The sequence below is a fragment of the Pyrgilauda ruficollis genome, unplaced genomic scaffold (genome assembly GCF_017590135.1).
Source record: "Pyrgilauda ruficollis isolate IOZ18807 unplaced genomic scaffold, ASM1759013v1 scaffold15, whole genome shotgun sequence".
Lineage (NCBI taxonomy): Eukaryota > Metazoa > Chordata > Aves > Passeriformes > Passeridae > Pyrgilauda > Pyrgilauda ruficollis.
The window spans coordinates 3974405-4096300 of record NW_024513654.1 but is presented as its reverse complement, the minus strand read 5'-3'; the positions used below and the strand labels follow the sequence as shown (position 1 = coordinate 4096300).

Sequence of the window (121896 nt, the reverse complement as noted above, 5' to 3'; positions counted from 1 at the left end):
ATTGTTTGTTCAGCATTTAAACCCCAAAGTTCAGCTAATGCATTTTTTAAATATATTCTCATTTCTTCCTCAGGTTGCAAGGTGGATGCCAGAATGACTATATTGAGATCTATGATGGGCCACCCAAATCTTCTCCTCTACTTGGAAGAATTTGTTCTAGCTCTCATCTCACATACACCTCATCTTCAAACTTCATGTCTGTGAGGTTTTACAGCGACTCCAGATATTCCAGTGGAAGTTTTAGGGCTCAGTATCAGTCCTTTCCAGCAGACCAGAACACCAGTAAATTTCCATTCTATTCGTAATTATGCTCTCTTGGTAAAATTTTCTTTGCTCAGAAGCTTTTATACGCTGGGGTTTTTTTTACTAAATAAGCATTTGTTAATATCGTTGAAGGAATCCCATGTAGATGATATTCCTATTTGGATTTTGTGACTGATTATTGACTGCTCACTTTCAGAAAAGAACTACTTTTTCTCCTTTAAAAATATTAAATTTATTTGCCTTTAGATATTTTCTATGTTATTTTCTAAACTCATATTCTTTGTACCACATCATAATTCATATATATTTTTGTACCTTTCTGGACAAACTTTCACAGAGTCATAGAAAAGTTGGTTAGACGGGACTTTTGGAGGTTTTCTAGGCCAACTATTCGAAACAGAGCTACTGCCAACACCAGGTCAGATCATTAAGAACGGGTCTGGCTGTGTGTCTAGAAATATTCAAAGGATGAAATATTGAAAGCTAATACTTTGGATGACCTGTTCCAGTATTGTCCTATTGCTTACCCGTATCTACATCTCAAGTGTAAAAAAAAGTGCTTTGGCTTATGAATTCTCTTCTCTAAATGGTAGCAGTGATTGCATTTGTTGGACTTGCAATACGAAAGCATTATCAAGTACCCAAAATCACTAATAATTCATATTTTTTTCCCCTAGCCCTTCTGTGCTCGCCAACCTACATGTACGCAGTGGTAGACAGACACTATCTCCAGTCCCAGGGATACTCAGTGGAGAGCATCAGCCTGGCAGACCCTCAGTGTAGACCACAAATTACTTCAACTGAGGTTATATTCAACATTTCATACAGCAGCTGTGGTACACATAGACAGGTTGGTGTCAAGACATCGGGGAGAGCTCTGGGCATGGGAATTGCATAGACATTTGGAAAATTGTCATAGATTGCAAAGGGTGCTGTAGGCCAAGTCATGCAAAACACAGAAAAGGACCATGTGTTTATGGTGACTGAATTTGGTTACATATTTTTACTTATCCTTCTCAGGGTACTTATATCCTTCCCTGTACCTATTTCAGAATGATGTACTAGAGAACAAAAATAGAGAGGACAATTAAGTGAGCAATCCCATCCTGGTTGGTTGGGATTTTTCAGTGTGACAGGTCCCTCCTGACTGCCAGGACCCGGCACATACAGAAGTTTGCAATCCTCACAGTATTTGCAGTGAACATGGTAATTAATGTGGTAATTTAACACTCATTTAATGTGTCAAACAGGGCAACAACGAAACAATCACCTACTCCAACGTGATAAAAGTGCCTGCTCCTGGCAAAGTCATCAAGAGGCAAAAGGACCTTCACCTGCACATCAGCTGCAAAATGCTGCAGAACACCTGGGTTCAGGTCATGTACATTGCTGATGATGTCATAGATGTCAACAAAACCCAGTATGGCAGATACGACGTGAGCCTGATGTTCTACAACTCCTCATCATTCCAATGGGCAGTCCATGACTTCCCATACTACGTTGACATGAATCAGAATTTGTTCCTCCAAGCTTCTCTTCACAGCTCTGACCAAAATCTGACCGTGTTTGTGGACACCTGTGTGGCATCGCCTAATTCTAGTGATTTTAGAACACTAGTCTATGAACTGACCAAAAGTGGGTAAGAACTTTGTACAAAATTACTTTAAAAGCATTCCTATGTGTTGTTCTAAAAGCACTTAATTTGTGAAATGAGGTGATTTAGGACCAGCGTACATTGGTTGTAATTCTCAGGGCAAATGTTCTTCTAAGAACAACTTTTTGGCAAAGCCTGAGTAAAATTCAGAACGACAACCAAATGTCATTCAGAAGTTGCACTCAAGCACTGAGATTTCATCCAAGGAGGCAGTGAGGAAATTGAGGTCTGACTTTGTTTCTGAAATAGATGTATGAAAAGGAGGGATGTCCACAACTCTACATTTCTGTACATCATGAGTTTCGCAGCATCATAACTGGAGTACAAAACTGTCTACTCAAAAAGAAGAGAAATTCGTCAGCCTTCTCTCCTATTCTAGAAACCCAAACCACTTAGCCTAATTTTATACCAAAGCACTAAAGAGAAGTGTATTAAAATTAGTTTTATGCTTCCAGAGAAGCATAAAAGGAAAACTTTCTCTTTCTACAACAACCTTCAAGGGCCTCTTTTCAAACAGTTAATCCTGTTTGAAAATGCATAACAGGCTCTCACCTGAAACACAGAAACCAGCAGAACCACTAGCCATTTTTTAACTATTCATGTTTACACAGAACTTGTTAAGATATGAAATTTCTGTGCTGTGCACATTTAGTGATTTCTCTTCTTTCTAAAAGCACTTTTTTTTTTTTTAAAGCCTTTGATTTCTCTTTCACTTTCTGGTTTTATATTTGACCTTATTGCAAAGGGAGGGTGTAATAGTGCTCCCGCTCATGAGAAGCTGTGAGTTAATGGCTAATCTGTTGATTTCCTGTCCTTCCAGGTGTGCTAGTGATCCTAGCTACGCTCTCTTCCCCTCGCCGCGCGGCGATGTCGCTCGGTTTGGGTTTAACGCCTTCTCCTTCGCCAACCGATTCCCGTCAGTGTTCCTGCGCTGCGAGCTGCTGGTGTGCAGGCACCACGACTACTCCTCCCGCTGCTACCAAGGCTGTGTTAGCAGGTTCAAGAGGAATGCAGATTCTTCCCACGAGCAAGTGAATGTTGTTGTTGGACCCGTGCAGCTTCGGGAAGCTCACGCTGAGAGCAGGAACATTGGTAAGTTTAAATATCTTTAATAACGTAAGGCTCTGTGTGTTGCTGTCTGTTTGCATTTCAGTTCAGACAGGAAATCCAGCTCTGAAATGTGCTTTTGCTGGTTTATTTACAATTTGGATATAATTCTTAGGGGGGGATTATTATTTTTTATTTATATAAAATAGCTGTATTCGATTTACAAGCTCTTTCCTATCATAGTTTAGATCCATTCTTTGTTCTGCACATATGAAGTGACAATTGATTAAGTTCTATGGGAAGAAGGATGAGATGTAACTAATCTGATTTATATTAATTTTCCTATTATTTCCTATTATTTCCATGCCTAATTTGCATGTCTGTTATTTATTTACAATCAATCTCTAGGTCCTTTTGGAAATGCTGTTTCTCAGTGTCCTGTAGCTGCTGTTTCCACTACCAGAAAGCAACATCTTAAGGTCATTGAGTGTGATCATTACAGACTCACAGTTTCTCTTTAATTTCTTGCCACAATCTTCACTTGTTTTGCATGACCACAGAGTAATTTGTGAAATAATGTGCAATTTTCCGATCAGATCCAGATTAGAGCTTTTTAACTCAAATTCTCTTTGCCTAATTATCTTTGCAATTAACTAGCTCAGGGAAAAAAAAACAAAACAGTAAGTTTCTCTCTGACTCTTTTATGCACAGGTCTGGCCTCTGACATCCAAAAGGCAAAAGGGGGGACACTGAGCTCAGAGCCTGCTGGCAGCTCCCACGTTCCTCTGGCTGTGACCACCGTGGTGCTGGTAGCTGCTGTTCTCACAACGGGAGGATTTCTCTGGAAGAGGAGACTGCAGGAGGCCATCCCATACCAGAAACTGTGAGAGGCATCTCCAGGCATGGAGGTGGAAGGACACTTTCACCAGCCACCTGCTTCGTTATTTGGGTTTGCAATCAGTGTGAAGGGCAGCTCTTACTTGGCTATTCCACCATCCAGACCACGTTTGAAGAATCAAGGTCACACCTGATGTTACCATGAACTGAATTTATAAAGCAACCTGATTTTAAAACTTAGGGTGTAAAGAAAGATTGATTCTTTCATCCCAGCATCCAAATAATCATCTTCAGTGCTGGATGTTTCAGAGCTTTTCTGTTGAACTCCTCATTGAGTGTCTGTCTGAGAAGACTGAAATAGGTGACTTGAGAAACAAGAACTGATTTATTTGTCCCTTGCTGATATACAGATGAAACACCTGTGTAGCACCATAGACACACTGGGAAGTAGTACAAGAAAAATGTTTCTTTGCAGTAAAAAAATCTCAATAATGAGCCATAAGCAATTATGCTCAGAGGCTGCACATGAAGAGTTATTGCTGTACAGCATTCCTGACTTTGGGAGATTGGTTCTTCCCAAATCCATATTTCCCTGAGTAAACGTAGGCCATTTATATGATTTTGTATGGAGGATGAATATAATCCTGTTACATAAATGTGTAATTAAAAACAACAGGAAAGAAAATGGGGTTTTGAGCAATAGTTTTTTTTGTGTGCTTGCAAACATCCTGCTTGTATGTGTGAACTCATGGCTAACACAATGCCAGGTTGGAGAACGTGGCTTCTGACAAAGTCACTTTGCCAAGCAATGATCCCTGTTCTTGCTCTCACACATTTCTACACCTGGAATGGGTGGGAAGGAGAGAATGTAGGTAAGTTCCCATAAGGAAGTGTGACTTCTCTCCTATCCCCATGCGAAAACAAAATAAAAAACAATAAAAAAGGAAGAATTTCATTGGAAGAAGCTACTTAATGCAGGTGGAAAGGTCACTGGTATGATTGAGAAATGCCCTTCTTGAGACGTTCCTGTTTTCCAGCCAGCTGTGAAAGAGGCAAGTTCATTTGGAACTGAGCAGTGTCAGATGTTCAAGGTGAGCCAAAGTGGTGACGTGTGAGGAAGGTGAGCTGTACTCTTGGGTGACATCCTGTTCTGACAAGGAGGATGAGGGCAGTTCTGACGGGAACCAGCCCCACAGCCTGCACCATTTGTTCCTTCGAGCTGCCTTCTCCTCCTGGTCCCAGGCAGGGCTGTCATCACCTCTCCATGATGTAAAGAAAGGATCACACAGGTAGGGGCTGGCACTGCACACACAAAGTGAGAGGGTTTTTCCACACTGGAGGAACCAGGATTTAGGGCTCTCCTACCCGCTGTGCCTGCAGCCACCTTTGGAAGGCAGAGCACCTCAGAAGGCTGATCTGCCTTCACCTGTTCTCTTGTCCAGGCTCAGAGGAATCCAGCCATCTGCTCAGCACAGCAAGGACTCCCCTGGAGCTGGGCTTTCCTAACTCTGTAGAACAGGACCTTCCCCTCTCCCTTCCCAGACCTGCTGTATTCTCCTTCTTCCTGCTGCTGTGGTGTTGCTACCACACTATCTTGGAAGATACAGCTTGATGGCACTTTTTTCCACTTCTATTCTCTCAGCATTATTTTCAGCAGACAAGCACTATCTTGCAAGATACAGCTTGATGGCACTTTTTTCCACTTCTCCTATTCTCTCAGCATTATTCTCAGCAGACAAGAAGAAAGACCCCAGGCCTAGATCCTGGTGTCTCCAATCCTCAGCACCCCTGTGCTGTTCAGAGCTGAGTTTTCCCGTAGCCTGTCTGGGCTTCCAGATGGAGAAAAACCAAGGCTGGATAAAAATACAAGATAGAATTGCCAAGTTCCATATTAAATATATGGTTTCCATATTAAATATATGGTTTCCATATTAAATATTGCTGCAGAAAGTGTTGCCAAACTGTTTAGGTGGTAGATGCCTCAGACTCCTCATTTCTTTCTATCTCCCTTGATCCACAAGCATTATAGAAATGCAGAATTAAAGAAAACTGGGTCTGATGTGGAGGAAAGGGTCACATGCCTTGTGAGTGATCTCTCTACCACAAACCCTCCTGCCTGGATTCAGACTATCATTCCTTGTGGAGAAGGCTGTGGATATCCTTATTCCAGTGTAGATACTTTCCTATAATCATGGGTGAAAGCTGATTAATCTTGTTTGTCCTTTCACTGGTTCCATTTTTTAAAAACCTTTAAAAACCCTGTATTTTTGCAAAGTGCCCTCACAATTGTCAGCAGAAGAAAGGGTATTTTCAAGGCTTAGTGTCGCTTCATTCAGAGTGATGTGCTGGGAAATACCTCAGCCTGACAGAAGAAGACCTTGAGAACAAAAATATGTTACTGCAAGAGATTTATCTAGGCAGTGGGAAGGGTGAAATACTGTATGGTATTTGCACTAAGCTTAATTAAAACAAAATATTTATCTATTTCCATTGTGCAGAGATTGTCTGATAATAAAGATCTCTAGAAATAAATAGATTTTTGAAATGTGTAATTTATTTTTGAAGAAGGTAATGAAGAACTAATCAGTCAATCAAACAATCATTCTTCATCTTTTACCTGGGCAGTTTAAGACTTTTTTTTGCACTTGAACCAGCTGGGAATCCCTTTTGTGTTCCCCTTCCTCCTCACCCTTTTTCAGTTATTACAAGGGTTTGGAGAAGAACTGTGATCCATCACTCACTCTTGCTTCACTGATTGCAGTGTTTGATTGGCCAGTCAAATAAACTGGATTTTTCATTCTTGTCAGGGTGTCAAAACCAGAATATGAATAGTGAATACCAGGTGTTGTGTACATATCCTCATTCATGTGCAAATATGGTTGTTTGGATAAAGAAGAAACATATTTACCATTCTGAATGTTCACTTTCAAGGCTTCCAAAGTTGTCTTTGGCCTCTTGTATTTTTCACTTCCTTCTTCCATTCCAATGATATTGGCCTTTGTGGAAAGATGTTTTAGATCATTCTCTTTTCCCCCCAGGGTTTGGTCTTCCTGCTTGATGGCTGTCCCTGGAGGCAATAAATTCATATGTGGCAACAGTTTTAACTGGTGATGATTCCATGCAAGACATGATGGCTGTGGAGGTAGGGATGAGGTGGAGAACAGTGTTCTGACTCTTCAGTGTTCAGATGATCATCAGAGTTTCTTGTTAAATTGTTAGAAACACAGAAACAGAGGAAAGTAACCACTCTGGCAAGAGAGTGATGAATGAGAATTGAGCATTATTTCATATTGTGGAAAAACCTTGGATACATTCTTCAAAGAATGATACAGCTGTTATTGTCACTATGTAAAATTAAACAAGGAATATATTAAGATGTTTTCTTAATCTGAAGAAATCAGGACTATTTTTCCCAATTTTTGGTTCAAAGGATCAAATGAAATTTTAGAACAAAATTAGTTTCAATCTATGTAATTTCCTTCACTATGCATGAAATCCACTGATTTTTTTCCCACAGTGTTTGCACAAAAAGTTATCAGTTGACCCTGATTCTCTGACATTTCCTTGCAATCTGTCTGTCAGTGAATTTCGACTGGAATTTTGGCTTGTACTTAAATGTGCCCCAAAATAATTGGTTTGTACTGGGGCTGGAGCTGTTGACTTCAGCTGCAAGGTTCTTCAGAGACCCCCAGTTATACTTAAACAGGGCCACCAGGTCTGATCTTATTTTATTTAAAGCCTGCTGAAGCTTTAGGACATTTATGGCTCCCCAAGAAGACCTGCCACATTAGCTGGCAAGGGTCTCTTGCTATTTTGCTGGAAGAAACCCATTTAAGTTTCAAGATTCCACCACCAACCCAATACCTGACCAGGAACCTCCTCATGAAAGAAAAATGCTGAGATGCATCAGCCAGGATTGAAAGGTATCTTTGGACAGGAGCTCTCTTTTTTTTGGTACAATGAGATGATTGTGAAACCTATGGTAGCATAAATAGTTCCTTCCAGGCAATGGAAAATGTTACTCTTGAGATATTGTCTTTTTGCAAAACCCAGGAAGTTACAAAATATTAAATAACAAATCAAACATATGTTTGTTTCAGATTAGAGGGCTGTGGTTGTTTTATTGTTCTGCTGAAGAAAAAGAGACCTGGAGAGCCACTCCCCTTCAGAAATAGACTATATATTGTGAGGTCCTCTTTACCAAGAACACCTGGTGAGATGGGTACCACCATGATTTTGACATGGCTTCTCTTGTTGGGTCCAGCACTTCTGGAGGCCAAAACAGGTAAAAGACTTGGACTTGTTGAGAGCACATAAAAAAAATTATAAAGACTGTTTGGACTCCTCTCTGTTGATTCCAAGAGCAGAAATTAAATTCAGACTGGTATTGGTTTGGGCAAAACACTGGAAATTAAGGGATAGAACAGAGTTTTGTTCTACTAAAATTATGAACTAATCATTAGAGTGGATGATAAAAATGAATTGAACGATTTTGTGGAGTTCATTTTGCTGCCACAGGGTCCTACTCAACTTAGTGCCTTGTATCATTGCAAGAGTTGTGTCTGTGAGTATGTCATGAATGAGGTATTCTTCCAGTTCTAGAAATCTGATCTAAAAATCATGGAAATATTATTTATTTACTTATTTTATTCTTATTTTCTTTACTTATTTTCCATGCGTATTTGATTCCAGAGTATATGAGTGCACACATATGCTATATATTTAATAGTGCTTGTATTATTTGGTTCTTCTGGTATAATGTACAATTTAACAAAATATAACATGAAGTTAGGTTTTCACACTCTAGCACTGTGGTTAAATGATGGACATCTAAAAATTATGAGAGATTAAATACTTTTAGTTCAACTTTTTTTATGATCACAGAATTTTGCCTTCCATGATTACTTTCTGTCTCCTGAGTGGTTTGGGTGACTTTGAATTAATAGTTCTGTGTATATCTTAGAATAATTGCTGATGACTTTTCTAATGAATTATTTAAGCTTCGTGATGATAATTTATATTGCCACCATTCACCTCATCAATTCTCTCCATCTGTCTCCTGCTTTTCTGGTGATAACTCATCTCACTCTGGCTGCTCTGGTTCTTCTCTGCCTCTGTGTGCCAGAGCAGAGTATTTGCTGTATTTGTATAATCACAGGCTTTTGTCTTTTTGATACCTTTGAAGTGTGAGGAAGGATTCATCCTATCCAATTTCATCCCCAGTTGATGGTTATGCTCTCACAGTGGTGGCAGACCTTGAATGAAAGCAAATAAAACTGGCTTAGGTTGGCTTTCATTTCCTAATCCCACTCTGACTTTTTGCCAGGTTTGCTGTTTCATTTCTCAAAAACCCTCTGAGTAGGGTTCAAAAATGTGTGTTCAAGTGGATATTGAAGGAACAAGTCAGATATAAGTCAAGGGGCACTTTTATAGCTTTGCCCTTTGAAAATCATACAAGTCAAGGCAAATTTAGTTTGGTCACCATCTTGACTGTACTTCTGGATCAATAGCAAAGAATTAGGAGCAGTGAAGAAATCCTGGAGGTGTTAACTTTAGAAATTTGTTTTGCTTTGGATGACTTAGTGTTTAATAATAAGGTAAATATATACTTGGCAACAATGTAAAATATAACAAGTGCAGCTGCACTTTTGATTTCCAGAGTGTAAATACTGCAAATCCAAAGTTACAACATTTATTTGCTTGCTTACACTTGACAGTAAAGCCTTTAATAAACTTATTCATCAAAAATGGATCTCTAAAATCAGGATTTTCATGCTGGTCACACCACAATGTCTAAACAAGACATAAAAAACTGAAAAGTAGATGGGCTTTACCTGAATGAATGCAGTAATCAGCTGTATACAGGATAGGTTATTTCTTTATTTCAAAATGTAATAACATTTTACTGGTACATAAGAAACAAAGCCACTGAACTCCTATTAAAATCTTTATAATTCTGTTGAGACCACCATCTATTCTGAAGAACATTTGGTGGAATTCTTCCACTAAAGTTACTCTTATAAGCTATTGGATTTGGTGACGTGTGGACTCTCGGTCCTCAAATTTATCCCAAAAATTTCTTTTCTTGCTTAAACCACTTGTACTTAGCCTGCTGCCTAACTTTGCTGCAGGGATCTTGCATAAAACACAGGTGGCTGATTTTGAGAACTGGAAGAGAGGAATAAAAAAGGAACAAATCACCTCTGTCCTCACAGGCACTTAATAATGGGCTGGGCAACACCTTCTAGGGACAATAGGGGAAGAAGGCAGAATAGATGCTCCTTCCAGTCCCTTCCAGCCTATTTCCCTGACCGTTTTGTGCCCATGCCCTCTCTCCCAAAGCTCCCTACATCCATCTGGTGAACGGAAGGCACCGATGTGAGGGTCGTGTTGAGATCTACTACCGAGGACAGTCGGGGACGGTTTGTGACGACTTCTGGGACCTCGCGGATGCCCAGGTTGTGTGCAGGCAGCTGGGGTGTGGCAGGGCCATTGCAGCTCTAGGAAGTGCCTACTTTGGGCAAGGCTCAGGGGACATCGTGCTGGACAACGTGAGGTGCAGTGGAAATGAGGTGTCCTTGCTGCGCTGCAATCACACCGGGTGGAGGATTCACAACTGTGCCCACTATGAAGATGCTTCTGTTGTCTGTTCAGGTACTCCCACATTTTTTCCTCCCCCTAGTCTTGTTCTTTCACTCCACTGACCCTGCAAAACTCGTGTTTTTCTCATTATGTAAAAACTGTGCTTGCTCATCCATGCAAAACAATTAAAAACCCCAAGGATCAGATATGCATTGCTGATATGCAGGACAATTATTCCATCTAATCACCTGGCAGTGGCAATAAGGAAACAGTTCAAAATTAGAGGCAAAGCTGTATCTGATAGGCAAAGTTTATCAGGGAGGAAGGGGGTTAGGTGAATTCTTAATGGATTTATTATGGGCAATAATAATTTCACAATCACAGCTCAGATTGTCATAGCTCACAACTCACTTTGGATTGTTTCCATATTTTTCAAGTCTTCCTTCATTCAGGTCCATTAATGCCTTTTTCCTTTGCAAATATCCATTCATTTGGACTACTCTTTCACTTTGCTGTGTTCCTTTTACTTTCATACTATTTTTAGGAGAATGTGAGTTGTTTGTATCTTATTTTCTCACGTATTAACAACTGATCATCATGAACTGAGACATGGCTGATGACATCAGACTGTTCAGGTGTTTTGTATCTATATTGCAGTTTTCCATGTTTCCTTAGGGAGTAACAGCCTGGAGAGCTGAATCCATGCTGGAAAAAAGTGCTAACTACACCACTGTTTTTCACTTAGAAGAAAAGAATAAAAATTGCTACCAGACCTGTATTAATCTATGTGTGGTGTGTTCAGAGCCTTTTAAAATGCCATTTATTTCTTGCCTGCATTCATAGCTCCAGTGCCTTCTACGAGCTGGTTGTATCCAACAGATGATTCAGCCTGGCCCACTCCTGCCCTTGCACCAAGCATCATCCCAAGACCACTGCCCAAACTGCTCCTGGGGATGTCCTGATCCTCTGCAGAAGGGCATTCACAATGGGGACAGGTCCAAGCCCTGCTGCTGCCAGCAGCCCCACAGCTCCCCCCTCCCTAGGAGCCTGTGGAGTAGTGGAGTCCTGGGGCTGGGAGTAGATGTCACCCCTGAACCTTACCCTGCTTACCATTTGGAAATACCACTTCCAAGATAAATTTTAAATTGGCTGTTACCCACCTCTAGTCTCTCCATTGACCCTAGATGAGAAGGACTATCCCATCAGAGTAATTGCTCTTGATTTCACTTCATCCTTGAGGATTTGTGCTTGTAGCTACCACACAGACATATCCATTGCACAGTGCTCATGTGTGGGGTGGTTTTCTTCTTTTTTTTTTCACAGAAGAGTCTGATTCAAAACAAGCAGAGCCAACATCAACATATACAACATATTCAGCGCTGGAGACAACATCCACAGAAGGGACAACACCCATAGAACCAATGACGTCTCCAGGAGAGACATCAATGTCAGCATCAACAGTCTTCACAGAGGAGACAATGTCCCCTGGGGAGATGGCCACCACAGTGCCAATGACAACCCTAGAGGTCACACCCAACTCATGGCAAACGACCTTCCCAGAAGGGTTGTCTGCTGTACCAGAGACCTCTGCCCTACCGCTGTTGCACTCACTGACTGACATGATCACCACAGTGAGACTGGACACCACAGTGGAGGAGAGCACAACAGGTAATCCTGCCCACTGTCACTCACTGTTCTCTTTAGTGCCCCTGGTCTTCCTTCCCAGACCTGACTGCACTGCAGGGAGACTCCCAAAATGACAGGAGAGGGTTCCATGCTCCCTTCCCCCATTATTTGTCCAGCTCTGCTTTTCACGCCCATTCCCATGTCCACTGACATTGCACAAATGACCTCTTTAGCAGGAATGCCCAGCCCAACATCTCCGACCAGCGCAGCACTACCCACCAGCACACCAGAGATGTCCACCTCAGCAGAGATGACCACCACAGTGGGATCCAGTGCCACACCAGAGATGTCCACCTCAGCAGTGATGTCCAGCTCAGCAGTGATGTCCACCTCAGCAGAGATGACCACCTTACCGGAGACGACCACATTCACAAGGATGATAACCTCACCATTGTTGAGCACCTCAGAGACAGCTATGAAAGAAGACGAGAGCACACCAGGTAACCCTGTCATCTCTTACTCATTGGTCTCCTTAATGCTCCTGATCTCTTTCCTGAGTGACTCTAACCCCTGGCACATGTCCCACTGGTGGATTTTGGTGCCCTCCCTTGGAAGTAGACATGCTGACCTCTCTTGGAAGATGTGGGGCAAAGCAGCAACCTTGGTGCTTTCTGTTGCTTGGTGAGCTGAACATGTGCCAAGAAAAAGCCCTGTTTGCACAAAGAGAGCACAGCAGACTCTCCTGGCCTGCAGGAATAGGGTTTCAGAGAGGTGGCAAAGAGCAGGACAGAGGGGGAACAGAGCTGGGAGGCTGGGGAAAGATTCAGGGCACTTTGGGCTGGTGTCTCTATTGGAAATGACTAGACAGAGCTTCACCCTCTCTACCACCATTAATCATACATCCTTGCCTATCATACCAAATGCTGTGGCTGCTGTAAGAATTACCTCCCTTAGCAGGGATGCCCATGATAGAGCAGAAGATAGAGGAAACAGCCCTCATAGCAGAGACGACCACCTCAGCAGACACAACCACCTCAGCAGAGACGACAACCACCTCAGTAGAGACAACCACCTTAGCAGAGATGACCACAACCTCAGCAGAGCCACCCACCTCAGCAGACACAACCACCTCAGCAGAGACAACAACCTCAGCAGAGACAACCACCTCAGCAGATACAACCACCTCAGAAGAGACAACCACCTCAGCAGAGACAACCACCTCAGAAGAGACGACGACTTTAGCATGGATTGCAAGAGGGGAAGGGAGTCCACCAGGTAACCCTGTCCACTCTCACTCACTGTTCAGTGTGTGAAACAGCAAAGTCAGGATGGTGATTTGAGATGAGTCAAAGAGCTCTGCAGGATGTTGTAGGAATCACAGGACAGGGGCACCTAGAAAATGCACTACACTCATCTGCATGACTTGTGCTGATCTGTTTGGAACCTTTGTCATTGACACCAAATTCTTCCTTGCATCCACAGCTCCAGCGCCCACCACATCCAGGCCATACTCCACAGGTAATTCCAGCCCCCCAGCTGCATGCCTGGCCTTGCAGCAGCCCTGTTGCAGTGGCCCATGTGGGCAGAGCAGAGTGCTGGGCTGGCATGAGCTTGTCCTTGTGCTTTTTTCCGTGTGCCAGGGCCCAGCGTGCGGCTGTCGGGCGGCAGGAACGGCTGCGAGGGCCGCGTGGAGCTGTACGACGGCAGCTCGTGGGGCACGGTGTGTGACGACCAGTGGGACCTGCGGGATGCCCAGGTGCTGTGCCGCCAGCTGGGCTGTGGCCAGCCCGTGGATGCCCCGCAAAATGCTCACTTTGGCCCGGGCTCCGGCCGCATCTTCCTGGACGACGTGCAGTGCCGCGGGGACGAGCCCTCCCTCCAGATGTGCCGGCACAACGGCTGGGGCGTGCACAACTGCGGGCACGTGGAGGATGCCAGTGTCATCTGTGCAGGTGCGTGCCCAGCAGAGACCATCAGCTCTCCAGCAGCTCACACCAGATGGGTTCTGGTGTCCTTCATGGGAAGCAACCATGCAAAGTGTCATGGAAGAGAGGACAACCTGGGGTTTTCTGCTGTCTGGTGCTGAAATGTGTGTCATGCAAAATCCCCATTTTTGCACAGAGAGGTCAGAACAGGCTCTCCAGCCTCACAGGTGTAGGTGCTCCATGTGGTGGCAAAGAGTAGGTTGGTGGGATCATGGCATGGGCTGTACCTGGGACATGTCAGGCTGGTGTCTGGATAGCTCAATGGCAGGAGTTCCATGCCCTTTCATCCCTTTATTCCTTGAGCCTAGCATTTCCAAGCACATGTCCACGTCCATGCCATGTCCACATTCATGCCATGTCCATGTCCATGTCCATGTCCATCCTCTGCCACAAGTTTGCTGCCTTTAGGACTCTTTCATACACTTCCTCTTTTTCCTTGCAGCTGCCAATCCAACCCCTCCTGCTCAATGGCCGTACACAACAGGTAATTCCTTCCCATCCAGCATATCTCCAATTTTATAGTGAGCCCCACCCTGGCACAAGAGGAGAAGAGAAGGAGCCTGCTGCGCTGAGCCTGCTCACTGCAATGCTGCTGGTCCCTTCTGCCTTAGCAAAGAGTCTTGTCATTTGAGGGCTTCTGCCAGGGAGGATCTGAGCCTCAGCAGAATGGCAGCTGCAGTGGTGCTGAGTCCAAGCCCTGGTCTGCCAGACACTCCATGGCTCCTGGGGCAAAAAGCAGATTGAGAGATGGTAGAGTGGGATAGATGGAGCAGGACTGGGAGCACACCAGACTGGTGCTTGGATGGGGGAATGGCTGGACAGAACTCCATGCTCTCTTCCCCTTTCTATCCTACAGCCTGGATTTTCATGTCACATCGACATCCACATCCATGTCCATGTTCACATCCATGTCAATCCATTTTTACAATCCAGCTGTATTTGCTGCCCATTTATTCACTCCCTGTTCTTTGTTGCAGCTACCCAGCCAACCCCTCCTCCTCAATGGCCGCTCACAACAGGTAAGTCCACCTCACCCACTTAGGTCCAGTTTTAAAGCCAGCCCCAACTTGACATGATAATAGAAGAGGGGTGTCCAACAGGTTTGATCCTGGTTGGTGCAAGGCTGCTATTCCATTAATCCCCTGCAATCTCCAGGCTGCATGAGAGTCCCCCTCCATGAATGGGCCACATGCAAGGCTAGCAAAGAGCATTTCTGCACATCACACAGGGTCTTGAGCTCCTCTGTCCCCAGGCAGATTTTGCAGCCCCAAGCAGCTGCCTGGACAGGGCACATGCGCCATCTCCATACTCAGAGTCTTTCCTCAGCCACTGTCCTCTCCTACTCTTCATAGTCTGCACCACCACAGACTATGGCCACTGTGACCAAATCGCCAAAACAGTAGGGGAGGTGGGGAGGACTGTGGATTTTGACTTGGAGAGACCCCAATCCCTGCCCTGTTCTGTGTGCCAGGGCCCAGCGTGCGGCTGTCGGGCGGCAGGAACGGCTGCGAGGGCCGCGTGGAGCTGTACGACGGCAGCTCGTGGGGCACGGTGTGTGACGACCAGTGGGACCTGCGGGATGCCCAGGTGGTGTGCCACCAGCTGGGCTGTGGCCAGCCCGTGGCTGCGCTGGACACTGCACACTTTGGCCCGGGCTCCGGCCGCATCTTCCTGGACGACGTGCAGTGCCGCGGGGACGAGCCCTCCCTCCAGATGTGCCGGCACAACGGCTGGGGCGTGCACAACTGCAGGCACGTGGAGGATGCCAGTGTCATCTGTGCAGGTGCGTGCCCAGCAGAGACCATCAGCTCTCCAGCAGCTCACACCAGATGGGTTCTGGTGTCCTTCATGGGAAGCAACCATGCAAAGTGTCATGGAAGAGAGGACAACCTGGGGTTTTCTGCTGTCTGGTGCTGAAATGTGTGTCATGCAAAATCCCCATTTTTGCACAGAGAGGTCAGAACAGGCTCTCCAGCCTCACAGGTGTAGGTGCTCCATGTGGTGGCAAAGAGTAGGTTGGTGGGATCATGGCATGGGCTGTACCCGGGACGTGTCAGGCTGGTGTCTGGATAGGTCAATGGCAGGAGTTCCATGCCCTTTCATCCCTTTATTCCTTGAGCCTAGCATTTCCAAGTCCATGTCCACGTCCATGCCATGTCCACATTCATGCCATGTCCATGTCCATGTCCATGTCCATCCTCTGCCACAAGTTTGCTGCCTTTAGGACTCTTTCATACACTTCCTCTTTTTCCTTGCAGCTGCCAATCCAACCCCTCCTGCTCAATGGCCGTACACAACAGGTAATTCCTTCCCATCCAGCATATCTCCAATTTTATAGTGAGCCCCACCCTGGCACAAGAGGAGAAGAGAAGGAGCCTGCTGCGCTGAGCCTGCTCACTGCAATGCTGCTGGTCCCTTCTGCCTTAGCAAAGAGTCTTGTCATTTGAGGGCTTCTGCCAGGGAGGATCTGAGCCTCAGCAGAATGGCAGCTGCAGTGGTGCTGAGTCCAAGCCCTGGTCTGCCAGACGCTCCATGGCTCCTGGCTGTGGGGAAGCAAGTACCAAGAGGATGGGAGCAATCCCTTCTCTCAAGCCCATGTGCTTGCCAGCCTAGCCCAAAAGATAAATATCTGTCCTGATGCCAGGTCATGGCTGTTACTGTTCAGCCATCAAGCAGAGGTGGCCAGTTCCTTGTGGATACCCTGCCAGGGCCCATACGCCTGCAAGATGTATGAGTGGTATGGGGGGAGGTCGCATGATCATAGTGTGTAAAAATGGCTTTTTGGCAAATGCCCCCAGCAGCTCCCAGGACCCCCCAGCTTTTCTCATGGGATTTCCCAGCAGATCCTTGCTCATTAAGCATCAGCCTTCCATGCGCCTGGGGTCTTTGCTCCCTCACTCACCTTTCTTGGTCTCTTTAGGTTTGCACCACCTCAAATTGAAGTCAGTCTGGCCAAATCTCCAAAACATTAGGGGAGGTGTGGGCTGTGGATGCTGGGGTGTCAGAAACCTGACGTCGTGCCTTGTTCTGTGTGCCAGGGCCCAGCGTGCGGCTGTCGGGCGGCCGGAACAGCTGCGAGGGCCGCGTGGAGCTGTACGACGGCAGCTCGTGGGGCACGGTGTGTGATGACCAGTGGGACCTGCGGGATGCCCAGGTGCTGTGCCGCCAGCTGGGCTGTGGCCAGCCCGTGGATGCCCCACAAAATGCTCACTTTGGCCCGGGCTCCGGCCGCATCTTCCTGGACGACGTGCAGTGCCGCGGGGATGAGCCCTCCCTCCAGATGTGCCGGCACAACGGCTGGGGCGTGCACAACTGCGGGCACGTGGAGGATGCCAGTGTCATCTGTGCAGGTGCATGGCCTTTTGCATGTCACTCCAAGTGTGTTCTGGGTTTTCTGGGAACAGCCAAGCTGAGCTCCCTCGGTAGGGCCAGGGCAGATGCTGTCACCAGGGGTCTTCTGCCACCAGGGGCTGAATCCTGTGCAATGCATTTTTACACAGAGAGGGCACACTGGGTTTTCCACACTTCCTGCTTTAGAGGCTATATGAGGGGGTAAAGAGCCGGAGGGTGGAATTGTTCTTTGGTGAGGATTGGCTGGACTGATGACAGGTCTGGCTCATATACGGATGGGGAAAAAGGCAGGACCCAAGCTCTCTTCACTCTTTAGTACTACAGCCTGAACTTTCATGTCCATGTTCATGACCATGTTCACATTCAAGTCCATACACTGCCACAAGCCTTATTACGTTTTTGTTCACTCCCTCTTCTTCTTTGCAGCTGCCAATCCAACCACTCCTACTCAATGGCCACTCACAACAGGTAGGTCCTGCTCAGCCATCTTATACCCAGTTTCAAAGTGAGGCCCAGCCAGGCACAAGATAAGAAAAGGGGAGTCCAACAGTGCTGATTCTGCTCAGTGCAAGGCTGCTGATCCCCTTGGCCCATGACAACTCCAGGGTGCTTAAAGGGTCCCCATCGGTGTTGGTTTGCTCCCAAAGGTTGCAAAGAGTTTTGCTGGAAATGACTCAGCGAATCCATGACTTCTGCAACCAGGCAGCTCCAACAGGACACCAATAGGTCCCTGGACAGGGCTAGACTGCTGTCTGTATGCCTAGAGCCTATCCTCGGTTACAAATCCATTTGGGTCTACACTAATCCAGTACATGATCACTGTAGCAAAACCTGCCAAGCAGTAGGGAAGTTTGGGGGAACGGGTGCAGAGCTGGAGGAAACCTGATGTTGTTGCCTTGTTCCGTGTGCCAGGGCCCAGCGTGCGGCTGTCGGGCGGCAGGAACGGCTGCGAGGGCCGCGTGGAGCTGTACGACGGCAGCTCGTGGGGCACGGTGTGTGACGACCAGTGGGACCTGCGGGATGCCCAGGTGCTGTGCCGCCAGCTGGGCTGTGGCCAGCCCCTGGATGCCCCACACAACGCTCGCTTTGGCCCGGGCTCCGGCCGCATCTTCCTGGACGACGTGCAGTGCCGCGGGGACGAGCCCTCCCTCCAGATGTGCCGGCACAATGGATGGGGCATGCACAACTGCGGGCACGTGGAGGATGCCAGTGTCATCTGTGCAGGTGAGTGCCCAGCAGAGAACTCTGGCTCTTTTACATATCATTCTAACAGGGTTTTGGGTCAGGCCAGGGCAGAGGTGAGGACTGGGTGTTTTGCTGCCTGGGACTCAAGACCATGCCATCCAAAGTCCCCATTCTTGCACAGACAGGGAACAGCCGGATCTCCACAATTCCTACTGGTGGCATCCATGATGGGACAAAGCTGTGGATTGAGGGATTGTTCTTTAGCAAGGATGGGGCAGGACTGGGGAGAGGGCCAGCTGGGGACAAGGAAGGAAAGACCTCCACCCTCTCTCCTGCATTACGCCTCCAGCTCTGCTGTTCATGGCCATTGCCATTGAACTCATCACCTCCCCAATTTACAGAGACATCCACCCCTCTGGAAATGACCACCACAGCACCAACTCCTGCCACAGCCGAGGAGTCCAGCCCAGCACTGCTGACCACCACAACCACAACAGCTACCACAGCAATGAGCAGCACACCAGGTAACCCTGTCCTCTCTCACTCACTGCTCTCCCCTCTGCTACTCATCGTCCTTGCCAGAATTGATTGCCCTGCTGGGAGTCTCCCAGCCCTGGGCCTCTCCAGTTAGACCACCCAAAACTAAAGTGAGGATGCAAACAGAGCATGGGTGAGAGCTGGCAAATGGGACAGCTGTGCTTTCAGTCCAGGAACTTTGTAGCTGTTCATGGTTTAATGAAACTCTGCAGAGGGATTACCTCCCACTGCAACCAGGAGAAAAAAATTCATTCTGCCTTAATTGCCTCATGGCCTGCATGGGTAGTACCAGAACTATTTCCTAGACATGCTCTGGCACTGGGGAGGGGGGTGGAGGAAACAAAGCTGCTGCCTTAAGTATTTTGACATTCAGGAGAGGTCTCCGTGTGCATGAGGGTCCTCCACTGAAGGCAGGCATGCTGACTTCTCTTGGCAGAGCTGGTGCTGAGTGACGAGGTGGCAAAAAGCAGATTGAGAGATTGTAGAATCGGGTAGAGGGAGCAGGACTGGAAACATGTCAGCCGTGTGTCTGGATGGGGGAAAGGCTGGACAGAATTCCACGTTCTCTTCCCCTTTCCATCCTATAGCCTGAATTTTCTTGTCCATGTCCACATCCACATCCACGTCCAGGTCCACGTCCATGTCCATATCCATGTTCACATCCATGTCAATCCATTGCTGCAATCCAGCTGTATTTGCTACCCATTTGTTCACTACCTGTTCTCTGTTGCAGCCACCCAGACAACCCCTCCTCCTCAATGGCCGCTCACAACAGGTAAGTCCACCTCTCACAGCTTTGGCCCACTTTTAAATGCAGCCTCAGCCTGGCATGATAATAGAAGAGGGGACTCTAACAGGGCTCATCTTGGCCGGTCCAAGGCTGCTGTTCCCCTATTCCCCTGCAATCTCCAGGCTGCATGAGAGTCCCGATCAATAAATGGGCCACATGCAATGCTGGCAAGGGGCTTTTCTGCACATCACACAGGGTCTTGAGCACCTCTGTCCCCAGGCAGATATTGCAGCCCCAAGCAGCTGCCTAGACAGGGCACATGTGCCATCTCCATTGTCAGAGTCTTTCCTCAGCCCAGACTGGTGCCTGGATGGGGGAATGGCTGGACAGAACTCCATGCTCTCTTCCCCTTTCCATCCTACAGCCTGGGTTTTCATGTCCATGTCCATGTCCATGTCAATCCATTGTTACAATCCAGCTGTATTTGCCGCCCATTTATTCACTCCCTGTTCTTTGTTGCAGCTACCCAGCCAACCCCTCCTCCTCAATGGCCGCTCACAACAGGTAAGTCCACCTCACCCAGACTAGGCTCACTTTTAAAGCCAGCCCCAGTATGGCACGAAGAGAAGAGGGGTGTCCAGCAGGGCTGTTCCTGGTCAGTGCAATGCTGCTGTCTATTGGTTTTTACAATATCACTGAATGGGATGTGCCTTGGCTTTTCTGGCTCCTGCTGCTGAACCAAATAGCAGCAACTGTGGTGTTTTCACCCCAGGGACACTCAGGCGTGGTATGAGCCCCAGCTGAGCATGGTGGGACAAGCCCATGCATACCTGAGCTCTGATGGTTCTGGGCTGGAGCTTACTGGTAGAAAAGGGTCACTCCGCAGGCCTCCCTGTGCTGGAGAAACCTTTTAAGGCGATGGTGAAGGAAGGAGTCAGTCCTCATCGAGGGTTTAATCCAGAGTTTTTATTCTGAGCCACATGGCCCCTGAATGTAGCAACAGCTCCACAAGGACTCCCAGCTACATGGTGTGCTCATCCTTTTACCCAGGGGAGAGGAGGAGGGAACACAGGGACCATCAATCCAGGTACAGGGGAAGGAGGCCTCAGGGGAAAGGGACACCTGGATGGGCCAATGGCCTCCAGTGATGGAGAGCATCCTTTGAATCTGCCCAATCACTTGATGCTCCTCTGGAATTTCTGGGTTGATAGACAGTATTCAGCAGGGGTCGGGGTGGGGGAAAGGAGAGGTGACTGACACCTGGGGAAGGACTGGGGTAACTGAGGCAAGCCATGACATCACACCGCAACACTGGTCCCTCTTCCCCTGTCATCTCCAGGCTGCGTGAATGTCCCCCTCAGTGAATGGGACAAATGCAAGGGTAGCAAAAGGCTGTTCTGCACATGAGCCAGGCTCTTGAGCATGTCTGTCCCCAGGGATTGCAATCAGGACACCAGCAGCAAGGCCAGAGGAGGTCACATCTGCCATCTGTATTCCAGTGATGTTTGCTCAGTCACTGCCCTTCCCTGATCTCCCTAGATCTGCAACACCTGAGATCAAAGTCACAGAGGCAAAATCTGCAAAACAGTAGGGGAGGTAGTTGGGATTGTGCATGCTGGGTTGGAGGGACCCAAACCCTGCCTTGTTCCGTGTGCCAGGGCCCAGCGTGCGGCTGTCGGGCGGCAGGAACGGCTGCGAGGGCCGCGTGGAGCTGTACGACGGCAGCTCGTGGGGCACGGTGTGTGACGACCAGTGGGACCTGCGGGATGCCCAGGTGCTGTGCCGCCAGCTGGGCTGTGGCCAGCCCCTGGATGCCCCACACAACGCTCGCTTTGGCCCGGGCTCCGGCCGCATCTTCCTGGACGACGTGCAGTGCCGCGGGGACGAGCCCTCCCTCCAGATGTGCCGGCACAATGGATGGGGCATGCACAACTGCGGGCACGTGGAGGATGCCAGTGTCATCTGTGCAGGTGAGTGCCCAGCAGAGAACTCTGGCTCTTTTACATGTCATTCTAACAGGGTTTTGGGTCAGGCCAGGGCAGAGGTGAGGACTGGGTGTTCTGCTGCCTGGGACTCAAGCCCAGGTCATCCAAAATCCCCATTCTTGCACAGACAGGGAACAGCCGGATCTCCACAATTCCTAGTGCTGGCATCCACTGATGGGACAAAGCTGTGGATTGAGGGATTGTTCATTATGGAGAATGGGGCAGGGGCAGGACTGGGGAGAGGGCCGGCTGGTGCCAGGATGGGGGCAAGGAAGGAAAGAGCTCCACCCTCTCTCCTGGCATTACGCCTCCAGCTCTGCGGTTCATGGCCATTGCCATTGAACTCATCACCTCCCCAATTTACAGAGACATCCACCCCTCTGGAAATGACCACCACAGCACCAACTCCTGCCACAGCCGAGGAGTCCAGCCCAGCACTGCTGACCACCACAACCACAACAGCTACCACAGCAATGAGCAGCACACCAGGTAACCCTGTCCTCTCTCACTCACTGCTCTCCCCTCTGCTCCTGATATCCCTCACCAGAGCTCATTGTCCTGCAGGGATTCTCCCAGCCCTGGGCCCTCCAGTTAGACCACCCAAAACTAAAGTGAGGATGCAAAGAGAGCATGGAGAAGAGCTGGCAAATGGGGCAGCTGTGCTTTGAGTCTGGGAATTCTGAAGCTTTGAGTCTGGGAATTCTCCTGGTTTAATGGAGCTCTTTGCAGAGGGATTGCCTCTCACTGCAACCAGGAGCATCATGCCCAGGGATCAATCTGCCTTCACCCCTTCAAATCCTGCATGGGTCGTACCAGAGCTGTTTCCTAGACATACTCTGGGGCTTGGCACCTGATCAGAAGAAATGAGAATATGATCATTTGTAGTGGAGGCAACTTGGTCTCCTGTGGAGCTCATGGCCCTCTGTTCCTCACCTGCTGTTTCTACCTCCCTGACTGCCTGTGATCCCCATTTTATCACTCTGTGCCTCAAGGTGAGGCCATGTCCAGGCCCCAGTTCCTTTATCATAAACTGCATTTCTCACATGTCTCTCTTCTTCCTTCATGCCCACAGCTCCAGTGGCCACCTCAACACCTCCACCAGGTAATGCTCTGCTGTGGCTCTTCTCACCTTGCTAATTTGTGGTCTGTCTGTCTCCCTGTTGCACATTTCTGTAAATTTGTCTTTTGTCTCTATGACAATATTGCTGTAAGTGTGAGTGATCTTTTTCAAGCAGAATACAAAATGGATTTTCATCTTTAAATGTCGCATCTTGTAGCATTTCTATTCAAAGGTTGTGCCCACCTTCCTACAAAGTTGCTTTTAGGATTAGCTGTGACAAAAATTATGTCATTCATGCTGGCAGGAACACTAAAGCTTTTTTTGCAGCCATATTTGTACTTACAACTTTTCACAGCAGCTTGAAATGCTTATTTCAGTCTGAGACCAGAAAATTGCAGTTTTCTAGAAAAATTCCAACGTATTTACCCTCCAAAGACCTTAGGGGAATAAAGAGAAGCAGCAGAGTAACTGATGAGAGGCTGTCTGTTGAGGAAGGTGTTTCCATTTCAACTGTCATGACACCTCCCAGAATTGACCTCAACCCTAAAAGGGGCAGAAATCATCCAGGTGTTACCAGCTCAGCCTGAAGAGGGTAGTCTGACACCATGGATGGAAATCCACCCCTGAGGGAATTCCAAATACAACATGAAAGCAAACCTAAAGCAAAAACAAATATTAGTTTTGATTCAGGTCCTATAGTTTACCACCTGCAGTCAGCAGGGGACCTGCTTTTCATAGCTGTGGATGAGGCACATACAGCTCAAGTACACTTTTGCAGAGATTACTGTAAGTAAATTCTTTCCCATTTCTTTCTGCAGCACCTTATTTTTGTGGTGGCTCAGTCTCAGATTCCTCTGGGGTGCTGGAGAGTCCCAACTATCCTGGAAATTATCCAAACGATGCTGACTGCGTGTGGGAAATACAAGTGGAAAACAATTTCCGTGTAACGCTCACATTTAGAGATATTGTGTAAGTAAAACATTGATTCCCTGGCAAATATTAGTCAAAACTTACTTGAGGAGTTTGAGATCTTATCTGAAACAACCAACCTTCCCAATTTTAAAGACACTTCCAGTAACATCCACAGTTGGAAGACTAGGTCAAAATCTGGATTGATGTTGCATTTTTTACTCACAATTTTCTGCTAAAGCTGCATAGAAGCCAAATTAAATTTGTGCTGAGAGAACTTTAAAAACTGAAAGACTTTATCACATGTTAGGCAGTGAAAACAGAGTTTCTGAAATGGATTTGACAAAGTGCTGATGTTTTTCTACCAGGATGCAAAGCGGGACATGCCAGCAGGACTACATTGAAGTCTATGATGGACCTCTCCACTCTTCCCCTCTTCTTGGGAGATTCTGTTCTGGTTCCTTTCCCACATACGTGTCCTCTTCAAACATGATGAGTGTTCGCTTCCACAGTGATTCCAGATACTCCTTCAGAGGGTTTCAGGCTCACTACTCCTCCATTCCAGCAGGTCACAACACCAGTAAGTTCCTGGCCAGTGTTTCTCAACAGACAAGCCTATTTATTGCTTTTCTTTGCAGAATAAATATCTGTGTAAATGTAAAGATTATTGTGGAAATTGAATGCGTGAAATAGAGTGGGTTAGGGTGGGAACTGCCTGACTTCTAAATTCAGAAAAAAAACTGCCTCTAATCATTACCAAATTCCTAAAGTCACACATATATTGTACCTTCCTGTTCTACCAGCCATTCAGTGCTTGCCAGACTACATGCACGTAGTGATCAGCAGAGACTACCTCCAGTCCCAGGGCTACTCAGCACAGAGGGTCACGCTGAACAACAACCGCTGCAGACCGACAGTCACCTCACAGGAGGTTGTATTCAACATCCCCTACAGCGGCTGTGGGACAGTACAAGAGGTACACTCCCTGGTTTGGGCACTCAATTGCATATCTAAGCTTGGCAAGACTTAGATGGAACGTGACAAAAGCGCAGTTCCTGATTTTTAAATTGCATCCTTAAACAGGAGAACAACGACACAATCAACTACTCCAACACCATCAGGGTCGCATCTTCCGGGTACGTAATCAAGAGGAGAAAGAACATCAACTTGCATGTCAGCTGCAAAATGCTGAGGAAGAGCTGGCAGCAGGTGGTGTACGCTGCTGAGGACACGGTGGATGTGGACGAGTACCAGTTTGGAAGATACAACATGAACATCACCTTCTACGATTCCCCAGCGTTCCGGCGCCAAGTGCGCGGCTCTCCCTACTACATCGACCTCAACCAAAACCTCTACCTCCAAGCCTGTCTTCACAGCTCGGACCCAAACCTGAAGGTGGTTGTGGACACGTGTGTGGCATCACCTGACCCTCGCGATTTTAACACGCTGGCCTATTACTTAGTCAGGAATGGGTAAGAGTTTTCTTCAAAGCTGAAAGCACACCTGTTGTCCAAATTTATTTTCCAATTGGAATGGGGTTAGAACTTGCCATCAACAGACGGTGAAAAGTAGTCTTTGATTTTTTTATTTCTGCAGTATGAGTTTAGAAATAAGAAATTATATTTAGACCTTACTTTCATTTCACTTACTCCATCTTTGTCCTGTGAACAAAATTTGAAGTAGTGGGAGAAAAGTAGATGGCCCAGTGAAAACTGGCAGTAGGAATTGTCATCCTGGGAGTTAAATATTTTAGTAAAACCAGGTCAAGCATTAGACTAATTTTTTATGCCTTGTATAACACTGACATTAATAACAGTCTGTTATTCCCTCTTCGTCACTTAAAGTGTCCTTCTTTTGGAAAAAGAAGAAAAGTTGCCAACCCTCCAGCTGCTTCATAGTACTTTAAGAAGTTCTATATTTTTAAAGTCCATACTATGCTATGAAGGTTACATTTTTATCCCATTGCTTTCCTAGTACCTGACTATGATATAATTCAGTTTTAATCCAAATTTTTCAGGAATTCATCATAATGAATCGAATCATTTGAATTTTAATTTTGCACATCCGTGAAGACTAATTCCCTTCTTTTGCTCCTTTCTAGGTGTCCTAGAGATTCTTCCTATGCCACGTACTACTCCCCTTCCAGCCACTTTGCTCGGTTCAAGTTTAACGCCTTCGAGTTCATGAGCCGGCACCCGTCGGTGTTCCTGAAGTGCCAGATGCTGGTCTGCAGGCTCGGGGACTACTCCTCCCACTGCTACCGGGGCTGCAGCTCCAGGGCCAAGAGAGACACCAGCTCTGCTGAGGAAAAAGTGGATGTGGTGGTTGGGCCCCTTCAGCTCCGAGGAGGGGATGCTCCGAGTGGGAACACCGGGAAAGACGAATAAATTTCTCTCACGTTTGCTCTAGGGTGACCAACGGGATTCAAGAAAAGCCACAGCTCTGTCGCCTCTCACTGAAATCTGCTTTTGCCAACTTTGCTATAAAAAGGAAGAGATCCACAGCTTGCAAGCTTCTGCTTTCACTAGTGTTTTTAAAAAGTGTAACTTCCCTGGCTGTCCCAAAGGAGAGTTCCCTGTAACCCTTTTTAGTGCTATGACTCCTTGAATTGTGCTAATTAGCTCCAGTCTGATTGTGGATTTGAAGGCACTTGGGGATATGGTTTATTGGTGGACTTATCTGTGCTAGTTTAATGATAGGATTCGATAACCTCAAAGGTCTTTTCTGACCTAAATGATCCCCTGATTCCATGACAGCCAGCTGGGAGCAAACTCCCAGCTCTCTTAAGAAATATTTAATTCTCTCAATTGTTTTCTGCTTATGAAGTTTACTCAGTTGAGTTGTCATCCCTGCTAATATGAAGCCTGTCCAAATAGTTGAAAGCAATGAATCTGTGAGTTTGCTTATTTCTGACTTTGATCTGGGAGCCATCCTTTAACACTGGAGCTCTTTGTGCCTTGACCTTCAATAAGCTGAGATCAAACCCCAAAACCTTTCACTCATAGGGCTGGGCTCTTCCAGCAGCCAGAATTGTGGCTATACCATATTCTAATTACTCTGAGTATTGGTTTTAGTGCTATATTTCTCATTGAAACAATGATGGGTCTGTGCTTATTTATAAAATGCAGAGATTTCCAAGCTAAAATTAATCTGTTCTGTGAGCAGTGTAGTTTTTAATCAAAGGAAGGAATATTTACAAAGCAATAAATCTCTTCTGTTTCTCAAATTAATGTCTCTGTGCTTAAAATACAAATGTTTTACTGTGTTGAAGAGTGTGGTCTGTTTGATTAAAAATTCCAAGTGATGGTCTGAGCCCCTGCTTCTGAAACACTACACAGGGGACTTCTAGATATTTTAATATAAAAATTATTTTAACATGTTATAAAATAAAATTATAACTGTTATATGTTATATTAAATATGTAATTATAGTAAATGTATGATTATAAATATTATAATTATAAATATTTCCATATCTTCCCCCTGCTGCTGACAATTCCCTCACACTGGTGGTTGGTGCTGTCACCCTCCTGGCAGTTGTTGTTTCTGTTCTTGATGGTTTTCCTGCAAGGCTGGCACTGAAGGAGCTGCTTTCACATGGGAAAATGCCAGAGCAAAGGTCAGCATCACTCACTGCATGAATGCAGGGCAAACCTTACACATTATGAGCCACCAAAATGCTTCACTGATGACAGTCTCACATGTGCCATTTGTGGGAAGCTGTGACTTCTTTATCTACAATAAAGCTGCAATCCTGCAATCTACAATAAATTCTTCTACAATGCCTAAATCAGCTTTGTAATCCTAACACCTCTTACAGGATTAAGAAACAATTTCAACTTTCATGCCACAAGCTGTTTAGCACAATTACTTTATCATTTTTCTCCTCTTTAATTCTCCTCTCACATCATTCTAAAACCATTTATCTAATGCCTCATAATTTTGTGAGCTGGAGTGAAAATGTGAGTGAGGCATCAAGAAATATTTCAAGGTTTATTGAAAGGAAGGAAGATTTCATTTGGTGAGAATGGATCATCTCTGGAAAGGAAATGTAAAAATTTATCTTACTACAGCAACTGGATTTGTGGTTATACAATACTCTAATTATTTTGAGCATTGATTAATATATTTTCCATTAAGTTTTAACTTCTCTAGATTGAAAAAATCCAAATTCAAAATATGCTGGGCTGTTAAAGGTGTTTTGTTTGCAGTCTTTAAGGCTGAAACTTAAAGGCTTGTTATATCAATTCTAAAGGTTTGTTATATCAATTTTTAGCCTTCCCATTAACATACATTCTAAACCAGGCTAAAACACAAATGTCATCCAAGAGATTGAGTCTCAGCCAGGAGACTTTTCAGCTCTCACCCAAATGTCAGCCAAGAGGCAAAAGATATTTCATGTCTGCTTTCCAGAAGGAAGAGTTTTGTTCAATTTTTATTACTTTTGGTTGCTGATCACAAAACTATTTAATTTTTTTTTCCCTCCGTGGTTGGATGCTTTGCAGTTGTGAGGAGTTTGGCTTCTCAGGACTTACCCAGCCTCTAAGAATGTCTTCTGCACATTTATAAATCAGACTGAAATATGCTGGAAATGCAAACAGCCAAATGCCACATAAACATTTATCACTGATGCATGAAAACATGAAAAGCAAGACCTGGGATTTCTTGCCTTTCATGTCCTAGTTAAAAAAATACAAAGAATTAAAGCCAAAATGTAAGCTAAAATTGTTTATTCTGCCTTTTGTTTTGGTTTTTTGTTTGGTTTGTAGGGGATCAGTTATGCCAATCTCCCAGTGAAGGCTGGAGCCTGCAAACACAAGGGTGTCAAGAACCAGGAGCACGTGAAGGACACTTCTTTTAAAGCTCTTTTGAATGAGCTTTCTGGGGAATGCTTATTTTTGTCACCTCCTCTGCCCTCAGACAAGACACACCAACCATCACTTGGCAGCTTTTTCCTTTGAGCAACTGTCTGACTTTGGTATTGGGTTATTTTATTTCCTCCTGGTGTGTCTGTCACGACTCAACCATGTGCCTGTTCACTCAGCACTCAACTCATCATCTCAGCACCAATAAGAAAGATTTTGCTTGCAGCACCATGAGAAAATCCCTTAGAAGTGTCAACCCAATGACTGAATCACACCCTGCACTGCTTCTGGCTTTTCTTCCTAGCAGCTGGTACAGTGCCCTGTTTGGATTTAGGATGAGGATAATGTTGAGAACACACTGATGGTTCTGAGCAATTCTCACACTCAGTCAAGGATTTGTCAGCTCCTCGTGCTGCCCTGCCAGTGAGGAGGCTGGGGGGCTCAAGACATTTTATTTTATTATTTTATTTTATTTTATTTTATTTTATTTTATTTTATTTTATTTTTTCCCCTATTCTCTCCCCCATCCCACTGGGAGAAGGGAATGAGCAAAGAGCTGAAAGTGCTCAGAACTCTGACAAAACTGCACATCCCTGAGAAACTCTCCTTAAGGTTTCTTTAATGGGAAGAGAAGGGATCAAAAGCAATTTGATTTAAAATACATGTGTATTTTTTATTAAATAATTACATGAGATCTGTGGGTTCCTGACTTCATGCTGTTCCCAGTGCTACCAAGCCACCTACTTGGCCAGAACTGGGGTTGAAGCAAAGCTCAGAAACAAAGTCCTTGTTTGCTTGTTTGCATGCTGGATTTCCTGTCCTGTTTATCCTTCTATTCTAATTTTGGAGAATGAAGCAGATCATTCATCTCATTCCTCCTTCCCAGGAACCTGCCACAAAAATATTTATAACTGGGTATAAATAAACATGGTTTTGTTTCTGCATCTCATAGCCAGCAAGCAGATTCAATTTTTCAGTCATTGATAACAAATCCTCATGTAGATTGAGATTTCAAAAAGCTAATTAAGGTCTGCAGGGTATGGGTAAGAAACAGCATTTTTCTGGTTTTCTTTCATTTCTCCCCATGCTTCCCCATGGAATTCCAGAGAATCCATTGACATCAGGCTGAATTCAGCAGCTGAGCACAACCTTCTGCTCCCAGTTCTGCCTCAGGAATCCTGTAATGCCCAAGCCCCACTGATTGCACCAAATTCCAATTGTATAACTAAAGGAATATACTCTAGAGATCATTTCACTCCACTGATAATTTTATTTTCTTAGTTAACTCCATCAGACTTACCAAGTCACAACCAAGTTTTTCAAACAGGATTGCACTAGAATCTCCCTGTGGTATTTTTAATTTTTTTGACTGTTTTTATCTAGATGGCAAAACCTAAGGAGACACTAAAATTCACACAGCAGCTTGTGAATATTAGGAGATCTTCTCTCTCAGACTCAGGACACAAGAAGTCCATTTTAATGAAACCTCTCCTGACTGAGGAAACTCGTCAGTGACCTGGCTGTGTGGAGTGAGAGTTGTTTCCATTTCCTAGAATAAAACTTGGAGCACCTCTTTTGCCCTGAATCACCTGGTACTCATCCAACCAAATTTTCCCTCTTTTTTTTTTTCCTGAAATAAGTGGATTAGTCAGAGGGTGTAATGTAGACATTAATTGCACTGCTGCTGTTCTAAAGAGCCTGCCAAGTCTCAATGATTGTCACTTTTTTTTCCCTGTATTTTTCTCATCTCTTCAGAGGTGGATTCTCTATTTCCTCCCAGTGACTGACTGGTGATGCTGAGATATTTTGGAAGAATTTGGCATTGATTACCCCTTCTATTGCTAAGCCTGGATTCAAGCAGGGCTTTGTTGCACGAGATATGAAAATCAAGTTGTGTTCATGTGAGGGCTCTGTGCCTCCGTGCAAAGGTGTGTCTTTTCCAACCTCAGCGATTCCATGACTCTGTTTGGCAAAGCCAAACCTTCTATCCCAAATTCTGGATGTTGATATCCCCAATTCAGGCTCAGAAATCCAAAAGTGTATCCCCAGCTGCAGAACCTGCTGCTTCAGTTTCCCTTGGAGGTCCCGGGCAGCGTTGGTGTGAGAGCAGCACTCTGAGCAAGCAGAGCAAACACTTGATCTGAGCTTGCCAGCCTGAGACAAGCCCTCTTTGTTCCAGAAGTTGACTGGATTTCGCTGAGGAATGCATTGTTGGGGAAGACAAGAGGGCTGCTCCCTGCCAGCACCGCGAGGATTCATCCGGCCTCACAGGAGGTGCTGCCCAAAGGCAGCAGTGTCACAGCTGGGGTGACAGAAATCAAGCTGGAAATTAACTGTTTGAAACACAGGCTAGAATTTGGACAGTCTTGATGGGTCCCTTTGCATTTTGGGGAAAAAAAAAAAAAAAAAAAAAAAACCAGAAAAAAACTAGCATTTTGTTTACTGCTGATAAGGCAGTCCACTGCCCAGGTAATGTTTTCTCCCTGGCTCCTCTTGGGCCAGTGGCTGCCATGGGTTGTCCAAGGGGAGGGGTTAACCACTGCTCCCACAAAAGAGAAGGGCTTCCAACAATTATTAAGGCACTCAAAAAATGAAGCTATTAGAAAGGAACTCCTGCAAAAAAATTTACTGAAACATTTTAGAAGTTAAAAGTATCTCCACTCTATGAAATTACATTGGCTATTGCTGCTCTCTCAGTTTCTTGCCTTCCACAACATTTCCTCTGTAGTATCAAGCCCTATCAAACCAAATCCTTTGGTTTTACTTTGGTTTGCCTTGGATTTTAATTTTAGTGACCACATTGTTTGATTTATACAACCTTTTTACTATCAACACTTTAAAAATTCATGTTTTTCCCTATTGTCATAAAAAAAAGCGTTTCAAGACTGGTCTGACTTCTGTTGTAGACCTGTGTAATAGTCCTGGAACACGGTGTATTAATCTGCTTCTTATTGTTTCAACAATATCTTCAGCACCACGTGCAATACCCCATTTCCTTGCTAGGTGTAGTTGTAACTGCAGTGACTCAAACTCCACCTAGAAGTGACTGATTTTTTTCATTCACAGCTGGCACAGGCTCTGAAGGAAGAGGCAAACTTCTTATATTTGTGTAATTGCATATAATATCATGCTCTGATGTTTCAGAACCGAATTTGTACAGAGCAGAACACTGGAGGTATTCAATGCTCTTACAGGCACGACCCAGAAGAGCCTGCTTCAAGCAGCATAAACCAACTTGCATAAATCTCTGATTCTGTCCTTCCATGAAACATCCAGGTGCAGGGAAATTCTCTTTTGTTTTTTTAAATAAATCTCTGTGAGGGTGGTGAGTGGGTGGAACCGGTGCTAAGGGCAGGCTGAAATATTTTGCAAAAGAGCCTGGGGGAACATTAGTGGTGATTTCTGGGATTAAAGTGATGCAGCAGCTGTCTGCAGCCAGCAGGTTTGTGGACGTGCTGCATCACCTTCAGGAGATGTGATTTTTGCTCACAGCCCAAGAAAAATTGTCATGGATGATGTGCAGTGCAGGGGGAATGAGAAATACCTGTGGGAGCGTTCTCACAAGGGGTGGTGTGGAGAGAGGGGTGACAGCCACTGTGATGCCAGTGCCATTTGCTTGTGTACAATACCTTTGCTTGCTCAAGAGGAGCCACAGTGAATTTTCAATTTTGTCAAATTCAAAAGTGCTCCTCTGAACTATAAAACACATTTCTCCACAGCATTATGCCTGCATAATCCCCACATTGTCACCAAATCTCTGTCCTATGCAGCGTTTCCCTCTTTTTTTCTTGATTTTTTAACTCATATTTGACATGGCCTCTGAACTATAAAACACATTTCTCCACAGCATTATGCCTCTCTTAATACCCACATTGCCACCAAATCTCTGTCCTATGCAGTGTTTCCCTCTTTTTTTCTTGATTTTTTAACTCATATTTGTCATGGCAAACTTCCATCCAACTAAGATTCGAAATCTTTTAGGGCATTTTAAGCAGCGTCACCCAGAGTCCATCCTGTTACATAACTACCACACTTTTTTAGTCACCTGTAACCTCCTTTAACCAACTCTATTTGCTCTCTACCAAGGCTTGGGAGGAGCAACAAAATCAGTCCCGAGGCACATTCTGCCCTCACAGAACCAACAAACTTTCACACAGGAGACTTTTCCTGAACTTCAAGTCCTAATCCCACATATCTCACCTTGACAAAGCTTTTATTGAGCACCTGAGGATCATTTATTTGAGCAAGATAACCAGGATAAACCAAATGCAAAGGTTCAGAGTCACAACTCCTTTGCAGCTTAGGGGCAGAAAGCAAGAAAAAGGAGCCAGAGCTGTGTCACATCCCTCTGAAGGTGATGCCATGACCTTCTGGCCCTTCTTGGTCCTTACCCAAATTTAACCTTGACAACTTTTATAAATGTCTGCCTGATGGTAAAAAAAGTTCAGAGTCTCATTCTCCACTGACTTTTCAAGTTGTTGGCAAGGACAGTCAGCTCTTAATTAATTATCCAGTTGTTGGACGCTTTGTGAAACGTAACAGGTTAAAAAAAAAAAAGGTGAAGAATAGAATAGATAGAATATCTTGATTTGGGAACAATCCATGATGTTTGAATCCAGCACCCTGCTCCTCAAAAGGGCTACCTACAATTAAAGCACCTGACTTGCAATGATGCCCAGGCACTTCTTGACCCCTGGAAGGTTTTGTGCTGTAACCAGAGGAGCTGTTCCAGTGTCCAATCACCCTCTGAGGGAAGAATCTCTTTGAAAAATACAGTTAATTTTACAGAAACTGTAATTGCTAAAATGTATATTTTGTCTATTTCCTCCTCTGACAGTTTCTAGGAGAACTGAAATACCTGGCATTTTCAATTTCATATTTATTCAACCATTTCTATCTTGAAAAAAAAATCCCTACCATAAAAAACTTGCTCTTTAAATTATTACTGATTTGCACCTTATTTAGTTTCTTCAGTAGTTTATGCATGAGGACAAATTTAAAATACAGTGTATTTTGACCACAGTGAAAGCTGTAATTCTGATTTACATGAGTTTTCATGAGGCTGACCATAGATTTTTAATATTTAAGCAGATTTAATATATGAAATGTAAATATAGATCTGATTTGCCACAGGACTGAAAGGATGTGACCTTTTGAGTGTGAAGAACCTCTTCACTGGATCAGGTTGTTAAAGGTTTCAAGTCTTAAAAGAGGAAAGGTGCTGCATAAAACAGCATTTTCAATGTTATCTGTTATCTGGATATACCTCACACAAGAAAAAAAAACCTAAGAGAATTTTTTGTACTTCCTAACAAAACTCAAAGGCCCTTGAGTGCTATTAAAATGCAAGGAAAAAAGAAAATGTAGTTATAAGGAAGTCATGGTGACACTGTGCTGCTTTGGCTTGATTAACCTCATGTCTTGGTCACCCTTGTCTCAAGGAGTTGAGCCTTGATTTTGCTCTATTAATTTAAATACTTCATTGTAAATATATCAATAAATACCCACCATCATTTGTCTAGCACAGGTAATTTATTTAATTATGGCTAATTTCATAACCACTACTCAGCTGGGAATAAATCACTTTAACTTTGGCAGCCTACAGAGTCTTTCTTCCTCTCTGCATGGGCAGTGAGCTACACTGCACACTTCATGTGCCTCACTGCACTGATTTAATGATTAAACTTTAAAAATTGAAATTAATTTAAAAGGAAACAGTAGTGACAGCTCAGTCCCTGGCACCCCAAGGCCACTCCCGTGTTTGTGATGACAAATGTTCCCAGGGTGCTGGAGAAGGTCACCAGCACCGATGTGACCCTGCCCCGGGCACTGCTGAGGTCAAAGGGATTTGCTGGAAGCTGAGGCAAGCTCTCCATTAAAACCATTGTCCACAGGGCAGTGGAAAGCAGGAAAAGCTGCAGGAATGCAGCAGGTGCCAAGACAAGCAGGGTGTGTTGGCAGAGAGCCTTCGTGGGTAACAGGATGGAATGACCTCTCCTGCCATGTGTGGGGCCAAGGTCGCTGGCACCCCTCGACTTCAGCACAGCCTTCACCCCTGACAAAGATTTTCCCTCACTGAGGCTTCCAGAGGCTCATGTGACATCCTTATCCCAAGGGAATTCTCCTCTGGGGCTGGGCAGCTGGACCCAGCACTCAATACTCAGTTTTGTCCAAACACAGTGGCTTCATATCTAAAGTTTTCACTTTACTATAAAATTCACCATAAATACAGGCAATCACTTTGCAGGTTATGTTATTGAGGATGTGATTTACTTCAGCTGGGATTCGCCTTTTCTATAATCATTCCTGAAAAACACTTCTCACTTCAGAACTAATTGGACTTTGGTGGAAAGGCTGTCAGAGAGAAAACATGGCCTGTTCCAGCACTCGTGTGGCCAGCAGGACCAGGGCAGTGGCTATCCCCTGTGCCAGCACTGCTAAGGCACCTCAGACCTTGGGATCACCTTTGGGATAACAAAGACATTGAGGGGCTGGAATGTGTCCAGGGAAGGGAACAGAACTGGGGAAGGGGCTGGTACAGAATTGAATTTGGCACTGGGAACACTTCACTGTGGTAAGACACTGGACATGGCCTGCCCCAGATTGTTGGGAATACAGCGGGTTCAGCAAAAGCCAGGATTTACCACGTAAGAAAACTTTTCAGGAGTGCAGAATGATGCTGAAAGAAATGACAAATACATTGCTGTAGCATGGGAAAAAGCTGTGAGTTCACACACATCAGTGATTTTTCTTTTTCCCCCGGGAATGAGAAATACAAATAAATACACATAGAGGAGAAGGGCATTCAGCCCTATTCTATTACTTCAAAAGCACTTTGGTGGAATTCCTTACAAATATGCGTACTTTTAAAGGGATTTGCTCAGGTGGAGTGTCTTCATGGGTGCCACAGCAGCTCTGTGGTGTCGGAGCATCTTTTCCAGCCCCGTGCTCGCTTCCCAAGGATGGGGCCCCGCTGCCCTCCAGTGGCAGCAGCCACCAGAAAAGCTCCTCATTTTTCCTCTGCTTTTAGCCCCTTTAGGCCCAGATACTGAGAGAAATTATAACTGTAAATAAAGTTATTTCCAGGGAGGGGAAGATCTGCCAGCACAGCAAAACTTCTCTCTGTGAAGGAAGATTTACGGTGAACCTCTCCAGCCCAAAGCTGTTTCACTACACACCCTGTTTGTTTCCTTGGAGCAGGTTTTGATAGATTACTTTAAGATGTTCTGGGGAACAGCTTTGTCCTTCCAAGACCACAGAGGTCAGCCCTACTGTCATCACTGCTGGTTCTTGGCACGCAGGATTTACCCTCTGCATGACCTCCTTGGGTCCTTACCTGTTTCGTAAAGGAGACTCAGGAATGCTGAAAAAGCAAATCTTGATGATTCTTAATAACTAAAGATTTTTTGCATTCAGCCACGTTCCTTCCATGTCACCTGCTATCCCTATATCAGGGCTCCAAACAGAGCTGTACTGTACCATGAAAATGAGAAAAGCATTCATGAAAAGAAAAAAAATATGTTCATTTTTAATTCAGGTAAGACAATTCAGCTTTGTTTTTCTACTCTCTGTAGCTGATTCCTTTCTCCCTGACAGGACAAAATGAGGCAGAGCTGGAGGCATCCTTTAGGACATCAGAGGCCATGGTGGTGACACCATCACCTCATGCCAGGGAGGACTGGAAGCTCCTTTCTTGCTCTGGGGGCTGCAAGTCAGACAGAGAACTGCAGACCTGAAACAGGCTGGAGGGACCTTCTCCCATGCTAAAGAGAAGTCAGAAAAATAGAAAAAACTGCTTCTTACATGAGTAATTTTGGCAAAAAAAAAGAAGAAAATTTGTTTGGGGCTTGCCTGACACTTTTAGGATGCTAATCTTTTGGCACAATCCTCACACCAATTAATCTCGTTAATATGGTTGTAAATTGGAAAATCTCTTAATGGGTGGCATGAGAATCCTTACCAAACAGCCTAATCTCCAAAAGTAAATCAATCACTGCTTCCTGGAACAGCCACACCATCAACACAGAGCCACAAAGGTGCCCGGGGAGTGTTTGGGAAGATCTTGGTGGCCAGTCCGGAACAGCTCCCTGAGCTGGATGTCCCAATCCGGATGTCTGGATGTACCCTGTGAAAGGAAAATCCTCACTAAATCACTTCCTTGGCATCGATCTGGAAGCTCAGGGAGAGGGATCAGGTTGCACAGCACCTGCCTTTGATGCAGACCAGAACCCACTGGGTATAAGTTGTGTAGCTGTGCTGGGCTAGGGCAGACCACCCCCAACAACCATGGACCTGCACGTGCGTCTCACCTGGCTGCTTCTGCTGAGCACCACGCTCCTGACTGAACCAGGTACGGCCTTGAAAATCTTTTTGATTTTACAGAAATGTTACTGAATGATTTCTGAAATGTTGCAGAATTGTTTACTAATGCAGGCTGGCTTGCTGGGAAGTGGTGGCAAAGATTCTCCTCGAATATTGCTGATGAGTTTTGTACCGTAGAATTGACGGTTTGTCTTCCACTTCAAAGATTCAGTCCAAATCCATAGGTTGTGTTTCAAAATACATGTATTTCAAAATGTATGCATTTCAAAATGTATGAATTTCAAAATACATAATACAATATATATAATATATGTAATATTATATTAATATACTGTATTTCAAAATATAACCTATGAAGGTTACAGACTGAGGAAGGCTGAAGAATATTCCTTTGTTTCTTTTCCGTGAGGAAAATAGCTTGTGGAAGTTGTTTTCTAAATGTTCTTCATCTAATATTCTAGTTTTAATTAAAATTATTCTATGCTGTCTTTTTTAAAATGTAGAGAAAGAGGGGGAAAGAAACACAGAGCAGTCTGCCAGACCCAGGTGGAAATATGCTCTGCATGGCATGTTCCTTCAAACTTATAATCTTGCTAGCTTGAATGAGATAATTTGACCTTTATTTATCACCATAGGCACCATGAAAAAAAGTCTTGCCAATCCCTTACAAAAAGTGGTAATTTCACAGAGAGATTAAGGACTGGCTGTACTGAATTATTTAAAAAAAAATTATTTACAAAACAAGAGTATGATGTGTTACTTCAGGGCTAATAAGTTTCCTTCTCTGCCACAGCAAGTGGAGCTTGGTGGAACCAGGCAGACACAGACCTAAAATCAATATGGACCAAATTTGCCGAGTGGATTAAAGAAAAATTGGAGCAAAATGGTAAGAGATGTGCTCCTGAGTGTGAACACACCTGGCAGATGTGCAGAGTTCCCAGAGCCAGCTCTGGGGAGCTCTGGGGAGCCTCAGCAGCACAGCCAGCCATACCCCACCAGGGTAGATCATGGGGATGCAGATTTAGACATCAGAAGTTTAGCTATAAATTAACAAATTGAGATTTACCTGTCAACTTTTGCTTTAGTTCCACCACAACCACAGCTGAGACTGGAATCTGGAGGGCACCGATGCGCCGGGAGGGTTGAAGTTTATCATGATGGAAAATGGGGCACAGTCTGTGATGATTATTTCAATATGAACAGTGCCAACGTTGTGTGCAGACAACTTCACTGTGGCCAAGCTGTCTCTGTCCTGGGACTGTCTTACTTTGGCCTCAGTGGAAAAGTTATCCAGTTGGATGATGTGCAGTGTAGAGGAACTGAATCCCACCTTTGGGACTGCCGGCATGCCGGCTGGGGCAAGCACAACTGTGGACCCAGTGAGGATGTTGGTGTCATCTGCTCAGGTAAAGATAAAAATAATAATGAATAATAAGAAAAAACCCTCCTTGGACTATGCTGTTCAACATAAATGCAAGAAATATCAGGGTAGAGCTTGGAAATCAGGCCAGGGCTGAAAAGTGGAGGTGGGGTGCTTCTTCTGTTTGAGTCTGAGTGATTGAGGAGCAAAAGGATGCTTTGCACAAAATAACAAGATTGGACAGCAAGCCCTGGGTATGAAAACAGTGAAAAGCAGGTAGTTCAGGACCACTTTAGTCAACACCTTACAGACAACCCCCAAGACAACAAAGGCAAAGAGTAAGGAGAAAATAGTGGCCATCTAGTCGTGAACCAGGCATGTATGAGTGGAAAAAAAATAATTCTTGCCATAAATATGTAATATAAATAACTGCCCAATAAAGTAAATTCTTGCTTTTTTTTTTGCTGTTCACAGATGCAACGCAATCCACGGTTGCACCGACAGGTAAGGCTGAGCTTTTGGGACAGGACTCCCAAAATTAGCTCTGTAAAGTCTCCCCAGTGCTCAGAGTCTAATTTTTAAACTCAAAAAATCATGTTACAGCTCCTTGGCAGTTTTCTACAAAGGCATGCTCTGAATTACAAGTTATTGCTCCAAACTACTATTTATTCGCCCACTGCAACATTATTTCTTTATATTTTCATTATTTCTTTGCATTGCTAATACAAACTGTATTTGCCACTTACCTACTAATAATTAATGAAAACATGAGGCAAGCCTTACACTCCAGGTCTAAGTTTCTGATTCCAAATTTTTGCTGAAATAATCATAACACCCTGGAAACCTTAAAGTACAGATTCTAGTAATGTTTCTTGGGATTTCTAGGAGTTAATTATGCCCTTCATAATCCACAGTCACAGGAGAGCAGGTGTTTTCTACCACATAGAATCACAGAATCATGATTATATGTTTTATTATATGTAACACAGAAATGAAAAGCTGGTTCCCAAAAGCATTTATTCTTAAGGTTTTAACAAAGCAGCAACTGTGACAACTTCACAGAACCCCTGACTTCTGCTGGCAAAGGCAAGGTTAAGAAAACAATTTTCTAATTGTCATGGGTGGAAATTTTGAGCAACAGGTGGGATTTGTTTAAAGCAGGCAGGAGGAGCACAAGTGTCCCAAATTCACTTACAATAACTACTGGAAGATGCTGTTCTGAGCCACATGACCAAAAGTTAAAGTGCAGGGATCTTTCTTTCCCATGAAACCCAAATCCCTGCAATGTCTCTGGAGGTTCCTCCCCTGCTCCCAGCTCAGCCCCAGCACAGACTGAGACTCCTGCTGCTCCAGAGACCACGCTAACCCTCAGGGAAGGTGAGGCACCCTTGGGGGCTGGAAGACACTCCCAAAGCACTAGACAAATCTCATGTTTTATTCTCCCTCACAAGGGCACCTTTGCACCTTTCCAAATGATTATTGCACCTCCAGGAGTGAAGCAATGCAGTCAGGAACAACACAAACACCTTTGTTAACAAATATTAAATGAGGTGAAAGTAATTTTGTTGCCATCAAAAATAAAAGGCTGGGCAATGACTCATTGTCCCACAAAGCCCAAATTTATTTACCTTCATCAAGACTTTCATTCACGTGTTCACTCCTAATTGCTGCCAATCTCTCTCTGTTTTGTATTTCCCCAACTAGCCCTAGATGTGTTTTCTGCACCCACCACTGTCACAGAGGAAATGACCACATTAGTTCCTGAGACCCCAGCCACAGCTGATGAAGGTAAGGACAGCCATTTCACATGTGCTTTTTAAAGCAAACACTCTGTTAATTTGGGGTTTTCAGCTAAATTGTGACCATGGAAATCTGTAAATATTCATAGCAGACAATATAGTTGTCCTTAGTTCCTCTTTTGTGAAGGAGCAATCCTCTTACAACACCTTCACTTGAAAAATATCAGTCTGTCAGGCAGGGATACATGCACTTACTGATTAATACCTCTGAGCTGTAGTTTTAAAGAACACCCTTACAAATTTGCAAAGAAAAACTGTTCAGATCATTGTAATTCTGTGTGTATAAAATTAATCAAATTCTGGAAACATTAAGGACCACAGACTGGCATTTGCACTAATTTCCCTCAGCTGGGGAGTGAGCTTCTCCAGTTATTTAGCAGACTGGTAATCGTGGAATGGTTTGGGTTGGAAGAGACCCTAAAGATCACCAGGATCCAACCCTCTCCCATGGGCAGCCACTAGATCAGTATTTTTATTAAATCTGAGACCTAAATCAAGTCACAAGCTCTTGAAATCACTCTTAAGCTTTTAATTGCTGCTTGCAGCCATTTAATTACTCATCCTTTCAACCTCCCTCCCTTTCCACCACCACCACAGAGGAGATCAGGACATCAGAAATCCCAATTACACCACAGACAGTAAAGGGCTCTTTCCCTCTTGTTTCCACATTTCTTCCTCTTCCTCACAGCCTCTGCAAACACTTCAGAACCAAACTTGTTGCCTGCTGCACTTGAAGAAGATGTGACAACCACAGCTGCAGAAATCCTTTCCACACTGGCTGAGGGTAAGATACAGACACAATGCCATAAAACCTAATAGTAGTGCTTGAATTTGTTCAAAACAGATTACACTGATAAGATTAAAGTAAATTAATGAAATTCAAGATCATTCAACTGCTAGCTCATTGTCTCAGTGAAGAAGCAAGGTTGGGGAGAGAGGCTGAACCAGGCAGTATTTAAAGGATGGGGAAAAATAAACCAAACCACATCCCTTAAATTACAAGGTGTCCCAGAAAAAATAGGCTCTGTCACTGTTATATCTAAGTCCTGATTTCCTATAAACAGGAAATGCTGTAGGTCTTAGAGGACAAGTATATCGTTAAAATGCAGACAATATTTAATTTCACCTTTTCATTCTATATTAAGTAATACAGCATGACTCTAGCTTATATGTTATGGATCTTGGTGGAAAAAATAAACATTTAAATGCACACAATGTTTAATTAAATCTTTTCTCTCTCACAGCAACAGTCTCTCCTACTGCTGAGCCTGCAGAAGTAACCACAAGTAAGTAAAATAGCATTGCTGTGGTGTACATGCTATCAGTCTTGTGGAAAAAAATATATATTTAACATGCACATAAACTTTAATTTCACCTTTTCTTTCTCACAGCAACAGTCTCTCCTACTGCTGAGCCTGCAGATGTAACCACACGTAAGTAAAATAGCATTACTGTGGTGTAGCTGCCATCAAGCCTCTCCCAGTACTGCACCAGCAGACATTACCACCAGTAAGTAAAACAGCATTACTGTGGCATACGTTCTATCAGTCCTCAGGACAAAAATTATATATTTAATGAGCACACAATATTTAATTTCACCTTTTCTTTCTCACAGCAACAGTCTCTCCTACTGCTGAGCCTGCACATGCAACCATAAGTAAGTAAAACAGCATTACTGTGGTGTTCATGCTATCAGTCTTTAGAGGAAAAAAAAACATTTAAAATGCATATAAAATTTAATTTACCATTTCTTTCCTACAGCAACAGTCTCTCCCAGTACTGCACCAGCAGACATTACCACCAGTAAGTGATACAGCTTTACTCTGGATTGCATGCTACAAGTTTCAGAGCAAAAAACATACAATTAATATTTAATTTCACCTTTTCTTTCTCACAGCAACAGTCTCCCCTACTACTGAGAGTGCAGATGCAACCACAAGTAAGTAAAATATCATTACTGTGGTGTACATGCTATCAGTCTTTAAGGGAAAAAAACATTTAAAATGCATATAAAATTTAATTTCACCTTTTCTTTCTCACAGCAACAGTCTCTCCTGCTGCTGAGCCTGCAGACATTACCACATGTAAGTAAATAGCATTACTGTGGTGTATGCTATCAGTCTTGAGGGGAAAAATATACATTTAACATGCATATAAAATTTAATTTCACCTTTTCTTTTTCACAGCAACAGTCTCTCCTAGTACTGCATCAGCAGACATTACCACAAGTAAGTAAAATAGCATTACTGTGGCATACATTCTGTCAGTCCTGAGGACAAAAATTATATATTTACTGTGCCCACAATATTTAAGTTCACTTTTCCTTTCCTACAGCAACAGTCTCTCCCAGTACCGCACCAGCACACATTACCACTAGGAAGTAAAATAGCATTACTGTGGTGTAACTTCTATCAGTCCTGAGGACAAAAATTATATATTTAATGTACACACCATATGTAATTTCGCCTTTTCTTTCCTACAGCAACAGTCTCTCCCAGTACCGCACCAGCACACATTACCACTAGGAAGTAAAATAGCATTACTGTGGTGTAACTTCTATCAGTCCTGAGGACAAAAATTATATATTTAATGTACACACCATATGTAATTTCGCCTTTTCTTTCCTACAGCAACAGTCTCTCCCAGTACCGCACCAGCACACATTACCACTAGGAAGTAAAATAGCATTACTGTGGTGTAACTTCTATCAGTCCTGAGGACAAAAATTATATATTTAATGTACACACCATATGTAATTTCGCCTTTTCTTTCCTACAGCAACAGTCTCTCCCAGTACCGCACCAGCACACATTACCACTAGGAAGTAAAATAGCATTACTGTGGTGTAACTTCTATCAGTCCTGAGGACAAAAATTATATATTTAATGTACACACCATATGTAATTTCGCCTTTTCTTTCCTACAGCAACAGTCTCTCCCAGTACCGCACCAGCACACATTACCACTAGGAAGTAAAATAGCATTACTGTGGTGTAACTTCTATCAGTCCTGAGGACAAAAATTATATATTTAATGTACACACCATATGTAATTTCGCCTTTTCTTTCCTACAGCAACAGTCTCTCCCAGTACCGCACCAGCACACATTACCACTAGGAAGTAAAATAGCATTACTGTGGTGTAACTTCTATCAGTCCTGAGGACAAAAATTATATATTTAATGTACACACCATATGTAATTTCGCCTTTTCTTTCCTACAGCAACAGTCTCTCCCAGTACCGCACCAGCACACATTACCACTAGGAAGTAAAATAGCATTACTGTGGTGTAACTTCTATCAGTCCTGAGGACAAAAATTATATATTTAATGTACACACCATATGTAATTTCGCCTTTTCTTTCCTACAGCAACAGTCTCTCCCAGTACCGCACCAGCACACATTACCACTAGGAAGTAAAATAGCATTACTGTGGTGTAACTTCTATCAGTCCTGAGGACAAAAATTATATATTTAATGTACACACCATATGTAATTTCGCCTTTTCTTTCCTACAGCAACAGTCTCTCCCAGTACCGCACCAGCACACATTACCACTAGGAAGTAAAATAGCATTACTGTGGTGTAACTTCTATCAGTCCTGAGGACAAAAATTATATATTTAATGTACACACCATATGTAATTTCGCCTTTTCTTTCCTACAGCAACAGTCTCTCCCAGTACCGCACCAGCACACATTACCACTAGGAAGTAAAATAGCATTACTGTGGTGTAACTTCTATCAGTCCTGAGGACAAAAATTATATATTTAATGTACACACCATATGTAATTTCGCCTTTTCTTTCCTACAGCAACAGTCTCTCCCAGTACCGCACCAGCACACATTACCACTAGGAAGTAAAATAGCATTACTGTGGTGTAACTTCTATCAGTCCTGAGGACAAAAATTATATATTTAATGTGCACACAATATTTAATTTCACCTTTTCTTTCTCACAGCAACAGTCTCTCCTACTGCTGAGCCTGCAGAAGTAACCACAAATAAGTAAAATAGCATTACTGTGGTGTAAATTCTATCAGTCCTGAGGACAAAAATTATATATTTAATGTACACACCATATGTAATTTCACCTTTTCTTTCCTACAGCAACAGTCTCTCCTAGTACTGCACCAGCAGACATTACCACCAGTAAGTGACACAGCTTTACTCTGGTTTGCATGCTACAATACCACCAGTAAGTGACACAGCTTTCCTCTGGATTGCATGCTACAAGTTTCAGAGCAAAAAAAACCATTTAATATTTAATTTCACCTTTTCTTTCTCACAGCAACAGTCTCTCCTACTGCTGAGCCTGCAGAAGTAACCACAAGTAAGTAAAATAGCATTACTGAGGTGTACATGCTATCAGTCTTTAGGGGAAAAAAAACCATTCAGAATGCATATAAAATTTAATTTCTCCTTTTCTTCTTTTACAGCAACCGTTGCTCCTACTTCTGGACCTGCAGATGCAACCACAAGTAAGTAAAATAGCATTACTGTGGTGTACATGCTATCAGTCTTTAGGGGAAAAACCATTTAAAATGCATATAAAATTTCATTTCACCTTTTTTTTTCTCACAGCAACAGTCTCTCCTAGTACTGCACCAGCAGACATTACCCCTGGTAAGTAACAAAGAGTAACTATGACCTACATGCTATGGGTGTCAGGGGAAAAAATACATTTAACATGCAGACAATATTAAAATTCATCTTTTCTTTCTCACAGCAGCAGCATCCACTGCTGCACCAGCAGACACTGCCACCTGTAAGGAATGCAGGGCTGCTCTGCTTTCCTTGTTTAGCTGTCTGCCATGCTCTCATCAAGTATTGTCTGCTTCCCTGCCTCCATAATAATACAATCTCATAAATTATAATTGGAGATAATCACAATTGCCTTTCCTTTGGCTTCCAGACAAAATAAAGGAGCAAAAGGGAAAGGAGGAACAGAGAAACTCTGGCCCTGATGAAAGCACTGGGATGGGGCAGACACCCTACATCAATATAAACCCTGATTTGCTCTTGGTCATCCCATTCCCAGAAAATCAACCTTCCTGCACCTGCCAGAGCTGCATCCCAATCCCTGCACCCTCTGGGATGTATTTGCCATGGGACTGGGCAGCTTCAGCCCCCACCACGGCACCCCCAGCCCTCACCAGCACATGGCACTGGGCAGGCACTGAATGTTAGGAACTTCATCCCAGCCCCAAAGTGGTGTCTAGCAAAGAGCCCCAGCTCCCAGAGCTGTGCCATGGTCAGAGGCAGCACAGGGATGTGTTTTCCTCCCACCCTGGAACATTGTCCAGCCCTCAAGCGAGACCTTGAGTCTCCTGAGGGGTGTCTAGCAAAGAGCCCCAGCTCCCAGAGCTGTGCCATGGTCAGAGGCAGCACAGGGATGTGTTTTCCTCCCACCCTGGAATAATTGTCCAGCCCTCAAGCGAGACCTTGCGTCTCCTGAGATTTGGGTATCTCTCACCTGCCCAGCTCTGGGAAAGCAGTTTTTAACCTGCAGTTTTGTTTTCTCTCTGGTCAGCCCCTGCAGAAGACACAACACCTGGAGCAGCAGGTGTGTATGACTTCGGTATATTGGTCAGAATTTCAGGATCAAGCATCAGCTTGAGTAAAATCCTGTTCCACACACCCTTGACAGCCCTGGCTTTGCCCACACCATAATGGACCAGGCACTCAAGTGTGGTTTTGTTTTCTCTTTGACAGTCACAACTGAGCCCACAACAGCTGAAACCCCAGGTATTTATTTCTGGTCATTTCTGCAGCTGTGGTGAGCACTGTACTGCATTTCATGTGAGTCATCCCTGTATTAGAGCATAGACAATGTTTGACTTCATCTTTTCTCTTCTCACAGTGCCAAGTTCACCTGCTGCATCAGTCCCTCCACCTCCTGAAACAACAGCCATTACCACAGGTAAATGAAGCAGATTTACCCTGGTTTATGCCCTTAACTCCCTACCAAAGCTGGGATCTGATGATGTGCTGGCAAGGCTCCCTGTCTCCATGCATCATCTCATGGAATTAATATTGAAATTTAGGGATAATTTTTTTGGCTTCCCACAAATCGAGGGACCTGCATTTTTAGTATTGATGTGGGAGGAATACCTGCTCTGCTGCAAGCTCTAGGGAACTGGAATTCACTGGGGCAGACACACCACATCAATATAAATTCAGATTTCCTCTAGATCACCTCACCCTACAAAGCCAGCTCCCTTGAACTTCCAAACTGCATCCCCACTGGAAGCTGAGTCAGTGGGAACCCTTTTGACATATTCATATTCATTTGCTTTGAACCTCAGTTTTCCACAGTGGGCTTTACCTTTTGAAAAAAATTGAATTGCAAATTCTGCTCACTAGTTGATAACATTCTGCCTCAGCTGCTCACAGAGCAGACCCAGGGTTTCTTTCAGAGTCTGGCCATAGCAGCTGCTTGCATAAAATGCACTTGGCTGCTTTGGTAAAACACACAAGAAACAGAACTTCAGCTGCAAAGCAGGCATTTGAGCATGGGGTTATCACCTCACACAGAGGGATAAACAGAATTAAATCTTGTTCCCATTAATGCCGGTAATATGTCACTTGTAGTACTCGAGCCCCCACATTTTCCTTAGTAGGAAACCTTTGTCCATGACAATTTTATTCCTCAGAACTGTTGCTAATAATATTTCCTAGTCCTAATGTGCTCTGCTCATTACAATGTTAATTAACTGGTGGCATAAAAGCACATATCTTCCTCGATCAGCTCACTTTTTAACCTTTTCTATTTTCATTAAAAGCCAATCCAAAGACAAACGCAGCAACTACAGGCTCAGGTAAGATATCTGATTCTTTCTTCTTTTCAATGACTTCTCTTCCTAAGGGCAGGATTCCCTGGGTAAGAGATGTGAGCTGGGAAGGGCTGGCAGTGCAGTGGCAGAGGGGATCTGAGTGCAGGGGGAGTGGGAGAGGCTGGATGCAGGCAGAGAGATTGGGAGTGCCACAGCTCAGCCAGGGACCACACACTGCTTATACAGAGCTGGCAGCAGAGCCATCCTCAGTGCTGAGTGCCAAGGGGATGAGCTGGCCCAGGTCTGCATCACTTATGGTCAAAAATCATTTGAAATGTCCTCCCACAGCCTGCCAGCTGCTGCCCAGCCAGTGCCTGTGCTCTGGAGGGCTCACAGGCAGAGACACCTCCTGATCCTGGCAAATTCCCCCTCTTCCAGGAGAGAACAACACCACCTCGGGGTTAGTTGTTAGTTGTAGGAGGGAGAAATGAGAATAGAACATCATCAAAGAGAGAGAAATTAATTTCCTCCCCACTCAGCTGCTGTTCCAGGCCCACATTTAAATTTGCAAAGCAGGCCAGTATTTAATACCTGCTGCATTCTGCTCTGTGCTTACCTCTGGTTTCTCAACTTCCAATTCCTTCCCCTGCAGCAGAGTTCATTCCCCTGCCTAACTACGTGAAGCTGCTGCTGCTGAAATACCTAAACAAGCTGTGCCAGCCAAGGAGACCTGGGATGCCAGAAGTAACATTGGAAGGGTAAATATTTATTCATGCATGTGAGATGCCCCAGCCAAGCTGGGATACCCCAAACATGATTTCACCATTTTCTTACACCCTTCAAATGCTCAGGTACAACTTGATTTGGCTACTCAGTGATACACATACTACCAATTACTAACCACACTAAAGTTTTGTAAACACCATTATTTCTTGGAAACAGACAGACATTCTTGGTGCATGTCTGTTGATCCAGATGTCCCTGGAGCCATTCTTGCTGGAGTCACTGATTTATGGCACCAGGTGATGCTGGCAGGGTTTCAAAGACACACCAGAGGGGCTGGGATGCCGGTGTTGTCTTGGCTGCCCAGGGGAATCCTTCATGGACAGCTCTAAGCTTCCAAAAATCAAAATCCTTCTTTCCAGGGCTGGGCTGTCCTTTAGTTTGTTTTAATTAAGCACGAACCATAGCAGAGTGTGCAGTAAAACTCTACCTCATCACTGTACAGCTTATAATGTGATTTAACATATATTGACAAAATTCCACGAGGTGCTTTACACGTGTGACATTTGTATGGGTTGTGATGCACATTACACCAACAGACATCCAAATTCCACGCAGTGGCATGGAATGAACAGGGGTTCAGTGCTGTGAGTTGTGATTTAACATCACAGCTGGACATTTTTGGAAGAAAGTTTCTTGCAACCGAGGACACAAACGGGCTTGGTCAGCATGCCACAATCGTAACATGACAATTAATATGTGGGGTTGGTTTTTTTTTCCTTTCTCAGGTGTGTGTACGACCCAACCTGTGGGACTCACCTTTCATCAGGCCAGAGGCTCACCCAGCTCCGTTACAGAGCTCCTGTAAACAGCAGAGTTTGCCTATGGTGCAAAGTATCAGGGTGCACCATACGCCCTCCTACTCCTCCTCACAGACCCTTCCCAGGGAACAGGCCCCCTTTTCCTCATCCCAGACCCTTCCCAGGGAACGGGTTCCCTCATCCCAGACCCTTCCCAGGGAACAGGCTCCCTTACCCCAGACCCTTCCCAGGGAACAGGCTCCCTTATCCCAGGCCCTTCCCAGGGAACAGGCTCCCTTACCCCAGACCATTCCCAGGGAACAGGCTCCCTTACCCCAGGCCCTTCCCAGTGTACAGAAGAGTCAGGAGAAGCACAAATGACGGCGTCCTTGTCATCATCGATCCCCAGTAATGAAGCTTCTGACCATGACATTGTGTTGAGCACCTCTAGACCTGTTCACTGTGTTCCAAGATCTGCTGCTTATTTCTAAAAATATACCAGTGGGTGTAAATCTAAAGGTATTTAATCTTAAATGAACTTGGGTTGCTTGATTTCAGATCTTTCTGCTCTATACAGCAGATCTGTAAAAGCCTAAACTCAGTAAATACTCTCAGTGACAAAAAAATAATTGGATCAACTGCCTCTTTTTTTTCTCAAGATTTTGTTTTCTTCTCAATGTTCTTTTAGTTCTGATCATGCTTAGCCCATACAAAACTCCACCACACTCCTAACCCTGTGCTCTGCTTCTCACAGATAATGATTTAAAGGGCATTGGGTTCTGAAGGACACAGCACTGACTGGCAGGGATCCACATGCCAGCTCACACATTCACTGCAGATTCACATCCAGGCACAAAAGGGATGTTAGCATTCAAAAATTCCTTGCAAGTACGTGTGTGGGTTTGAGAAATAAAAGGCTACACAGAGTAAATGCAAATTTAGCGTTTCCAGAAGCCAAAGGGAATTCAAATGCTGTGCAACATCTTTAAACATCTATTTAGTGCCTCCACCCTCAAAAGCAGTGTAAGTACATTTCAGGATGAAGATACAGTTGCATTCAAAATCCTTTAAGTGAGTTAAAAATCAGAGAGAGTTGTTTTAAAGAAGGCATAGGTCTGGGATTAGAAATACAGTATCATTACAAATGCATTATATATCAATTTGCTCATAAAAGAAAATGGTTTTGTCCAAAAAAAAACCCCATTACAATGGAAGAAAAGCACCTGGCTGTGTTTCAAGAAGGTCTTGCCTTTATTTTCTATAAAGTTGGAGAAGCCCTGTTTGCACAGCTGTGGGGTTTGTGCTGCCCTCAGCAGCTCCTGAGGGAGCCCTGGCTGTCCACCCAGGTACCAGCCTGACCCAAGGCCAGGTAAGAGCACACCTGGGCCACTGGCACGGGCTCAGCTCAGGAGCTTTAATTCCTGGGAACTCACTGCTGCACTGAGAAATACTCTGCAGCTCAGAGCTTTGGTCCTTATGAGACAAAACAGGGTGAATGTGTTGGGACAGGTACTTTGTTAAAGTTGTGCTGAAAGGAATTCAGGCTTTCAGGGCTGTGCTTGTTTCCTTGCCTCAGGAAGGAAAGGCTGATTCCTTTTTTCCTCTAGCTCCTACTGTGGGGCTGAGAAAGCCCTGTCTGCCAAGTGGTTGCAGTGCAATCTCCTTCTTTTAATCTGTGACAACCTGGCCTTGCTCATCCCTGGGCGTTTCAGCAATACATTCATGACAACTCTTTTACAGCAGCTGCACTTTGCAATCTTCAGCAAGGACAGGGAATGATCTGCCCAGTGTAACCTAGAGGGAGAGAGGTCAAAATGAAGGTGGGAGAAACCAAACTCCTGCTGAGCAGTGCTGAGAGAAAACCGCACATGTGTCTCCCAAGGGAGTCTGTCAATCCCTTCCACGACATTCCTGCTCATGCCAACACCCCTGAACAGCCTCTCAATGAAGTCTACTGGAAAATGTGCTTTGAACCAGCTTTGAGAGCTGACAAAAACACTTCAAACTTACTCCACACGGTGCCTGCTTAAAAAATAGACCCACCTGTTACTTTCTCATTTATATCTGTTAAAAAGAAACAGGGACTGGCAGATTAAACCCTCCCTCTTGGTACCACAGGATGGTTGTGAAATAGCAGGAGGTATAAAAGTCAGCAAAGCCAAAGCCTGCCCTCCCCACCTGCCCTCAAAATGCAGCTGCTCAGGCAGTTCCTCCTCCTGCCTCTCTTCACTGCTCTGGCTCTCTCTGAAAGCAAAGAATTCACAGGTATGGAAATCTGTTTATCTGTGAGATTTTATTGATTTCTGCACAACAGGTCTTATATAGGCAATGGAAGGGCAAAATGTTAAACACCTCTGAAAGTGAATCTTATTTTAATGTGCTGATGGCATGATAGTGACACCTAAACGTGACTGCAAGCATTAAAAATGGTAAATAATAAAAAATATTCTATACATTCCACCCTATGGCAGTTATTTTAATTTAAGAACTTGATTTTGAAGCAGTTTTACTCTGGAATGTAAATGTGCTTTTATAAATTAATACTATATTGGAATAACAGAAATCAGGGGACTAATTGGGAAATGTTTGCTTTTGACAGAGATTTGTCCATGTTTCCTTTGTTCAATCAGAAGCAATAAAGAGCTGTTTGTTGCTCAGTCTGGGATCCCCATTCTGTGCTCAGATCAGCAATGTGGCTGATTAAAGGAGGGTAGCTATTGCAGGATAATGAAATATTGCAGCAGAGCTGCTCCAGGGGTGTCTGACCCCAGACCCCAGAGGGTGCAGGAGGGTAGGACTGACCTGTAATCCTCTTACAGACAGGAGGTTTCATTTCTGATGGTAAAAGTCTCTCCTAAACCTTTCTGTTCCCTCTGGAGTCCATCAGAAAGCCTGACCTTATTTTCTGGGGCTGCATGCACACTACAGAAAATTCTTCTGACTGCTTTAGGCCATTTTTTTTATATTAATATTAAAGTAGAAAGATCTTATGTTCAGAGTGGATTCTAAACTTTCTCCAAAGTTTCCTATCCAATGGCCATTACTTCAACCACTTCCTAACCTATTAAGTAGTGTCAGTGATGTCAGACATAGTTGAGTTGTGGGTTTTTTTTAATAAGAGTACTTACAAGTCCCAAGGCTTGAATTGCTTGTGGTGACAAACCTTGCTGAAGAGAGAGGCTGAGGTGTCCTGCAGTGCTTGGCATTTCCAGTTGTGCTCCTGGCTTGATCCTTTTCTGTGCTACTAGGTAAACCAGGATAAACCATGGCATTTTAATATTCTTTTACCATCTGATTCATCAGATATCATAAGATGAAGTAAAATAAAATAAATTTATTTAAATAAGCACATTTTTTCATATCTGTTTGATGATGGACTCTTCCAGTCTTTGCATAATGGAGGATTAAATATTTACTGCAAGAGAAAACTTGAGAGATATCCTTGCAAGCTGTTTTTGTGGTTGTTGCTGTTCAACAGGGGTGCCTCGCTGTGGGGCTTCACTTCATGAGCCCAACAAAGCATTAAGGATTGAACTAAATGCAAATGCAAGCTGCACCTGGCAAATCCAGAGGAATGCAAATCAAACAATTAGGCTCATTTTCTCCTATTTTAAGTAAGTATTTCCTACAGATGCTTTTGTACTGTTTCATTTCACTAGAATATAGCACAGAAATGGATTGCCTCTAAATATTTCTCTCTGTTGAATCTGTGTTGTGCCCTCCAGAGAATCCTAGAATGGTTTGAGTTGGATGTGAGTTAAAGCCCATCCAGTGCCACCCCTGCCATGGCAGGGACACCTTCCACTGTCCCAGGCTGCTCCAAGCCCCAGTGTCCAACCTGGCCTTGGGCACTGCCAGGGATCCAGGGGCAGCCACAGCTGCTCTGGGAATCTGTGCCAGGGTCCCACCATCCTCACAGAGAAGAATTCCTTCCCAAATCCCATCCAGCCCTGCCCTCTGGCAGTGGGAGCCATCCCCTGTGTCCTGTCCCTCCATCCCTTGTCCCCAGTCCCTCTCCAGCTCTCCTGGAGCCCCTCCAGGCCCTGGCAGGGCTCTGAGCTCTCCCTGGAGCTGCTCCTCTCCAGGTGAGCACCCCCAGCTCTCCAGCCTGTCCCAGAGCAGAGGGGCTCCAGCCCTGGGAGCATCTCCATGGCCTCCTCTGGACTCACTCCAGCACATCCTTCTTGTGTTGGAAGCAGCATTCCAGGTGGGGTCCCATGGGAGCAGAGGAGAAGAATCTCCTCCCTCAATCTCCCATTCATTTTCAGTGTTGCACTTTCGGGTCATGTTGCGTTTCTCATTCACCAACACCCCCAAATCCATCTCCTCAGGGCTGTTCCCAGCCCATTCTCCACCCAGCCTGGATTTGTGGGACTGCCCCAACCCCTGTGCAAGTTTACCCACGAGCCTGTGTGTCTGCCAAGGAGCTCAGGTGGTTCTCACTGTGCTTTTCCCAATAGATTTGCTCCTTCTTCAAGCTGTGAAACAGAAAGCATTAAAGTGTTTGATGGTCCCTCCGCTGCTTCAGCTCTCCTTGGACAAGTGTGTGATGGCACAGATGCAGTCCCAGTGCTTGAATCATCCTCAGACAGTTTAACTTTTCTCATAACAACCAACTCCGTGGCTTTCACACGAAACTTCTTTGTCTACTACTACTTCTTTTCACCAGGATCAAGTAAGCCATTAAATAACATTTCAACTGCAGCAATGAAACATCATAAAAGAAGCTTTAATCAGTCTCACTCAGGTCTTCAGGCCTCAGAGAATGGAGTAGGGCAAAAGTCAGGGAAAGAGGAACAAGCAATGTGTTTGCAGAGATCCTAAGCAGTTAAATTTAACTTAGAAAAGTGATGGCAAAGGTGACATTATGGGACTTTACTTCCAGACTTCTATGAAATGTAGTCAGCTTGCAGATATTACAGCATTTACCCAGGAGATTTTGACCATCTAGTCAGAACTCCTGCCAAGTACAGATCACAGAAGCCAGTAAGGATTTTAATTCAATAAGCTCCTTACTCTTTTTCTTTTGAAAGATAAGAATAGCTTGGACAAAATAAATCTTAGCTTGTGACGAGCCCCTTTGCTTCTGCTAACCTGGTGGCATGGTATTAAGCTCTTAAAAACTTAATTTTACAGATTAGTTACCAAATCCTTGTTCATGCTGCTCCAATTTAATTTTGCTGCTGAAAAATTCTGCCCTGTTTCTAGTCTACATTTGTCTGAGGTTCCACTGGTTTGATTTTTTTTTTTTTTGCCTTTGTCTAGGAAGTAAAATCTCTCTCATACTTGCAGATTTTGCACTTCCATACAAATCCTGTATGGTTGGTGTAGCATCTTCATTAGCAGTTTTTCAAGAGGGCACCAAATTTATCCAAAATGTGGATAAATGTGGCTCTCACTAAGCTGCTCCCAGTGCCAAAGTTAACTCATCTACAGCCAGCTCAGGGGTCATCACACTGAGCCTCACAGAAACAGTGACCATTGGCTCCATTCTGTAATTCCACCTGACTTCGAATTCCCTATGGAATTTCCATCTTTAGTACCTTTAATCATTTCCAAAGGACTGGAGTCCTAAAGAATCAATCTTGATAGTTACATAAGGTTTGGGGTTTTTATATGACTTATTCTCTTACCAATATATCTCCTCTCCTTTTCAGAAACCGAAAACTGTGGGGGACAATTAACTGGTCCCAATGGGACATTCAGCAGCCCCAACTACCCAGCACCTTACCCTCAATTCAGATACTGTGTCTGGCACATACAAGCACCAAAAAACTCAAAGATAAGCTTGGAGTTTCAAGATTTTTTGTGAGTAAATTCCCTATTTATATTCATTTATATATATATATATAAAAGAGATTTTTTTTGTATATATATCCCTATTTTTATATATATATATTTATAAATGTTCTGTTTCTCTTTACACATTCTGTTTAAAGGCATTACTTTGTTAAACACAGGAAGAAGTGCTTTTTAACTTTTAGAACATCTGTACACCTTTAAAATAAAGGGATTTGTTGACTGTTATGATAAAATGATTGCAAAGTGTTTCACATCCCTGTACATTACCCTAAAGCAGCTGCAGTGCCAGTCAGGGAAATGCAGAAAACATCTCAGGTGACCACCCACGAGGTGCAGGTCCATTTCTTGAGATATTCAGACTGCAGAATGCCCTGCAAGAATTCAGTATGAAATGTACAGGATTCCACAGGAAATCTTTACCTTGACCACTGCCCTCTGAGATGATTATCTCTGCACAGGGTGGAATATGCTCTGAGCTTTCCTGGCCAGGGTCCATCTCTAATGCTGATCTGAGAGAATTCACCCTCCACTGGTGAAAAATTGCAAGAATCTTGCTCTGTGATACACACAAGGGGTTTCAGAATCTTTAAAAATTATTTTGAGAAACATAATAATTTTTACATGTTTTATTTGGTTTTAACTATGTCTATTTGTGGTGTTCTGTTCCCCATTCTATCACCTCAGTTGTGTGGAACTCTCAGACACTTTATCTGCACTGAATCCTCTATCCACTACAACCAAAGCCACACTCAGATTTCCCTGTAATGATTTTTCCTCTGTCTGCAGCCTGGAATTGGACAGAAACTGCCAGCTTGACTTCACAGCAGTCTATGATGGCCCCACCACTGACTCTGGGCTCTTGGGGAAAGTGTGTGGGCGTGCCCAGCCCACCTTTGAGTCTGCTTCCAACATGATGACAGTTGTGCTGTCCACAGATGACACCAACTCCTACAGAGGATTTTCAGCTCAGTATTCCACTGCTCCCCTGCCAGGCCCCATGGAGCCCAACAGTGAGTGCCCCTGCTGCATGGAGAGGATGCTGATTGTTTTTATGATGTGATTCTTCTCTTACAAACATCCAAAAGAACTGATGGTTGATACTGAGGAGTTAAGCCTTTTTATTGGTAGTCTTTTAACCCCCTTTACACACAAAAATCCCACATTCTCTCACCTATAGAGCGTAAGTTACTTCCTGACCCATCTGTAAAGGAAAAACAGTTCTTTCACTTTTGGGTGGTTTTTTTTCTGGCTGGCACCACTTAAAATCTGAGGTTTTCCTTCTTTTGTACAAAACATTGTTACCACGCTAAGATGCAAAGATAAACTCCTATTGTCTGGTTAGTTTAAATGGTTTTGTTGCCTAAGGCACTCAGGAATTTTCCTGGTCTGCACAGGTCAGTCAGAGTTTAGATGTGTTGTAATTTCCCTTCCCCCTGAGCTGGGCCTTATTTTCCTTATTGGTTCTGTATCCTTGCATGCCCATCTTCCCATTAATTGAAGGTGCAAAGCAGTTTCTAAATTCTAACTGATTAATTGAGGTGCAAAGGAGTTTCTAAAGCCTCAGTGCCTGAGATAAATCAATTTCTTTACCCACCATTCTGCACCAGCACTTTGATTCCTTTTCCCCTTTAAAAATGCAGAGACCCTTCTGTGTTACTGGGTTTTAAATTAAACTTTCAGCATGAGTTTTATGGGGTTTTGCTCTAATTCTGAAGTTAAGCATGAAACTTTTGTGCAACTTCTGCATGACCTTAAGTGGACATGAGCTTTTTCACTGACAAATCCAGAATCATCAGACAAGTTCAAGGATTTAGACAAAGTGAAAAATGACCGCTGCTGTTTGTCCTGATGTTCTTGGTTTTGTTTGATTCTTTTTCAATGGCAGCAAGCCTTACATGCTCCTCAGACAGCATGAGAATTGTTCTGAGCAAGTCTTACCTGGCCTCCCTTGGCTTTAGGGAAGCTCACCTGCAGCTGAACGATCCATCTTGCAGACCAGTTGTAACAGATTCAGTGATCTTCTCCTTCCCATTGGCCAGCTGTGGAACAATTAAAAAGGTAAAGTGGATAAAAATTTGAATAAGCTAACAAGAGCTTAGGAAAGATAAGAGCTGGTAAAAGCAGTGTATGAATAGCATGTGAGTACATTGATTGTATTTTCACTTCACTCATCCCATACCATGTCTTGAAATACAAAGAACATTTTTCCTCTTTAAGAATCTGATGATAATGAACTTTTCAACAGAAATATGGGAGAATCCACACAAATTATCCCCCAAAAGATTGCCAAGAGCTAGTTCATAGCACTGTTTTGATAAGGGTACTGGAGCATAGCTTTGGTACTTCCCATGCTCCATGCACTATTCCTTAACCTTGTTGCTGCCTGGATTGCTTCAGTGTTTAGGAAAAAACAGGAGAATAGTTGATAAGATTTTTTGGCTGCAGCCTGTTTCACAGTTCCAAGCCTCTGATAAGCACACCTGGGCAGGTTTGTCAGTTCAGCTACAATTCTTTTCAACTGCTCTGTTGGTGCAGCCCCAGCTGAGCCCTTGGCACGTTCCTTTCCCAGGATGAAGGGCACAGCATCACTTACACCAACACCATCTCCCTGGCTCCAGCTGGCAGCGCCATCACCCGCCACAGGAACACCGAGATCACTGCTCAGTGCACAATGAGCAACAACGAAACCTTGGAGCTCATCTACACCACGACAAACAATGCCATCCAAAACCTGGCTGCTTGGGGGAGGTACAACGTCAGCATGGCCTTCTACGAGTCAGATTTGTTCTCCAAGCCCATCCAGTACTCCCCATACTACGTAGACTTGAACCAAACTCTCTTTGCTGAAGTGACTCTTCATTCCACTGACCCAAACCTCCAGGTGTTCATTGATACCTGCACTGCATCTCCACAGCCTGGTTTTGGATCACTGACATACGACTTAATCAGGAGTGGGTAAGGCTGATTTCATTAGTCTCCTAATGTGTGAGGAAATGGGATCTAAATGTCAACTGCACTTCATTTATTGTTGTCTTTTCCACTTACCTTCTTTAGTAGGTTGTGATTGGAAGTTGCAGATGAATTTAAAGATGTTCCACAAACAGAGCTAGGAAAAACATGTACCACGTGATGCTGGACAAAGGCAAAAAAGCACATCATTGTATGCCCACGTGTAGGAACAGTGCCCTGGTTAAATGCTGTAGTTACAGCTCACAGGACTTAGCCAGAATGATTATTCCAAGTGGACTCTTTTAACAGATCTGCACATCCTTTTGCAGCTGCAATAAAGATGACACTGTGGTAACCTACCCAGCATTTGAAAACCATGGAAGATTCAAATTTAGGGCCTTCAGGTTCCTGAGGAGCTTCCCATCAGTTTATCTCCAGTGTGACGTTGTGATCTGTGACAGCAACACCACCAACTCCCGCTGTGCCAGAGGCTGCATCTCCAGGCAGAAAAGAGCCATCTCTCCCTACACGTGGAAAACTAACACTGTGGTGGGTCCCATCCGCCTGAAAAGAGATCTCAGGGCTGCTGAGCACTCAGGTAAGAGGGGAAAAATAAAAACATAATTATATGTATGTGTGTGCTTCACTCAGTTTTGTTGTTGGTGCTCCAGGTAATAAACGCAGCTGACTGACTCTAGGCCAGGTTAAATCCTCCCACTGCACGCACAGAACAGGAGTAAAAAGGACACTCCTGAGAGCAGAAACCAAAAAATAATAAACGCAGCTGACTGACTCTAGGCCAGGTTAAATCCTCCCACTGCATGCACAGGAGTAAAAAGGACAGTCCTGAGAGCAGAAACCAAAACCACCATGCCTTTAAAGAGCTGCAGAGGTGTTTGTAAGACAGCTAAGCTTTGGTGCCATTTGCAGTCTGATCTGCAGTAGTCAGGTACTGAGAGTAAAGAGAAACTACAAAATATGGAAAAGCTATTTTTAAAAGCTTGTATTGCTACTTTCACTGTGCTCATTGTTCTCACTTTTATGGAGCCCAAAGCTCCACCTGACAAAAGCACATTGGGCCACTTGCTTTCAGGTATCAGATCTAGGAAATACTTAGAATTAATCTTGCTCTTAATAGTTATTTGAATATTTTTCCTTTTTTTTTTTTAAGTATTAACCTTTCTAAACTCCAGCAACATTTTAGATAATGTTGCCATTTCTTTCAATTGTGATAGATTTTGCATCCGTATGTGTGGAAGTGAACACATCTGTAACTCAACAGCAAATATTCAAGTACAAATATTATAAAGCAGAATAAGTTTTACAGAGAAGCAGATAGGAAACCACTGAAACCACAAATTGCTTTTTTTTTTTTTGCCTAACTTTGCTTCAGCAAATGTCTCATCTCTCTCATGGTGACAGCACTGCTTGGCAGAAACTTGGCTGCAACAGCACCAAAGAATTGAACGTCATGATGTTGTTCTGTAGGATCGTTTTATTACCAATTTTTACAACTTTTCAGTACTACATATTCAGGATTTGCACTCTGTCAGTCATGTCAAATGAAAACATGTGAAAAAGGCTTATTCAATTCCCAGTTAAATCATACACTATTCTAAACTTTAAGCACTTTTTCTCTCTACACAGAATTCCTCACTGAAGTAGAAGCTGAAAAAACACCAAACCTGCAACAATACAACTTCTACACTCTGGCATTTGTGGTTTTAATTTCAAACATTCTCATTGTGGTAGCTGTGATACTGAAGCATCACAAGCACCAGGTAGGATACGGCAATCAAGATGTCCAGAGGTCATTTTAACTACTTCTGGACAATTCTATTTAGTGTCAACTGCTGTTCATATTTGTCACCCAGAGAGGGAAGAGGGAAAAGATAAAAAATCATTAACAGCATTGGAACTCAACAATACTCAGAAATTCATTTCAACTTCTTTGGTTATCAAATAAAAAAATCCAAACCCAAGACCGTCTCAATTTAATACTTTATCTCAAGTCACTGAGTTGAAAAAGTGTGTTTACCTCAGGATAGGCTACACCTTTACAGGTATGAAGTACAAGATAATTAAGATCCTTTCATCTAAAAAAAAAATACATTTTTTCCCCTTTTTTAAACTGCACCTGGCAGGAGTTATGATCAGGGACAAGTGCAAGATGCCTTTTCAGATCAGATTATCCTCTCTTCCAAACCAGCTTCTGTGTGTTTGCTACCACCAGGATCTGACAGTCTTCAAAATACATCAGTTTTCCTGGAAAAGGAAGTATCAGGCAGAGTAAATAATGATAATGGCTTGGACATGCTTATGCATGCTTTTGAGCCAACACTTGCTTCCCCCATCAACAGCTTTTGCCAGGAATGTTTGTGCACCCAACTGAGGGGTTTACCATGAACTCCCTACACCCTCCAATTTACACCCCAGAATCCAAGGGCAGCAAACAGAATGAAGTTTGAAACTCAACCTGCCACAGAAGAGGGATTTGGAGTCACATTCCTACCTCCCCAAATGACAGCAAAACTGATCCCAACGGGTTAAAGGAAATGTGATGCAGTAAGGAAAACTCCTCTGGTCGTCTGGAGCTACCCCAGCACACCCTGTCTGGGAGCAACATCCACTTGAGAGGAACCATGGATGAAGTACTTGCACTTCTTAGGATAACGAAACCTGGATAAAGTCTGCTGAGTTCGCGTTCATTGCACTTGCTCCTGCACACTCAGCTAGTTTAGGAGGGAGAGAAGCAGCACAGTCTTGTTTTAGGTATCTCTTAAGGAGCCTAGACTCCTAATTTAGGTGCCTGTACAGCCAACAAGGCTTCCAAAGAACCCAGGCTGGGTTCACATTCCCTCAGCTTTCTTTGCAAAGACAGCTCCATAAACTGCCCAAATTAGGCAATGACAATCCAACCTTCCTTTTAGAGATGGAACAAGAAATGTCTTCAACAGGAATGCCAATAAAGCAAAAGAACAAACTGCATTCTGTTCTACTGATAACACATTTCATATCAAAAATTAACACAACCCAAAAAAGTGAGCTGATTACATGTAAGTAAAAAGATAAGCAGTAACTCAGTTTATTGAGAGTACTCCATTGTTCAAACTGGAACTGGGGGACTGTTCATACAGCTTCTAGCAATGCTCTTTAAATAAATAAGCCACAAAGGGCATACAAAACTCTTATATTTAGGAAAAAACACATTCTTAAGATCTTTCATAAAACTAACAAGTGTGTACAACAGTGGATAGAATTACAGTAACAAAATGCCAGTTAACAACACTGAGGTTCTTCATAGTTTGAACTGCATAAATACTAGGCTTTGTAAAGTGTAATTACTCCAGGTGTTCACACTGAAACCCTACACCTGAATCCCTCTATCTCTCTCCATTAGAAAACCCCTCGTTAGAATCATAGTGTGCTTGGGAAATTTTGTTTGGTTTTGAGTTCTGAACCAAGTCCATCAAGAGAAACATTTTATTGTCTATGTGTGTCTGAAGGGCCTGGATTTGGCAGTCAATATAGTCCATTAGTTTCTTCTCCATCAGATCCAGGTTTTTTGAAATGATCTTTTCCAAATAGGAGCAAATAGGCTGTTGTTCCACTCTGTAAGAAGAGCAAAGATAAGAATAAGTATAACCTATTTCTTAATGACAAGGGGCAATATAGAGATCTGGGCACCTGAACATCTTTTAAATGTAAAGTTTCATTTACCAGGCAATGAACTTTGGAAGGCATTAGGTTTCTAGCACAAGCAAAATACCCTGCCTGCCACACTTTAAATCTTTAAATTTTTTCTTTCATAAACATGCTACTGTATGTAGTCATTTTCTTTCAACCTTGTTTTTTCAAAGGCTCAAATATGCATTAGAGAGCTTAATTATACAAAACAAAATCCACACAAATCAACAATATACACAGAGTTTGTATTCTGTCAGCATGGCAGACTGTCCTTGTCAGCAAAAGTGCTTCAAGAGTTATCCAAACTATGCAACTCCCTGGGTTTGCATCTACACTCTTTTAAAAATACTGGAGCTGAGATATTCAGTCTCCATTAAGTGTTGATTCCCACATCTCACGAGTTCCACTATTGTCCCTGAGGTACCAAACTGGGTAACTGTGACACCTGCACTGTAAATGCCAGCAAGTGAGGAGGAACAGGAAAATCAGTGGTGATGCAGACCAAGTACAGCAGAAAGATTGTGCCACATTGTGTGAAAAAGGGAAGATGTGAGAATTTAGGGGTAAAAGTAATCAAAATGGAAATATAGTAAATGAGAAAGGCAAGCTAAATGTGTATGAAGAAACATGCTTTTTAAATTAGATTAAATGGAGGTAGAATACAAAACAGTTTAGTAACAACAAATGATGTGACTTCTTCTGAAAAACTCCTACATTCAAAACAATTGTGAAATTGAAAAATTGTAATACTCATCACCACACAGCCTTCAAAACCACATATTCTAAAATTCACTACTGCTGCTAATGAGAAGAAAATGCTTACATTACACATTCTGTTTTAACTTGTCAGTAAACAGTCAATATTACTTTGAGAGATTGATCAAACTTAACTCACCCAGCACTCTGAACACTCTCCTCTTTAGCCACTGCACTCTTCCCAGGGTGCCTCTCTCCATCCTTGAGCCGAAGGTGATTCACCTGAGTGCACAAGTTTTGAAGAAAAGGAAGAAGCACCTGTGGGTTGGCCACGTTTGGAGTTTCACCTGCTTGCTGCTGCACTTGCAGAGATCCCATGACTTTCAAATCATTCCTGAGGTCAACTGCATTTTGCTGGGTAGGAAGTCTTTCAGAATCCAACGTATTCCCTCTTTCAGGTACCTCCGAGTTCAGATCACGAGTTATTTTTACATCTTTATACACTGCTTCACTTGTTAAATGATTTTTAACAGGCAAAGATTCACTGGCTGATGGACTCAGTGATGACTGCAGAGCTGCTCTGTGCATTCCATCCATTGCACGGTCACCTCCAAAGTCAGAATTTCTCCCCAGGATCCAACTGAGCTTGTCTCCAAATGGGAAACTGTTCTGGTGGGGAGAAAATCCCATTTGAGTATTGGAGATTTCAAATATACTAGAAATTACACAGCAATAACAATAGATACTTTATAACCCAGCATTCTACTAGTAAAGATTTTAAAAGTAGTTTTGAACTACATTCTTTGTAAGTATGAAGTATTAATCATCTTGTCAGTGTCTAAAAGAAAAGAGCTTTACTGACTTCATTTTTACCATGCTGTATCCCCAAAACTGAATTATTAACCTCAGATGGATTCAGGATTCTGTTGATACACCCACTTTGCAGGACTAGGATCTATAGTAAATGTTCTGTGAGAGCATGTTCCTTTTAGTTGAAAGCCACATGGTTATAATGACCATTAAAGAGAGAAACCAGCCCATCTATCTACACCCCAAACATTCCAGGGAAGATGCCCACCATCCTTGGCATGGTCAGCAGTGGCAATGGAAACAGGAAAAAGGAGAGCAGGGTGGCAGTGAAGCTTAAAATTACAACAATGCAAATAATAATAATCATCATCCTGGAGAACACAATCTTTACTCATTGCACTCATTTGAGTGGCAACAGATCAATCAGGATGGAAATGGCAGAAAGCGCAGATTAAAAAGCCCAAAAATCTTTTTCGAGCATTCCCAACTGGCAAAGTGCCAGTTTGTGCTTGTGGAAAAGTGACTTACTTTCTGCTGACACCGGACCATGTCCATGAGCTGCTGAGCACCTGGAGACAACTTAGATCCCATGGATTCCATTATAGTTTGCACTCTGTCTAGGTCTATGCTTGAGCCTAGTGAAGGAAAATCAGTTGCTAGTTTTGCAGACACTGCTTTCACTTCTAGAATTATTTTACTGATGAGTACTCTGTGTTTCTCACCAAAGGAGAGCAGCTATTGCAAGAAGGAAAGAAAATACTTTGGTTAGAGAAAAAAACTATTTCATGTTTTCTTTGTACATAGGGGACAATGCATTGCTCTTTGAGTCTTGGGAAAAATTATGATGAACTCGTTTCCAGGGAAATTAAGCCAATTTCTCCTTGCTATTATTCCCCATAAAATTCTGACTGGAACACAGGTGCCTGAGTACCCCAAAGATAAATGAAGTTTTTCTAAGCATTTAAGAGTAGTGGCCACACAATTTTCACAAGCTTATTTAACCCCAGAGCTGACACTTCTAATTCTAGATCTGCAGTTTATCTGGTTTATGGTTTTTTTCTCTAGACTAAGTTATCTGTATCACATAGTCTTCACAAAAACTGAGATACCAATTTAAAAGAAGCACTCTGCCATCAAGACAAAGTACCAGCCAGCAGATTTTTAAGTGATTATGTGAGGAGATGAAGTGTGTAAAACCAATAATTTTACTAAGAGCAATGCAATTTAGTCGATTAAGTGATTAAGAAGATAGAATAAAACAATGCTCTTCAACTCCCTACCTTAATTCTACAGGAGGCTGCAGGGCATTCAAACTTAAGGTACTTGTGGTATAAAGTAACCTCTTCAGTTTCACTAGAAAAATAAAATAAACAAGCTGTGACATCAATTTACAAGGTACTTTTCTTTTGTAGAAATACACTATATTGGTAAATATTTAGATAAGAAACAAGACTGACTGGAACACATTTCTAATGCAGATTTATGGTTTCTAACAGCACTTTTAGTTTCTAGTTTTCAGCCGTTTTTTACTTTCTAACAGCAGCTTTAATACTTATATGCAACTTGTCATGAATCTTGTGAAATATTTATGTAAAAATTACTCGTATGTGTGCTTGCACTGTTCACTAGAGAAGCTTCTGAGGTTCAGTACATTATTCACACATCCTCCCCGAGGCCCTGAGTCGACTCGTTTCTAGTTAGCTAATTAAGCAGCAGATGTGCCATGTAATGACTTAAAACAGAAACACTGCTTTATTTCCCCCGGCAAAGCATGGAAGGAAGTACTGAAGGGGAAAGCAAAACCTTCTTTTTAAACTCTTCTCTCTTGTTCTTTGAAGTGTGAGAGGACTAATTATCAAAGAGACTTTCACAGAACCCAAGAATGGGCTGGGCTGGAAGGAAACTTTAAAGTAACCCAGTGCCACCTCTGCCATGGGCAGGAACACCTTCCACTGCCCCAGGCTGCTCCCAGCCCTGTCCAGCCTGGCCTTGGCACTGCCAGGGATCCAGGGGCAGCCACAGCTGCTCTGGGCATCCTGTGCCAGGGTCTCACCACCCTCACAAGGAACCGTTTCTTCCTAATACCCCACCTAAGCCTGCCCTCCGGCAGTGTGAAGCCATTCCCCCATCCTGTCTCTCCAATCCCGTGTCCAAAGTCCCTCTCCAGCTCTCTCGCAGCCTTTCCTGCCCTCCGGCAGTGTGAAGCCATTCCCCCATCCTGTCTCTCCAATCCCGTGTCCAAAGTCCCTCTCCAGCTCCCTCGCAGCCTTCCTAGGCAGTGCAAACGGCTCTAAGTTCTCCCCAGGCACCTTCTCTTCTCCAGGCTGAACAGCCTCAGTTCCCTCAGCCCTGTTACAGACATCAGCTCTCGAACAGCAGCAGCAGCTCACAGAGACACGCACAGAGCTGCCCGCAGCGTGTGCTGTTCCCCCCACTCACCCCGGCGCCGCGCGGCTGCCGCGGCTCTGTCCCCGGCCGGTGCCGCAGTACTCCTCGCCCACGTACACCTCCATGTTCCGGGCCTGGCTCACGATGCCCACGGACACCATCTCGGCGCCGGGCCGGCACTGCAGCCGCAGCTCGCAGGGCTCCTCGCCGACCTCCCGCCGCTCCGCCACCACGGCCTCGCTGCTGCGGGGGGGAAGCGACACGCGTTGTCCCGCCAGCCCCGCTCCCGCCCGGCCCAGCCCAGCCCGGAGCCCCCTCTCGCCGCCCGCCGCCCTCACCCGGGCTCGCTGTCCCCCGCACCCCGCCGCAGGCACAGCGCCCGGGCCAGGCCGCCCGGCGGCGCGCAGGGCCAGGAGCACCGCGCCGACACACAGCGCGGCCTTCTGCCTCCCTCCTCCGCCTCCTCCTCCTCCGCACAGCCGCTCGACATCGCGGAGCCGCGGGCAGGGCCCGGCCGGGACAGCCGGGCGGGGCGGCGGCACCGACCGACCCTCAGCGGCCGCCGCGGCCGGGACGCGCCTGCGCAGCGCGGGGGCTCCGCGCGTGCGCGCGGGGCAGCGGCGGGAACCGCCCGAGGGAGCGCCGGGGGCGGGAGCGGGGAAAGGGGAACCGGGAAGGGGGAACAGCTCCCTCATCCCGGGGGAAGGGCACCGTCAGCCCGGAGAGCAGCCTCTTCATTCCGGGGAGCGGCCCACTCAGCCCGCGGGGATGGCCCCCTCAGCCCGGGGGAACGGCACCCTCAGCCCGCGGGGATGGCCCCCTCAGTTCGGAGAGCGGCCCCCTCAGTTTGGGGAGCGGCCCCCTCAGCCCGGGGATGGCCCCCTCAGTTCGGAGAGCGGCCCCCTCAGTTTGGGGAGCGGCACCCTCAGCCCGGGGATGGCCCAGGGGGCGCAGAGAGCCGGAGTTAATTCGCATGGAAAACCCCTCTGAGGTTTAAATCCAATATTTGGCCCAACATCACCGTGCCAACCATACCTTGGCTACGTCCAGGTTTTCCTTAAACACCTGACTCCCGCTCCTCCCTCGGCAGCCCATTCCAATGTCAAATCACTCTTTCTGAGAAGAAATTCCTCATAACGTCCACCCTAAACCTGCTGTGGCGCAGCTTAAGGCAATGTCCTCTTGTCCTGTCACTGGTTCTTGGGAGAAGAGACTGTCCCTGAAGTTGTGCCGAGAGAGGTCTGGGGTGGATATTAGGAAAAGGTTCTTCCCCCACAGTGTGACCCAGCACTGAACGGGCTCCCCTGTTGGACTCAATACCTCAAGGGTCTTTTCCAACTGAAATGATCCTCGGATTCTGTGAAACTTGCTAATATGTCAGAATTTGGAGCAGCAGGATTCTCCCGAGTGTCCTGACAGTGCACCACACAGGAGAGAGGCTATAAATAAAAGAGGCCATCAATAAAAGATGGGGTTCATTTAATTTTCAGTAGGATCTCACCTTCTGGAGTTGGGGAATGCTGCTCCTGAGGCTGTGGCAGACACAGACCCAGGGAATGAGGGTGTCAGGTTCTGCTTCCACCAGTGCTCAGTGCAGGAATGTTCAGGCTGTTCTCAGTCTGTGACTCTCGGGAAATGGACCTGAATGGGCTTTGACAAGCTAATACTGCAAATACAGCCAGCATTCTGCTTTTGGGCACTTAAGGCATTGTTTTGTAGCATTTACCAGCAATGGAAAACTGAATTTTCTCTGCTTTAATCAAAGAATTAATTAAAATTAATTAATGTAAATGCTTGAGTGTGTTGTCTCAGCCTCATTTTTGTGTTTCTAAATGCGTGTGATACTTCTGAAATGCACTGCAAACTCATCCAGTTTTAGAAGCGTTTCTTTTCTGCTTTTGGTGGCAATGTGGTTACCTGGAAGATGATCCTGGAAGAGCAATGATCCGCACAAAATTACGGACTTCTGGTGAGGAGAATTGTGTTTAACATGGAAGGGACTGGGTAGAACCTCTGTTTTGGGGATTTTCATGTGTTCATATGCATTATATTTAAAGTAAAGATGAAAAAAATGAAAGACAAGAAGCTGAAATTTGAGTAAATTGATTCACACTAGATTTTTATTGAGCTGGCAGTAACAGTGTTAGATAAACATCCTAGACACTGTATTTGTCAGTAGCAATATTTTATGTTTCTAATCTCATATGATCTCTCCGAGGGATTAAAGTCCTTTAGAATAAACCAGTTTGATCCTGACACGGGACTCTCCAATCAGCATTTAAGAATGTGCTGCTTTTTATTTGCATTAGGCTGTCTGACCAGTTTTCTCAGAAGCCTAGTGGATTAAATTTTACTTCCCATTTCCTCAGCAGAGATGCAGTATCAGAGAGCTTTTTCTGTTGTTTACCTTTGGAGCACACGGTTCTCGTTCTTCTGGTTCCTGCAGAGCAGCCAGAGCCAGCTCGGATGCTGGAGTAGTTTCTCTGGGAAGTCATGTTAATGCACAGCTTCTTTTTGTTCACTTTTGGACTAATTTTTACTGGAAACCCTTTTTGGATAAAAGGTAAGCTTTCTTTTTTTTTTACACGTTCAGAAAGTTTCTCCAAGTCTGCTTGGACCCTGATTGTAATGATGTACACCTTTGGTGTTGAGCCACAGCTCTCCCTGTGCAGCCCTGCTCACTGAGAGAATCTTGGAAGAGATTACACGTTGAAACTTTTTATAGTTGAGCTCTTTGTGGGGCTTTTTCCTCCTGGATGTCGTAGGTATGTAAATCCATCATTTTCTGTGCAGGACATTGGTTGTGACAACTGCAGTTGCTGTCCTCTTCATCAACAGTAGAGACTGTGGAAAAACATTTATTCTTTGCTGATGTAAGGGACATTCCTACAATTTCATTGAAATTTTTCATTAACTCATCTCCAAATGTCATTTGGCTTCACATTTTAGATTTAAGTGTAACACCTGAAATGTTTCTTAGAAAGTGATATTTTTATGACATGCATCAAAGATGGTTTCCTGCTTTCTGGTGTCAAAATTTGAATTGTTAAAAGAGCACCTCCATGGTTAGTTCAACATACACTTGACTCATGAAACAGAATGGGTTTTGTGATTTAGTTAATAAAATTATTGAAGATTAAGAGCAAAATCACAACATCAACTGCTGATATTCTTTGCAGACCGGTTTGCTAATATCAGCTTCCACATTTTGATTGCAATTGCAGCCTGTACTGTTAAATATATGCTACCTGCACCTAGCTTTTAAAAATCCTGATGCTATCTAACAGGTAGAGATCATCATTACACTGGAGAACCCTCCTCACTTTGAATGGCTGGTTGTGTGACTTTTTTGCAATTATGAATTCCTTTCACAGGAATGGGGAAGCTGAGGGTGACTTTGTACTACTATAAATGTGAAGAAATCTCTTTGTTTCCTTATAAAAGAACAATTTAATAAGGAAGAAGCCACTTCTATTGTTAAAACTCATGTTATTGTCTGTTTAAAACGAATGGTTGTGTCTCTGCTGATCAAACCAGTTGAGGAGCAGACAAGAAAAAGGAAGATTAATTCAACTTCACACAATTTTTAAAAAAGTCACTGGAGATTGTTTTTTTCTTTATAAAACCATTTACCTGAAACCAGATACTTGGCAGCCTTCTTATCTTTAGCTTCCTGCATTAGCATGTTGTTCTGGAGATAATTCTGATATCATGTAAAAGGCTACAAACCTTTTGCAAAGATCTGACTGTTGCTAGGACAAACAAAATGCAAGATTAGGCAATGGCAGGAGGCAGCGTGGGGAGCCACCTTTTCTTCCACACGGGAGGGTGACAAATTGTATCCAGGGGACAACTAAAAGTATTCCTTATGCAGGACAATGGAGAAAGAAGGCCAGCTGCACCACTTTTCTGTGGTACATCAAGTTAAAAGTGTTGGCCGTGGAAGAAAAAATGATAAAGTCACAAAGTTAATAATCCAGAATATGAGAGAATTAAGATTTTGTTTAAATGCTTTGATGGTTTTCTTTGTGTGCTTCAGAAGACCCCAGCTTTAATCTGAAGTAACTTTTTTTAAAGTCAGTTTGATCATTCCTGAACTGTTTCACTCTTTGTCCATTTCTGGCTGGATCAGAGTAGGATTTTGGCTATCACCATGTGCAGGTGCCAGCATAATGCCTTATCCTTTCTGATTCTTTAGCAATCTCAAACTTTATTTTCAGGTGTATACTCTGAACACACATCCAGACTTTCTACATTAGAAATAATCATTCCTCGAAGTCTGACAGGCAGAGAGAAGCATCCCCCATTTTCTCATGAGGTTTGTTATTCTGATATTTTCTTCTGTTCTGATTGTTGCTGTTTTTCAAAACACTGTTCCACATTACACACACACACCATGGATGTATGTAGAGATTTTTGTAATCAAATGTGCCCCACACTCTCTCTTCTGATTCTTAGTGTTTCCAACTAGTTTCAAGTAGATTTGTTCCCACAAAAGCCTGTGATTGTACTGAGTGCCTTCCAAACTTCTAATCCTGTTAATGACCTTGTAAGACAGAAGTGAGAAGGGACATGAAGCATCTTTTCATTTCTTCTGAGTCAGATTAGATGTTGAACTTGAGCTAACATCCATGCTGCCCGTGTTCTAGTCTTTGGATAATAACCAGAGGATTTCAGCACCCAAAGGATAAAAATGGTCCCACAGAGTGGCACAGGTTAAGAGATGAGTTAGAAACCTGAGCCTTAATTCTTCAGTTCTGAGGTAACTTACCTTTGTGCCAGATACCGAGTTCGTTTGCTGAAGTAACTGTTAATGAAACAACATTAGTCATCCTTGTGCAAACCAATTAGGGGATAAAAGACTGGGACTCATTTATTTGATTTACATAAGGAGTGTCACAAAGCATGATGTGGTACTTAGCAAAGGCTGCATTCATGGACTGTGCCCTCCTGTCTAAATAAAAATATAGATGTGTAGAATTTACACTTTACATAGGAGAGGATGTTCACATTGCTGCTGAGAGTTTGAAATATGGAAACCTGAGAGTTAGGAATCTTGTGGTTTTTTACTTAAAACATATACAGTAGTTGGGCCTCTCTTGTCAAGCAAAACATGGAATAAACAAAACCAAATGGAAAAATGACCTAATTAAGTGATATATTTTGTTCTGTTTTCAGGAGCAATCAGATGACAATCTTTCTTACTCAGTTAAAACCAGAAATGGAACATACCTCCTAAAGCTGAAGAAAAATAAGTATGTGATAAGAGTGTTCTAAAGGAATTGCCTTGTTTTGGGGCTAGTTACATACAGAGAAGAATTTTTATACTGAAAAAATTCAGAAGAAACCATTTAAATGTCAGATTGTAGCAATTAAAAAACAGCTCTGTTAAATACTGTTAAATATAGTGTCTCTGTTATGGTAATATCTTGCAAATAGAAGGGAATAATAGTTTTTCTAGCTTTGAAGAAATTTATTTCTATTTGTTTTTAATTTTATTAGCAGTGCAAGACAGAACATTGCAGAAAATCCTTAGGAAAAATTAGAATTCAGTTCAATATTAGCTTTTTATTAGCAGGTCATAGGGGTTTTAGCTCTGTTGTATTTTAAGAAATGTTTCTGTTTCTCTTATTCCTCATTCCTGACCCTGCAATAGGCCAGGTCCTTATGCAACTGGGTCTGCTTAGATTCCTCTCTATAGATATTTCAGTTAAAATAAATAATAATAAGTTTCAAAATAATTTATTTTCAAAAAATTCCAGCTAATTTTAAAGTATTTTGTTTCATGTGCTTGGATTTTAATAATGATTTAGCATTGAGTGTGCTGCTAACAGAATGTAGCATTTACCAGGACTCTTGACTTGTTTCTTGGTTGTAGACCATTGAAAGAGCAGTAGTTTATTTTTGTTTCCAGAAAACTTCTTAGTGACAACTTTAAACTGTACACATATGGGGAAAATGGGAAACTGCAGGCAACACCATCCAAAAATGAGGTATTGTACATAATGAAATTTCCCCTTTGTGTCAGAACTTTCTCTGAAAAACCAGGGGAGCCAAGAAAAAATAAATTTGCTGGGAATAAGACTTTTGTGAGTTTTCACAGTGGAGCATTTCTGTTTAACAGTTACAGTGATCTAAAGATGAGGTTCATGAGGGACTGGGCTGTTTGTGGGGTGCAGCACCCCTGTTCCCCAAGGTGTGAAAGGATTTGCCAGGAGATTACGCCAAGCCTGAATTTGAGCCACCTTTGCATAATGTGCAATTTAAAGTAAAATGGCAGCCTCAAAGCTCTGTAGTTTTTAAATAGTTTTTAAAAATGTAGCTTTAAATCCTATATCAAATAAGGTATAAATACTTATAATACTTATAAATACTTCTAAATTTAATTTCATCTTTAAACTGCATGTAAGCTCAGTGAGGCTTAATTGGGTGGTTTGTGCATAAAAGATCTCCTCAGAGCAGTTCTTAAGCAGGATGAGCAATGTAGATTAAAAATATAAAAATCTTTTATAATTTTATAAAAATACTATAAAAATTTTATAAAAATATAAAAGATGGTGATGGGTTAAACTAAAAAGCTGGCTGTGTTCTAGAACCAAGGGACCAAAGGCTACTTTAGGTACTCATGTCAAGGGATGTTCTTCTCCAAGAAGGTCAGGATTACTTTCCAAGTAGGGAGCTCTGTAAATCTCTATGAGCCAGCCCTGATGTCATGCAAATAATATGGTTAGTTAGAAAATAAGTTTGCAGTTGAAGGCAGCCACCTTGTTGTGTCACTAATTGTGTGGGTTTGTTGCATTTCAGACACACTGTTATTATCATGGCACTGTTGAAGGAATTGCTGACTCCACACTTGCTCTTAGCACATGTGATGGCCTCAGGTATTTCCTCTTCTTGGTTTTTTTTTTAAAATATTTCACTTTTTGATGAAGCTGAAACTCGTTATAGGTTTTATAGTTTCCCTCAACTCCCACTTTTTTTCCCCTTTTCCAAAATTCCTTCACAGAAAAAAAAATATAATATTAGAGAAATTGTAATAAATGTAGGCAGAACCTGGGCATGACCTGAGGCTTCGAGTACCTGATGTGAATGTTGTGACCAGAGATTCCTTTGTAGAAAAAAAATCTTACCTTGATGAAGCTTTTGTTGAACTTAAAACACTCCTGCAAATAACTTCGTCTTATGAATGTGCATATTTCAAAAGACAAACCATTTCCATGAAAAAAAATTTGTCCAAATTTGAATCTTTTTTGTGTTTCAAATACAAGAAAATCACAAATGGGATTAAATTCACCCATGTATCTTTCAGGTGAAGCTTCACAGAGAGATGTCACTCAATAAATCAGGACATATCCTGGCAGTGCTTTAAATGAACAGAGATAAGGGCTGAAGGGGACCCTTTGCATCAGCTCTGTACCCACAATCCACACTCATTTACTGACACTTTGGCTTCATTCTCTTTTTTTTTTCTTCCTTTTCTAACTGATTCAAGAAGCTCACACTTGTTGAGTATTTTAAATAAGTTCTGGTTTGTCTTTTATTGAGCATTTGAACACCTCCATATTAATATAATTTAAAATAATTTATTTCAACATAGTGTCTAAGTATCCAGCTGTTATTCATTCATCTAGTCATAACCACGAGGGAAAAATGATTAAATAATGTTTCATTCTATTATGATTGTTAGGGGAATTCTCTACATTGGAGGCAGATGGTATGGAATGGAGCCCCTCAACACATCCAGCACATTTGAACATGTGCTTTATGAACTGGAAGATGAGCAGGGTATCCCCTTCCACTGTGGGGTGCTGAATGGCAGCCTGGAGCAGGAGATGTTTGTGAAGCCGTCTGTGAAATACACATTTTCATCAAACAGTACCTCCAGCAGGGACAGGCTCCTCAGGGTAAATACATTTCTGTTTCTCCCTTGAGCTGCAGTCCAGGGCATCTCCAGGGCTCTTGCCCTGGCACAGCATCCCTGCAGGTGGGATTGGCCTGGCAGGACATTTCCTTGTGGCCTTCATTTCCATGGACACCAAGCTAGTGGGAGCCCTGCAGAGGAAATCCTGGAACAGAAGATCAGCATGGGGATCTCACCCAGCTCACAGAGCAGAGTCTGGCCAGGACAGCCGTGGGCAGGGCATGAAATGCACAATCCCAGTGTCTGAGCTGCTGTGAATTACTGACACAGAGGTGTTTGTGGGGTAATCTAACACAAACTGAGGCCACGTTACAAAATTGCAAACTCATTATGTTAATTTACAGTGTTTTCTCATTTGCAGGAGAAGCGAGCTGTCCTGCCTCAGAAAAGCTATGTAGAATTATTTGTGGTTGTGGATCACAACAGGGTAATTATATCATCCAACAAAATACATTTGATTGTTTTGCTAATTTTTCTCCTCTGACATTGTTACGGTATTTTACAGTTTTTGCTGAAGAATTCTGATCCTGCTGCAGTGCAAAAGGAAACAGTGGAGCTGATTAATTATGTTGATGGGGTAGGTCAGAAAAGTTGCCTGGAGTCAGTAGCTTCTATTTTATGACAGTGTTCAGAAGAGCAACTTTCTTTCCAAAAGATATGTTTAGGTACTTCCATAAAGTAGAGTGTCTTCAGTTATACTTCATTTTATATTCTAAATATTTTTATTTAGTTTACAATTTATAAATATTTTATACATCACTTATAATTGCAATTATCATATATTGAGTTTCAAAGAAACTGAAATTATGTCTTGGTCACTATGTTCAGCTTATTGTTTGCTCAGTAGTAATGAAGTCATCTTTCAGAATTCCATCAGAACAGCTGAAGGAGATTAATTATCTTTTTTTTTTTTCAGATGTATAGAGCATTAAACATCCAGATTGTTTTGGTTGGATTAGAGGTTTGGACAGATGCCAACCACATATCTGTAATGGATGGCTCAGCTGGAGATGTGCTGAGTAGATTTGTTTCTTGGAGGCAGAAGGATCTTCTGAAGCGCTCAAGAAATGACGTTGGTCACCTCATAATGTAAGTTTGCATTCAGTGGGAAAACCAGCCATGCTGCCAGTCTTAATGTATATGATTTGGGGCTTGTATATTCATTAAAATATATCTGGAGTAAAATCCTCTGCATTTCCAAAATGGTTTAACCTGGAAAAATGACAAGAAAGTATAATGGATTCTTAAGAGTTAATCAGCTCTGGGGACAGGGTGACCTCCAGAGGTCCCTTCCCTCCTTAGCCTTTCTGTAATTGAGCACTGACACAGCAGATTGATCATTATTTTCAAGCTCTTATTCAGATATTAATAATTAATTAGAGTAAAACCCTGCTGTGGTGATAAATTCCTTCTTGACTTCAGGAAGACCAAATTTTGCCTTGCAATATTTCTTTCCAACTCGTCAGTGTCTTTTAGCAGAAATCATGAACTTTGAACCCATCTCTAACACCAGCTCCAAACTGCTCTCGTTGCAGAGGGAGGAGCTCTTTTGGTGGATCCATTGGAATGGCTTTTGTGGGTACTGTGTGCTCACACGTCCAGGGAGGGTCAATCAGCACTGTGAGTACATCATCATTTGGGTATGGAAGAAACTGGTCCTTGACCTACTTGGCCAAATCACCCTGGTTGTAGAGTTGGCTCATTTCCTTCATGGAGTTTCTTATGTAAAGACTTGTGCATATTTTACACCTTTTTTTTTTTTTTTTTTAATTTAAAGTACTTCTCAATTCGGAGGGTCAATCAGCACTGTGAGTACATCATCATTTGGGTATGGAAGAAACTGGTCCTTGACCTACTTGGCCAAATCACCCTGGTTGTAGAGTTGGCTCATTTCCTTCATGGAGTTTCTTATGTAAAGACTTGTGCATATTTTACACCTTTTTTTTTTTTTAAATTTAAAGTACTTCCCAATTTCTTTGTCAAATTCCAGCCCATTTGGCTCATTTCATCTTCAACAAATTCCTTTGGTCATCTTTTGTGATTCATCAAACTCAATATTGCATAATCTCATCCTTATACCATTGAAGTTCATAACCACAGATGGGATGGGAATGCAGCTACAAACAAAATAATGGTAGGGTTTTTTACTCTTTAAATAAATAGAAAGTGAACATAATGCACTGCAGTCTCAAGTGTCTGGAATTCCTCACAATAGGACTGTAAACAGGCAAATTTGTTTTAAAAATTAGTACAAAACTTTTTTTTATCTCCATCCTTGGGGCAGAACCAGTAACTCCTGAGGTTCCTGTCCTTAAAGTATGGATGCCACAACATTGTGGACAATCTCAGAAGCAGACTCTGTTCTTTACCAGTACATTTGTTGTTGAAGACTCCTCTGAAATAAGTGTCTAAGTGTTAGAATAGAATAGAATCACACAGAATAAAACCTGCAATGGTGATCTAGACCAGCTGCCAACTTATTATCCAGAATATGATCCTCAGGGAAGGAGTGGCAGAATCTGGCCCTACCTGAAAATAAAATGACAAATTTTCAGTCCTTGCTGCTTTCACCTTGCAATACAATTTGGCATTCTGCCTTCATAGTCCCTGAGAGTTTTGTGATGGGAGTAAATCACTGGGTACAAACAGTGTTTTCCATAGTTTCACCTTTTTAAACTTGATTCTCTTTATCAGCTGAATCATGACAAAATGTTACGGCACGCCACAGTAGTTGCACATGAGCTGGGGCACAATCTGGGAATGAAACATGATGATAAGAGGTGTCCTGCATCCTATATCATGCACAGCACAGATAAGTAAGATTTCCACTTATTTCAATTTAATAATTTATTTTGTTTGCAGTGACTGTCCCTTACAAGCTATAAAACCCTTATGAATCTGGAAGAGCTTTAGTGACGGGGAGTTGTTTGAAAAATTTGAACACAGAGGTGGATTAAGTGACTTAGTATTTGACATCATTTTAATTTACATGAAATTTTGTCTGTTTTTTGACCCAATCATTCTTTATTTATAACATTCCTAAAAACATATTTGGACTTAATTTTTTTTTTTAATAATAATGTGTTGCTGGGGTTTTTTCACCCTGTTGAGAATGCTTTACATGTACTCACTGGGTTTGTGCAAATATGCAACAAATTATTTAACAGTTAATTTTAAAAAAACCTTCTTGGCTTATGTTTCCTTCAGGTAATTTATTCTTTGGCTTCCCCTTAAGAGAAAAAGATCATAATATTTTATCCCTAGTTGTATTAATAAATCAGGGTAACACTGGACAAAACTACTCTAGGAAGGGGCATTCCTCAGTTCTTAGGGACTCCAAGTTAAGATGAATATTTTCCTGAGAATATTTTTTAATCAAACATTTTTAGACTCAGTATAGAATTTCTAAGGCCTGTTTCATACAGGACACCAGAACAGACAATCTGATGGCCTCTGGCCTCTAAAAGCATTCATATAATATAGTATTTTAAACTTCTAGCCCTGCACTTTAATGCAAAGTAAAATAAAAATAAACTGTTTCATGATCTCCTAGCATTATGAAATACAATATTTATTATGGAACAACAGTATTTTAAGAGCTTGAGTTGTATGTTCTCCTGTAAGCAAAATAATATTCTAATAATACAATATTATCTTTTCCAGTGGATCCAGGAATTTCAGCACCTGTAGCGCTGATGATTTTGAGGCCTTTATTCTAAATGGAGGAGGAAACTGCCTTAGAAATCCTCCTAAAACAAGTAATGTGTACAAAGAACCTGTCTGTGGTAATAATGTGGTCGATAAAAATGAAGAATGTGACTGTGGCAAACCACAGGTAATGCATGAAATTGAGCTGGATACTTGTTATTTATATTATATTATATTATATTATATTATATTATATTATATTATATTATATTATCATTGTATATAATACTGGCCTAATTGCATTATTATCTCAGGAGTTTTCAGTGTAATTTTGCATTTTTTGCAAGCAATATAAAAATAAATATTAGTAAAATTTAAAATCATGCTTTGATTTTGATGTGGACTCAGCTAAGGGCTCTTGGACTTCAGAGAAAATTGGGGCACTGCTGAGAAAGAAGTGAAATTCTTGGGTGGGGACACCACTGGGTTTTGTGCTGGTTTTAGCATCATGGATATTTCTGTTCCATGACAGAGACTGTTTATCTACAGAACATGTACAGGTTTGTTAACTGCAACCCTTCAACTTTGCCTACGCAAAATGACTTTTAAGAGTCACATTTGCATTGTCAAAATGTCCCTCCAAGAATGGGAGGTATTGGCTCATTCTTCAGAAGGTAAAAGTGTCTCAAATAAGGCATCAGTGAACCACAAGGCTGCCAGCAAGCCCTGGTTCCACTGGCATCCCTGCGCCACAAAACAGGTGTTTTTCTGCTGACTTGTACAAATGAAACACAGCAACAGTGTCTGCTGGTTCTTTTACAGCAGGAGAAGGGGAGACTCTGACACAGTCATTTAAACTTTGGCTTGTCCCTCCACGTGGACTGGTGAGTACTTTCCTGGCTGTATAAATGAAACATTATTCCCTTTCAATGTTCTCAGGAATGCTCCAACCCCTGCTGTGATGCTGCCACCTGCAAACTCACACCTGGCTCACAATGTGCTCAAGGACTGTGCTGCAAAAACTGCAAGGTGGGTAATGCTTTGTTACACTAAATTGTTACTATTCACTGAGATTTTTTAATGTTTGAAAAGAGCTATCCTAGTCCTCTTGACGTATTTTCAAACGACATTCACCAGTAAGAGAGCATGTAAGAAGAGAATTTGTCTTATGAATGTTCCCAGTTGTCTTTGTTGCACTCTAGAGCTTCCTCTGTTGCAACACTAAAAGTGTTCTCCCCCTCTGGTCCTAGTTTAAAGTGGCAGGAGCAGAGTGCAGAGCAAAACAAGATGTGTGTGATCTCCCTGAGTACTGCAATGGAAGCACTGCCTACTGCCCAGATGATGTTTACATCATGAATGGTCACCCATGCAGCAACAGCAAGGCTTACTGCTACTATGGAGTGTGCCAGAGCTTTGATTCACAGTGTGAATCTATCTACGGCAAAGGTGTGGCTGGCATTTCATGTTAACCCATTTGTAGGCTCCTGATAGACATTTCCAGTTTTTCTTTCTGGTATTTTTCAGACACTTTACTGAGATTCACTATTTTTTTGTACAGGAGCACGGAAAGCACCTGATATATGCTTTGAAAAAGCAAATATTAAAGGAGATAGGTTTGGAAACTGTGGGATGAAAGGTGGAGTGTACAAGAAATGCCCTGTCCAGTAAGTCACCACCAAATAAAAGCTAACCCTAAAATCTTCAATGTAAAAAATATATATATTTGTTACAAAGCCTTAAAGTGAGAGATTTAAAATCATATTTATTTTAATGCAAGCTGAAAAGTTGGAATGGATCACACTGATCCTGATTTTTATCTGTTCACCTTGTCCCTGAGTATCCTTTATTCCAAACAGGCACAGTCTGTGTGGGAAGCTGCAGTGCACATCTGTCAGTCTTCAGAACCTCCCAGCCTGGAGCGTTGTCAATAATGCATCTGGGGTTCTGTGCTGGTCCTCTGACTTTGACCTGGGATCAGATATCCCTGATCCTGCCCAAGTTCATGATGGCACAGCCTGTGGAGAGAACAAGGTAAGAGGAAACACGGCAGCCTGACAGAATATATTCCACGTGGAAAGTTCTGAACTTCTAAAAACATTCCCTGGCTCTCTTGTTCCAATGCCATAACACAGTAAAAATCTTTTGAGATTAATTCATGCAAACAATTAAATAGCTCTTCAAAAACTGTGGTGCTACATTATCAGTCATTCAAATTACTCCAAATTACTATTATTCAAATTACTCAATCAAAGTGCATCCACGGAGTTTAGCAAACCTGAGACAAAGTTACAAAATTCTGAAATACTGACTGTTGTATCAGTCCTTTTTCTTAACATGTAAGTGAAAGCTGCAAACTTGTAAGCATATACACTTATGTAGTATATTTATAAAAGGATGGGATTTTTTAAAGTTTTTTTTTTGCAAGGCACTAATTACTTGTTGCAGGCCTGTTTAGGTTTTGAATGTCTTGATGCAAGATACCTGGGCTACAGCTGTGATGTAAAGCAGAAGTGTAATAATAATGGGGTGAGTAGATGGTGCTTTGTGTCCTGTTTCCAGACTCTGCAAATTCCCTGCATTTAAGCAAGAACCAAGCAGGTGGCTTTGCTTTTTCCTGATCTGTATTAAAAGTTAAATCCACTTATTTTACCTGTAATTCATGTTGCAAACCCCTCAGCGCTAACTTTGAGAGGCATTTTGTCTGAATTTCCCAAGGGAATTTTTTTAATATTACTGAGCTGGTGAACTGTAAAAGGAAAATATTCCTTTGAGGATGGCAGTCTGGTAATTCCTTATTTAGATATGTCTCTGTGAAAAACCAAAATGGAGTCCAAAGGTTGTAAAACTAAGAAGGTTTCTGCACTGTGATTAATTGCAGGCAAATAACACAAATGTTAACTTAGAGAGAACTACCACGGGGTATCAGAATCCCTCAGTGGTTTGGGGTGTTATGGAGGGGCAGAGCTTATTCCCAGTTAATATTTCATGTATTTCTATACAATACTATGCAGCATTTCTTGTTTCCACCTGCAATTCCATGCATGGAGCTCCAAATCCATGCCGAAGGTTTGAGTGGCCACTCTCAGGGAGGTGTTGTCTGACTAATCCCTGTGTTTGTGTAGGGGTGTGACAACACTGGGAGCTGTCCCTGCCTGACTCACAGCTCCCTCTTGTTTGGGCTGTAGGTGTGTAACAACAACGGGAATTGTCCCTGCCTGACTCACAGCTCCCTCTTGTTTGGGCTGTAGGTGTGTAACAACAACGGGAATTGTCCCTGCCTGACTCACAGCTCCCTCTTGTTTGGGCTGTAGGTGTGTAACAACAACGGGAACTGCCACTGCAATCCGGGATGGGCCCCTCCGTTCTGTAACCAGTCTGGCTACGGTGGCAGTGTGGACAGTGGCCCAGCTCACACAGGTAGGACACTGAAACTGGCCCTCATTCTCATGATTTAATTCTCATGAAAATAATTCTCATTATTTTCTCATGCCCCAGGGGCTGAGAAAATAATCTACTAATAATAACATAAAAATAATCTACTAATAACATACTAATGTTTTTTTCTATTGCATGAGACATAAATCATGGACTGACTTGAAGAACAAACATTATTATTTGATAATGAAGTAGATTTCACTGGCCTTTACACACAAAATGTTCTCTATCTCTTTGTTTAAAAGCAAAGTTCATAACCCATAGTTTTCTGAGGAAAATCTGTGTTACTTTCTGCAGAACTTTATTGGATTTTACTAAATTTGTACTTTGGGAAAGACAAAAATGTTTTTTATTTATTAAAAGTTTAGGAAGGCAAAGCAAACATGCAGAGCACTTGTGGTAAGCAAATACAAAATGAATTTGTCTGCTTCAGAATTATTGAAAACATTTTATGGAAAAGAAAAAATGCTGCATATACATAGGGTGGGTAAGGCAGAAAGAACTTGTAATACCATAAGGCCAAATCCTACTTTTCTGCTTGCAACATATTATAAATTTCAGTGAAGTTAATTCTATTCTGCAAAAAAATTTGAAGATTGTACTTTTTAAAACACAAAAAAAAGTTCTAAATTCCATTTTTTCAATTCTTTTTCCCTAGACACATCACTTCGGGATGGGCTGCTGATTTTCTTCTTCCTGGTGCTGCCTGTAGCCATCCTCACTGCAGTAGCAGTATTTAAACGTGATGCAATAAGGAGAAAACTTTGCAGGAAAAGCAGAGGACAGCACAGGTATTTCCTTTCTTACAGGTGCTATTCCAGCTATAGCAGTGAGGCTTTACCTACACAAAATATTCCACCCCTCCTGAAGTACAGGACTGCCCTGCTAACAGCAGCAGTGGGGAGTTGACAGCCCTCCCCTGCTCCTTGGAAGTGCAATCCAGACACTCCAGTTGTCTGTTCTCAAGCATTTTTTCCCAAATCCATTGCACTTTGTTGATAATTTTTGTTGATAATTTTATTGTATGGACACAGGGGCAGAGCATATTGAAATTTCCTGTCAAGTCCAGAACAGGATGGACTCAAAGCAGGGTCCAGACCTCTGAGCTGGAGCTGTGTCCTTGGAAAATGCTGCATCCCTGAAGGATTCCTGATGATGTGGTTTCTGTTTCAGGGATAACAGTGGGCAGGAACCAAAGCAAGGCAACAGAGCAAGTCATGAAACAGGAAATAATCAGGTAAAATAGATGGGGACTTGGATTATTTCCTGCTGGGCAATCCAGACTGCACGGTGCCTTCTCTCCAGCGCAGCTAATCATGACTTTGTGACTTTCTGATACATTGAAACCACCTCTGTTATTTCTTAGGCCAAACACTGGAGATGCTGCTTAGCCAGGCTGTGGGTCTAGCTCTGATACAACTGAATAAAAATTATCAAAACAAAATAGTGCAAGAGAATATGAAGAAAGCCCCAGCAAATGAGAGGCAGTTCTAAAATGACATTAGCTTAATACTAAAGAATTATCTACACTTTGTGTTTTCTGCTAACCTGATTTTCTGCAATGTTTTTTCCAGCCTGCTGCATCAAGCCACAATATTTTTACCACATTGCATTTCCCTGGTACAAGGTTTGTAGTGTTTAAAATCTTCTTCACTTCATCTTCCCTATGTTTATGTTGCTGTAAGTGAAGTTATTGATGTCCTGTGTCCTGCTTAGGGGGATTTTTCATGCAGCATCATGAAATAGATTAAAGATTAGATTGGATTTAATTAATATATAAACTAAATTTACAGTAATTAATAGATTGATTAGATTTAATTAATAGATTTGTCATGCAGCATCAATCATAGATTAAAGGCTTGAAGGAAAAATGTTGGCATAAGCACAGGTAAATGCTGCAAGGGAGAGGAAGGGGCAGAGAGAATTAGGTGAAAATGCTGGAAACTGTTTAAAAATTGTAAAGAACCAGTTTAGAAATGTCAGGTGTCTCAAGCCATGAAACACTAAACCCAATGTGTTTTCCACACTTCAGGCAGCCAGTCCAAACCCAGCTTCCTGCAGTTTCCTCAGGACCCCAACGACCCCCAGTCCCACCTAGACCAGTTGTCTGAGATGTTTCTTGGGAACCCTCAACCAATTCTGACAAAAAAGTGGTCTGGAAAACAAATGAAAGGATTTCAATGCTCCAGTGCTCTCCTTGTGCAGCCAAAATGCCTTTGGGAAGCTCCTGGAAGACCTGGGTGCCCAAGCACAGGTTGGTGACACCCCAGAGTTCAGCTCCTTGCTGCTGCTGTGTTTGTGCCTCCTCTACCTCAGCTTTTACAAATGAGACCCTGGAGCTCCCCGTGCCCAGGAGGGAACCTGGGAGAGTGTCAGGGAACAGGACTCTCCACGCTGCTGCTCCCTCTCAGGCCACAGAGCAGTGAACTCTGCTCTTCACAGACAAAATTCAGAGATGGGAGATCTGCGCTTCGCCTCCTGGGCTCTCCTCTGCTCAGGACACTGCCAGCAGCTCCGAGGGCCTGCAGAGCCAGGTTTGGGGACAGTCCCTGTGCCCTGCCCTGCCACCTGCCTGCCATCAGCCCCCCAGAGCTGGGCACAGAGCCCACCTCTCACAGCCAGCCAGGTCAGCTGCCATTTCAGGTGGTTTATAAAAGTAACCTCGCCTGGGGACACCAGAAACCCTGCAGGTCATGTCCTGAGTCTGAAAGAACCCATCCATCTCTGTGACAGAAATTATGGGATGTTGGGAGATACCTCCACAGCTCCACAGTGGTTCAGGGTTTTCTGGGTGTTGTAGCTGGGCATTTTTCCTAGAAACTGATCCCACCACAAAAGCAACAGATTTAACTTTTGTCATTCTAAATGGGACAGTTAGAAACCAGCACTGATTTCAGAGAGGATGTATGGAGTGACATAATTTTCCAAATAGGCTTTCATCAAATGGATCCAAGAAATCCAGGGAAAGTCTGCAGCAGAAGGGAGCAGCAGCTGCAGGGCAGAGAGCCAAGAGCAGAGCTGTGTGTGTGCATCCACCTGGCCCTGGGGCTGCAGCACACCTCAGTGCTAATTTCAGAGTACAGACTGGGAAAAAGAGTGAATAAATGACAGGATTGCCTCACTGAGAGAGTATTTCCAACCCCTCAGATGGCCACATCACGGAAAAGCTGGAAAAAAGAACCCAAAAGAGATTGCTGGCAAAAAGTCTGTGTCTTCCAAAGTGTCCTCTTCCTTGATCCCTCAGAATCTCAAACTGATATTATTAAATATCCCTGTCATTTAGACCTCAACTATAGTATGACACTGATTTTATTTATTTATTACATTACAATTTAAATAAATCCTCAGGGGCAGCACGCTTGTTTGTATCTTTGTTTTGTGATCACCACAAAAGGCACCGTGGGGCACGGGGGGATGGCTCAGCCTTTGATGCTCCAGGGGGGAATAAAGAGAATTCTTGTGCTTATAGTGATAGCAGAACTGGGTAAAAAATGGGTAAAAGCAAAACTGGGTAAAAAATGGGTAAAAGCAGAATTGGGTAAAAAATAGGTAAAACTAGAATTGGGTAAAAAATGGGTAAAAGCAGAATTAGGTAAAAAATGGGTAAAATCACAAACGGCTAAGAAATGGGTCAAACCAGAACCGGGTCTAACCCAAACCGGGTCAAAGATGGCTCTAACCCGAACCGGGTCCAACCGAACCGGGTCCCACCGAACCGGGTCAAACCCGAACCGGGCCAAAGATGGCTCAAAGCAGAACCGGGTCCCACCGAACCGGGTCAAAGATGGCTCGAACCAGAACCGGGTCTAACCCGAACCGGGTCCCACCGAACCGGGTCAAACCCGAACCGGGCCAAAGATGGCTCAAAGCAGAACCGGGTCCCACCGAACCGGGTCAAAGATGGCTCGAACCAGAACCGGGTCAAACCCGAACCGGGTCCAAGGGGCCGCTCCTGCCTCTGTCGTTTGCACCGAACCCGCCAGGGGGCGCCTCGGCGCGCTGGCCCGGCGCATGCGCACAGCGCCGGCGGAAACGGCGGGATCGGCAGCGCTGGCGGCGGAACAGCAGCAGCACCGGGGGAGCGGCGGCGGCGCCCGGGTGGGGCTGTGCCTGCTGTGCGGGCTGCCCGCCGCCGGCAAGTCCACGCTGGGCCGCGCCCTGAGCCGCCGGCTGCCGCAGCGGCCGGGCTGGGCCTGCGCGCTGCTCGCCTACGATGAGCTCATCCCGCCCGAGGCCTTCCGCCCGCGCGCGCCGGGGGCGGGCCCGCACGAGCCATCCCCATTGGTCAGTGCGGCTGCGCTCATTGGCCGGGGCGGGCGCGCCGGTGTTACGTCACTGCGTGCGACCGCGGTTGCCGGGCAACGGGACGCGGCCGGGCCCGGTCCTCTCACGGCGGGCCCGGGCCCGGAGCGCTCAGCGGCGGCGATGCGGGGCCTGATCGCTCGCCTTCCTCTCTCCACAGCTGCCCGGCTGGAAGCAGAGCCGCCGCGAGCTGCTGCAGTGCCTGGAGGGGTTCCTGCGGGCGCTCCTCACCGGGGCGGCGCTGCCCGGGCCCGCGCAGCCGGGCTGGCGGCGCTTCCTGGGCTGGCTCCGCCGGGAGCGGCTGCTGCCCGCCGCGGAGGGCGACGCCGGAGCCGCCTCCCGGCCGCTCGTCCTCCTGCTGGATGACAACTTCTATTACCAGAGCATGCGCTACGAGCTGTACCAGCTGGCCCGCAAATGTAATTATTCTGATCTCCGGCATGAGGATGTTTGTAGGAAATTCAGCTCCAGGTGCCTTCTTTCGAGTGCTCTCCCGGAGCGTGGGGTATTCTGATTGCTGGGTACCTGTAATGGAGTAGCAATCAATGTAGCTTTGTTACTGCCTTATTATAAATTGGTAGATGGTGTAAACCCCTTCCTAGAGCAGCCTCGAAGCACCTTCCAGTGCATAAGGAGGCTCCAAGAGAGCTGGAGAGGGACTTTGGACAAGGGCGTGGAATGACAGGGCAGGGGAAATGGCTTCCCACTGCCAGAGGGCAGGGATGGACAGGATATTGGGAATTAGGAATTGCACTCTGGGAAGGTGAGGAGGCCCTGGCACAGGGTGCCCAGAGCAGCTGTGGCTGCCCCTGGATCCCTGGCAGTGCCCAAGGCCAGGCTGGACAGGGCTGGGAGCACCTGGGACAGTGGGAGGTGTCCCTGCCATGGCAGGGGAGGAATGAAATTATCTTTAAGGTCCCTCCCAGTCCAAGCCATTCCATGGTTTTGTGTGTTGATCTCAGACATTTCTTGTGCAGTCTTGAGGTAAAATTCTGTTCCCTGTCCAGATTTGTGTTCATGCAGGCTCAGAAGCAGAGCAGAAGCTCCTCATTCATGTAGAGCCTTTCCCCTGCATGCTGCTCTCAGAAACTGTTACTTGAACTGTTTAAAGATAAAATTCCCTGGTTCTGTTCTTTTTAGATTCCTTGGGCTTCTGCCAGTTGTTTTTAGAGTGTCCAGTGGAATGCTGCCTGCAGAGGAATCGCCTCAGAAGTGATCCTGTGCCTGAGCAGACCATACAGTTAATGGCAAGGAAAATAGAAATGCCAGATCCCAGGAAAAACACCTGGGAGCAGCACAGCCTCATTCTGAGCAGTTCTGATTGCATCTCAGAGGATGAGTATGTTTCTGTTGATCCTATGGTTTTCCCTAAGTGCTATTTTCAGAGGTAGAAGCTTCTTATTGTATCTGCACAGTGTGTAAAAAGTACTGCCAGTGGTGATTTTTGGAAGCCAGGCAGTTACACAGATTCCAGGCTTGTTGGGAGCTCACAGCCACCATCCTCTGCAGGGTTAACCTCAAAACTCACAGCATTCCTACCCTGTCACTGAAAATCTGTGCAAGTTGTCTGAAATGCTAAGGTTGAGTTGTAATAATTTGAGTTGTAATTGTTTTTAATTTCAGATTATTTCACCGATTACCTTCAAAAATTAACTGAAATCTTGCTTCTTTTTTTTTTTTTTTTTTTTTTTTTTTTTTTCCTGTGGCATCATTAGAAAAGAAAAGAAGTGTTTGATTGCCATGGTTTACTCTGTTTTCTTAGTGAGCAGATCATGAACTTGCTGGCCACTGCTTTGGCAAATCCAGAGAGGCCAAACGAGGAGGACACGGAGCAGAAGGTAGCACTGCTGGGCTTCAGGGCACAGCTCTGGCTGCTGCTGGTGTGTTGTTCTCACATGGCACTTCAAAAGTCAAGTAAATTCAAAGTGTCTGCTTGTTTTCTTCCTTCCTGGTGGCCCTGGCCAGGAGGCAGCTCGAGCCATCTGTGCAGCCAGCGCTGTCCATCAGGCTGACCAGGCGTGCAGGAGGATCATCTCTGAGGCCATGCAGGATGCCAAAGGTACCTTCTGCCCATGCCACCCATCCCAGCTGCCAGCTGGCAATGGGAAACAGCCCCTGCAATTCCCTTGGGGTAAACTGTCCAGGAATCCTATCCCAGCAGTGTGCCCGAGGCAACACCTTCACAGCTCTGCTCAGTGTTGTTTGTAGAAGTTTGTAGATTTAAAAACCAGAATCATATTTGTTAACTGTATTAAGTACAGCTTTAATAAAGCCATTTAGTACAGAGCAGCATTTTAGAGGAGTTTAATACTGTTTTGGGACACTGTCAGTAAGGACAGGGGCAGATTTGTATGAGGAGCAGCTCAGTGTCCTTAACTGAAAAGCTCAGCCCTGTGCTTCTGTTCAGGCTTCTCTCTGTGACCAGGGACAGGAGGAATGGCTGGAGCTGTGCCAGGGGGGTTTAGGTTGGATTTAGGGAAAGGTTCTTCCCCAGAGGGTGCTGGGAATGGGCACGGCCCTGAGGCTGCCAGAGCTCCAGGAGTTTGGACAGTGCTGGGATTGTTGGGATGCCTCTGCAGGGACAGGAGCTGCACTGGATGGTCCTGTGGGTCCCTTCCAGCTCAGGATATTCTGTGGTTCTGTGGGGTTTTTTTTCTGTAAGCATGAAGTTAAAAGTTCAGCTTCAATTTTCTTTTAGGTAAAAACCTTCTCCCAAGTGAGATGAAGAGCCTGGCAGAAGAACTCAACAAACTGAAAGGAGAATTTTTGGATGACTTGAGGCAAGGAAATACTTTGAAAACTCAATATTCTGACCCTGCTACAGGTGTTATTTCTTCATTCCAACATGAGGCAACCAGTGTGATAAATAAATATATTTTAAAATAATGACATAGAGAATGTTGGGTGTTTAGGAGTCCCTAGTGTTTCAAATGCATACTCAGAGCACTGCTGCTGAGAGATCTGAGGTGCAGCTCCCTTCCCTGGAGCCCCTGTGCCTCCTCTCCCCATGAGATGGAAGAGAAACAGTTTGATCAAGTCTAACCAAGCTGTTCTTGGCTGCGGAGATCAAGCCAAGAGCAAACCATCCTGAGATTTAAATTTCACAGAATCAGAAAGTTAACCCAGGAGGAGCACCTGGGAAATCACCAGCTCCACCCATGGAAGGATATGCAATTAAGAATTGACATGGGACCTAATTAGAAAGTGTTATTTTATTCATATCTTACAAAAGCAAAGCTTCACAACATGAACTACACGAGATAAGAGTTATTTCAGAATTAACCTTGTCGTCTCAGAAACGCTCACTAACATTAAAATTTATTTTACAACTCTAACAGGTTTCATTTTTGCATAAAATCTGCTCTTTACACTGAAATACATATTATTAACAAAGTAGGTACTTAGAAGCACATATACAAAGACTGCTCAATGAAAAATGCTTTAGCAGGAGAGAGATTCCCTGCAGCAGAACATCATTTGCTGTAGATTTTCAAGGAAGTTTAAAATTAGTAGAAAACTTGCCAGTGAAGACTTCTAAATTACATTCCCTTTGTCAAAAAGAAACAAAAAGCAAACCCCCAAAACATTCTGGAACAAAACAAACAGTAACAGATTATTTGGCTGGAAAACACTGCTGGAAAGTGTCCCAGAACTGATTTTATATTAAAAAGCCAATCAACATTTTATGTCTAAATCCTCTTCATCTAAACATGTGTCTGTGAAAAAACAACTGTTTTTCCTATTGCCTCCTTCACAGTTGAATATTAACTGAGATAATGAAGATGTCCAAATATCCAAATGCCCATTGGAATATTCAGTCTCAAAACAGTAAATGTGTATTAAGATTGCAATAAATAGTGCGTGTTATAAATGTCCACAAAGTTATAAAATAAGTTGTGACAATAAAAACAAAACCCCCACGAAGTTCATGTTTTGCAGATACAGAATTTAACAAAACTGAGCTATGGAAAAATTCCATCTCCTTCCTAAACCTCCATTAGTAACAGTTATAATACCAATCACCCATTACAACGTGAGGATTTGGGTTAAAAAAAAACAAAACACCAAAACGAGTGAGTGCAGTGTAGCAATGGAGGACTCAGTTATAATGCCAATCACCCATTACAACGTGAGGATTTGGGTTAAAAAAAAACCAAAACACCAAAACAAGTGAGTGCAGTGTAGCACACGGAGGACAACCCAGGACAACATGAAAAGTTCTTTTAACAAAGGGCTCAGTCCCAGAATCCTGGCCAAGTCTCCCTCACTGACTCTGGGTAAGGCCTGCTTGTGCAAGGGATAACATTTGGAAAGAATTTGCCAGTACCAGTTCTGCACTTTAAATTATAGTCAATAGTATGCATAAATAATGAAAAATAGGAAAATGCACCTTCCAAAGCTCCTCAGCTGACAGAAGGGGACAATGATGTCAGGGCAGTGTTTGGCACAACTGAACACAGTGTGATGATGGAACACGAGCAATCCCAGTCCTGGGAAGGACAAAGGGATCCACCCCAGGGCTCTGGGGCAGAGCTGCTGCTGCTGCTGCCCAAGAACCCCCCTGCAAGGAGGAGTTTGCCCAAGGAAACAGGGAAAAGAGTTTTTTCATTCCTCAGCCGTTCAGAGATGTCCCAGCTAATCTTTCCCTTAGTCACTCCAGAGCAGAACCAACGGTGTCCAGGCAGCAACAGGAAAATCCTTCCAAACTCGGTTTGCAAGGCTTGGGGACAGATTTTTTCCCACAGAGTTCTGTTATTAAGAACACACATTCCCCACAATGGGATCCCCTCCCAAACAAGGACCCCTTTTCCATGAGGTCCTGCAGGCTTCCTCCTGCTCCCAACTCCCCCATTAGTGACCTATCCTGAGTTCTGTTCAAGGCCATCCTGGGGCAGGGGTCATTCCTCTAAATCACCACATCTCGAGGCAAAGAGAAGCCTCTAACAAGGTGAACACTGCCAGCAGAAGCCCCAGAGGTCAGAAACCACATCTGTGCACATGGAAAAGACTTTTCCTATGATACTCAGTACTGGAGGTGTTCCCTGGAGCACCAGCATTCCACAAGTTTCCTTGGGAATGCCAGAGCTTAGGAATAGGAGAGTGCATCATCTACCAAAAAGGCAAGGAAAACCACTTCCATAAATTACTACTTGTAAAGTCTTCCAGTCTTCTCTTATCCTACATCTGAGCCAAATTTAAATTGTAGAATTGTTCCATGTGTGATCCAAAGAGAGCCACCATTTCTGCCCTCTTTGACTGGAAAAATTTTGATTCCAGAACCTGTTCAGGAGCAGTAACTTCCACCTGGATTCCAGTTCCGTCAGCTTTTACTCCTTAAAATAAAGGATGTTTACACACACAGATTTGCAACTTTACTTACAAAATAAATCTAAAAAGTATAAATCAACAATGAAATATTTTGGAATTACAGAGTGTCCTGACGAAAAATGCAAATTACATTGTGTCTTACAAATCCAGCAAAACAAATTCTGAACCAGGCCTGAAAACAAAACAATTTTTAGGAGTGACAGTGTTATTGCTCATCTTCACTACACTGGAGCCACTGCAGTGACAGATTTCTGACCTCATTACTTCAAGACTGCACAGCCAAGGAAGAACCCAGTTCCTCAAGCACAGAAATTCATCAGTAGGTCAGTCAGGTAGACAGAAACATGTCTGGTATCCAAATTTCTATTTAATTAAAGTCAAAATCCAAATTTCTATTTAATTAAAGTCAAAATCACTTCCACAGCTAAAATTCTTACACTGGTGGTTTTCCTGCATTGATCTCACCCTGATCACTGCAAGTTTTGCCATTGGTTTCAGGAAGTTTTAACATAAAAATATAAATTTGAATAAGTCAAACATTTCCTATTGAGATTCCAACCTCTGACTTGTGGGAACATTAATAAAATCTTCTTGCTTTTAACAAAACTTGGTTTGCTGATAGGAAAAGGGGAATATATAAGGGAAGCTTTGATTTGTCTCAAGTAGGACAAACCAAGGTAAAAGTGCATGTCTAAATATGGGAAAAGTAACAGCTCTTCCTTTATTTTTAATGTCTCAAATTCTTATCTAGCACAAAGTTATTATTCATTTTAATTAGATGTTTTACTCAGGTTTATGTTAAAGTGCCTGTCCTTTAGCCTGAGGGCTTCTAAAGATGAGTGTACACTATGAAATAAAATAAACAACTTCAGTTATCATTTGCCATCCACAATTCCTAAAAACAGCTTCAGTATAGTCAGTGAGTTTTCCTTTGCATCCTACATGGAGCCAGAAAAAGCCAGAGGTCCTTCCCCTTATTCCCAGCACACCCAAAGGACATCAAACCTGGGAGAGGGGACAAACCAGGCCCCCAAGTCAGCTGCAATTTACAATAAACTGGATTATATGACTCTCAGAAATGCAGGCAACCTCTCAGTTGTAGCCTGGCCCAACATAAAACTGAACAAAGGAGTTTGATTTGTAAACTTCTTGTTTGTTTCTTTCAGAACTTCTATCAGCAGGACAGAAGTCTAATTGTGCAAATTTTAAATATCTGTACAACTCAGTTTAAGGCAGTTAGAAATCTCACAGAATATATATTAGTTCTACAGGCTCTTCATTATGTCTCTAAAAATTGCCTCCTCTGAAAAACAATGACATGTAAAATTTTGTAGAGTGTAGGTAAAATAAGGTATCTTACTTTTTTGTTTTCAATAACTCATGAATGACAGGCTTTTAGCTCTTTCTTTTTCCTACCATAGTTTTATTCGCAATAACCTGTTATCTTCTAGTTTTGTGCTAGTAGTTAAATTAGTGTTTAAGTCCTAGCATGAAGAGTTTAGACTATACTAAACAAAAACTTATTATTAACCTTCATCAGATTAAAACAACTTTTACATCAAATTGAATTTGTACATGAAAACTGCTTCTGGTTTTTTTGAGTAGCCAGGTTTTTAAGAATTTCTCCAAAGAATGGTTGGGGTTGGAAGGGACCTTAAAGGAGAGACACCTTCCACTGTCCCAGGCTGCTCCAAGCCCTGTCCAGCCTGGCCTTGGGCACTGCCAGGGACCCAGGGGCAGCCACAGCTTCTCTGGGTATCCTGTGCCAGGGCCTGCCCACCCTCCCAGGGAACAACTCCTTCCCAATATCCCATCCAACCCTGCTCTCTGGCACCATGAAGCCATTCCTCCTTCTCCTGTCTCTACACGATGTGTCATTGCATTGACCTTTTGTACTGTATGGATAATATGTCTTGTCTTGCCTAGTAAACAATCTGGGAATTACATCCTATGGCTCAGGACAAAAGCTCTGCTTCTCCACTTGCAGAATGTTTATTGGGATTAAGTGCAAGCAACTTAAACTTAACAACCACAGCATGTAAATGCATTCCAACCCTTACAGCACTCTTGGCTTTTTTTGAAAGGCTACATATAAAACAGCAACTGAACCTGATACAAAATTTCCCTGGCAAGTTTTACAAGAAAATCAATTTGCCTCCTTCGTCAAATTGATTAATGTGAAGATTCCTTATGGGAATGTGCAAGCTTTCCATCAGCAAGTATGAAAAATAGACTGTAATATGTTAAAAAACTAAACAAAAGCATGTTCTCAGTCAATGTTGATTATGTTGGCCTCTTGCAAAGTGGCAAGCGAAGTCGTACTTGTTTTTACACTTACACCCACAAATGTTACACTGGAAAGGATTTTCAAATCCATGGCATCCCATGTGGATGGTGTAAAGGATATTGTCTGCAAAGTACATGTCACAGTGTGGGCAGTGGTGCAGGAGCTGAGGGTCCTGCACGGGCAGGGTTGGAGCTGGAGTGCTCGGCTGGCTGTTGCTGATACTGGGAGTACTGGTGTGGGCACTGCGGTCACTGCTGGGCCCTGCCACAGGACTATAGTTCCTCTGATTGTGTGTGGGCCGGGAATCAGGGCTGGTTGGAGAGGAATTCTGAGGAATATTTGCTGACACAGCTGAAACTACTGCAGGTGCAGCAGGCTGCTGTATCATGAAAGGCTTTTCGTCTTGACAGGAAACGACGTCAGGAGAGCCTGGATTTTGGTTTTCAGGTGGCAAACTGGACAACTGTCCTGCTAAGGTGGAGAGCTGGTTCAAAGGATTATCCACCATGAGGTCTTGTGGATCTCTTGGCAAGCCACCACTTGGAGTGGGTTTTGTCATGCTCTCGTACGCCTCAGTCTGGATATTGGGGATTTCGTGGGTGAAATCGTTAAGGTAGTCTGGTTTCTGCACCACCATGGAAGGCGGACTCAGATTAATTAATGCTCTTCTGCTGTACCCCAAATTGCTGGTCTTCTTCTGCAGAACCCCCCACATCTTCTTGCTGCTCAGGGAAGACCTGGTGCCCTTGATGGGCACCATCTTGTGCTTGCGCCGGCGGTGGTGGGACAGGTTGCTGCGGTCGCTGCAGCGGAAGGAGCACAGCTCGCACTTGTAGGGCTTCTCCCCGGTGTGGGACCGCATGTGAGCCTCCAGGTGACGCTCGTAGGCCGAGGCAAAGGGACACAGGTGGCACCTGTGTGGCTTCTCCCCTGGAAAATCAGAACAGGTTAGCCCACAGCACCCCAGAGCGCCTGGAAAAGGCTTTGCGTGCAGCTCGTTGTGAGCCGCTCGTCCAGCTTCAGTCACCGCCAGCCTCGAGCTCAGCTGGGTGTCCTGGGAGAGCAGAGAGCACTGGGACAGCTCTGCCTCTCCCAGGGATCATCAGCACACAGAAAAATCCTGAGTGGAGCCAGCACAACACACAACCTGCCTGGGAACTGCAGCAACAACACCAAGGACTGAGTGCAGTGATGTCTGCGTGGTGCCCTGGGTCCGAGCTCTCCCTCGCCCACGGCGCGCACAGGGGAACACAGAATGTCTGTGCCACCAAAATGTCACTGTTCTTCATGAGAACTCTGAGGGAGGGTATCCTTCTGGGACCTTCAAACATCCCTACTCCTAAACATCCTGGAACTACCACTCTAAATAACCCACGCCACAGGCAGCCACTCAAGGATGGAGCTTTGAAAAAGGATCTGTGGCTAAAGGGCTGTAACAGAAGACAAAAGCCAGGAATTCCCTGGAGAGCTGGGTGCTCTTCCAGATGGGAGATGGGATGATGACCAGGGTGACCCTCATCTCCTTTGCACATGCAGAACTTTGTTCTTCTATCAAATGAAATTTATAGATACAAAGTTTTCTGAGTATTTTTTTAAAAGTTAATGTGAGTAACAGAATAACAGGCCAACACTTCTGTAACCCAGCACTTTAGGATTTCTGATTTTCCCTTGATAGACTGATCTAGGAGTTACAGATCCAGGTCTGCAATGTCAGAAGTACCTAAAGGATCTGATGCGTGTTCAAGAGAGGAAGATGATCTTTCATTTCAGATCTCGAGTGCCGGCTCAATTTCTAAATCCCTGTCATATGACTGATGAGCATTCCATAGTTTGAGATCACTGTCTGGGATACCAAATAGATTTCCTTCATTCCCCCTACACCACTCACTCTCCAAAAGGAAAGAAATCAATTTTTGTGCTACCTCTAAGTACCCTCTTTGCACCAAGTAAAACCATGATTTGTCCATGAGCATCTCTCTGAACTCATGTATGTACACACAAGATGGGTAAAGATCTGGAGACTTGACAAAATGGTATGAGAAGATTGGCAAATCCTGTGTGAATGCAGGGAGTTTGTCAATCTGATTTCATTCTAAACTGGTTACAGATCTGGAGACTTGACAAAATGGTATGAGAAGATTGGCAAACTCCCTGCATTCACACAGGCTTTGCCAATCTGATTTCATTCTAAGATTTAAAAGTTTTGCATCACATGTAGCACAACACAGCTGGTGAGCTACTCATTATGTGCTGTGAGATTCAGCACGAAGCCAATCCTGCAGCAGGCCGCACTTAATAATAATATTAATAATTATAATAATAATGTTTGCATGATCACGCCTGGGTCACAATTCCTTGGGCAGATGTCCAGGATGTTGTACCTGTTTATTTACACTGCTCTGAGGCTGAGTCAGCTGCCACTTCTCTTTAATGCTGACTCATCTGAGCTTCACAGCACAAGCAACCCATCCCCGGCCCTCTGCCAGCCTTCCAAGCCAAACAACACTCAGGCCTTGGATCTTCTTCCCTTGAGTGAAAAAACAAACCAATCCCAACCAGGAAAACCAAACCAAAATAACTGTTTTATTGTTCTGGAAGACACGAGAGAAGAATTTACCAGGTCCATCAGAATCTGAACCTCAGAACTCTCTGATTTCTGGCTGGTTGCCATTTCCTACCCCACTACGCCCTGCTGAAACAAGCCAACACTGCAGGGCCAGTGAAGGAGCCCCACCTTTCCCAAAATCCACCCAGGGAGCTCCTGTGTGGAAGGAATGGCTCCCAGCAAAGTGAGACTCTGACTAACTGTACCTGAGGAGAGCTACAACCACATCCCAGTTACAACAGGTGAGTCCCAAAATGCCACCTACCCCAGACCCCTGAAAAGAGACACCTGGAAGGTTTGGGACAGTCCATACCAGACTGGAAACCTGTAACAATTTCATTCTTTACAAGACACAATTTTTTTCTGCTCTGCTTAACACCCTGAAGTCATCTGTATTGGTGTGATACACTTGACAGACTTCACAAGCACCTATTTTTTTTTTGTTTTGTTTTCTCTCATTTGCCATGAGGTTTGGGCTTTCAGAACAGTTTAGGATATTTTAGCCTTTATGAGAGTTTTGCTTTTCAGGTTTACACACCCAACAGTGGCAAATGCCCCTTAACAAGCCACAGTTGATAATTTTTCTGTTAATTGATAACTAGTCACTAGCTTGATGGCAAGTCCTCACATTTGAATATTCTACCAATAACTTTATTCTTATTACTAGGCTTTGTACTTCCACATCTAGAATGTTGTGCAGAACAGGAATATTTTCATGGCTAAACAACAAAGGAAGGGCCTATAAATCTCTGTGTAGGAACGTGTACATTTGTCACTTTTCTCATCAGCTCAGAAAAACTAATATATTTATATTGAAGCTTTCATGCTAAACTCTACTCCCATGTAGTTACTTATAATAATAATAAATGTCAGTAGGGATTTGCACAGTTTAAATAGGTGCATGGCACACCTTTACAAAAATAGACTACAAAAACCCACCAATACCCAGCTATTGTTAAGAATTCTCCCACTGCTTGAATTTGCCAAGTGCTGACATGGAAATCCCAATGCAGAGGAAATCCCCCAGGGCGTCCCAGGCAGGCAGAGCAGAAGATCCATACCTGTGTGAATCCTGATGTGCTCGATGAGCCGTGCTGTTCCTTTGCTGGCATAGTTACAGTATCGACACTTTAACTTCCCATCAAAAGTCCTTTCAAAGCCATCCACCAACATTCCTGAGTTTTCATCCAGTGAAACTTCAACAGAAGGATGATCCAGACCATTCTGATCACCTTCTGTCCCAGCTGTGAACAATGCAACACAGATTTTAATGAACAATCTGTGGGATGCCATCTGTCACACTGTGAGCAAATGCCAAATGGCTTTTGCTTCTCTCTGCCCTTATCTTTAATGTAGAGAATTATAAACACATGCCCTGATTGAAACAAAGGTACATACACATCCTTTGTGACATGAAAATGACTATTAGAAATGCTGCCATATAGCTGCAGCATTACCTGGACTGTGACACTGCAGTCACTCTCAAAAAAATCAAACTTATGGTACTGGAAAAAAGTTTATGGTACAGCTCACCTCCCTGGAGAGTCTCTACTTCCTTGTCACCAGTAACTGATCCAGAAATCATATTGACATGCTGAGTCTGCTGGGTCAGATATTCCTGAAAATCCTTCACAAAATCCAATGTTTCTGCCTTCTTTTCCCCCATATTGACTCTCTCATTTACAACCTCTCGTGCCTAGAAGGGAAAATGTTTTCAGAACACAAGTGTCATTGAGTTTGGCTGCATTCATAGAAACAAGTCCAGGTTTTGGGCTGGATTTGAAGGGAAGAATTACTTTTATCACACAACACGTGTGTCGTGGTTTAAAGTCTGGTTTTCAGTTGAGAGAGTGGTTCCTGAAGGGACCTGGCAGAGCCAATGAGCTGCTTAGTTTGAAGAGCCAATCAACTGGCTAAGTTTGAAGATTGACATCAAGTTAACCAATCAGCAGGCTAGTTTAGAAGATTGACAGCCATTTAAACCACTTAGAAGAGCTGAACACGCCTCTACGAAAACACATTTAAGGATGGCAATGGCCACTTACGGCCTCTGAAGAGGGCACTGGCTGGGCCAGGCCGGGCTCGCATGGCCGGGTCAGGCCAGGCCTGGCTGGGCCGGGCTCTCCTGGCCGGGCCAGGCCCGGCTGGGCCGGGCTCTCCTGGCCGGGCCAGGCTCTCCTGGCCAGGTTGGGGTGCTGCTTGGCTGGGATTTCTGCCACCACCGGGCTGTGCTGCTGGGACTGACCCAGCGCCGCGGGCGACCGCGCGGCCAGGGCTGTCTCAGCATGGCTCACAATGAACTTTGTTTGCTTTTAGGCAGCCCCGCTGCAGGCAGAAGGACAAAAGCAGCAGCAGCAGTTTTGTTTCTTTTCCTGACACCCGACATGAAGGAAAGGCGCAGGGGTGGTGCCAGCAGGGAGCACGGTGACTCCTCAGTGGTGGAGCCTGGACAAAATCAACATTTCAACGCTGCAGGACTCTATAAAAACTGTTCCAATTGATAAGGCTTGAGAAAAAATGAACATACTAATTCTCTCCCAAGACAGAAAAAGCAAAGGGTGAAGACACATAGAGAAAACAGCATGGACACTGAGAGCAGTAAAGAAGGAGTCAAATTCTAGATGGGAGAGGATTGAGGAGATGCCTTAGTGTTGGGCTGAAATTCTTTTCTGAGGCTATGGTGAAGATGTATTTTTGATCTATCAGACTTTGTTTTTTCCCTTTTTCCTCATGAAGTGCATGGGAGAATGCAGCATTCACCTGCAGCCCCTGAGAGAAGGACACTGATGCTGGAGCTGTGGATGCTGAAAAGCTGTAATCCAATGAGAAGCTGGAACAGAGAGATGAGAAACTTTGCCCCAGGGATAGAAGAAGAAAAACCTCTGTTCCCAGAGATAAAAGAACTTTTGTTTTTATGCTAGAAGAGCTCATCCACAAAATAGTGCCCCATAAGTTAACATGGCCCATGAAAGCAGCTTTGGGAAAGCTGTAACTCATGGGAGGGACCTTCACACTGCAGACAGATTTTCCTTTCCTGGTGGCTGATTTGCTGCTGACACTGAAGCCACAAGAGAACTTCTTCTTGTGGAGAAGTCTCCATAGCATGGCAAGAGAGACTCCCCTCCCTAGGTGGACTGAAGAAAGATTATTTTAGAGGTGGCAAAGTGACTGAAAGTTCCAGGTTTTGTCTCTGTACATTGTCTGTGGGAAAGAAAAAAGGTGTGGGGAGAGAAGTGTTCTGAAGGTTTGTTCTGATTTTATCATTTTTTATTTTAATTCTGTTAATAAAGTTTTCTTTATACCATTTAAAGTTTTGAGCCTGGCTTGCCCTCCTCCTCCTAATCCATCTCTCACAGCAGGAAATGAGTAAATAAATAATTTTTAGTGGATGCATGGGCATTTGGCCAGCATTAGACCCATCACACTGAGTCAAAGAACAAATTGGCAACCAGAAGAATATTGGTTTTTGAATGTTTAACTCATTAAAGATCACCAAATACAATTTATGGGGAAATCACTTTCAGCAACAGGTAAATGACATAATAATAACACAGTAAATAAAATTTTAAAATAAAAAATACATAATAATAATAATAATAAACAACCTGTCTTTTTAAAATATAAATATGAATCATACCTGAATTTTAGCTCCCTGCTAAGTAGCAAACATGCTCCAAAATGTACCACAACACATCAGATAAAAAGCACAGAGCACAGCTTCTCCACTTTTCCTAGAAGGAATAAAAAGGAAATGTGAGTCCATTACTCTTCCCAACCCCCATGAGTTATAAGAAAGAAACCTGGTTTGTGTTTGAAAGACAGGACTCTGTTTTATAAAATTTAGAGCAGCAGAGTTTCAATCACACTTCCAGTAAATTTTTTTCCAAAGACTGCATCCTCTGCTTCCTGGATGCCACCTGAAGGACACTTCTGACTCACTTTTGTTTTCCAATAAACATCTGTTTCAAAAAACTCCAGATTTGGGTCAGTCAGTTATGGGAGCTGCAATGTTGGGAAACAACTGAATGTTGGTGTTTAGCAAAGCTGGAAAGAAGCTTAGACAAAGCACTGTTTCACAGTTCTCCCAAAATCTGGCTTTTCTATCCTGGGTAAAAATCTTAATCCAGTCCATTATTTTGCCCTGAAATGATTAAAATATTCCCCAGAAATCAGTGGTCAGGCTTGTTTTGGGGAGTGTAAATAACAAACCTCAATAAAGCCCCAATTCACAATGAATTTGGGAAGACAGACCTTGGGATATATTTGGAAGGAGAACAACGAGTCTGTCACATTATTTCTGCAGATTATAATCAGAAATAATTTACAATGCTACCATTTCAATAAGAATATTCCTTATTTTTAATAGGTACTCAGGTGACCTACAGAAACTCAAGTTCTGAGTTCCAGACCACATTTAAGTATCTTCTCCTGTGTATCCAAAGCTCCTTACAGATGTTTGTTCATTTCTGGCATCCAGATGAGGATGTTCTGTCACATCTTGCCTGAGTGTCCTCAACTCCCAGCACTGATTATCACCATGAAGTTAAGTTTGGAACACATCTTGATCTATCTCTCTACTTACCCTCTTCCAGGCGTCACCAGCCTCCTGCAGGCTTAAGTTAATTTGTGTTCCATTTGTTGGTGTCTCCTGCAATAAAACAAAGACATCAGGATATGAATTACAATATTAAAGATACCTCTAATATTGAAGATATAAAGAGAAAAACAGGACAATGTAACAGAGTCCTGACCAACTTTCCATGAATTATAATAAGAAATAACAATTTAAAATTAAACCATTCAAAACAACATCAAAGGTTTGTGTTATCAGAGGAGAATCTGTGTGTGCCTTTGGGTAAGGCACTAAAACTTATTTCAGAGAATCACAGAATGGTTTGGGTTGGGAGGGACCTTAAATCCCATCCAGTGCCACCCCTGCCATGGCAGGGACACCTCCCACTGTCCCAGGTGCTCCCAGCCCTGTCCAGCCTGGCCTTGGGCACTCCAGGGATCCAGGGGCAGCCACAGCTGCTCTGGGCACCCTGTGCCAGGGCCTGCCCACCCTCAAAGAGACTAATTCCTTCCCAATATCCCATCTAACTCTGCTCTCTGTCAGTTTAAAGCGATTTCCCCTTGTCCTGTCAGTCCAGGCTCTTGTAAATAGTCTCTCTCCATCTTTCTTTCCTTTCTTTCCTGTACTGAAAGGCCACAATTAGGTCACCTCAAAGCCTTCCCTACTCTAGGCTGAACAACCCCAATTCTCTCAGCCTTACTTTATTGCACTGATTGCTTTTAAAAAACATTTAATTGTGAAAAAAAAAGACATAACATTTCCTAAACAGGTTAGGGATCAACTGCATAAAACTTCCTTTCTCTACCTCATTGATTTATCATGAGAACCCTCATCCTTTTCTTTACACCAGTGTAGGGAAGTCACCACAATTTAAACATGACCCAAAGCTCCCACTGGTGTGCCCAAACACTTCTGTGATTTTATGTGGCATTTTTCAGAGCTACAGAGGCAGCAGCTCTCCTTCTCAGGGGAGAATGACGCACATCTGATCCTTGCTGTGTCACTCCTGCAAACCTGCAAATGCAATTCTAATTAGCAGAAACTGAGCAGCCCAGCTCGTGTTTCACACACCAGGGATGGGCTGATCACACCAGGTGTTACCCGAGCTCTGCTGACACAACCACACCTCCTCCAGCTTCACACAAGCAGCAGCAGAGCACAGGTTACTCATTTTCTACCCAGGCACAACTGCTGGCCTGAACAGGGGTCACAGCACTGAGCTGAGCTCAGTTTGCTGTCAAAGAACGTGCCAGGATGAAATATTCTGCCTGAATAATGCTGCTAAAGAAAGCAGTTCATAGAGTACACCCAGCAGTTTCACACACACAGTCAGAACTAATCCTGCAGTAATTATAACAGCATAAATTATCTATGAGGACACGTATGCAGTAAGAGAATAGAATTACTGTGAGCATATGGATGCACCCCACCTCCTTCTAAGGAATCCCGGGGAAAAAAGGGGGGATGTTCTCTGTTCCATCTTTTCCATAGCAAATAAATGAAAGCAGGAAGGATTCCAAACTCCATCCAAGCTCTTCCAGGTCCTGCTGAAGGAGTGTGACCGTGGGGAGGGGAGTGAAGCACAGCGTCGGTGGCCGCCGTGACCTGTCATCAACCCCGAACGCCCCCGCTCGATCCCGCTCCTCCTCCTCCAGCCCCAGCCAGAGTGGGAACGGCCACGGGAAACCTCCCGGAAAGGCGCGTGTCCCGTTCCGGGCTCCTCGGGACAAGAGACACGGAGCTTCTGGAGAGCATCCAGTGAAGGGCAGCAGAGATGCTGAAGGGCCTGGAGCAGCTCAGGAAAGGCTGAGGGAGCTGGGCTGCTCAGCCTGGAGAGGAGCCCCAGCTGAGAGGGCCCTCAGCCCTGGCTGGCCCTGAGTGTCAGGGTCCCGGGGGGTCAGAGCAGGCCCAGGCTCTGCCCCGGGGACCAGCAGCGGCACCAGAGCCACGGGCAGGGACCGATGCACAGCAAGTTCCACCCCAGCAAAGAAGAACTTCTCCACTGTGAGGGTGACAGCGCTGGAACAGGCTGCCCAGAGCGGGTGCGGGGTCTCCCTCACTGCAGATACCCAGAACCTGCGCCGTGTGCTCGGGGACGGCCCTGCCCGAGCAGGGAGGTGGCACCGGATCGATTCCTTCCAACCTCACCCGCTCTGCGACTCCGTGATCCTGCGATTTCAGTAACCCTGTCATTTCTGCCATTCTGTAGTTTCTGTGATCCCTCCGATTTGTGTTTCCCCCGCTCCACACCAAGGCAGCGGCCTCGGGGCTGCGCCGCTGACCCGGCCCCGCTCCCGGCGGGGCAGCGCGGCCCTCCTGAAGCGCTGCCCCCCTACTCCCGCCAACCGGCCCCGTCACGGCACAGAGAGGCCCCGGAAGGAGAAGGAGAGACGGAAAGGGAGTGGGAAAGAGACGGAAGGGCAGGAAAAAGTGGGAAGATAAGGACAGATAACACTCACCGCTGCCACCCCGCGCCGCTACCGCCGCCCGCCGCCGCCATATTTGTTATTCCGCCTCCCCCAGGCCCGGCCCGGCCCCGCCCACCGCAGTCTCGCGAGACCCGGGCGCGCCGGTGGGAGCGGAGAGGGGGGTGTTTGCTCTGACGTCACGGGGGCGTTGGTTCTGACGTCACGCGGGCGGTGGCCCTGACGTCACGGGGAGGGCGCCAAAATGGCGGCGGCGGCGGGAGCTTGGCTGAGGGGCTGCGCGAAGGTGACGCCTCAGGGCGGGACAGGGGAGCGGGGACACGGCAAGGGACAGACACCGCGTCCTGCTGGGCTGCGGCTGCTCCCGAGCCCGCTGCTGCGGGGCGGGGGTCTCTGAGCCGGGGCTGGACGTGTCGGGCTGCGGGGGCAGCTCTGCGGGGCGTGGGGGCGGTGCGGGAGCGTCCTTTCCTCCTTGTGCGCTGTGAGTTGGTGTGTGGAGGGACGGCGGTGGGTTTGGCGGTAAGAAAAGTTCTTGTGCAGTTGTGGGGAGGCAGCACCGGCCTGGCAGCAGAGCGCTTCGGGGTCTCTTCAGTCACAGCAGCGAAGGGCTCTCCCGGGGAACGGGCACGGCCGCAGCTCCAGGAGCCTGGCGATGCCCAGGCTGGGCATTTTGGGGTGTCTGTGCAGGGCCAGGAGCTGCGCTGGGTGATGCTGTGGGTCCCTTCCAATTCGGAATATTCTTGGTTTTGCTGAACGCACCTGGGGCACTGGAGCTGTGAGCAAGAGACGCAGAGACCCCGGGGTTTTGCCATGGCTGTGCATGGTGAGACCTTCTCCTGCAGCTCCTGGGTGTGTTGTGGCTCTGGAAATAAACTGAAATAAAGAAAACCACCCCTAGGAATGAATGCCAGCTTCCCACTGGGGAGCTTCTCTGCTGGGAAATGGGAGCTCTGTGGAAACCAGCTGGGATGGACAAGGAGTGGGAGTCACGAAGTGAGCTGAGAAAAACATTGCTTTGGGGTTTTTTCTGTTTATATCTTAATGCTGCTGCCGGGTCCAGCATTAAAATCTTGTTTTAGATTGTAAAACAAACATGAAACCAGGAGAACTGATCTTTTAAAGAGCTGAGGTGGAGGTAAAAATTGAGATAAACAGAAAAATCAATGTTATCAGCAAGCAATTCTCAAAAGCCTGTGTTCAGGAGGGCAAGCAGTCTGAATCCTGTAGCAGGATAAATCACTGCCTACAGAAAGAGAGCAGGAAAAAAGGGAAGCAGCAGCCAAGGATTTAAGTAATGCACATGCTCTTCAAATAACTGCCTGAAATTAGTGATACTGCAAGGCCTGTAAGAAAAGAGAGGTGCACAATAATGTAGTGACTTGATTGTTTATTTAGTTTTAAAATCTAAATGTCAAACTAAAAGATAATTTCCACACTGGGCTGTTATCCCTCTGGGACAGCTGTGAGTTGCTGCTCTTTGTGTGGGAATTGCCTTGGATGCATCCCTTTGGTTCCCAAACTTTTCAAGGTGATCTTTTTAGGAATATTCCTTTGCTCCTGCAAAGGAGCAAAGTGTCTCAAACAATTACTGACCAAAGCATGGCTGATAAATGCCTGAACCAGCTTGGACAGGGCTTGGAGCAGCCTGGGACAGTGGAAGGTGTCAGGGGGTGGCACTGGCTGAGCTTTAATGTCCCAACCCAAACTACTCCATGATTTTATGCTTTGTATTCCCAGTGATTCACCATGGAGCAAAACACTCTTTTCTTTGTACTTGGGAATGGAGTAGTGGAAGGAGCAGGCGTGTGTGTGGTTTGCAGCCCTGTCAGTGCTCAGGAGGCAGCAGTGTTAAACAGAAATGTGCATGTGCAGGCTCAGGTTTTCCCTTCTCAGCCGTGCCAAGGACAGACTTGCACAGGAGGGTGTTTGCACACCTGGCTGTCAGGTGACCCCGGCATAGTAATCCATTCCTGCCTGACTGCTCCCAGAACATGGTTGCCTGGGGTTTAATCTCTATTAAAACAGTGTTTTCTTTATTTTGTGAAGACCCACAGTGACTCCAGTAACTCCATCATCCTTTGAAAGTGTTGCAGCTACTGCTGACCATCCAAATGTACTCACAATTTAACCCTGCTCAGCAGTGGTTGTTTTATGTCACCAGGGGTGTTGAATGTGAATAAACACTGAATTTTCACAGCAATATTAATTTTCTCTATTACCACTTCTGACTGTTTGTTGTTGTTGGGTTTTATTTTATGCACAGCTGTTTGTGCCAAAATCAGAATTTCCTTATCACAGCAGACTTTTGCTTCTTGTCTCCACAAGAGTTCATGGATGTGTTTTCCATCAGTTCTTCAGCCAGGAAGATGACAAGTGTTGAAAGCCAACATGAAAGAGGGGGGATTATTAGAAGGATCAAAGGAATTTTTACTTCCTGACCCCAGAGTTTCTGCTGGTTTTGGAGGAATGCTGCTGTCACAGTGTGCATTGTGGCATTGCCCTGTGTTCTGTGAGCTGAGCAGGCGCCTGCTGGGGGCACAGCCAGTCTGTTCCTCACTCTGGGGGTCAGAATGAGTGCTGCCAAAAACCTGTGCTGGCAGACATGTGTTTTCATGCTTCATGGCCCAGCTGTGTCTCTCCTGGGGGTTTCTGTCAGCACTTGTCCTGGTGAGACATTTGTGTCTCCACACTTTGGACTGACAGGGCAGAAGTGCCAGAAATCTGTGGCAGAGATCAGCCCCAGAGTGGGCTGGGTGTGGGGAGCTGTGGGAGCAGAACAGAACCATTGTTCTGTCATTTTGAGACACAGACAAACTGTGCTGCTTTTACAGCATTTTAGCTACTGCTCATTACTTTTTGAGCCAGATCTTTTATGCCAACTTCCTTTAAAGTCCTAAGCCAGACCCTTTATGCCAACTTCCTTAAAGTCCTTTAAAGTCCTTCCTTTAAATTTACTAAGAAATTATTCTGTGTTTGGAAAGCATATTGGCCTTCATACCAAGCTTGCCTTTCTAAAGCCTGCTGTGAGGTAATTAAGTCTTTGAACACAGAAGTTTTTAGGTCTCTGAGGGACAAAGCTGTCACATTGTCTATGTCCTGACAATCACTGTGTGTAGCTTCCTCCCAAAAGCCACTGTTCTGTTCATTTTTGTGACTTTTGCCATGTATTCTTAATACTATTCCCCACAGTAAAGTGCTCAGCCTCTGCTCTTTTGGTTGGATAACCAATGCTTCTTGAAATCATTGTTGTATATTGTGGACAAATGGGGAGCATAAGCATAAATCACTTAGTTTTAGTTCCTTCCCATGCTTTTAAAATAAATCAACCAGATAAAACACATTAATTATTAGTTACACTATCAACATGCTGACTGTGGGATTTTAACTGTGTGGAAATTAACTGTACAGAAGCATTGAAATGCCAGGGCTTTGTCTACAAAAATTAACTGTACAGAAGCATTGAAATGCCTTGTGTACAAACTGTGTGCTCGTTCTGAAAATCATTAAGTGGTGGATAAGAATTTAGTTTGAATACAGAAATGCACAGTGGAGTTAAAACTCAGACCCTTTCACAGCAAAATGCCAATAATCCATGTGAGGGGCTGTCAGATTGCTTTAGAAACAAGAGTTGCTGGTCCCTAGAAAAGCAGGAGAAAGCTAAACTCAGTCATTAAAGTTGACAGGCCTGTAAAAGTCATTGTATGTGTATTTTATATTTACTCTTATCATTCTTATTAATGAAAGATTCATTCTATTGAAATACACGCTCACTACTCGGAATATTGCAGTAGATCTGCAAAATCATCTATCAAAATAAATACTATCAGCAGGGTTCATTTGCTGTAAACACTAAAATTGACTAAAAACTGCTTGTGCATACTTTGTAGAATAAACTTGTGTTAGTAAACTTCCAGAAAGAAAACTGTTTCATGTTAAAAGAAAAGTAATTAAAGGATATTTTCTTTTAGGACACAGGGGAGGGGGAGGTTACATTTTCTCAAAAGCTTTCAAGCTGAACATTAGATGTAAGTTATATTTCCTAATAATTTACTGAATAAAAGCACTGGATAAAGTTATATATGGTTGTCTGCAGACAAATCTAACTGTTTGCATGTTCTGTATTTGTTGCCAGCAGCTGAGAAGACACATGCCAGCACCCTTGGCTCCTTGGAGGGTTTCTCCCTGTGCTTTTAGATCCTCCAAATCAGAACTCAAGCCAAATGTAGCCAGTGATGGACTTGCCTGTGCTCCGCTTCAAACCTTCACTGAAGAGGAGGCCATGCTGAAAGACATGGGTAGCTGTTATCTCTGCAGTTAAAATTCAGAAATGTTCCAAGCAGAAGTGATATTTTAGCTTAAAATTTCGTTTTCATAATTTATTTCTAGTCAAATGTTGAGATTTTTTGGGGGAGTTGTGCTTTGTGCCTGATGTTGCTTGGGCTGCTTACTTTTTTCTTCTGACATGCATAACCTGTCAGAAGCGCCACATTCCTGTTGTATTGGTTCCCAAGGAGACTGTTTATTCATTTATTTGTGGAATATTTACATGTTTTCTCTCTTCTCTTCATTTCAGTGACCAAATTTGCCCAGGAACGAGTTGCACCTTTCGTGCAAAAAATGGACGAGAATGCGAAAATGGAAGACTCCATCGTACAGGGATTGTTTGAACAAGGGGTCTGCACACCTTTACCTAACCTTTTATTTGGAAAGTAACAGCATTTTATGAATCTCTAACTGTGCCTTGTTCAGATTTATAGATTAAAAGATTGAAGGATATAAGTCAAATGAACTAATGAACCGTTAAAAATTTTGGAGTTGTCAATCACATGACAACTTTCTTTACAGCTCTCACTCTCCATCTTTTACTGTAATTTTTTTTCCATGTCCCACATACCACATACTTCACCTTATCTTCTAGTTCCTTGTCTTCCCTCCCTCACTTTTTTTTTCGTTGGATAAGCATATTTGGAGGCTGGAAAGGCCATGACTCCAAGTGTTGATGGAGAGGAGAACCAGGAGTCCTCTGTGCCTTACTGGGCAGCCATGAGGACTTACATTGCCAAAATCCTGGTGTTCATTCCTGGGTTCAGTTTTAGCCTTTCCAGCTATCAGGGCCAACAAATTTATACATATGCACCTTTTCCATTTCAGCTGATGAGTATTGAGCTTGGGGAAGAATATGGAGGAACTGGAGCTTCATTTTTTTCAATCATATTGGCAGTGGAAGAATTGGCCAAAGTTGATCCAGCCGTGGCTCTTGTGTGTGAACTCCAAAACACTCTAACAAATAAATTGTTTACCACCTATGGAACAGAAGAACAAAAGAGAACTTACCTGCCCAGGGTGTCCAAAGATACAGTGAGTCAAAGTCTTACTTGACTTAACTATTGAAATTATATTATTGTTTAGTAATGTTAGTGGGATTTTTTTTTCAGTGGCTAATGTGTGTCTGCAGCTCTGGAAAATATGTGTGAACTTTGAAACACTGGTTAGAGCTGAGATCTGTGGTGATATAGATACATCCTGTCATCAGTAGCTGAGAGGTAAAAGTGGAAAGGCACTTATTAGTTTCATTAAAATTTAATTTACTGTGGAAAAGAACTGTAAAGCAGTTGACTTTGAGAGATGTGTAATTACACAGTGTTTCTATTCTTAATCTTCATAGCTGAAACTCAGTTACTTTAAAGCAATAGGTTAAAATGTTTGAATTTAAGAGACTTGTGCTGGCTTATAAGTATTTTCCTGATAGGAGTTATTTATATTTGTGAAAATTAAATTGGCTTTTTTCCTTCCCTTGACAGTTAGGGAGTTTCTGTCTTTCTGAGGCTGGGTCTGGCAGTGATGCTTTTTCCTTGAAGACTCGAGCTGAAAAGAAGGGAGACTACTACATTATCAATGGCTCAAAGATGTGGATTAGCTTAGCAGAAGATGCAGGAGTTTTCTTTGTCATGGCAAATACAGACCCATCCTTAGTAAGTTGCTACAGAATCCTTGCATTTCAGTGACAGCTGCTGATATATGAAACTGTGGATTTTATACTAATAATCTGATGTTAGAGGTTAATACCCTGTGCATCTTTTCCTAGCTGAGTGCAAACCTTTAAAAATATTTCCCAACAAAACTTGAGGACTTGGTGAGCAATTTAATAAATTCCTACAACCAGGAAAATAAAGATGTCAGGATCATGGTTGCTTAGATGAACAGCACAGCACTGGTGGTGTTCTGAGTAACAGGGCTCAGTCTTATATTTTTCCAACTTTTCTGACTCAGCTGATAATTTCCTGTTATTAAAAGGCAAAATGGAAAGCTAAAAAATATTTTATAGTAAAATATGTCCAGTGAAAAATTACATAGCTGAATATGCAAGTGTCAGGTTTGTGCCCAGTCTGGATGTAGGTAGTAGATTTTGAGGGATATTAGTATGAAGCCCAGTTTTTGATTATTTTTAATTCCCCCCAGGGCTACAGAGGAATTACATGCTTCGTAGTGGATCGCAACACAGAGGGGCTTCAGGTGGGGAAGAAGGAGGACAAGCTGGGGATCAGAGCATGTTCCACCTGCCCTGTCACCTTTGACAACGTGAAGGTATTGTGAGTTCAGCTGTTGAAGCATAATTTGGGTACAACTGGAACCTTTCCTAATATTCATCAGGAAAGAATATTAACTAAATTCTCTGTTTTTTCCCTTTACATACACTGGTTGTTGGGCATATTTTAGCATCTTCCTTCCACAGAAGTCTAGAGAGGGGTTGCATTTCTTAAATTTTGATGTAGTTTTCTCTCAGTCATCAGTTTATAGCCATGTGAATCTGGGAATGCTCTAATCAGGTATCCTAGCAATCAAACTGTGCTTTATGTTTTATGCCTTCACTTATGTGGAACAATTGCTAAAACTTGTGAACCCTTTTAGTAGTTGCAAAGCAGAATAGAACAGGAATAATTGGGTGGTTTTATTTTTTAGGTTCCTGAGAGTAATATCCTGGGGCAAGTTGGACAAGGCTATAAGTATGCCATTGGAATGCTCAATACTGGCAGGATAGGGATTGCTGCACAGGTGGGTGATTTGGTTTGTTACTGAGCACAGCCAGGATATCATTTGAGTTTAGACTGAAATTTGTGCAATATTTAAAGCTGTTTAGAAAATACTTTATTAAAAGCTCGATTGCCACTAGATGTCACTGTTCCCGTAGCAAAGTTACAGCAAAGATGGGAACAACTGCCAGTGGGAAAAATCTGTGGTGACATAAGCAATAGACTTCAAAACCATTAGATGGCAATTAGCTTCTCTTGGGTCTTTAACTTATTGTTACTGAACTATGTCCACGCTCTTGTTTTCTGCTATGAAAATTTATTTTATAAAGAAAACTAACTTTGGAAACTTTAACACACTGAAATATACAAATTAATGCTTCCAGCTGGGATTGTATAGGGCTGGTAAATGTAACCTAGTGCTAACTGATGTTTTCCCAACACCTTGTTTTTAAAAGTCAACTTATTTTTAAAATAAAGGTGATTTTCTCTAGCAAAGCTGTTCCAGTTCATTGCTGTGTTTGAAAATTGCACTGTATGGCATCCTAGGGGAGAATATTTACTGACCTTGGAGTTTTTTCAAAATGTTGTATTTTGCTGTAAAGTCAGTTTGGATTTCAGAATGCTGCTGATCTCAGTGGAAATCAGGTTCAGGTCCAGAATAAAATTACTTGTGATAAGTTTTTATATTTTTAATTTACTTTTGAAAGTAATCTTTTCTTTGTTTACATTTTGTTGTGCAATGTTTCTGTACTACCAATCTCCTTTATCTTTTGCCCTGGTTTGCTTGAAAGTAATCTTTTCTTTGTTTACATTTTGTTGTGCAATGTTTCTGTATACCAATCTCCTTTATTTTTTGCCCTGGTTTTTAGACAGACCAGAAGAAATCATCTTTATGAAATTGAGATTTTCCACATGGCAATACTCTATGCTGATAACTGGGCTGGCTTTTTCCATAATTTCCAAAGATTACCTTTGTGATTAAACTTTGTCTGACATGGCATTTAAAAAGGGCTGTGGGCCTCATTGTTCCCAGAGATATAAATAATATAAAGGCTCTGCCAGTAAAATACATGGTCTGGATTTTACTCTTAATTACTCCAAGTTACACCTTAATTAAAAGTTAAGGTCAGGTAGTTGTTATATCTTAATTACTGCCTTCTTGGCACCTTCAAATTAAGAGAAATGGACTTGACAAGAACAGAGCTCTAAAGCCCTGTGGTATTGAGTTTAGTTTTGCAGTAGTAATAGTTTTAAAAGATAATGAAGATCTTATAAAATGTAATTGTGGCTTTGAAAACAGTTTCAGATGGTTTTAGTGCAAGACAGCTGCAATATTATTACAGGTGCTGAAGCTGATGTACTTTGTTCTTATAATTTATATAAGGAGATGACAAATCTGATAATGGGGCTGATTAGCAGCAGACTGCAATGTTTTCTTTTACTTTTTTCCTATGTATCATTTTTTTTTCTGTTGTACATCATTCAGGGTAGTTTTTCTAAGCTGCCTGATGTGACTCTTTACTGCTTCTGCCTTTGTGGAAAGACAAAGTTGATCTAAATTCTTCTAAAATTGTTCTGCAGAGTTGGAAGATAGTGCAAGAAATGTTACTCTCCTTCCACTCCACTAAGTTTCTAAATTCTGAAATAAATTGCTAATTCTGCCAATTCAGTCTGGCATCCTCTAGAAAATGAGAAATTATTTTGCTTATGAAATTAGTTTTGATTAATTATTCAGATTATTTTTCTTTTAATAGGGTAATGTAGATCTATAGATCTTCAGTTTACAATTATTTTCTTATGGAACTACAAATTTTCCAAACAAACACTTCATATTTTTGCAATTACAGCTGACCCATAAGTTTTGCTCAAAAAATGAGTGGTACTGTTTTCACAAATACTTGCCTATGGTCAGAAATGGGCATGTAACAGGTTTGTACCTCAAACTTTTATTTTTTATAGCTCACCTCAGTTTGAGTAAAATTCTGGCTCCTAGGAGTCTCTATACAAATTTTAGCAATATCTAGGTAGGAAGAAAACAACTTTTCTCCTGGATATCAACCTGCCTGACCAGAAGATGACCAATTATTATCATCTCCATTAGGTGCAGTCAATGAATCAATTTTTTGACCATATCCTTATTTTTCCTTACAGATGTTAGGACTGGCCCAGGGGTGTTTTGACCGCACAGTTCCCTACACAAAGGAGAGAGTCCAGTTTGGGAAAAGCGTGTTTGATTTCCAGGTACTTGTTAATGGGATGTTTCCTCCAAGAAAGAATAGTAGCCACAATAAACAGTAAAATTAGTGTCATGATTTGCATAAATTCTGTTCCAATTCACGTATTGTCTCTCCTCCTCAATATTTGAGTATTTTTCAAAAAAGATTCTGGACGAGCGTTCATCTGCCACATAAAATTTAGCAGTTCAGTGCTGTGTGCCTTTGCAAGTACCACACAAATAATTTAAAACTTTAAGATATTATTGACATATTCCTTTTCCTTGATAACTTATTGACATTCTTTGAAAATAATCATGGATCTCCCTTCTGACTTTAATATCCCACTATACTGAATGTGCTCCTGTTTTTCTACCCTTTCATGAGGTACATATTTCTTTTCCTTGATAACTTATTGACATTCTTTGAAAATAATACACATGGATCTCCCTTCTGATTTTAATGTCCCACTATACTGAATGTGCTCCAGTTTTTGTACCCTTTCATGAGGTGTAGGGGAAGGGCTTTTTCTGAAGACTAAAAATGATAAAAAGATGAGGAAAAATGAATTATTAGATTTCCTGTGTTGCACAAAGACATTTAGTTTTCATTATAATATCTGTTTCTTACAGCAAAAAAAGACTCTTTGTTGCAAAAATGATGTATAGTTTAATAAGGAAGATACATAATTGTAATTACTCTGGTAATTTTCTTGTTAAAAGAAACTTACATCTCAGCAGAAGAGAAGGAACATTAGCACTACTCATAATTTATGCAAATTTTAGGAAGCACTCATAGACACCTAGGAAATGATTGGAACTACGTCTTTTGAATGGGAAATGGAATTTATAATTGCCAAATCATTTTGGTATTTTGACCTGCCTATATATTTCTGCAGATCTGAGAGAACAGTGTTAATGTTCTAATAAGATGAAAGATTTCATTGTGTTTTAGACTACTAAATGTTCATTTTCAATGATGATAATATTTGGGTGTTCTTAAATAAACCCATTCTTCTGTAATACTGTTCAGATGTGAGCTCCATCACCTCTTTCCTTCCCCTTGAATCCATTCCTCAGTCGTGTCCTCTGTACCTTTAAGCTGCTTCTAAATCTTGTCTTTTGCCTCTGGGACAAGGAAAGGAGTTGTCACCTTGCTAGTTCTCCAGTTTTATTTAAGAAATATTTGTTTACAAGTCTTCCTTGGCTAAGCTCATTAGGGAACCAGACCTGGTTTTGTCTCAGTGAACAGCTGCAGAATGAAAATGCAGCTCTGACTTCCTCATGCCTTTGTAATCCTGAGGAGGATGTTAAGATTGGGATAAAATTATCCTTTAATTCCTGGGTTTGAATAGGTAACCCTCTGTCCAGCCAGTCAGGCAGAAAGAGCCCCAGTGCTCCTGAATCCAAGAACAGGAAAGGGGAGAACAGGGCTGCAGTTCCTGAGAGCACTTCAGTGGCTCCGGAGTGTTCCCGGCCTCTGTCGGTAAGCACAGAAGGAACACAGAATTACTTCCCACCTGGATCTCATTGTTGTCTTTTAGAGTGCAGGTGCATTCCGTGGTGAGCAGAATGGTTGTTGCTGGCAGCTCCGGGGGGCTGTGGCTCTGTCTGAGTGCTGTGGTGCTGTTGCAGGGGATGCAGCACCAGATTGCCCAGGTGGCCACGCAGCTGGAGGCGGCCAGGCTGCTGACCTACAACGCGGCGCGCCTGGCCGAGGCGGGCAGGCCGGCCATCAAGGAGGCCAGCATGGCCAAGTACTTCACTGCTGAGGTACCTGAGCTCCCTCACTCCAGCTTTTCATCCCATTCTGATAAAGCTCTTTCTGCTACCCAGTGTGTACTTGGAGTTCATCTTGGCTGTGAAAGCTCTGGATGTACTTTTATCTCAGATGCCACATCCCTGGAGATGTTCAAGGCCAAGCTGGATGGGGCTTGGGGCAACCTGGGCTAGTGGAAGGTGTCCCTGCCCATGGCAGTGGGGTTGGAATGAGATGAGTTTTAAGATCCTCTCCAACCCAAGCCATTCTGTTTTTCTCAGTCCATGCACAGAATCTAAATTAAGTCACCAAAGAATAAGCTGCTCTTGCCTCTAAATAAAATTTTTAAAATCAACCAACAATGCTAAAAGAGGAAAGTGAATTAATGCTTTCACTTATCAAGAAAGATTTAATTTTCTCAGAAATCTTATTGTGGCATGAGAAGTGACACTGTAAAGAGTTCATTTGTGACCATTTCAGCTCTGCTGGTCACATCTGTGAGTCTTAAAATGACTCAAAACTGGATGACTTTTCCCTCTTTGCTGTCTTGCATACCACTGCTGGTCTTTTGCACAGAGCAGCATAGAAACTATTGCTGTAACAATTAGTGAAGTCCTGATGTCCTCTGGTTTATGTTGTTTTTATCCTAAAATGGCTTGCTGAAGATGAATACCAAAATACCCATCCTTCTTCCCTCCTAGTCTAGTCGCTGCTTTATTCCCTGTTTTGTTATTAATTAGGTACAAAGTATAAGTGTTACTACTGCTGTCTGAAGTTGAATCCTGTAACTCTGAAACTCTCCTCATAGGTTGCAACACTGACAACCAGTAAATGTATTGAATGGATGGGAGGTGTTGGATACACCAAAAATTACCCAATAGAAAAGTACTACCGTGACTGCAAGATAGGTGAGTGCCACTTTCTTACCACGTATCTCTTGCAGCTTTAGTGCTATTAAAGTTTGAGGAAGAAGGGCTGGCTTTTTTTCTCAGGATATTTTTTCCATGAGACTGTATCAACACTAATTCAAAGGCTCAGGTATAAAACTTCAGGTATAAATGTGTGTACATGCAAGGCTAGTTAAAATATTTCATTAGATACCAAGGAAATACAGACACAAACACTGTGTCCCATTCTATTAAGAAAACTTCTGTAAAAAAAAAAAAAAAGTAATTCAAAATACCTTCATTGGCTTTAAGATGTGAATCCATGTGGAGTTTTCTTTCCAAGTCTTTCTTGTTTATCAGGATAATCCTTGGACACAGCAGTTTGATATTTTCAGCAATATTACCCTTTGACTTTTATTACAACAGCATTTGGAACTTCTTCATTTTTGTTGGCTATTTAAGAACTGCTTTTCAGGAAAATCTTTGCATTATGTGTCGAGCCAGAAAAGTGCTTTCATTGTTACAGATAATAAAATGAGAACATTTATAATATTATATAAATAATTACAATTCTGTGCTAGTACTTGCACAGTAAAGCTTCATTTCATGATTGTAAAGGTTCTAACTGGATTTTAGGATGATATTTTGGTCTCTTTTCCTAAACTCACTGTGGGTTTAGAGTCCACTAATTTGTTTTCTTCTTATTTCAGGTACAATATATGAAGGAACTTCAAATATCCAGTTGAGTACCATTGCAAAATTCTTAGCACAGGAGTACTGAATCCATAAGGACTTCCTTGATGCTCTATAAAAATTATTTCCCTGAACACTGATTGTAAATTTATTTGTAATTACAGAAGGCATTGATGGCATACTAAATAAGAATACACCATCACAGTGAAATCATAGGGAAAACCATGAGTTCCTCATTTCAGGAGAGGGAGTGATTCATGTGAAATCATGAATTCCACATTTCAATCCAAACTTCTTTCTGCCTGAGACACTTCCAAGCACTGGATTTAGCTCCCTTAGGTCATGCCAGCAGCTCATCTCCACTTGGAGATTTCAGAGTGAAAACAAAGGAATCCAAATCCCTGGCATTTCTGTTGCTCCACCTGGGAGAGCTGGTGTGTGGAGTGGAGCTGCATTTGGGGGGTGCTGCTGCATTAGCATGGGGTGCAAAGAGAGGGAAGTGGTGGTTTCCTCTCTCCCAGGCTGGAGTGATGTCTGTGGAGCTGCTGTAATTGGAGTCATTTTTATAGCAGCCCTCAGTGTGTTCTTAAGGATATCTTTGTAATTAAGCCCTTGCAGCCCCAATTTGTACTCCTGAAAGGTGGATAATATCCACCTCCCTTTCCAGCCTTCTCAGCTGTTAAGGGTTTTAATCTAAGAGCCTATTTATAGTTCTCCTTTCATAAAAGGTTGAGTTGAAATCTTTCTGAAATGGGGTTAAAAAAGCTCTAGTAGTTCTGTAAAAGGAGAGATATAAGCTGGGTAATGGGAGTGCTGTGATTCTACCTCCCAGTGGCCTTTCCACATTCAATGCATTTTACAAACTTTAAAGGGAGGCACTGTTAATTTGCAGCCTAGAATTCCTTGCTCCTGGAAGTTAGTGGTTCTCTAGCACAGTTTTCCCCTTTTTTTTTAAGAGAGAAAAAAGGGCAGGGGGTTGGGAAGTATTTGCTTTTTTTATTTGTCTCTGTTTACTCTAAAATTAGACATTTTATTTACAGCAGAAAACCTCTTCAGTGCTGGAGAGCTAATTAACTAATAATCAAGAGACAGGAAGCTTAATATATGAAAAATCATCCTAATTGCTGTAATTGGCAATCTGTTTCAAGTGTTTTGGGGAGGGAAGGATTGGTTTTCTGGTTTTGGCTGACTTAGAGGAATCTCATTTTTAAAGCTTGCCTTTCACTGATGATTCACTCTGAGTGGAGCTTAGAACATTACAGGCTGAGACTCCCAGAGGATTTCCTAGCAAAACCAGGGCAAGTGACACTTAACAAGTGGGATTTGTAAAACAAGCAGTGCCTTAGACAAAGAAACAAGCAAGGATGAAAAGCACTATTAAAAAGTTCTCTGACTTCAAAGAGAAGTAACTGCTTTAGTGAATTAATCCCTCTATGTACACACTTTGCCTGGTAATGGGCAAAGAATTATTGTGGTGATTATCCTTGTGCCAATAAAAAAACCCCTCCCATATGAGTTTGATTAAGAGCTTTGAGATTTACAAAAATAGAAGAGTAAGAAGGTAGGCTAGATGGTTTCTGAAGTTTTCTTGTAGCAATATTATTATTAATCATTATTATTATTATTATTATTATTATTATGTTTCAGATTTACTTGCAGGCTTTCTTTCAGCTGAATTGAAACAGCTGGGGAAATTTAGATTACAGTTAATACTAGTCTTACTTCTAATTTAGATTAGAATTAAGACTACAGACACCACAACATTTAACTGCAGTTATTCTGCTCAACACAGTCTATCTGTGAATCCAAAATAATCATAACCACTGCAAAATGCTGGAGTTAATGCTGATTGCTGTGCTGAGTTGTGCCAAGGTGAGGCAGCCCTTGGCTGCTGAGATTTAATCTGCTTTGCTCATGTGAGTGTCCACAGAAAACAGGGTTTGGTTTTTGCTGTGATCTCCTGGTTTGAGGCACTCTCAGCTTGGCATCTGCAGTTTTGTGTGAGACTGAGGACTGCAATACTTAACTGATTCAATACAGTGCCAGAAGCAAACCCTTTGTGGAGGGAAGTGCAGAGCTCTTTGAAGGACTGTTAAGGGCTGGATATCCAGGATTATGTAAAAAGACTCTCTTTGTGTAGAACTGTGTCAGGTATCCATTTGAAAAAAATAACCAGGGGAAAATGAGATTAATGTGATTCCTCACATCTGATATGGGATGCCTGAGTCCAGCAAACAACCTGAACATCCTCAGCAGCAATTCAACAGTAGCTGATGAGCTTTTCTTCTCAATAAAGCAAGGTCAAGCCTTTAACTAATGTTACAGCTGTAAATATTTCATGCCTTTGTTATGTATGCTGTATTTTGTACACAGTTTTGAAAGAAATAAATAATGTATTTGTATACAAAATTTTGTGGAGGAGTATGTGCACAAATCAATTACAACCCCTGAGTAACTTTGCTTGCTGTTTAACTGGACAGGTACCTGTGTGGAGAGCATTGGCTACTCTGGCCACTGATTCTGGGGAGAGTTAACTTAGAAAGTCACAGAATGGTTTGGGTTGGAAAGGACCTTAAATGCCACCCCTGCCATCTGAACTCAGCTGTTTGGTTGGGAATGAGAAGTGCTGAGCTGTTGTCCAGGAGCTGTTTGGAGCAGCCTGTGCTCCCCAGCCCTTGTTCTGCTTTGGGACAGGCATTTTTGGGTGGACATAAATGGCAATTCTACATTTGGCACTGTGGGCACAGGCTGCAGAGCTGGTGTGGGCAATGCTGGGAGGCTTTCTGAGCTTTTAAACTGATTTATATACTCAATATGTATTTTATTAGTGACTTTTCCCTTTTTGTGCCCTTAGTCCATCCAGTCTGTTGTCCTGGAACAGCAACTTCAGTATCAAATGTTGCATGTGAGCTTCCCTGGTTAGAAGAAAGGACCTGTATTGAGAATGTATTAGAAAGTGCCTGAATTTTGGTTTTGACTTGATACAATGCTAACCTTGTATATCAGTTCATGGTTCTCTAATGATCTCTAGTTTAAAATTGTTGCCAGATCTTGCAGGTTTTGTACCAGGAGAGAATACCTGTGTCATGTCAGGTTTCTCTAGTTCTGTTCTGCTTGGTGATCAAGGCAGATTTCCACAGAAGGGTTTAAGCATACTTGGGAAATACCCAAATACAATATTTTGTATCATCTTTTCTATGTTGTTGTTCTTTCTTTCGTATTTTCTTTTCCCCACGTAAAGATTGTGTTAGAAAAGGCTTACATGAACTACAGTTATTGTTCTTTGGGAGTCTTTTGCTATGCAAAGACTTTTCTAATTAACATGTTATTGCATTTCCACTTGAAAATCTTTTGGTGAGAGACACATTTCAAGTTCTTGTACCAAGCTAAGCTCGATTGGAAGCCCAGTTTGTTTTGAAAGCAGCTGTCTGACTTCCCTGAGCCGGTACTGGATACACAAAAGCTGAAGAAATGCTTTTCCTCAGCCCCAGAATGTATTCAGGGTAACTAGAAATAACCAGTGTGTTCCCTAATAGCTTGTTTATTGTTCAAAGGAACATGCAATGTACACTGTAACTTTTTTTTTTTTCTGGTGAAATATTTAGAAATATAAATCAGAAATATGTGCAGTCTCACTAGACAGTAATAGCATCTTTATATTTTTTGTTTTTCAAGATCATTTGGATTTACATCTTTCTGAAGCTGTTCTCTCCCTCAGTAACTGCAGAGCTGCTAACACTGGAGGACTCAGACATACTAAAATAGTCAAGTTTTTAGTGATTCCTTTTTAGTGAGGCTAAAGAGGGGCTGTTTGCTGCCTTCAGTCAGGGACATTCAGCCAAGTCTCAAGCAATGACCCAGCCCTCAGTGGAACAAAATCATTTTCTGAGCATCCTTCTCATCACACTGAGTTTGCCACAAGAGCCTTGTATTTTTTTAGCCTGAATTGTTTTCAAGGACACCCTGTAAAAATTTTTCAATTCCTTAATTTGCATCCTAAACATGCAAAGTGCCAAGTCTTCAGTACAAACAGAGCAGGTTTTAATTTAATACTGTGTTTCTGAGGTTTTCTGCTTTTGTTTAGATCATTCCCAAAGACATGATAATTACGTGTTTGACATTAACTTCTCTGGACACTTTTTGGTTTCCTGTAGAAGAAATCTGCTAAACTTCTGTAAAAACAATCCAGGAAATAATTAAAAAATAAAAGTTAAGGTTCTGGAAACATAGTTAAATAACGAAAGCTCCTAAGAACTTGTTTTTTCAATGGAGCTGCTGAAGATAGAGTTGGTCTTTTCAATGTCTGTCCAACCAGGCTGTAGAAGGAAAATAATTTTCTGGGTTTAATTGCAGCAGTGCCTACATTTGATTGATAAGGCAGTTTATTTTGACTGTTGCTGGAATAATAAAAGCTGGATTCAGCAGGATATTTGTCATAAAATACATTTGAGTGCCATGCAGGATTCACAGTTTCCAAGGACCAAGGGAAGGTGCAGCAAGAGATCTTCCATTTAATGCTGGAAGAATTTTAGCTCTACTCTACTTTGACTTCAGTGATCCGATTTGCAGAGATAAACAATTCTCTGGCAGTAATGCAGCTTGCCATTATTTAATAATTATTTAAAATGTGCCTCGTTACCCTTGTGTAAGAATCTGGGCTGCAGGGGAGTGCTGGTTGTGCTCTGATTCTTCAGGGGCTGACACAGCACTGGGTTAAAGCCCCCCATGGTCTGGTGTCTCAGACTGTTCTAATTTAATTTAATTTAATAGCAAACCTTCTCTATCCTGCTGCTTCTATTTAGAAGTGTCCAAAAACCTTTTTTTTTTTTTTTTTCCCCCAACTGAAAAAGCCTTCTGGCACTAAATTACATCTATTCCTTGACTGAAACATATCTGCTCTATGCTAACCTCATTATCCAGGAATGATTTCTAGAAGAGGAAGTGAAGAATAATTAAATCATTCCTAACTGAAGGAAATGCTTCGCAGAACTATACAAATTCCAATTTGGCCAAGATGCTGTGGTTTCATATTCTATTTCTGGGAAGGGCAGAGGGACAAACAGTTATTTTTGGAGCCATGGGCAGCTGGTTCTTGCTGCAGTTTTCTCTCTTACCTTGAGCTGGGAGTGGGCTGGAACATCCCTGCTGAGGAGGGAGCACAGTTCCTGCCACCACCCTCCTCAGTACTGTCCTGCTGGGAGTGCTGGTGAATTAAATTCATCCCCCTTGCTGCAGGTGTCACCTGCTCTGCCTGGTGCTGGCTGAGACCCTGATTTGGGGCATTTTCCTGCAAAATTGTGCCTCAGCCCTGATCTGAAGCAGACTTGTCAGCAGTGGTGCCCTGCCCTTGCTGGCAGCAGAGCTGTGAGGGGACACACACTTCCCCCTCTCAGCCTGGGACAAATTGCCTGGAATTAAACCAGGACTGGATTTTGGGGTTAAAAATGAGCTTTCTGTGTATGTGCTCAGCCTGGGGGAGCCCATGGGCTGGGCATGGCCCCTCGAAGGGCTCTGCACTCACATCTTCATATTTTCACATTTTTCCATCTGCAAATCTCACTCTTCCAGAGCTTAAGGCAAAAAGGAGGTAAAAAAACCCCTCACAACTAGCTCTTTTTATGTGGGAATGTTTGCAAGTATATTAGTGATGCGTAATTGATTTATTAATTGGGAAAAAAAACACATGGCATGCTGGAAGAACAGCTTTTCAGTGCTCCACAACTTTGGTCTTTCAAGGAATCAGATCACTGAAATGAATTATGCATTCAAGAAATCCACTTAGAATTAAGAACATATGTCCTACTTTCCAGCTTTTCCTTTAAAAGTTGCGTATTACAATAATGGAGTGTAAAGAGTAAACTTTAGTGATTTGCAAAAGGCACCAGCCTTGTGCCTTTTCCAAACTGGTTGATTTATGTGCTGTTTGCTGTTTTTGAGAACACAAAACAATTAATTCATGTGTGAAAAGAACAGTGAATTAATCCTAGAGAGCCCTGGAGCCTTTAAAGACCTGAATCATATGTTGAGCTCGTTTAAAACTTGCATAAGAAATTAATGTAGAATAAAGCCCTTTAATTTGAAAAGTGCATCTATAGTAGGTGTCCCTAGGACATCTTCTGGATCATTATTCAGAAAGGTTAAGGAGGACTTTATTTTTTCCTTTCTTTCTTTCTTTCCTTCTTTCTTTCTTTTTTCCCCCTTATATTCAGTATGTATTTTCCAGTTTGCAGCTCAACGTGGTGCATTTCAACTTATAAAGAGGCAGAGATTTTAAAAAGAAATGGGGAGCTTTTTATTCACCTTCCACTTAATTTCCTTGCTGCCTTGCCAGTCCCAGCTTAATGAATGTAATTGCTACCTTTGATGAAAATACTATTATCAAGATCACACATTACATTGGAAAACAGTTTTTCTTTAAACACAGCTACTGCAGTCTCTAATTATGCATGTAACAAGTGGCTCCTGAACAAAAGAGCATGTTGTCTACAATTGCTAGGAATTGGAGCAAGGCAAATTTGAACAAAGAACAGATTAGATTTGCTCCATGCTCCACAAAGCCCATTCCCCTGATTAATTTCCTGCAAAAACTAAAACAATTCTCTCTTAAAAGAAACTAACCCTCATCCCCAGAATGATCCATATGCCATTTGTGTCAATCTATATGATGATAATGGCTACAGATTTAAATTATTAACTATTAGGTGGAGTAAAATAGGAAAGCTCTTTTATAAACTTACCTTTTCATATGTAAATAAGCGGTACAAGGACTTAAGGAACAAAAACCTGACTTTTCTGTGGAAACCAGGAGCAAGAAAGCACCCAGTAACTGAAAGTCTGAATTGTGCATGTATAATCCAATTATTTTGTCAGTTTACTCCATGCTCCGTGTTCTGCACAGGCACTGCAGCAGGAGAACCAATGTCTTGCTGGGTTTTCCAAGGATGACACATTTGAGGGCTGATTTCCTTGTTTCTGTTTGAGGAGAGTTCTTCTGAAAAGGCTTTCATTTAATTCTCAAAACAAATCATTTTGTCAACAGGGTTTGATGAGCCAAAACCAGATTTGGAGATGTATTTTGCTATCATTCTATGGAAAAGAAGGTAAAATTCTGAATTAGTACTTGGCCTCAGATAAAATCCTGCAATATGGATTGAATTGTTTTTTGGTATTTCTAATCCAAGGAATTAGTCGCAGCAGTTTAGAACACAGTGTTATTTTTCATTCCTGCTGGTATTGATCCAGGATCCCTAGCTGTGCTACAGGATGCATATAAACCACAGTCAGGTGGGTAAAAGCCAAAAAAAAAACCAGAAGAATCTGCTCCAAAGTGTTTACAAGCTGGGTTAGGACTGGGTGTGAGCTAATGCAAACCAGGGTCTAGATTATTTTTTCAGGAAAATTGGTGAGCTTCTGTCTTAGAAGGAATTAACAGCAGGCATGGTGGGTTTGGTGCCAGCAGTGGCAAAGTGAGGGGGCAGAGGTGTGTGTAACAGCAGCCTGCTTTTCTCTGCACAAAAGCTGACAGGGTCTTTGTGTCCTCAAAATGTCACTGCAGAGATCCCAGGGACAGTCCTGCCCCTGTCACACCTGTCATTTACCCCTCTCACTCCCAAAACCTGATTTCTTTGCAGGTTATCACAGTTCTTCCCAGTTCACATTACTTGTAGTCATATAAAATCTTTAAAATCTACCCTGCAGATCAGAAAACAACCCCAAAACCAAAACCTCTCCTAATTTTAAATGTGGATAGAATTAATCAAGATGTAATTATGACACCAAATGAAATTACTTGGAACATAAAATCCGTCTTCACCGTCTTTAAAAAACTGAATTAAAGCTAATGTAAGACATTTCTTAGAAATTAAAATAATTTCTGTTTCCAGACAGTTTTTCTAGAGTGTTCCAGATACTGTGTGTCTTCTGATGATGGGACACTACAGAGCCTGCATTGGTGGAAAAAAATCCATGGGAACAGCCCCATGTTTTTGAGGCTTCTGGCTGCAAATATCTGTGACAAAACAGAGCAGGCCTATAATTACTACCTGGGGAAGCAGGAGAACA

The 121896-nt window shown here is 43.2% G+C and overlaps 7 protein-coding genes across 13 annotated transcripts; 5 read left to right on the top strand and 2 right to left on the bottom strand.

Annotated features, from left to right (window-relative positions):
* Positions 1 to 10125: 10125 nt before the first annotated feature.
* Positions 10126 to 49179, top strand: DMBT1 (deleted in malignant brain tumors 1; the record flags this gene model as incomplete). The annotated part of the gene is given in 30 exon segments (XM_041461131.1): positions 10126 to 10358; positions 12244 to 12510; positions 12965 to 13260; positions 13651 to 13962; positions 14973 to 15014; positions 15467 to 15778; positions 17034 to 17345; positions 17773 to 17814; positions 18259 to 18570; positions 18881 to 19055; positions 19802 to 19843; positions 20321 to 20362; positions 20571 to 20662; positions 21457 to 21768; positions 23593 to 23812; positions 24121 to 24332; positions 24556 to 24728; positions 24836 to 25224; positions 25854 to 26113; positions 37732 to 37824; positions 38024 to 38344; positions 38773 to 38802; positions 40003 to 40086; positions 41342 to 41383; positions 41489 to 41530; positions 41995 to 42036; positions 42284 to 42325; positions 44537 to 44578; positions 44682 to 44723; positions 49151 to 49179. Coding segments are annotated over 30 exon segments (4854 nt in total), but the record flags the coding sequence as incomplete, so codon positions are not given.
* Positions 49180 to 50585: 1406 nt separating this feature from the next.
* Positions 50586 to 60074, top strand: CUZD1 (CUB and zona pellucida like domains 1). Its single transcript, XM_041461130.1, has 9 exons — positions 50586 to 50661; positions 51875 to 52010; positions 52857 to 53071; positions 54054 to 54204; positions 54985 to 55208; positions 56084 to 56256; positions 56768 to 57153; positions 57477 to 57745; positions 58795 to 60074. Exons 1-9 carry the CDS (start codon positions 50586 to 50588, stop codon positions 58965 to 58967), a joined length of 1803 nt encoding a protein of 600 aa, XP_041317064.1. The 3' UTR covers positions 58968 to 60074.
* Positions 60075 to 60210: 136 nt separating this feature from the next.
* On the bottom strand, positions 60211 to 65301 carry CUNH10orf88 (chromosome unknown C10orf88 homolog). Of its 2 annotated transcripts, XM_041461390.1 has the most exons (7): positions 65067 to 65301; positions 64780 to 64971; positions 63621 to 63693; positions 63063 to 63075; positions 62869 to 62975; positions 61730 to 62199; positions 60211 to 60759 (listed from the first exon to the last, which is right to left on the bottom strand). In XM_041461390.1, exons 1-7 carry the CDS (start codon positions 65216 to 65218, stop codon positions 60531 to 60533), a joined length of 1236 nt encoding a protein of 411 aa, XP_041317324.1. In that variant the 5' UTR covers positions 65219 to 65301; the 3' UTR covers positions 60211 to 60530. The 2 variants fall into 2 exon arrangements, with proteins under 2 accessions (XP_041317324.1, XP_041317323.1); XM_041461389.1 differs by having other exon boundaries at positions 62869 to 63075.
* A 1920-nt stretch (positions 65302 to 67221) lies between these two features.
* LOC121350242 (disintegrin and metalloproteinase domain-containing protein 9-like) lies at positions 67222 to 81843 on the top strand. The gene is made up of 22 exons (XM_041461414.1): positions 67222 to 67291; positions 68949 to 69046; positions 69907 to 69983; positions 70643 to 70721; positions 71533 to 71609; positions 72416 to 72632; positions 73011 to 73076; positions 73155 to 73226; positions 73566 to 73738; positions 74185 to 74269; positions 75344 to 75465; positions 76313 to 76484; positions 77237 to 77326; positions 77548 to 77743; positions 77856 to 77961; positions 78154 to 78328; positions 78743 to 78823; positions 79609 to 79714; positions 80391 to 80523; positions 80906 to 80969; positions 81307 to 81359; positions 81765 to 81843. Exons 1-22 carry the CDS (start codon positions 67222 to 67224, stop codon positions 81841 to 81843), a joined length of 2391 nt encoding a protein of 796 aa, XP_041317348.1.
* Positions 81844 to 83743: 1900 nt separating this feature from the next.
* Positions 83744 to 87955, top strand: PSTK (phosphoseryl-tRNA kinase). The gene is made up of 6 exons (XM_041461046.1): positions 83744 to 84016; positions 84195 to 84453; positions 85175 to 85373; positions 85797 to 85872; positions 86000 to 86093; positions 86733 to 87955. Exons 1-6 carry the CDS (start codon positions 83744 to 83746, stop codon positions 86918 to 86920), a joined length of 1089 nt encoding a protein of 362 aa, XP_041316980.1. The 3' UTR covers positions 86921 to 87955.
* Positions 87956 to 89744: 1789 nt separating this feature from the next.
* On the bottom strand, positions 89745 to 101355 carry IKZF5 (IKAROS family zinc finger 5). Of its 4 annotated transcripts, XM_041461044.1 has the most exons (7): positions 101287 to 101322; positions 100258 to 100996; positions 98837 to 98902; positions 97892 to 97985; positions 95788 to 95950; positions 95316 to 95498; positions 89745 to 92579 (listed from the first exon to the last, which is right to left on the bottom strand). In XM_041461044.1, exons 5-7 carry the CDS (start codon positions 95918 to 95920, stop codon positions 91636 to 91638), a joined length of 1260 nt encoding a protein of 419 aa, XP_041316978.1. In that variant the 5' UTR covers positions 95921 to 95950; positions 97892 to 97985; positions 98837 to 98902; positions 100258 to 100996; positions 101287 to 101322; the 3' UTR covers positions 89745 to 91635. The 4 variants fall into 4 exon arrangements, with proteins under 4 accessions (XP_041316978.1, XP_041316975.1, XP_041316977.1 ...); XM_041461041.1 differs by lacking the exon at positions 100258 to 100996 and having other exon boundaries at positions 101287 to 101355; XM_041461043.1 differs by lacking the exon at positions 101287 to 101322 and having other exon boundaries at positions 100258 to 101280.
* Positions 101356 to 101436: 81 nt separating this feature from the next.
* Positions 101437 to 116244, top strand: ACADSB (acyl-CoA dehydrogenase short/branched chain). 3 transcript variants are annotated; one of them, XM_041461203.1, is made up of 11 exons: positions 101437 to 101539; positions 105389 to 105548; positions 105827 to 105927; positions 106405 to 106611; positions 107055 to 107225; positions 107713 to 107838; positions 108214 to 108306; positions 110436 to 110525; positions 112132 to 112269; positions 113064 to 113163; positions 113853 to 116244. In XM_041461203.1, the coding sequence occupies exons 1-11, from the start codon at positions 101498 to 101500 to the stop codon at positions 113921 to 113923; spliced, it is 1299 nt and encodes a 432-aa protein (XP_041317137.1). In that variant the 5' UTR covers positions 101437 to 101497; the 3' UTR covers positions 113924 to 116244. The 3 variants fall into 3 exon arrangements, 2 of the variants coding, with proteins under 2 accessions (XP_041317137.1, XP_041317135.1); XR_005954637.1 differs by having other exon boundaries at positions 101443 to 101539; positions 105386 to 105548; positions 112041 to 112269; positions 113853 to 113894; XM_041461201.1 differs by having other exon boundaries at positions 101443 to 101539; positions 105386 to 105548.
* The last annotated feature ends 5652 nt before the right edge of the window (positions 116245 to 121896 follow it).

Excerpts from the sequence above, each read along its gene's own strand:
- ACADSB (XM_041461201.1), top strand. The coding sequence starts at position 101,498 with ATGGCGGCGGCGGCGGGAGCTTGGCTGAGGGGCTGCGCGAAG. Across the intron at positions 107,839-108,213 it reads TCACCTTTGACAACGTGAAG|GTTCCTGAGAGTAATATCCT; the intron begins GTATTGTGAGTT and ends TTTATTTTTTAG. Across the intron at positions 108,307-110,435 it reads GGATAGGGATTGCTGCACAG|ATGTTAGGACTGGCCCAGGG; the intron begins GTGGGTGATTTG and ends TTTTCCTTACAG.
- IKZF5 (XM_041461041.1), bottom strand. The coding sequence starts at position 95,920 with ATGGGGGAAAAGAAGGCAGAAACATTGGATTTTGTGAAGGATTTTCAG. Across the intron at positions 95,499-95,787 it reads AGTAGAGACTCTCCAGGGAG|CTGGGACAGAAGGTGATCAG; the intron begins GTGAGCTGTACC and ends CATTGTTCACAG. Across the intron at positions 92,580-95,315 it reads GCACATCAGGATTCACACAG|GGGAGAAGCCACACAGGTGC; the intron begins GTATGGATCTTC and ends CTGATTTTCCAG.
- CUNH10orf88 (XM_041461389.1), bottom strand. The coding sequence starts at position 65,218 with ATGTCGAGCGGCTGTGCGGAGGAGGAGGAGGCGGAGGAGGGAGGCAGA. Across the intron at positions 64,972-65,066 it reads GCGGGGGACAGCGAGCCCGG|CAGCGAGGCCGTGGTGGCGG; the intron begins GTGAGGGCGGCG and ends TCCCCCCCGCAG. Across the intron at positions 60,760-61,729 it reads GAGAGTGTTCAGAGTGCTGG|AGTGGAACAACAGCCTATTT; the intron begins GTGAGTTAAGTT and ends CTCTTCTTACAG.
- PSTK (XM_041461046.1), top strand. The coding sequence starts at position 83,744 with ATGCGCACAGCGCCGGCGGAAACGGCGGGATCGGCAGCGCTGGCGGCG. Across the intron at positions 84,454-85,174 it reads GTACCAGCTGGCCCGCAAAT|ATTCCTTGGGCTTCTGCCAG; the intron begins GTAATTATTCTG and ends TGTTCTTTTTAG. Across the intron at positions 86,094-86,732 it reads GGCCATGCAGGATGCCAAAG|GTAAAAACCTTCTCCCAAGT; the intron begins GTACCTTCTGCC and ends ATTTTCTTTTAG.
- LOC121350242 (XM_041461414.1), top strand. The coding sequence starts at position 67,222 with ATGTTAATGCACAGCTTCTTTTTGTTCACTTTTGGACTAATTTTTACT. Across the intron at positions 70,722-71,532 it reads CAACACCATCCAAAAATGAG|ACACACTGTTATTATCATGG; the intron begins GTATTGTACATA and ends GTTGCATTTCAG. Across the intron at positions 73,227-73,565 it reads TGATTAATTATGTTGATGGG|ATGTATAGAGCATTAAACAT; the intron begins GTAGGTCAGAAA and ends TTTTTTTTTCAG.
- CUZD1 (XM_041461130.1), top strand. The coding sequence starts at position 50,586 with ATGCAGCTGCTCAGGCAGTTCCTCCTCCTGCCTCTCTTCACTGCTCTG. Across the intron at positions 53,072-54,053 it reads CTTCTTTTCACCAGGATCAA|AAACCGAAAACTGTGGGGGA; the intron begins GTAAGCCATTAA and ends TCTCCTTTTCAG. Across the intron at positions 54,205-54,984 it reads TTGGAGTTTCAAGATTTTTT|CCTGGAATTGGACAGAAACT; the intron begins GTGAGTAAATTC and ends CTCTGTCTGCAG.